The 143379-nt window shown below is 44.9% G+C and overlaps 3 protein-coding genes across 17 annotated transcripts in view; 2 read left to right on the top strand and 1 right to left on the bottom strand.

Moving 5' to 3' along the window:
- Positions 1-23001: 23001 nt before the first annotated feature.
- Positions 23002-88057, bottom strand: SLCO2B1 (solute carrier organic anion transporter family member 2B1). 6 transcript variants are annotated; one of them, XM_083499638.1, is made up of 18 exons: positions 87834-88057; positions 85866-86187; positions 83143-83227; positions 55889-55958; positions 55090-55182; positions 51472-51609; positions 51197-51359; positions 49293-49502; positions 47943-48041; positions 46636-46766; positions 38822-38930; positions 33527-33691; positions 32332-32524; positions 29591-29750; positions 28006-28175; positions 27057-27121; positions 24510-24630; positions 23002-23898 (listed from the first exon to the last, which is right to left on the bottom strand). In XM_083499638.1, the coding sequence occupies exons 5-18, from the start codon at positions 55156-55158 to the stop codon at positions 23754-23756; spliced, it is 1938 nt and encodes a 645-aa protein (XP_083355764.1). In that variant the 5' UTR covers positions 55159-55182; positions 55889-55958; positions 83143-83227; positions 85866-86187; positions 87834-88057; the 3' UTR covers positions 23002-23753. The 6 variants fall into 6 exon arrangements, with proteins under 6 accessions (XP_083355764.1, XP_083355766.1, XP_083355763.1 ...); XM_083499640.1 differs by lacking the exon at positions 83143-83227 and having other exon boundaries at positions 85866-86041; positions 86132-86187; XM_083499637.1 differs by lacking the exon at positions 83143-83227.
- A 7146-nt stretch (positions 88058-95203) lies between these two features.
- On the top strand, positions 95204-138440 carry LOC310705075 (disintegrin and metalloproteinase domain-containing protein 21-like). Of its 9 annotated transcripts, none has more exons than XM_083499423.1 (24): positions 95204-95321; positions 102024-102100; positions 103404-103465; positions 103738-103816; positions 104282-104358; positions 105095-105296; positions 106555-106623; positions 108410-108481; positions 112331-112503; positions 112934-113012; positions 115059-115216; positions 116802-116967; positions 118886-118963; positions 124706-124780; positions 126335-126403; positions 126781-126870; positions 129917-130109; positions 131638-131743; positions 133305-133488; positions 134300-134377; positions 135204-135315; positions 135525-135624; positions 135760-135802; positions 138198-138440. In XM_083499423.1, exons 1-24 carry the CDS (start codon positions 95219-95221, stop codon positions 138285-138287), a joined length of 2535 nt encoding a protein of 844 aa, XP_083355549.1. In that variant the 5' UTR covers positions 95204-95218; the 3' UTR covers positions 138288-138440. The 9 variants fall into 9 exon arrangements, 8 of the variants coding, with proteins under 8 accessions (XP_083355549.1, XP_083355555.1, XP_083355554.1 ...); XM_083499429.1 differs by lacking the exon at positions 95204-95321 and adding an exon at positions 96650-96668; XM_083499422.1 differs by lacking the exon at positions 95204-95321 and adding an exon at positions 96772-97045.
- Positions 138441-142223: 3783 nt separating this feature from the next.
- ATG16L2 (autophagy related 16 like 2) overlaps positions 142224-143379 on the top strand; it is a 205755-nt gene continuing 204599 nt past the window's right edge. Inside the window, exon 1 of one of the 2 annotated variants that reach the window (XM_083499652.1) lies at positions 142224-142418. In XM_083499652.1, the coding sequence (XP_083355778.1) occupies positions 142298-142418 (121 nt within the window). In that variant the 5' untranslated portion in view covers positions 142224-142297. The remainder of the gene's footprint in view (positions 142419-143379) is intronic. The other variant, XR_014525185.1, reaches the window with a different exon arrangement.

Below are 143379 nucleotides of genomic sequence, written 5' to 3'. Positions count from 1 at the left end.
AACTTGTAAGATATGGATTTGTTTTTTGTTTTTTTTTTAGTTGTTGCTTTTTTAGTTTTTCGAATGTTGGTTTTTGTATGTTGTGTATTGTTATTTTTTGATATTTTTCGTGTTGTTGTTGTGTGGAAAATACTAATAAAATTTATTTTTTAAAAAGAATCCATTGGCTCAGGGCCTACCCTCCGGAGCAGGAGAAAAGAAGCTCGTTCCATTGTTCATGTGACAGCCCTTAAGATATTTGAAGATGGCCATCATATTTCCTCTCAGTCTCCTCTTTTCCGGGCTGAACAGACCCAGCTCTTTCAAGCGCTCCTCATAGAGGAAAGTTTTTTCCTCTCCCTCTTTCATAACACGTGAACTCGTGGATATCAAGTGACGCTGATGGTCAGGAGATTCAGGACAGGCAAAGGAAGTCCTTCTTCACACAGTGCCTGTTCAAACTATGGAACTCCCTGACACAGGAGGCAGTGATGGATTGCTTTAAAAGAGGATTAGTCAAATTCATGGAGGAGAGGTCTGCCAATGTCTACTAGCCAGGATGCCTATGCTTTGCTTCCACAGCAGTTGCTGGAAACCAGAGGAGGGGAGAAGACTCTTGTGTTCGAATCCTGCTTAAGGGTTTCTCATAATGGGCATCTGGTCAGCCCCTGTGAGAACAGGATGCTGGACTCAAAGGGCCATTGGCCTGATCCAGCAGGCTCTTCTTATCTTCATAAGAACCCAATGAGAACTGAGCATCTTTTACTTGGTATTATAAGTGAGGACGTTAATAGACAAGACATTAAATTGGTTTTATACGCAACAACAGCAGCAAGAGTATTGTTGGCCCAGAAATGGAAGCAAGAAGAAATTCCGACGAAAGAAGAATGGCAGACGAAGTTAATGGACTACGCAGAATTGCATAAGATGACAGGAAGGATTCGAAACCTGCGGGACCAGAGATTCACAGAAGATGGGAATAAATATGTGAACTATTTGAAGAGCAAATGTAATCAACAAATTACGCTGATAGGACTGCAAGAAGTTTTGTAAGGAGGACTATATGAAATATTGCGAAGAAGATAAAGAAGAGAGACATTAGTTGTGATAATTAAAAGTAATAGTGAAAGTAAGAAATGTAAATTAAGTGGAAAAGATTAGAAAATTTTCAGATGTGATTGACGGAAGTCAAAAAAACTGCATAAGATATAAAAGTATGTTTTATAATGTCGGAAATGATATGTTAAAAAATCAATAAATATATGATGATGATGATGATGATGATGATGATAGAACTTCACATCTTCAGCAGCCGCAGAGTGCTGAGTGACTTTTGCAGGGTCTGTGGGAACGGAATGGAGTCTTGCGCAAGAGGACATGGCTGGCCAGAATAGTGAACAAGAAAACTCCCCCCTGCAAGATCTGGTTGCTGCTCCTGCTGGTTTTCCAAATTTGGCCAGAAGCCAAGGAATTCTGCCAGCCCAACCCCTGTCCAGACCACCCTACAGGGCTCAGCTGACCCAGGGGGCCTCCCAGCATGATAAAGTCAGCCTCAGGGTCGGAGTGCAGCCGGCCACATTGCCTTGGCATGGGCCATTCCTGGGTCTCCCTCCCGAGGAAGCAGGGAACCTCTCTCCTGACCGGAACCTGGGCTTCACTTTATTTTTGTTAATAAACTCTCCTTCGACCTTCCTTCCTCCCACCGAGAAACTTAGTCAGATTGCTGAGTCAAGGCAATAAATCCAGCGCATCTCGCTCCGGAAAGAAAAATGATTACCCGGCTCTCGATAATGAGTGAAGGTTTATGGCTCCAGCCTGCAGTGCGTGCCGCTGAGTGACCTCGCTTTGCCGCAGAAAATAATTCCCTTTTTCCTTTTCGCACAGGATGGCAGGTGCGGGGGCCGGAGGGAGGGAGGGGTGGAGGGAAAATCACTGTCAGCAAGGCTCAGACCTAGGAGGATTTTTTTTGGGGGGGGGGACCTCCTGAAACATATTTCCTAGGCTGACTTCAGTGGTAAGAATGTAAATTTTGATTCTCCAAGTTCTTTTATTTCTTCCTTTTGAAAAGAATTTGTGGATTCTCATAAATTGGGGGGGGGGAGGTTTGAGAGAATGGAGTGCTTTGAAATGACTGCTTTCAAACCTGTCAGCAAGACTCAAGGTTCAGATTGTTGTTTTTATAAGTGCCCCCCCCCCAAAAAAATGAGGATGGAGGTGCCAACGTTTTAAATTTTTAAAGTTTGGGCTTGTGCATATTTTCATTCCTGGCGTTTGCAGGACATCTGAGACTGGATGTTCAATTTTAATCAAATGTGTTGCCCAGCTGGCCGGCTAGTGATCCTAGAATCATAGCATTGTAGAGTCGGAAGGGACCTTGTGGGTCATCTAGTCTAAGAACATCAGAGTCCGGCAGATGCGTCAGAACACAGGCTGCTTTAATTCAGCATCCTGGTGCCAAACGCCTACCAGAAGCCGGCAAGCAGGTCCTGAGCACAGCAGGTGTCTCCTTGCCTGTGATTGCAAACAACTGACTTTTGCTTGTCCCGTTTTAATAAAGACATAGGAAGAGCCTGCTGGGTCAGGCCAATGGCGTGTGTGGGAAACCCGCAAGCAGGATTCGAACACAGGAGCCCTCTCATTTCCTGCAGTTTCCAGCAACGCATTCAGAAGCATCGCTGCCTCCAGCTGTGGAGACATAGCATAGCCATCCTGGCTAGTGTGTTGGGATGAGTCCAAGGAAACAGGGGCAATTAGCAGGCCCCCCGCTGGCTTCAGCCCACTAGCGGCAGCCGGCCAATCTCCGGTCCTTGGATCAGCATGTAACCGCGACTCAAGCTTCAGAAACCTTCAGAAGCTGAGCATGCAAGCCAGCAGAGTAAAAGAACTCTTCGCAACAGAAGGGCAGATAGAGGACGCGGGTGGCGCTGTGGGTAAAAGCCTCAGTGCCTAGGACTTGTCGTTTGAAAGGTTGGCGGTTCGAATCCCCGCGGCGGGGTGCGCTCCCGCTGCTCAGTCCCAGCGCCTGCCAACCTAGCAGTTCGAAAGCACCCCCGGGCGCAAGTAGATAAATAGGGACCGCTTACTGGCGGGAAGGTAAACGGCGTTTCCGTGAGCTGCGCTGGCTTGCCAGATGCAGCTTTGTCACGCTGGCCATGTGACCCGGAAGTGTCTCCGGACAGCGCTGGCCCCCGGCCTCTTAAGTGAGATGGGCGCACAACCCTAGAGTCTGGCAAGACTGGCCCGTAGGGGCGGGGGTACCTTTACCTTTACTTAAAGCGTATTTATCGGCATTTTATTCAGCATCAGGACAAAGGGGAAAACATGTCTTCTCCCCTTCGTGTCCAAGCAAAAAGCAAAAGCTATACACACAATGGAAGTTCCCAGCAAGCTGTGCTGGAATGTAAACAGACATGTGACATACAACAACTGTTGTATTAACATGTGTTAAGGTGGAACGGAATATCGTAACATCGTGGGCCTCTTCTCAATTTCTCTCATCCTCTTTTGAAGTCATCTAGGTTGCTGGCCATTCCTGCCTCCTGTGGGAGGGAGTTCTATGGTTTAACTATGTGCTGCATGGATAAATCCTTTCTTTTATCTGCCCTAATCTTTCAGCTTCCTTGAATGTCCACGAGTTCTAGTGCTGTGAGAGAGTGAGGAAAACTTTTCTCAAACCATGTTGGTTCCCAGGGCCGTCTTTAGCAGATGCGGCGCCAGGGTGCAAATATCTGCCCAACGCCCCCAAATTACCACTGATAGTGTTGGGGTGGCCGTAGCTGTGCACTGCCAGCCATGGGGGTGGGGCGCAACTCTCCCTCATGCCGCTGTGGAAGAGCGATCCCCACAGAGGCTTGGGAGGGAAGTTGAGCCCCTCCCAAGCCTCCTCGGGAGGAGAGCGATCCCTGCAGAGGATTGGGAGGCTTGGGAGGAAAGCTGCACACCCGCCAGCTTTATGGTTGGCGGGGCGCAGTTGGCGGGCGTGCAGGGAAAGAGGAGGTCAGGGGCAAAGCCACGCAGCTCCCCCACTTGCTGGGGTGCCCCTGAGAGGCCGACGCCCTGGCGCGACGCGCCACTGAGCTCTATGGGAAAGACAGCTCTGTTGGTTCCCTCTTGCAGAAACGTACCTTGGCTCCAATCTAGCAGAGCTCTTTTTGTGCTGATGATGGAGAGTCAAGCGCAATTTGAGAATGTGCAAATGTAGAAATGGGAGGGGGGGATACACCACCGCTCCTGTTTCTTTTGCTTTGTATTTAAATTTCATTCTGGAAGTGAACAGAGAACAGCAGCTGAACAACGGCTCCAAAAGGCCAAGCCTTTGCACTCATTGAAGCCCCCTGGCACTTTGGAAGCCAGCATGGTGTAGGGCAGCGGTTCTCAACCTGTGGGTCCCCAGATGTTGTTGGACTACAACTCCCATCATCCCTGAGCTCTGGCCTTGCTAGCTATGGGTGATGGAAGTTGTAGTCCAACAGCATCTGGGGACCCACAGGTTGAGAAAGGCTGGTGTAGTGGTTAAGTGGAGTGGCTTCGTAATCTGGGGAACCGGGTTCGCGTCTCCGCTCCTCCACATGCAGCTGCTGGGTGACCTTGAGCCAGTCACACTTCTCTGAAGTCTCTCAGCCCCACTCACCTCACAGAGTGTTTGTTGTGGGGGAGGAAGGGAAAGGAGAATGTTAGCCGCTTTGAGACTCCTTAAGGGGGGTGAAAGGCAGGATATCAAGTCCACATTCTTCTTCTTCTTCTTCTTCTTCTTCTTCTTCTTCTTCTTCTTCTTCTTCTTCTTCTTCTTCTTTTTCTTCTTCTTCTTCGCCTTGATCTTTATTGGCAAAGCATAAATTAATCAAAAGGAAAGCGTAGCAGAAGCAGCACCACACACCAAAAGCAATGGTAGTGATGGTCACTGACTAGGATGGCTTTAAAAGAGGACTGGACAAATTTGTGGAGGGCAGTCTCTGGCTATTAGCCACAGTCAGAGGCAGCAATGATTTTGAGTACCAGTTGATGGAAACCAGAGGAGGGGAGAATTGCTCTTGTGGTCAGATCCTGCTTGTGGGTTTCTCCTTGAGGCAACTGGTTGGCTACTGTGGGAACAGGATGCTGGACTAGTTGGGCCTTTCGCCTGTTCCAGCAGGGCCACTCCGGTTTTCTTATATTCTTTACCCAATCTTCCAGGTAATAGAATCAGACACTCATAGAAGAGCTGAATGGAGAAATATGACCCAGATGGGGATCAAACCTGCAACCTTCCCATTATCAGCACCTTGCTCTAACCAGTTGAGTGGTCCTTGGGCAAAGAGGAGTTTTGCCCACTATCTGCTGCCTGATGGATCCTGAGATTTAAGGGATCGATCCTGGCGTGCTCTAATTCCAAAGGATGAGCTCTGCGATGGAGTTGCAGTCCTTTGCTGTGAAAGACTGCCGAAAGTGGGCCGTCAGGGACAAACTGTGGGTGTGTATTTTGAGATAGATATTTCAGTGTGGATTTGTGCACAGATTTTTTAAAAATAAAAAGGGGAAGATCAACATAGAGATGGGTGGCCATCTGTCAGCCGGGGCGTTGAGTCCCCATTTTGCTGCCTGAGGCAAAATGGAAAAATGACACCCTACCACCGAAGCCTCCTGTGCGTGGGTTGAGCAGCAGCACCTGCAAAGAACGGGGCAATGATGGGCAGTTTCCGGTGAGATCTGGCAAGATCTCGTGGAGTGTGGGAGATCTCGTGAGATTTCAGCAAATCTCCCAAGATCTCTCCAGAAGTGATTGCCAATGCTGCTTTTCCACCAGCGGTGGAGCTCCTGTAAGACTGCCAGAGATCCTCTGTGGGAGGATCTGCCAAGTCACAGATTGCATGACAGCTAGATAGTCATAGACAGGGGACTCCATGAGTATACTCAGGTATACAGGCCTCAGTCCTGTATACCTGAAGGAGCATCTCCACCCCCATCGTTCACTGAGATCCAACGCCGAGGGGCTTCTGGCAGTTCCCTCGCTGTGAGAAGTGAGGTTACAGAGAACCAGGTGGAGGGCCTTCTCGGTGGTGGCACCTGCCCTATGGAACGCCCTCCCATCAGATGTGAAGGAAATAAGCAGCTATCTTATCTTTAAAAGACATCTGAAGGCAGCCTGTTTAGGGAAGTTTTTAATATTTAATGCTGTATTGTTTTTAACACTCGATTGGGAGCCGCCCAGAGTGGCTGGGGAAACTCAGCCAGATGGGCGGGGTATAAATAATAAATTATTATTATTATTATTATTATTATTATTATTATTATTATTATTATTATTATTATTTCATATCCTCTAAACATTTGTGATAGGAAGGGGAACAATGGAAACTTAATCTGTTCTTCTTCCCAACTCTGACACTCCTCCTCCTGCCTGTGATGGGGAAAAACCATCTTTCCTCTCCTCCGGAGAGCAATCTACATTTTGAACTGAACTATAGATATTTGTGGGACGTGGGTGGCGCTGTGGTGTAAACCACTGAGCCGCTTGGGCTTGCCGATCAAAAGGTCGGCGGTTCGAATCCCTGCAATGGGGTGAGTTCCCGTTGCTTGGTCCCTGCTCCTCCCAACCTAGCAGTTCGAAAGCACGTCAAAGTGAAAGTAGATAAATAGGTACTGCTCCGGTGGGAAGGTAAACTGCATTTCCGTGCGCTGCTCTGGTTCACCAGAAGCAGCTTAGTCATGCTGGCCACATGACCCAGAAAAACTGCAGACAAACGTCAGCTCCCTCGGCCAGTAAAGCGAGATGAGCGCTGCAACCCCAGAGTCGTTCGCGCCTGGACTTAACCCCCAGGGGTCCTTTACTTTTATAGATATTTGTAACATTTAAGGATGATTGCCTGTCTGATTTTCATCGCTGTCTCTGTTGAATCCTGGCAAGACTTTTGATGTGAGTAAACCTCATATTTTCTTGTTCGCCTAAGAGTCTAACTGTGGTTTATTTATTAGGAGGGAAGCATAAAAGGGAAAATATAATCCAAGTATGCCTAGAGCGTCCTTGGATATCATAATTGCTCTAGAAGATTATGCAACATTTGTCCTATCAGCCTCCAGAGATAAGCTGGGCATGGATGGTGGTGCTGAACTCTGCTGAAGTAGATATTTGCATTGTCACATAACTGAGGAAGAGGAAGGATAATTACTAAATAAAATAGCCTCTCCTACTCATCTAAATCCATCCAACTATCTCTACAGCAGCGGTTCTCAACCTGTGGGTCCCCAGATGTTGTTGGACTACAACTCCCATCATCCCTGAGTTCTGGCCTTGCTAGCTAGAGGTGATGGGAGTTGTAGTTCAACAACACCTGGGGATCCACAGGTTGAGAAAGGCTGCTCTACAGGATCCACATGAGTGGGAGCTTTCGCTGAGATTCCTGTGTTGCAGGATTTTGGAGGAGATGACCTCTGAGTCTTTTCCAACTCTGCAATTCTATGATTCTACCAAACGGGATGAAACAGGCTCACAAGTGAAGGCGTACAGAAATGGCGCAGCCGGGAAAGAAACAGTTCTGCTGCAGCCTGACTCTCTGGTTGGGGGAGTCCTTCAATCAGGGCTGTTTGTCATCTTGCCCGCATGTGTTGGTTGCTGGGTGGGGGAACTTCTCCATGGGAAGATCAGGGAGGAGAGCTAAATCTCATGCTTTGGGCTCATCTTGACGAGCGCGTAGTGAACCGGAATGACGTTTGCCAATTGGAAATCCCTGTGGCAAGTTACGCAACTGAATTATCCGTCCATATGGCAGACAGAGGAGTCCGCAGTTAATTGATTTAATCTAATCATATGCAGTCAGTCGCTAGTTGTACTCAAATGCACACATACACAGCCCAAACAGCCACCCCCACCCCGGGCACCTTAACGGGAGCCAAGGAGCCCAGCACATCATGTTCCCTTGCTTCGCAATGACATGCGCTGCATCGTGGAAAGCTGCTGCAAATCGTCAGGGTGCATTAGGGAGTACAAGTGAGGAAAGTGTCCACTTTTAATTTCATTAGAATTAGCATGTAATCAGTGAGAATGGAAAGGATTTTAAAAGGCAACCCTTCTCTCTCTTGTATATCTGAAGTGAGTATTTCTTGAGCGTTTCTAATCTCTGTTAATGTTGGCAGCAGACAAGGAAAGCTGGCATTTCCCAGTGCTTTTATTGTTTCCTTCTTTGTAAAAATTACTTGTCATAGAATCGTGGGGCTGGAAGGGGCCCACGTATTCCCGACAGATGACCTTCCATTTTTGCTCCTTAAATTCTCCCCAAATGCACAATGAAAGCCTGTATTCCTGGACACATGCCACAACTCAAAACAGTATCCCATTCTGTAAAACCCATTCTTATTAAGTGATCCACAAGTTTCCACAAACCTTTGCAACTAGTCTTTGGTTTTTCTGAAGAATTTGTGAACAAAATGAAGATTCCACAAAGGCGTCTCTGTGCTCCCCCCCCCAGCCTTAATTTGTGAGTCAATTTTTCCATAAGGGCAATATGCCACCCTCCCTTGTACCTCAGGTTACATATGCTTCAGATTACAGATGCTTCAGGTTACAGACTCCGCTAACCCAGAAATAGTACCTCGGGTTAAGAACTTTGCTTCAGGATGAGAACAGAAATTGTGCTCTGGGGGCGCGGCGGCAGCGGGAGGCCCCATTAGCTAAAGTGGTGCTTCAGGTTAAGAACAGTTTCAGGTAAAGTACCGATCTCCGGAACGAATTAAGTACTTAACCCGAGGTACCACTGTATAACCCTACGTGCTGCCATTGAGAGAAATACTATTGGTGTTTTTCACCATCAATTCATGGTTTATTAAGACCATCCAAAAACAAATTCAGGATTGCAAGGTCTGAAGTCTTTGTGACATGCTGATGTGTAATCCTACTTATTTCATTAAATGTTGTTGTTGTTGTTAGTCATTAAATACTTGTTCCCCCCCAAAATTGCCACCTTTGGGCACATCCATCGCAAGGGCTTAGAGCTGCCTTTTCCCAGTGCTGTTAATGGGAAAAATAAATTATCTAAGGCCATCCAAAGGGGGCATTGTTAAGAGGTCCCCGGTATGCTGAAACCCTGGCCGTTTCTCCTGGGGTCCCCAGATATCTTATCCTCTCCCTCCTTTTCCTGAAACTTATTTTTTTAAAAACAAACCTTTGTTTACAGGACCTCCAAGAGGTGTGCTGGCAAGACTTTGCCCACCCACCTTAATTTGCAAAGTGGCCTGAATCTGTCTATTCAATATTGGCATATGCCAATATTTCGCAAGTGTTTGTGATGGGGCTATGCTTTCTAAGGGCCAAGGAATGCCCTTGATGCTCACCTATTCTGCTGGGAGCCTTCTGAAGTGGTCTTATGCTCAGTGCTGTTTTTCTAGAAAAAGAGGGGCCGGAACTTACCAAGAACGCCTCCCTTGTTCTCTTAGAATGACAGTGTAGCCCACCTGAGAGGGGCAGGAACTGAGTTCCAGTGAGCTCCAGCTGAACAAAAAGCCCTGCTTACACTAAGCCAGGCTACTGGTCCATGAGGGCCAATACTGCCTCGCCTAACTGGTAACCACATTCCAGGGTCTCAGGCGGAGTGAGGGTCTTGCTGTCCCCTGCTCCCTGAAATCCTTTTGAATGGATGGAGAAAGCCAGCAGTGCTGCAGCAGAGCAGGGATGAAGTGAAGCCTCTGGTTTTGCATTGTTCAACTGTGGAACTCTCTGCCACAGGAGGCAGGGATGGCCACCAACTTGGATGGTTTTAGAAGGGGACTGGACAAATTCGTGGAGGAGAGGGATAGTGATGGCTACTAGCCAGGATGGGGGGGCGGTTCTCTCTCATTGGGGCTCGAAGGAAAGAGGCCCTCAAAATTAAGGCTTCTTGGGTGTGTCTGCCTGAGAACTTGCAGTATTGCAAGGCAGCCAGTTCAGACCTGGACCCCGTGAACAGACGGCACCTTTGCTCCCCCTCCGTTCCAATTAAAGCACCCCGCTCCAGCTTCATGAATTATGTATTTTCCCCTGCTGCTGCCGCTTGTCTTTCCTCCCGATTAATTTCTGCTTTCCCGATAAAGATTAAGGTGCTGAAGTGCCGGGAGGGCTTAATAAGTGCAAACGCCTGGCCTTTTGGAGCCATTGTTCAGCTGTTGTTCTCGGTTCGCTTCCAGGGTGAAATGTAAATACAAAGCAAAAGAAACAGGAGGGGGGACGTATCCCCCCTCCTACTTTTGCAAAATCTCAAATTGCGCTTGACTCTCCGCCTTTAGCACAAAAATAGCTCTGCTAGATTCAGGCCAAGGTACGCTTCTGCCAGAGCGAGCTGCTATGTTTCCTCCTCCCTCACAGCGCCAGAATTTGGTACTAACTTCAATAGCTTCTACAAAGGATTAGACAAATTCTTGGCCCAACACTACACAGAACCTCCCTATTCATGGCAGTATATCTCCAGATAGCAATAACGGGGTGAAGTTGCTTCAAGGGAGCCAGTGTGGTGCAGTGGTTAAGAGCAGTGGACTCGTAATCTTGGGAACTGGGTTCGCTTCCCCGCTCCTCCACATGCAGCTGCTGGGTGACCTTGGGCCAGTCACACTTCTCTGAAGTCTCTCAGCCCCACTCACCTCACAGAGTGTTTGTTGTGGGGGAGGAAGGGAAAGGAGAATGTGAGCCGCTTTGAGATTCCTTAGAGTAGTGATAAAGCGGGATATCAAATCCAAACTCCTCCTCCTCCTCCTCTTCTCCTCAGTGGTGTAACCTGGGGAGCACAGGGGCGGCTGTCCTGGGTGCAAAATTATTAGGAGTGCAAAATTTCAACACCAGGTGCTATCTCAGCACAGCTGAGCACTTCCGTTTCTTCTCTGTTCAAAATGGCTTATTGATGTGAACCAGGAAGTGACCTCTCCAGACAACAGAACAAGTCTTCTTTTCTTATCTCTGTGGCTATGACCCCCTGGGTGTCATGGATGCTGTTAAGCAGTTGAATGCGCATGTGTACTGTGTCCGTTTCCTGCCCTCTTCCCACAGCCCCGGGCACTGGCAACTCCTTGCTACACCACTGATTCAACTAAGTCTTGCTTTATGAGCTTCTCTGTGGTATCTGACGTGGGTGGCGCTGTGGGTAAAACCTCAGTGCCTAGGACTTGCTGATCGTATGGTCGGCGGTTCAAATCCCCACGGCGGGGTGAGCTCCCGCCGTTTGGTCCCAGCTCCTGCCCACCTAGCAGTTCGAAAGCACGTCAAAGTGCAAGTAGATAAATAGGTACCGCTTTATAGCAGGAAGGTAACGGCGTTTCCGTGTGCTGCGCTGGTGCTGGCTCGCCAGCTGCAGCTTCGTCATGCTGGCCACGTGACCCGGAAGTGTCTTCGGACGGCGCCGGCTCACGGCCTATAGAGCGAGATGAGCATGCAACCCTAGAGTCGGACACGACTGGCCCGTATGGGCAGGGGTACCTTTACCTTTACCTTTACCTTTACCTGTGGTATCTGAAAGACAGAAAGGACTTCTTAACACAGTGCATTGTTAGACTATGGAACTCACTCCCACAGGAGTGATGGCTATGGATGGCTACTAGCCAGGCTGGCTGTGCTACAATTGGGAGGCAGCAATGCTTCTGAATATCAGATTCTGGAAACTGCAGGAAGGGAGAGCAGCTGTTCCTAAGCTCTCATCTGGATTGCCTTTGCTGGAGAGAGAACGCAGGGTCCGATATACCCCTTGCATGCATTTCCCAGAGAGGCCGTTCTTTTGTTGGTTTGTGCTTTTGTTTTAAATAGTATTTATTAAGGTTTTAAGTTTACAAAAAGGCAAAAGAAAAAACACCAAATTAAACAATGACAAAACAACACATCACAATAAAAAACAGAAAAATAGAAACAATTAAAAAGAAAAGAAAAAACAAAGCGAGCCTTCCCATAACTTATCTTTCATTTGCTTGTTTCCCTGACCTCCTCACACCTCCCTTTTTGTATTCTAAGTCAATTATCCATTTCAGCAAATCCTTTCCCTCTCTTCAAAATTTTTATCCTGAAGATTTATCTTGATCTTAATATAAGTTTACTTTCCCTCTTTTCACCAATTAACAGTCTGTTTTTCTTAAATCTTTGATACATTTTTGCTAAAGTCACATAGATTCATTCCAACATCATTCTAACATTTATTAACTTTACAATGTTTCTGTAAATAGTCTTTAAATTTCTTCCAATCTTCCTCCACCGACTCTTCTCCCTGGTCTCGGATTCTGCCAGTCATTTCCGCCAGTTCCATATAGTCTATCACCTTCATCTGCCATTCTTCCAGAGTGGGTAGATCTTGTGTCTTCCAATACTTCGCAATAAATATTCTTGCTGCTGTTGTGGCATACATAAAGAAAATTCTGTCCTTCTTTGGCACCAATTGGCCGACCATGCCCAGGAGAAAGGCCTCTGGTTTCTTCAGAAAGGTATATTTAAATACATTTTTCATTTCGTTATAGATCATCTCCCAGGAAGCCTTAATCCTTGGGCATGTCCACCAAAGGTGAAATAATGTACCTTCCGTCTCTTTACATTTCCAGCATTTATTATCGGGCAAGTGATAAATTTTCGCAAGCTTGACTGGTGTCATGTACCACCTGTATATCATTTTCATTATATTCTCTCTTAAGGCATTACATGCCGTGAACTTCATACCTGTGGTCCATAACTGTTCCCAGCCAGCCATCATAATGTTATGTCCAACATCTTGTGCCCATTTAATCATAACAGATTTCACCGTTTCATCCTGAGTATTCCATTTCAACAGCAAATTATACATTCTTGACAAATTCTTAGTTTTGGAGTCTAACAGTTCTGTTTCCAATTTTGATTTTTCCACCTAGAAGCCATTTTTTTATCCAAATTATATGCCTCCATTATCTGATAATAATGAAGCCAATCTCGCACTCTATTTTTTAATTTTTCAAAACTCTGCAGTTTTAATCTGTCTCCCTCTTGTTCCAAAATTTCCCAATATTTCGGCCATTTAGCCTCCATATTGAGCTTTTTCTGAGCCTTCGCTTCCATTGGTGACAGCCACCTTGGGGTTTTATTCTCAAGCAAATCCTTATATCTTATCCAAACATTAAACAGTGCTTTTCTGACAATATGGTTTTTAAACGCTTTCTTTTGTTGGTTTTTGAAACACCGCATCACATCCTGATGTGATCAGAGCTGTACTAAAGGACGAACGTGCAGCCGGTAAGGTAAGCTTGCTATTGGTTCGCCTGATGGTGGGAGAGACGGCGCTCATTAGCACCCCAAGGTGCAGTTGTGATATTGTTGTCAGCCCCCTGCTGCATTGCTTACCTTAATTACTGCAAAGAGAAATTGGCAACGGCAAGTTAATCAGAAGACGCGGGTTTCTAGACCTCAGGGCTTTCTCCCCGCTGCGGGAACCTAATCAAGAGGCGTGAATACCTTGCAGACTCCCCGGCCGGAGCGAAGCAGCTGTGTGCAACATTGTCCTCTGCTGTACCGAACTGGGTGTGCCAGGGGTGATCAAAGGCTAATCGGCACCTGGAGCAGCGTGTCGGGGGCAGGGCAAACCGCCCAGTGGGGCATGTTCATGCGCCGTACTTGCTGATGGCGCTGCTCAACAGCCGTACGGATGGCGGTGGGATGCTCCGCTCGTGGCGGTGCGATCCGTCACCCCCTCAGAGATGGCACCCGGGGCAAACCACCCCCGCCCCCTTCCTCCACCACTGGGGTGTGTTCACCTTTGCACAAAGCAGGTGAGATGATTTGGTGATCCACAGGCATCCTTTAGTTTTGACCTGAATGTGGTTCAGGTGAAGCTGGGTTAAAAATCCCCGATTGGACCATTCATCTATATCGAAAGTGTGTCTGTCTGTGGCTGGATACACACCATACCCAAAGAAGCCTGGAAACTATAGTTTACCACCAAAAGAGATACAATTCCCAGCACAAGGGCTTTTCCCCCCAGGAGGAGCTTACAGGAACTCAGTTCTTGCACCTCTCAGGTGGGCGCCATTGCCATTCTAAGGGAATGAAGGAGGGGCTCATGGTGGGTTCCGGCACATCTTTTTCCAGAAAAATAGCACTGCAACAGCACTCTTATCAAACTACCGGGCATGGACCAAAATGCAGCAATCTGGAAAGGGGAAGATAGAGTTCTTTGGATTCTCAGCTGAAAGAGCTGGTTTTTGGAAAAGGTATGTTTTGGAGCCTTACACCATTGTATGTAAGAATAGCAACTTAGAAGAAGAGTTTGGATTTGATATCCCGCTTTATCACTACCCGAAGGTGTCTCAAAGCGGCTCACATTCTCCTTTCCCTTCCTCCCCCACAACAAACACTCTGTGAGGTGAGTGGGGCTGAGAGACTTCAGAGAAGTGTGACTGGCCCAAGGTCACCCAGCAGCTGCATGTGGAGCAGCAGGGAAGCGAACCCAGTTCACCAGATTACGAGTCTACCGCTCTTAACCACTACATCACAATGTATTTTTTATTGTATTTTGCAACATTTAAACCAAGTAACGCTTTAAAATTTTGTGTGTGTGTGTTGAGCATTTATTTCTAGACAAAACATCCCCTACCCCCGGGCTTATAATCTAAAAAACCTCCCACGACACACAAGGAAAAAGGCTCAGGGAGGGAAGAGGAAAGCAAAAATCAAAACTCTGCTACAACTCCCAGCATGGCTGTGTTGCCTCAATTCAAATCTGGTGAGGTCGTAATTAGATTCAGGGGGGAATTCTTTCCAGGGCCACACCCCACCTGTGGAGCAGTATCTGGCCATACCTGGCCTAGGTAAGGTCTTCTCTGTTGGTAGAGGAAAAGGTGCTGCTTTGCCACCCTGGAGTCCCCAGGCACCCCCTCCAGCATAAAGCAGGGCTTCTTGTTCTGTGTGTGAAGGTTTCTGGATTTGTAGGGCCCCTAGGTGTGGGGTACTTAAAATGCAGTCAAACCAACAATTCATGTCTTGCTAGAGAGGCACGTGATAGGAGCTGAAGCTCACAGAGTTTTCCTGTAACTTTGCTAGAGAGAACTCTGTGAGAGACACTACCAGTGTGTCCTGACCATAGCTGCCAACTTTTCCCTTTTCTTGTGCATAATCCTATTCAGAATAAGGGTATTTCCCTTTAAAAAAGGGAACAGTTGACAGCTATGGTCCTGACAGAGGGAGTAGCTATATACAGTGGTACATCGGCTTGCAGACGCTTCAGGTTACAGACTCTGCTAACCCAGAAATAGTACCTTGGGTTAAGAACTTTGCTTCAGGATGAGAACAGAAATCGTGCGGTGGCAGCGGGAGGCCCCATTAGCTAAAGTGGTGCTTCAGGTTAAGAACAGTTTCAGGTTAAGAATGGACCTCCAGAACGAATTAACTTCTTAACCTGAGGTACCGCTGTATCTTCCTGCCTGCCTGGGTAGAGTCTCTTCTTCTTTCCGTCTCTCCAGCAAGCCCTCTGTACTCTTGAGGGCTGCTTCCCCCTCATCTGGCACCAAAGGACAGAAAGGGCTCACAACATGAGTCTGACCAAACTGCAGGAGGCAGTGGAAGACAGGAGTGCCTGGCGTGCTCTGGTCCATGGGGTCACAAAGACAGGACTAAACGACTAAACAACATAAATGATTTCCTTTCCCCTTGGGTTTTTTGAGTCGTAATGAAAGCTGCAGAGGGAGGCGTGAAGCGCAGGGTAGGAATGTGGGAATCCCGCCATGCCCGGTTCTCCTCCTTTAGGATTTCCTCCTGCAAAATCCCTGCTCAAGCTCCAATTTAAATGCAGCTGGGTGGGGAATGTGCTGTTCCCACTGGACCTGCCCCAGTTGCCGCATTGCAGACAGGTAGGCTTGGCATTGCCAGGTCAGGAGCATTCCAGAACTTGCGCAAGGCCCCAATCCCTGCTGATGTCATGGGAGGAGGCCCCTGGCGAAGGAAGTTAATTGGGAGAGGGAAGCCCAGGAACACAGACCCCTCCCTCCCCCCAAAAGGGTATGTGTACTATAATTTGCGGGACACGGGTGGCGCTGTGGTCTAAACCACTGAGCTTAAGTCAGAAGGTCGGCGGTTCAAATCCCCGCGACGGGGGTGAGCTCCTGTTGTTTGGTCCCTGCTCCTGCCCACCTAGCAGTTCGAAAGCACACCGGTGCAAGTAGATAAATAGGTACCGCTCTGGCGGGAAGGTAAACGGCGTTTCCGTGCACTTCTCTTGTTTTGCCAGAAGCGGCTTAGTCATGCTGGCCACGACCTGGAAGCTGTCTGTGGACAAACACCGGCTCCCTTGGCCTATAGAGCGAGATGAGTGCCGCAACCCCAGAGTCGTTCGCGGCTGGACCTAATGGTCAGGGGTATCAAAGCCCAGACTTTGAAAGTCATCTAATCTCCCTTGCTGTATTATACTGTATTGTTTAATTAGTGTTTTTATGGAGCAGTCAAGTAATTTTGTTGTCCCCGAAGGGGGCAATGACAATAAAGATATTATTATTATTATTATTATTATTATTATTATTATTATTATTACCTTTACCTTTACTATAATTTGCAGCCAGCTCTTGCCAGGCTGGTGCACACAAGCTGCAGGCAGTCTTCTTAAATCATCATCATCATCATCATCATCATTAAAGACCCACCTGAAGATTGAAGCCGCCCACCTGGCACCGGAGGAGGCTAGGCAACCTGGAAACTTCAGGTCAGACCTGGATGTCTAGCAACCCCAGACATGTTCCCTGCCTCCTGGGGAAGGTTACTGTAGCTGAGATTTCTGCATTGCAGGCGGTTGGACTAGATGACCCTTTAGGTTACCTCCAACTATGCAAGTCTATGATTCTATGAAAGAGGAGAGCCTGCTCTATGTCCATAGGCTCCTCAGAGGTTTCGTTCTCATGCCGGCCAGGCAGGGACATGACGGAGGTGGTGAGGCCAGCAAGAATGGGTCCTCTCTCTCTCTCCTCCCTCTCTCCCTCTCTCTCCCTCTCTCTCTCTCTCTCTCTCTCTCTCTCTCCCCCCTCTCTCACGTGGCTGCAGCACAATTGTAAATGGGTGGCCCCCTCCCCTTGGCACCACGCATGGCTCAGACACTTCCATCATTCTGGCGCCAAGTAAAGATGTCTCGCTTTGCCTGGACAATTTGCAGGTTATTAGAGCACTCCTGTGCAACTTTAAATAGCTTTAGCATTGCATTTTTAGCATCTCTCACTGTGCTTATAGTTTGGATGGCTTTTAAGGATCTGGGCTCATGTGCTATTTTAACATGTGTTTTTCACCCCACCCTGGGATCGATGAAGATGAAGGATGGGCTATAATTATGCCAAATGGGCAAGCAAATGGAGAACAACCAAATGAGGTTCAAGGGAATTTCCATATCCATTCAAGAATAAAGAAGATGTTTGCAGTACACTTGTTTCCCTATGGTAGGTGTGCTTAGGGATAAAAAGGGTAAAGGGGACCCCTGACCATTAGGTCCAGTCGTGGCCGACTCTGGGGTTGCGGCACTCATCTCACTTTATTGGCCGAGGGAGCTGGCGTACAGCTTCTGGGTCATGTGGCCAGCAGATCTAAGCCACTTCTGGCGAACCAGAGCAGCACACGAAAACGCCATTTACCTTCCCGCCGGAGCGGTACCTATTTATCTACTTGCACTTTGACGTGCTTTCGAACTGCTAGGTTGGCAGGAGCTGGGACCATGCAACGGGAGCTCACCCCGTCGCGGGGATTCGAACTGCCGACCTTCTGAATGGCAAATCCTAGGCTTTGTGGTTTAACCCACAGTGCCACCCGCATCCCATGCTTAGCGATAAAGCAGCACATAAAAGAAGATATGTTGAGTCTGCAGGGATATTTGCCACAAGGTTCATTTTGTGCAGTTTCTCAACAGATGTACACATGCGAAGCTGTGGAACGCCATGCAAAAAATAATCTTGGTACAGTAACATCCCCAGTTACCTTGAGATTGCTTTATTTGAAGGATGAATCCAGCCTCATATAACCAGCATGCTTAACTCTAGTTAATACATGAAGGGGTTAAGATCATAGAGTAAGCTGTCCCATCATGTTTTGCTAAGTGTAACCCTCACCTTGGGAGGAAGGGTTACCAAACTTTTTGTTCTCTCTTTTTCCACCATATGAACACTACTACCAGGGAGGTCTAAGCTGCATGTTCCAAGCTTAGACCGCATGGCTTTAGCAAGCCATCTTTGTGTTTCTATACAAATAATTTTGAAATATTTACCATTTTGAAACTAAGTTAAACTTCCTGTCTTTTCTTGCTGTTGTATAAAGCAGTTTTCCCACACATAAAGGGTTTTTGGATGTGCTTTTCACAAGTATTTTCATTTTTTGCATGCACACTTTCTACTGTATGCATTTTTGCACACATTAGTTAGCTGGAGAACTGCACTGCAAAATTCAGAGAAGTGTGGCGTTCAATCAGCAGCTCTGTTTCAGTTTGCATATTTTTTCAGGAATTGCAAATTAGGTAAGTAGATCTTTAAATGCAACCTGTGTCAAAATCTCCCCTCATCCTTGCCTGGTAGTGAAATGTTTCATGCTGTAGTGCTACAGCAGGGATCAGACTGGGGTGGAATCTACACACATATAAAAAAAAAGTTGTGAAAATGTTTTTTAAAAAACGTTTTGAAAAATACATCAAATTTTGTGTAGCTCACGGTCGCCATCTAGTGTCTCATCTGTATATTGCACTTTACAACACATTTAAAATGTTTTATTTGCAGCTGTGTAGATGAGTCCTGGCGGTCCCCAAAATTCCCTCTTCCGCAATCTCAGGAAGTGAAACCAGATTCCCAGTTCCCCTGCCCCTCCCAAATGCATCTGGTTTCCTTAATCACACCCATTTCTCCAACCCAACACAGCAGCCTCTGAAGCCAGAAAGGCCATGATCGTGACTGGCAATACACACACACACACACACACACACACACACACACACACAATTATTCCCCTTCACAAGGCCTAGTGAGATTGCCCATTGTTCTGGCTTGAATGGCTAGCAAATTACTCCAGCCTCAGAAATAAGTTTCCCAATTTTGAGGTGGGTAATTGGTCCGGTTTTTTATCATTGCATCATGCAGACTGCAGCAATATTATTGCAAAAGATGCCTCTTACTTTTTTTGGGGGGGGGGTAGGTGGGGGCATGGAATCTTTGCAGACAATGCTGGTAGGCTCATTTCCTGCTCATTTCCGGCAATCGCCAGGACTAAAGAACAGCTGTGCCATTCAATACAATATTCAGCCCATGCCTCTCCAACTGTCTCCTGCTTTGAAAGCTTCTTCTTGCTCCCTGATGGATTTGAGCTCCAGCATTTAACCAGGAGTTACCTGGTGGGTTTTTGAGGGAGCCTAAGCTCAGCCCTTGCACCAGAGTCACACAGTCTCTGTTCTAGCCAGGTATTTTCTACTTTGTGTATAGTGGTCCTCGGATTCTCAGGGAGAGGGTCTTCCAGATCATTGGCGACAACCTGGACCTTTATAACATGCAGGTGAAAAGGACAAAAATCGAGACCTTCTGCATGCAAAGCAGAGTAATAAAATTGGAGAGTTGGAAGGGACCCCAAGGGTCATCCAGTCCAACCCCCTGTGATGCAGGAATACAGTGGTACCTCGCAAGTCGAAAAACACGCAAGATGAAAAACGCGCAAGGCGAAAGAGTTTTCCGGTTTTTGAGTCATTCCGCAAGACGAATTTCCCTATGGGCTTGCTTCGCAAGACAAAACGACTTGCGAGTTTGTTTCCTTTTTCTTAAAGCCGCTAAGCCGCTAATAGCCGTGCTTCGCAAGATGAAAAAACCGCAAGATGAAGAGACTCGTGGAACGGATTAATTTCGTCTTGCGAGGCACCACCGTAAATAGGAGCTTACCTTATTCCAGTGGTTCTCCATGGATGTGGCAGGAGAGCATGGCAAGGGTGGCAGGAAGCTTCAAGGACAGTCAAAGAAACATTTAAACATTTCAGCATAGTATAGTAAATTTGTTTGGATGTTCACCCAGAAACAGAAGCCACGCCTCTCTTCAAGAGCACTTTTATATTCTTCTACTGTTCTCCACGAAATATTGTTGTGAACAGGGATTTTCAATCTGACAAATATGCAAGATCAGAAAAGAGCAAGGCTTCTTTGCGCTGATGAGATGAGCATTTGTTTGTCCCAAATTAGACCTAATATACCGTACCTTTTCCGTGTACAAGACGAGGGTTTTTTTTACTCTAAAATTATGTTCAAAAACTTGCCTCGTCTTATACAGTGGTACCTCTAGTTGCGAACGGGATCTGTTCCGGAGGCCTTTTTGCAACATGAAAAGAGTGCAACCCGCAGCGACGCGTCTGCTCATGCGTGGGTTGCGATTTGCCGCTTCTGCGCATGACGTCATTTTGCGCTTCTGCGCATGCACGAGTGGCGAAGCCCGGAAGTAACCCTTCCCGGTACTTCCAGGTCGCCGCGGGACGTATCCTGAAAGAACGTAACATGAAGCAGACGTAATGTGAGGTATGACTGTACATGGATAGTGAATGGGGTGGACAGGTGATTGGCTCCAGCTGCAAGCAGAAGTTTGTCAGTGACAACTGTTGGCTGCTAAAAGGGCTGCTTCGGATTGGCTGCTGCTTCTCTAATTGGGTTGGTGATTGGCTTCTGCAGCAAACACTGTAAAACTCTGGGCAATCCTCTGCAAAAAAAGCTCAACAACTCTGAGCCATCTCTCATTTTCTTAAATTTCCCATCCCATTTTCTTAAATTTGAGTCCCCCCAAACAGGGGGCGTCTTATAGATGAAAAAGTACAGTAAATGCGACTACCTGTAAGCTCACATCTCTGTGACTCTGTATATGTGCAGCTTGAACCTGTGACGCAAACATCCCCTGCGATGTGCCTGCATGGCTGCCACAGAACTTTGAGGACTCCCAGCCCCTTCACTGAATTTTTTTTGGGGGGGGCGTTTGCTATGTAAGAGGTTCGTTTATAATTATATTTTGAGAATGATTCCTGTTGTTATGTAGCTGCCTTGTTTTACACTTTCTCAGTGCCCCGTGATTACGTTATAAAGTCGTGTCCTATGTTATAAACTGAGCACTGCAAGTTCTTCCTTATTGTTTTGCAGCGTGTTTCTTATCAATACAAAATTCAGGCTAAGTTGAAGGTGCTGGTTTTGGTGTGGATAAAGCCCTAAAACAGCTGGGGACTAGGAAAGACCACCCACCCCCTTATATACTCAATGGATCGCTGCCCCCTGCAGGTGAGAGACTCCTTCAGATACTAGCTTATCAGGAGGTCCAGTTCCTATGAGATAGGAATCAGGTCTTTAGTGTGGGGGCACTGACCCTTTGTAATTCCCCCCCCCCACCTGAATATTAGTCAGGCACAGACTCTGTAGTCCTGTCAGCACCCGCTGAAGACTTTCCTTTTCCAGCAAGCTGTTGAAGTCAAGATCTTTCCCAGGTTGCATCTGTACAGTGGTACCTCGCAAGACGAATGCCTCGCAAGACGAAAGAGTTTTCTGTTTTTTGAGTTGTTCCGCAAGACGAATTTCCCTATGGGCTTGCTTACCTATGGGCTTGCTTGTTCTTGTGAGTTTGTTTCCTTTTTCTTAAAGCCGCTAAGCCGTTAATAGCTGCTAAGCCGTTAATAGCAGCTAAGCCGCTAATAGCCGTGCTTCGCAAGACGAAAAAACCGCAAGACGAAGAGACTCGCAGAACGGATTAATTTCGTCTTGCGAGGCACCACTGTACTGGAATTGTTTTAATATGTTTGTATCACTTGTTGTTTGCTGCCCTAAGGCCCTCTGGGAGGAAGGGCCGCTGGACAGAACTTAAAGAAAACAATGATTTCATCAAGATATGCATTTTTATATACCATATTTTTTGCTCTATAAGACTCACTTTTCCCCTCCTAAAAAGTAAGGGGAAATGTGTGTGCGTCTTATGGAGCGAATGCAAGCTGCGCAGCTATCACAGAACCCAGAACAGCAAGAGGGATTGCTGCTTTCACTGCGCAGTGATCCCTCTTGCTGTTCTGGCTTCTGAGATTCAGAATATTTTTTTTCTTGTTTTCCTCCAAAAACTAGGTGCGTCTTATGGTCTGGTGCGTCTTATAGAGCGAAAAATACGGTACCTTATGGTTGGAGAACTGTGCCTCCAAATTTGGAGAAGTTTGAACTTTGAAGGTTAGGTGTTTCAGTTCGCTTATTGATTTGGGAGATATGGATCGGGTAGGTTTGCCTACTAGCCCACCTCTCTCCCATCCTTACCCCCTAATCTCATCATCAGACCTTTTATTGGTATCACATACAAACATCTAAAACAATTCAAGACAGAGTTACTACTTCCCCAGTGGCACAAAAAATTGCTAAAAGAAAGGAGGCAGAGCAGTCTATCGTCACATCTCTTGGTCTCCAGGGAGATCAGACGTCTGCAGTGTATTTCGACGACAAAAACCCCAAATAGAGATATTTAGCCACTAACTTGTTGAGCTCCTGCTCATTCCCCAGTAATAGAAAATGTATGACCTCCAACTCTGGTTTCCATTTGGGGATACATAGTTGATCTAGAAATTGCTGGCAAAGATCAGCATATAGTTTAAAATTAAGAACCACATATGTAAGGGTTTCCACCAGGTAGTCTTCACGTGGGCAAGTTCTTTCTCCTTCCACATCTGGAGAGGTGACTGCTCACTGACAGAGAACCGGTTTTGCACTCAGAATTCCCCAGCTCACTCCCCAGGATTTTGACTCAAAAGGATTGCAGGATTGAGATACCCTGACCAGCGGCTAAGAGCCAGGAGAGACCTCACTGGGCTGACTCAGGAGAAGGCAGCTTCATATGCCTCCCCCAAACCCAAGCTTCTGACCATCCCTCGACCCACACACTTCAGCTGAGACAGTTGAGATTCTCCAGAAGTTGAACAAAACACCCCACAGCCGTTCCTGCACTTTCCTGACCCAATCGTGGAGCAAGTGTGATGACTTCTGTAGACTCACCATAACATGACATGTTCCAAACAACACTTCCCCTGGAGTCAGACTAACTTGCCCCAGTGTAACTGACACAAACTTTTAATAAACACACAATGCCACAGGATATATTATTGTCAATGTAAGCTTTCTTTTATACAAAAGCAATTGCTCCTGGAAGGAAGTGTTCCAGCCCTTACTGGTTCTCTTCTTTGAGAGTCCATGTAATCCAGTAGTGACAACGTCGGGCTTTAGAACAGCCAGTCCACCCGACTCTCTTGGACGAGGTCATTGTCTCAGTTCTCTGTCCGTAAAATGGGCACATTAAGGCACCACTTCCCTGTGCTGTTACTATACGTAAAGGGGATATCGTGATGAAATTGTAGGGCGTCGCTGCTTCCTCCATGAGGATAAGAAGGGTTCAACCATAAAGATTCTCCTTCTCTCTGTAGCAGACAAAGGCAGCCACCTCTTGCTGGTGACGTTGCCCAATTTCCCACTGCTCTTCATCTTGAACCAGCAAAACAGAACCACAGGCCTCCCTCCAGGAAGGAAATATAAGACGTTGCACCCAAGGTGGTATGCAACGTCTAATGATCAGCTTGGGGATCCTATTATTACTGACAGGTGGGCTGTATGTTTATGTATAATATTTATTTATACATTTTTTATACAAGTGCCCTTTGCCAAATGGCACTTGGGCAGCTAACACCAAGTTGTATGTACAAAAGAAGGAACGGATAAAAGTGCCAAAACACGGCACGAGGAAGCCTCCTCTGTCTTCAGTCTCGTTCTGTTCGCATAGCAGCTGGGACTCCTGCTTAACCTCTGCAGCTCGACCTCTTCTTTTGGTGGAATAGAAATTGGTTCTGGTGCATTGGTCAAGCAGCTGATTCCTGGACCACTGACGGAGAGCTGGCACCAGATTCTCTGCGGGCTCCACTCTCCTTATTTTTTAACATGAAGTATAGAATGCAAAGCAACGCAAAGCAGCTTGCTTCCAAAAAAATCTGAAGGCCAACAAACCTGAGGGCCCAAAAAATTAAAAGAAAGAAATCAGTGAGGTCAAAGGGACCACTGTGCAGCATCTACCTGCCTGCCTAGCCAGCCTTCCATTTTAAAATGGATGCCAGGCCTCCTTCTCCACTCCCCAGGAATCCAAATTCTGCCACATGCCCTGCCTTGGGCTTGAAAGGACTACTGTGGCTAAAATTAAGATTCATACAACTAACCCTATCTTCTGACCCAGAGGAAACTTCTGAAAATCATCGTTATCTGAAGACACGGCCAACACAGAAGGAGGAAACTCAGTAAAGCCAAAAGCAGTTGACGGGCAAGTGTTATGCACCTGGCCACCTGAACAGATGGCCAGTCTTGTGGGACTTTACATCTATTTTGCTTTGTCTTGTTTTCACTTCGCTGTATTTTAAAATTGCTGTGCCATGAGATCAGTTGCAATGAGGGGCAGGGTATGTATTCTTTAAACTAAGCAAACTAACTCCATCTTTTGCTGTTGCCTTTCCACCTGACCCTTGTCTGTAGATGGTATTGATGCCACAAACACACACACACACACACACACGCCAAATTTGTGACCTGTTATGGGGACAAAGAGAGGGGCTCAGTAGGAGGCTTACCTGTGCCGGAATAATAAATTGTTATAGTATCTGCAGGCTGTTCTCTTTTTGCACTTGTATTGCCACAGGACGCAGGCTGTGTCGATGAGGCTACCGTACACCACTGGCGCAGGCAACCAGGCTAGAAAAGCAAGCAAGAGGTTCATGCCATGTAAGAGCTGGCCTCCCACAGACCTTTCCAACAGCAGCCCTGATATCGCCAGATTTCAGCCTGGACCACTTGGCCATTTTGCAGGTTTTGGAGAACTGAAAGGGGTTAGAGAAGCACTGTGTTGAAGTCACCCAAGCAGCTTGCAAAGTGCTTGCTGGCCTCGCAGTAAGGAATAGGGAAATAGCCAGGCGGTTTCATTCCAGGGCAGAAGAGAGTCACTGTACCACACAATGCACGGGGCCCCAATCACTGGCATCCTCTTTTGGAGCAGCCTGAATAGGGAAGGCACTTCATTATTACATATGCCTGCAACGCTGTATTGTTTTTAATATTCGGTTGGAAGCTGCCCAGAGTGGCTGGGGAAACCCAGACAGATGGGTGGGGTATAAATAATAAATTATTATTATTATTATTATTATTATTATTATTATTATTATTTCAGCTCAGTTTGTTACTGGCTGATCTAGATAAGAGAGACAGATGCCTCCACCCCATAGCTACGCCACTGCATGTTTACTGTATTCCACTGTAGTAAGAGCAATGATTGTATTTCAGGTCCCCTGTCCCTCCATGTGTGTCTTTTTTAAAAATAAAATAAAATTATTTGGTTGTATGTGTGTGTCTTTAATTTGAGGGGCTCAGTAAAAGGTACTGGGGTAAGTTAAATTGCAATGGAAATGTACGTGTGGCAGGGGGACAACCACCTATCCAAGGTACTGGTGGGAGCCAAATGATCCCAACATGGTTAACACTTTCCTTTAACAGTGCAATAGCTATATCTCCACATTTGGGGATGAGGTGCAACCAGAAGTGATTTTAGACACAGTTGGTGGAACTGCCTTGAAGCTAAAAGAAACTGGCAAGAAACAACAACCAATGCAAGATCTGTTTTGAAACGCCAGGTTCAGAAAGACTTCTGAATATTTCTGTTTATGTAGTTGAAAAGTGCAACACCCAATGAAGAGGGAAATTTGTTATTTCAGATGATAGTGGTAGCACCAATTCCAGATGCAAAATATTGTTGGAGAAAGGAGATGCCCCCATTTGACGGAATGTCACATCAAATTGTGGGAAATGGCTGTTTTGAGTAAAATTACTTGTGTTTGTTTCAGTTCCACAAGCAAAAAAAGAGGGTAAACAGATCTGAACAGGACTGGACACAGCTTAGATAACTTTGGGGTAGTAAGCAGGTGGAGGTTATCATAATTCTCAATTTTATGAAATGTGATTATGATTGCTTTTAAGGCTTACATTTTCTCTTTCTACTCATTTTTTAAATTCTACCACCTATTTCCCCCCTATTTTTATCTTTTTTATAATTAAGAACTAGAAGGACATTTCTATATTATTATTGATTACATATATTATAATCTCATGAATTGTGTGTGTGTATATCACTATTTACTATGATTTATTTGTCATTAAGAAAACTGATGATAGCATATGTTTGATTTTAAAACAAAACAACAACACCTACTTTATGTTGATGTGACAGATAAAATAAGGGGGTGTTAGCTATTTCATATACAGTCATACCTCGGGTTGAAGTAGCTTCAGGTTAAGGATTTTCGGGTTGCGCTCTGCGGCGACCTGGAAGTAACGGAGCATGTTACTTCTGGGTTTCGCCGCTCGCACATACGCAGACACTCAAAATGATGTCACGCGCATGCATAGAAACAGTGAACCGTGCATGCGCAGACTGCGTTCACTTCATGATGCGAACGGGGCTCCAGAACGGATCCCGTTCGCATCCAGAGGTACCACTGTATTTTGGTTCTGTTTCTCAAGAAGGGTTTGAGTTGAAGAAAAACATCGCATTAGTAAGCAGGGGTCTGCCAAGCACAATGGGAATTACTGTATTTTTGTGTGTATAAGACTAGGTTTCCCCCCTAAAAAATAATGTCCAAAATGTGGGGGCATCTTATACACAGAGGCCATCTCCCCCATTTTCTTAAATTGGAGTCCCCCAAAATATGGGTCGTCTTATACATGGGGGCGTCTTATAGATGGAAAAATACGGTAATATTGTTTGGGGGGATCATTACATTATCACCCCTGCATAATTGCACACCTGTACTATAAAAAACTTATGTTGTATCTTAAATTTGGAATAATTATTCAGTATAGTGTGTGTGTGCTTTGACTATGAATTTATTGGGGCCTATTGGACCCCAGTCAAATCTGTAAATGCTTCTTGCATGTGTCCACAAGTTAAAATGCACAGAAAGCAAAGATTGCTCTGGCTTCTGAGATTTCACCCTGCACACTCAACAAGTGTTCAAGTTTTCTGTACAACCACCAAGGCTGGAAATTTCCTTTTCAGGATGCGAAATTCACCACCAAACAGCAAACTGACTGTGCCCCAAACACACACGCACCACTTGCCTCTGACTTACCTAGAACTCTCTGCATGAGGAACTGTATCCCAATGGCAAAAGACTTATCTTCAGGGTCAACGTTTCTGAAAGAGAAAGCCAAAAGGGATTGGTGGGAGCCCAAGGGGCATGTCTGCAGAAGGCTGTGAGCCCTTGGGGACTCTTCAGGCTAGGTGATCTGCTGCTACGCTAGAAAACAACTGCTTGCAAAAATGTGCACATTAGTTGAAACTGCATGCAAAAATGTGCTTATTGGGAGAAATCCACAACAGAACGTGGGTAAATTTTCATGAGGGTTAATAACCATATATATGCAAATTGCTGCAGAAATCTGGAAAACTGAATTTAAGATTGGAAGTTGGGGGGGGGGATCAACTAAGAGAACTGAAATGGACAGATCCTTCCAGCCCTTGTTCCAGCTTCCTGCACATGAGGTGTATTTTCCAGAAGAGATTCTGTTCTCTTTCCCTTGCTGCTCCTAATGCCTGGAACTTCTTTTCGAAACACTTTGTGGTGGCACTTCCTTCTCGCTCTCTCCTTTAAAATCCCCCCTGAAACTCACTTTTCACAGGAGGCTTATGCCCTTATTCCTTACTCCCACTGAACTAAGCTCAAGAGAGAGCATTTAGCTGCATTTGTTCATATCCATATTTTTTCTTCCTTTGCCTTTCCCATTCCTGCCCCATAGCTGCCATTTCTTCCATTGTCACAGTTTAGACTATAGGCTCTTTGGGGGCTAGGAGTCTGTCGGTGAAGTGCCATGTAATTCCCGGTGAACACTAATCAATAAACAACTGGGCATAAACTGTTGGTTGTTTTTTTTTAATGAGCCATCTCTTCCCTCTCCTTTGTGAAGGACAGGCATTCAAATACAGCAGAGCCCGCAAACGCATCTGATCTAGATTCCTTAACAGAGAAATGCCACTGCTCAAATGTTCCTAGGAAGTACTTTTAAAATGTCACGAAGTACCTCAGAACAAGCACGAAGCCCGGCGTGTGTGCGAGGCTCCCCAGGAAGGTGGACAAGGAGGCGATGGTCACAAAAGGCATCAGGAATTTGGAACAGTGGAAGCTGCAGCTCCCAGGTGTAGCATAGCCATAGCCGCCGTCGACAACAATGCAGTTGCAACTGGTGTAGTTCTGAGGGAAGGGGCAGGAAGTCAGAGAAGGAACAATGGCAACAGTACCAGGGGCAGGTGGGAGGAAAGGTTAAGACTGATCTCCTCCTTCCCTTCTCCCCATTGACATTCCCTCATCTTGAAGAAGGAGCATCCATTAATCTAAAAGCGTGAATCACAGACGAAGAAGAAGGAGGAGAGGAGGAGGAGGAGTTTGGATTTGATATCCCGCTTTATCACTACCCAAAGGAGTCTCAAAGCGGCTCACAATCTCCTTTCCCTTCCTCCCCCACAACAAACACCCTGTGAGGTGAGTGAGGCTGAGAGACTTCAGAGAAGTGTGACTAGCCCAAGGTCTCAGTCTCAGTCAGTTTTATTGCACATAGACAAAGGCTACCGCAATGTACACAGAATTACAGTGGTGCCCCGCAAGACGAATGCCTCGCAAGACGGAAAACCCGCTAGACGAAAGGGTTTTCCGTTTTAGAGGTGCTTCGCAAAACGAATTTCCTATGGGCTTGCTTCGCAAAACGACCATGCCTTGCGAGTTCCTGCGGGGTTTTTTTCCTCCCCCCCCCTTTTCTAATCCGCTAATCCTCTTATCAGCTGATCCGATCAGCAGATAAGCCGCTAAAAGCCGCTAAAAGCCGCTAAAAGCCGCTAATAGCGCTAATCCGCTAATCCGTCAATGGGCTTGCTTCGCAAGACGAAAAAACCGCTAGACAAAGAGAATCACAGAATGGATTCTTTTCGTCTTGCGAGGCACCACTGTATTTGACAATTAAAAGAAAATATACCGAATTGGTAAAAAAAGACTTAAAACATTTATATTATTAAAACATTACGTACTGTAAACAAAGCTATAAAAGTGCCCCAATGTACAAATAAAAACATTAAACAATAAAATTCATAAGCTAAAATCATCACATGGTCACTAATGTTAAAAACAATATCAATTAATACAGTGTGCAATTTATACTCAGAGTTTGGTGACAAAGATAGAGCATAGCCTGAGGTAGATAGATGGGATCAAATAAATTCATCTCCTTTGCAGTTAATGGCTGGTGTAGAGTTGGAAGGGACCCCAAGGGTCATCCAGCTCAACCCTCTGCAATGCAGGAATCTTTTGCCCAGCATGGGGCTCATGTGTATTTCACATTAGCAGTGCCCCTTTTCAAGCCTGCCTGAGGGATACTGACCCGGTATCCTGTATGTGGAGGGGACCGAGTGTGGTTCCTTAAGGCCTAACTATGCGTGGCAGGCAAGAGCATGTAGCGGACTCTGGATGACAAAACAAAAGAGGGCAATTTGCAGCAGAGGCACGGAAGAGGTAGGGACACCTCCCACCTGCTGCTTCTCCACTCCAAGCCCACCACTTTCCTGACCACTTTCCTCTTGCAGGCTTCTTTATGAAGATCTAGAAGAATCTATACTCACCAGAACTTTCTGTGTTTCGGATTCGATATTTAGCCCCGTGCAGCCAGCGTAGCAAGGGGAGATGTATTCAATACCATTCGCACCGCACACAGGGTTATAGGCTGACGGGGAGCATTTGCACATTTGGTTACAATCGAAAACATGTTCCTCAATTCCAGAACTGCAGAAGGAAGAGCACAGAATTAGGTCAGCAAGAGCATCATGGCCCTGGGACATTTTTGCATGCGCTTGCACAAAGGCTTATGCAAATACTTATTGGGGCTGTCATTCAGTACAAGACACCATAGTCAACTGATCGTATGAGTTTTACTTGATTAAATCGGCTTGCCTTTGCACATGAATTACATCTGAATACAAAAAGCTTTCCTTCCTTCCTTCCTGAATCAGAGAGTTGGGTCATCTAGCCCAACCCCCTGCAATGCTGGAATCTCAACTAAAGCATCCATGACAGAGTCTTCGTATGTGATGTCGTGTCACAGCGGGCGGCATCCCAGTGCCAGGAACTGCTGAGCACTGCAACATGTGCTGGGAGGCGTAATTGCAGCCCCTCAGGCTAGAACCTTCTTGATCTGGCCTGGCTCCATATTCCTGGCTTCCTTTATGAGCCGACCTTGTTGCTTGAGCTGTGGCTCTAGAGGGCCTTTTCATTTCCAGTCTTCTTCTTCAGCCCTGACTTTCTCCATACTGCAGACACCCTTTAATTCCTAAATTTGCTGCTCTGGTGGCCTTGCATTTTTGCTAAGCTTAGTTCCTGGTTCTCTCTCTTCCCCCACCCTCCTCCCCTTCACTACCTCTGTGACAACAACTGATAAATCTAATTAAGCATAGTATCTATAAAGCAATGTTGGGGAACCTTCTTCAGTCCAAATGCCACATCCCCTCAGAGGCAACCCCTTCTGCTAGAGGCAGAAGAGGGGTGTGCAAAAGAGGGGTGTGCAAAAGATGTGACAGAAGGCCAAGAAAAGCCTGCACATACACCCACAGGCCCCATGCCTATTATAGAGCATCTTGGGACTAGATCCCATATACCAACAACTCCCAAACCCACGCAAACTTAGGAATGGGTCAGTGTTGAGAAAAGCAAGAGGGGTCGATGAGAAATGGCAGAGATTAGAGGTAGTATGGAGAAGCATGAGAGGAGCAAATGGGAATGCAAGATGGAAGAAGCTACGCAAGGTTGTTACCAGAATTTGGAGAAAGGTTGGAGGGGGGGTTGTCCCTCCAGCAGACATCATACATACCCCCACTACCAAAATCAACACAATCACGCCCGCAAATGTTCCCACAAAACACTTCATCACACAGTCCCCGCCCCCATCTCTATTCAAAGGGGTCTCTGCTGCACAATACCAAATGTAACAGTTCACTGATAAATGTATCTATGTATTGGCTGAACGGGAAAACTTTAGAAAGTCATATAAAATCACTCCAATATCGGATTTGTGCCATTCCAACTTTGTTCTGTTCAGGAAATGAATGGCTACCAAGGGGGGAGTCTGGGAAGTGGGCAGCCATAATCCCTGAAGCCCAAGATCACGTACCCAGCAACCTCTTGCATGGGAGATAATTGCTGGCATCCTGGCTCTGAGTGCCAGACAGTAGCCATCCTAACCTCAGTTGGTTAGGATCTGGTCAAGACAAAAGAGGTGTGGTTAACTTGGCCATGTACATACTCACCTTCATTTTACAGTGGTACCTTGGTTCTCAAACGCCTTGGTACTCAAAACAACTTGGAACCCAAACACTGCAAACCCGGAAGTTCCGTGAGTTCCAGTTTGCGAACTTTTTTCGGAAGCTGAACGTGCTCCGTTTTGAGTGTTACGCTTCTGATTTGAGTGCCACACTTCCATTTTGAGTGTTACACTGAGGTCTGTCTGTTTTTGCCATTTATTTTGCGTTTTTGTGGCTTTTTTTGTTTTTGTTTTTGTGACTGCGTGGAACCCAGTTCAGCTACTGATTGATTGTGTGACTGCAGTACATTGATTATTGCTTTCATTTTATGGATCAATGGTCTCGTAAGATAGGAAAATTCATGTTAAATTGCTGTTTTAGGGGCTGTTATTAAAAGTCTGGAACATATTAATCCATTTTGCATTACTTTCTATGGGAAAGCTGCCTTGGTTTTGGAAAGCTTTGGTTTTGGAACGGACTTCCGGAATGGATTAAGTTTGAGAACCAAGGTCCCACTGTACTTAATCGGTGTGAAGTGGAGGTCAAGGTACGGATAGGGGCAAACCTGATTATCAGGTTTCTGCCAGAAGACCCCTCCCAGGTTATGAAATAGCTGTGATGTATATATGATGTCTGTATGATGCTTCACTAAGGGTGTTGTGGGTAAAAAGGGAAACTTATAAAAAAGGGAGCCATCCTTTGTTCTCCTTTGTCTTCCTGCTTTTTCCATGTGGTGGCTGAAAGTCCTGCAATAGTCTTCTAAATAAAGATCAGTCCTACAGGCTGCTGTTTTGCTCTTATATTCCTAGCTGGTGTCTTTGTTTGGCAATGCAAGTGAGCCCAAGGATTTTCCTATAACAAGGTGTAGACAGAAAATGGGTTTCCTGCAGAGCAAAGAGGAGGGAGTGCCAAAGAAAAAAGGAAGACTTAAGGAAGGAGCCAGGAATCGAGGCATGTCAGCTGAAAATCTCTACAGTTAAAGACTTTCATTTTCCTTCAAACCTACACTTCTATGGCCTTAAACTGGATAACTTCCCCACATCTTCCTTTAAACAGGCATGCTTGTATACCTTCCAGAAAGGTCAAGTCCTGCCACCGTCTGCGTCTGGCAGCCCAAGAAGAAGAGCGGCACGTCACAGATGGTACAGAGACCCATGCTGATTACGCTCATCAGGGCGATCTGGGTGAGGGAGAGGCGGCAGTTCCTTATGATGGCACCTCCAAGGGCGATTCCGAACATGCCACTCGGGATGTTGACAGCTCCTGTGGGATGGTGGTGATGATTTGTTAAATTTGTATACCAACCTTCACACGAAGATCGCAACATAAAACTACAAAATCAGAACACAAAATACATTTTTAAAAAGCAACGATAACCCTGCCTGTTCCGTCTTTAAACTACAGGGGTTTTGTTACAATCAAGTGGTATGTGGATTTTGTTAGATATATAAACAATGCAGAGATCTACCAGCAGAACAACCTTTCCCTGCCCACAACCTGCTTATTTTAAAGTAGCTTCTTTAAAGAGGGGTGGAACTGGGCGGGGGTGGGTGTTTGCAGTTTTTCCTAACAGTGCTTCAAATATACGTCATTTCACCGATGTGCACGGTGCCTCGGGACGTAACCCCCTTGTAAATGGGGGGGGGGGTTTGGCCTGTACAGTTGCACCCACATTCCTGCGCTTCTATCGGGCATGCATTTGCCATTTTAGATCAGGCATTCCACCTACAACCAACAACAGATTGACAAGGGTTTCTGATTCCCAGTTGTTTAAGAACAGTGACCGTGAAAAAGCTCTTGCGCCCACATTGAACCACTGAAAGAAATCTGGGTGGGAGGAAACCAGGAGTTCTTTTTGTGTCAAAAGCTCAGGCCTGGTACTGAAAAGCAAATTCCTGGGCTGAGTATACACTCAGTCTCATATGCCCACCCCTACTTTCCTCTGGGCTCTTGGGAATCCATTAGATTCCCAAAGTACATTCTACAACAAAAGCCTAAAGACTGCTCACCACCTGATGCAGAGCGCAATCCCTTCCCATCTCTTGGCAAAGAGATGTAGGGATAACATGGTGCATTGTTTTCTGTATTGATTTCAATGGGTTTACCCTGAGTAAAACTTAGCTGGATACCACTCATGATTTTTGCCGTGAAAAAATTGAACGCTGCCAAAATTTGGCACAACACTGCCCCTTACTAAACGTGACAGGAATGGGATCTAAATGACCTTGAGATCTTGTGATCTGGAAACAAGGAAGCAGCACACACCTAGGATCATGTTGGCAACAGATGCGGACAGGGAGAACTGCCTCTCCAACAGTTTGGCCATGAAGGTTGCTATGCCAGCAATCATGCCAGAGAGATTGACCATAGCCAAGATGACCACAACTAAGATGGGGTTCTTCATCAGCCTCATGAAAACCACAGGAAACACTGCAACAGAAGAAAGAGTAGCAAATTATAATTAATAATAAGAATAGGCATTATTCTGTTGCTGTCTCTTGCTGCTACAGACTAAGTAGGTAGTTCTCAAAGTGGGTGCTTCTGCTCCTGGGGGGCAGTGGGAATACCTAGGGGGTGGTAAGTGGCAAGGGGGCACTGGAGGTATAAATGAATGTCAGACTTTGAAAAGCTGGTGTCACTGGATCAAGTGAATCAATTTTTGTTGAATTAGTTAAACTAAATAGTTTTAATTAGGTTTTAACTACTGTTTGGAATTCTGAATTTTGTTGTGTTGTTATCTTCTTTGTGGGTTGTGCACACAATTTTTCTGATTAATGTTCTTTATCGGGTAGGGTACAGGGAACTGGGTACAGGTTTATGGAACCAAGTGGGCGGTGGCGTGAAAAAATTGGGAGCCACTCAGCTAACTCTTTTTTGCCTTGAAGCGGCGGCAACAGCAAGTATGGTAGTTTAGGTAGCTTATGGTAGTTTAGGCAGCCAACACAGGTTGGCAACGTAATGTATATGTAGGAAGGAATGGCAGCTTAGCCTGTCCAACGAAATCTGTTGCTCAGAATAAAGAACTAGCTGGGGCTTAAAAGGACTTAAAAGGTTACCGTATTTTTCGCTCCATAAGGTGCAGCGGACCATAAGGCGCACCTAGTTTTTAGAGGGGGAAATCAAGAAAAAAAATATTATTCCCCCTCCCCCCGCCCCAAAGAGCAAATAAGCCAAGACAGCGAGCGGGATCCATCCCACTGCCTGTCTCAGCTTCTGCCATAGACGCGCGCAATCTTTCCAGCCGGGAGAGGCTGCGTGCAGCTAAAGAAGCTAAGATAGCGAGTGGGATCCATCCTGCTCGCTGTCTTGGCTTCTGCCATAGACAGCTAAAGAAGCCTCTCCTGGCTGGGACAGGCTGCGCGCGGCTATGGCGATTCCCCCACCTCCCACAAAAGCTCACAGGAGTCACGCACCCTTTAAGGAGCGCGCGGCTCCTCCGGGCTTTTCTACGAGGAGGGAGAAGGGACTGACTGGCCACATCAGTCCCTTCTCCCTCCTGGGGAAAAGCCCGCAAGAGCCGCGCGGAGCTTGAGTGCGGCTCTTGGGGGCTTTTCCTGCCTGCCTCCCCCCTGCATTCGCTCCATAAGACGCACACACATTTCCCCTTACTTTTTAGGAAGGAAAAAGTGTGTCTTATGGAGCGAAAAATACGGTATGTTTAGCATGGAAAAGAGGAGACTTGAGAGGAGATATGAGAGCCACCTTCAAATATCTTAAGGGCTGTCACATGGAGGATGGAGCAAGCTTGTTTTCTGCTGCTCTAGAAGCGAGGACCAAAACCAATGGATTTAACTAACAAGGAGTTTCTGACTAAATATTAGGAAGGAATTTCTGACAGCAAGAGCTGTTTGGCAGTGGAACGGTCTCCCTCGGGAGGTGACAGACTCTCCTTCCTCGGATGTTTTGAAGCAGAGGTTGGATGGGCATCTGTCATGGATGCTTTAGCTGAGATTCCTGCATTGTAAGGGGCTGGGCTAGACGACCCCTGGGGATCCCTTCCACCTCAACAATTCTATGATTCTATGACCAGTGGAGCCAGTATGGTCAGCCGACTGAGTGCTAAGTGAGGTGTTTGAGGCTTGTATGGCACTTGACACCGTGCTCTTCAGGAACCTGCATTTCAGAGGACATGTGGTAAGTTACGCTGTCAGGTGACTAAGAAATAGGGGGGGGGGAGGATCTGCAAGGCTTGCAGAGGAAAGAGTTCCCTGGTGGTTGGGCCAGGAAGGCTCTGAAACCTAGCTGGTGGAAGCCCAGGTCACACAGAGAGACACCCACACCCACACAGAGAGACACTCCCCCCTTCCCTACTCCTTTTTCCTTTATATGGAAAAATTCCAATGGCAGAATAGTAGTGCCAGTAGAAACTCTTGATCCACAGAGGATGATGGCATGGCCCAACGACTCAGGCCACCCCTCACATGAGCAGACTTTGCGGTCAACAACATCCCCACAAAGACTTCTGCCAATGTACAAGGTGTTGTTCCTTGGCAGTTCATCAGATATCATTTTATTTGTATGCCGCCTTTCCACAACTCAAACAAACGCTCAAGGCGGCCTACAACATGAAATACACACACACACAACTTCAACAAAAGTAGTCATAAACAGGAAGCAAAGCATTAAAAAATATATAACCAAACTGAACAATTTCCACGTAAATCATAACAGGATCTAAAACGAAGATACAGTGGTACCTTGGTTTGAGAACAGCTTAGTTTATGAACAACTTGGATTAAGAATGCTGCAAACCCAGAAGTAGGTGTTTTAGTTTGTGAACTTTGCCTTGGAAGCAGAACATGTTCCGCTTCCTGTTGAGTGTGTTCCATTGTAAATTGAGTCCCCTGCTGCTATGGGAAAGTACACCTTGGTTTAAGAACACTTTGGTTTAAGAACGGACTTCTGGAACGGATTAAGTTCGTAAACCAAGGTACCACTGTACAAAAAACCAGCAACAACTGCTCAGCCCAAGAGTCTTTTGCAGTTCAGCTGATAAAGCACCCCCTTCCCTCTGGGTGGTAAGCTCAGGAGCTGCTGGATTCCTCTATTGCAGTAGAATGCTTTGCACGGTGATCTCTCTCTCTCTCTCTGGAATTTGTCTCCCTGGCTGATTAACATTTTCTTGGCCGTCCAGAAGCACAGTGGCAGATTGGAAGCATATTGTTATCTGATGGAAATAAAACTTGCTAGGCTAAAAGTAGGAACAGGGCATTTAGCTTAATCCGGAGGAGAAAGAGAGTGCTTTATTGGACCGGACAGCGAATGTTCCCCATTACTCTGCCTGATAACAGATCTCTAAATCAATCTTAAGTACGCTGCATCCCAACAGACCTTTAAAGCTGCAGTTTTACAGCGTGTCTGGAATTTCCCCTGCAATCGTGGAGAAAGTTATAGGCTCGTCTTTGGCCCTTTATCGCTTTATCATGATGCAGATTAGTAGTCTGGTGGCTGGTTAAAATCTGCCCGGTGTTACCAAGAAGAGCCATTCAGTTGGAATTCTCCACAAACCTATTTTTCCCTGAGCAAATGGCTCAGGGCCATTACGAAGGAACTGGAGGAAGCCATAGTGATTTCAGCCAAACCTCCTCCCACAGCAGCAGTGTAAGTCTGAATGTTCACAGTGTCTACTACATGCCGGCCTAATTAGAAAATTTACTCTATCTATTGTTTGCAGATCCAGTTATTAATTCTGAAAAAAGCAACTTCACTAGTGATGGGATCAAGCCTAAGTATACATTTCCCAGGAAATGTCTCTACCTTCTCCCATATGGGATCCTGGTAACCTGGATAGGTTTTCTGATTCATATGTAACTAGTTCCAGAATGTAGCCACATTTCTCTTGGAGACCCGCCCCCTCTCAAGAATAGGGATGGAGGAGTAGCCGGTGTATAATCTTGTTCTACTCCAAAACTGCATTCGGTCCTTCAAGATGCAAAGCCATATTACTTGGGATTTATTTGTTTTTGCAAATTCTTTCAAGTAATCAAGTGAGTGCAGCAACCTCTGTGGTGTGGAACAAACTCTGGAGCAAATAGCCCAAAGATTGACATAATAGGCATCACTGAAACCTGGTGGGATAAGTCCCACGATTGGAATGTAATAATGGAGGGATACAATCTATTTCAGAGAAACAGACCAGACAAGAAAGGAGGAGGGGTGGCGTTATATGTCGGGGATGTGTATACCTGTGAAGAGATCCAAGATTTAGAACCTCAAAGCCAAAGTGAGAGCATTTGGGTCAAAATTAAGGGAGAGAAGAATAACAGTGACCTCATTGTGGGAGTTTACTATAGATCCCCAAGCCAAACGGAGGACATAGAGGATGCCTTCCTGGAACAGATGGCCAAGCATGCAAAAGGAAGGGAGATAGTAGTAATGGGGGACTTCAGTTACCCGGATATTTGTTGGATGTCAAACTCAGCCAAGAGCATAAGGTCAAACAGATTCCTCACTGGCCTTGCAGACAACTTCATTGTCCAGAAAGTGGGAGAAGCAACAAGAGGAACAGCCATTTTAGATCAACGACTTGGATGATGGACTCAAGGGCATCCTGATCAAATTTGCAGATGACACCAAACTGGGAGGGGTGGCTAACACCCCAGAGGACTGGATCACACTTCAAAACGACCTTGACAGATTAGAGAACTGGGCCAAAACAAACAAGATGAATTTTAACAGGGAGAAATGTAAAGTATTGCACTTGGGCAAAAAAAATGAGAGGCACAAATACAAGATGGGTGACACCTGGCTTGAGAGCAGAACATGTGAAAAGGATCTAGGAGTCTTGGTTGACCACAAACTTGACATGAGCCAACAGTGTGACGCGGCAGCTAAAAAAGCCAATGCAATTCTGGGCTGCATCAATAGGAGTATAGCATCTAGATCAAGGGAAGTAATAGTGCCACTGTATTCTGCTCTGGTCAGACCTCACCTGGAATACTGTGTCCAGTTCTGGGCACCACAGTTCAAGAAGAACACTGACAAACTGGAACGTGTTCAGAGGAGGGCAACCAAAATGGTCAAAGGCCTGGAAACGATGCCTTATGAGGAACGGCTAAGGGAGCTGGGCATGTTTAGCCTGGAGAAGAGGAGGTTAAGGGGTGATATGATAGCCATGTTCAAATATATAAAAGGATGTCACATAGAGGAGGGAGAAAGGTTGTTTTCTGCTGCTCCAGAGAAGCGGACACGGAGCAATTGATCCAAACTACAAGAAAGAAGATTCCACCTAAACATTAGGAAGAACTTCCTGGCAGTAAGAGCTGTTTGACAGTGGAATTTGCTGCCGAGGAGTGTGGTGGAGTCTCCTGCTTTGGAGGTCTTTAAGCAGAGGCTTGACAACCATATGTCAGGAGTGCTCTGATGGTGTTTCCTGCTTGGCAGGGGGTTGGACTCGATGGCCCTTGTGGTCTCTTCCAACTCTATGATTCTATGATTCATGCCTACATGGGGAAACATGGGTGCCTGTGTAATGTGTGAACCAAGACATGTGTAGGCTTCATAACTTGGGTATGCAGAGACGAGCAGGGCTTCTAGATGGGCAAATAAACACAAGCTTACTTCCGATGAACTGTTTCAGAGTATAGTCTTTCAGTTCTTTTTCTTTACTTCTTTCGGGTAGGAAGTCGTCGTTTTGAGCTTCTGAAGGGCTGTTCTGGGGCGACTCTTCCTAGAAATGGGCAAGTGACATGGAGTCAGTGTGGTCAGAGCGTCAGACTAGAACCTGGAAGAGCAGCTTTCAAATCCCTGCTTGGCCATAAAGCTCACAGGTGGCCTTGGGCCAGCTACTGCCTCAGCCTAAACACAGGGACTTTGTGGGGATTAAATGAGTAGGGGGATAAACCACGTATGCCACCTTGAGCTCCTTGGAGAAAATGGGGGGGGGGGTGTAATATACCAGTAAATGCAATAAATAAAGAAACAGTAATATTCCTGGCAAACTCTGGATCAGTCCACCAAAGCGAGAATCCTGCACAAAAGACCAGGAGTCCTTAAAGCTGGGCTTTGGTCTCTCCATAGTCCACTTTGTCAATCTCACTCCCAAACTCAGATGAACTCAACCTCACTTTTTATTCCCCCCCCCCCGCTTCAGTCAGAATTGCATCCTACTGCTGTTTCCTTTTTTGCTACGCCTCCTTTGCCACACGACCGCAACCCACTGTTTCTGCAGAGCGATGCAACCCCACTGCACACTTAGTATTTTATCGGTTTCCATTATAGGCCAGCTACTATTATATCAGCCAGCTACTAATCTGATAAGTTTAGTAGCTGGCTGATTCAAATCATTTTCCACTGGATTAGCTAACTGCATTCTGCTTCAGTCGGATCCAAACCCACCCACAGATTTCCATAGACATTTTCAGCAGGGGTATAACACACACACACACACGTGCACACAGAGTCAACCCACAGCTTCCATCAATTTAACCTGTACAATTTCAGCTTTACGCATTTGACCAAAAAAAAAGATATATTTAATGGGGGGGGGGGCATCCAGGAAAAAAGTCAGCAATTCCACCGACAGTTGTATTTGCCTTGGGATCCAGGAGTACCCACCCCCAAGCTACAAATCTGCTTCAGAGGAAGGGTAACCCCATCAAGAGCAGAAAACCTCCCATTCATCCAGTCTAAGGAACTGCCCCCTTAGGACTGAGCTTCAGTTTGTTGGCTTTCATCCAGTCCATTACCGAGGCAAGACAAGACAACTGTCCAGCACATCCACTGCCCCACCTGCAGATGTAAAGGAGAGGTAGAGCTGTTGTGTCATCGGTACATTGCTGACAACATACTCCAAAGCTCTGAATGACCCCACCTAGTGGTTTCATGTAGATGTTAAACCTCCTAGGGCAGGGGTCTGCAACCCTCGGCTCCGGAGCTGCATGTGGCTCTTTTACACTTTTGCCGCGGCTCCGGGGCCGATATTAGCGAGGGGAGGAGGCGCATTGTGCGCCCCGACACTCCCCACTGTGGCAGGTGCTGTACTGGCTGTGACGTCGCATGGGGGCGGTGCGTGCGTTAGTCACGCACTGTCCCGACGTCACCTTCCCGCCCGCCCACCCGCTACATTGTAAGGGGCATGTACGCTGGTCACTGTTTTGAAGGGGAGTGAAGAACACACACACATAAAAAGGTAACTTGTTAATTTAACGTTTATTTCTATGAGGAGGAGTAATTCTGAGGAGTCAAACAAAGAAATAATAAAAAAGTGACAAAAAAGTTATTTTTATAATGACGAGTTTTGCGGCTCCCAGTTTTTTTTCTTCGGAAACGGGTCCAAGTGGCTCTTTTTGTCTTAAAGGTTGCAGACCCCTGTCCTAGGGGATAAAAGTGAGGCCTGCAGAACTGAAGGCTCCATGGAGCTGAAGAGCACTCCCCGAGCATCACCCTCTGGAAGCAAGCATCCAAGCAGGACTGGTACCACAAAGCAGTGCCACCGCCACCTCAACTCAAGACAGCTACTCCAGAAGGATATCATGGTTGGTGGTATCAAAGGTTGCTGAGAGGTCAAGGAGAATTAACAGGGACACATTTCCCATGTCTCCCTCCCAACAGTGGTCATCATATAGAATGACCAAAGCAGTTTCTGTGCTAAAACTGGGCCTAAACCCCAATTGAAATGGATCTAGAAAATCAGTTTCCTCCACCTGGTCCATAACCACCTGCTTAATAACCTGGCCCAAGAAAGGGAGATTGAAATCCGAAGACTCAGTGAGGTCACTAATATAAAACATCCTTTTATCACTCTGCTGCTTTTGTAATCTTGTTCTCCTCAAATCCGCTATTTTGCCAAGAAAAAGGCTAGGAGAGAGTTTTTGTCCTTCTCTTTGTTAAGGCTATTGGATCTCCTCTGTGGACTTTGTTACAGTGGACAGCCCTGTCCCCAAGATTCCCTAGGGGCAAATCAATTTGGCTCTGTGCAAATAGAATGGCATAAAATCAAATGGATGCAGCAAAGTCAGCACTCCACTTAAAGGCAGAAAAGATCCATTTAAATATCCCTCCGTGGAGAGGTTAATGCCTGTGTTGTCTTTCTGGTGAAGTGACATTTAGCTGGCCTGGCTCTCAGCTTCATGGCACTTAGTAGCTGAATGCTGAATCTGGCCGGTACAAGTACAGTTGGTTTACTATGAAAGCTAAAACACTCATTACTAGGGGTGTGTTTATATGTATGAACCCTGACGATGGCTTGTTCTGGGAAGCAGCGTCAGGAGGAAGAGACTTGGAGAAGCAGCAGGTGAGAATGCTTAACCCCCCCCATCCTGAAATCACTTCTTCCCTCTACTGCTGCTCACCCCAACCTCTACAATATGGTTACCAGATGTCCCTGTCTCCCAGGGACAGTCCCCGGATTTACAAATCTGTCCCTGGCCAAAATCTGTCCCCGGAATGTCCCTGGATTTCATTTAACGTCCCTGGATTTATATTTTAAGTGTTGTAGATTTATTAGTAGGGAATGAATGTTGCGTGATTGGTTCAATGGCACAAGACACATCACATGGGGACTTCCAGTGAGGCAAAATGGCAGATGCCACGGCAGCGAGCAGCTCCTGAAGCCAGCCAAAGCCAACTGTGCTACCAGGCTGGCTCCTGGCTGCTGAGACTGCCGCTGCCACGGCCGAGGGGGAACCACTCAACCCCCCCCCCATGACCCAAATCAAGCCGGGTGTGAAAGTGCCCGGCCACCCGGTCAACAGCCCAGTGGCACTCCGGGGCCAGGGAAACCCTGGAGCCAATGCAGGGAGAAGGAGGAGAGGAGAAGGAGAAGGAAGGGAGAGAAAGAGGAAGGAGAAAAAAGAGGGGAGCCCTGACCTTGCCGCACTGCTGCTGCCGCCGCTAAGGAACAAAGGTAGGAGAGCATTGGCAGGGCAAGGAAACGTGGCCGAGCCCAGGCCTGACCTGAGCCTACTCCAGGGTGGCTAGCACCCCAAGAGAGCAGGCTGGAGCCCAGAGGAAGGCTGCACAACAGAGGAGACCACAGAAGAGATTACTTCTTCTTTTTTTTTAAAAAAAAAATTAACCTTTTTTTAAATAACTCCCCCCCTTTCTTTCTCTCTTTTTAAAAAAAGTGTACCTGGATTCTTTGGGGGGAAATCTGGTAACCTTACCCTACAAAGGCTTGTGAGGGTAAACATGTCTGGAATGCAGTTGGGGAAAGCAGTTGCATCAGAAAACCAGAGGGGCAGGGAAGGGTTAAGCATCTGTCTCCCCCTACCACTGCCTCAGCTTCAGTTTGACCCCACCTCACGAGGAGGAAACCATGACCGTCACACAGGACATTCTCTTGGGGCTTCTTGCATCCTGGTGAAACTTTGCAGGCCACTTGGGCTGAGGCTTCCACTGAGAAATGCAGGTGGAGCGGGCAGGAAAAAAGCAATTACCCAGCTTGGGAAGTGGCCAGGACATCAAAACTTATCACTGCTGCTCTTACAGCGCATGCCAAGGGATTGTTAACAATCAGGAGCAACCAGGGTCTCGGCTTTATGTCTCACTGGAAAAAGAGCAATTCATTTCAAAAAGCTGCTTCTCCTCCACGCTTCTTGCAGCAAACTGTTTTCCAGTGATCACTCCGCAGAGCTCAGAAAAGCAGGCATTTCTGCCTCAGCAGAAGATTGTGTTTGCTTGATCTGATCTTTTGGAGAAACTGCTCATAATCAAGGGGGAAGCAACTTAGCAAACAAATGAGACTTCTTCTACCGCCACCCTTCACAGCCCATCTTCACCTTCTCTAAGAATGCCTCTGGATCCCTAGGGCTGGCCCTACCATTAGCCAAAGTGGGGTGGCCGCCTCAGGTGGCAGATTCTGAAGGCCAGGGAATGCCTGCTCTGTGCTCCCCAAGCTAGTCCGCTGCCCTCAAGTGTAGAGGAGGACACTGTCTATTTGCCAGTGATGAAGTAACATTCAATGACTGGTCTTCTGTACGTCGTTTGTGGAGGCACCATTTGCTCCTTCACTTTAAGCAGCAAAAAGGTTTGGGCCTTCCTTGTCTCTCACACAGGACACAAAGATAGAAACTCAGCTTTCCTTCTGCCACATGGCCAGAACACTTTGTCGTGAGACTCGCACCCGCTTCCACTTTCACGACTTGAAGTTTGACAGTGCACCTACTCATGAATGGCTTTTCTGGGCTTCCTGTTTCCTGTGTGCCAGGGGATGGACGCCTCTCCCAACGCCTTGGAGCAAGATAGACGGAGATAATCAGAAAATGATGGGGGAATTTCATTTTCTGCATTCCTCTTTGATTGGAAAAGGGACCTTGCTCTCACCCACAGTTTGCCTGGCGGTCTGGCACTCTCTTCCTCATGGAAGAAGAAGAAGAAGAAGAAGAGTTTGGATTTGATATCCCGCCTTTCACTCCCCTTCAGGAGTCTCAAAGCGGCTAACATTCTCCTTTCCCTTCCTCCCCCACAACAAACACTCTGTGAGGTGAGTGGGGCTGAGAGACTTCACAGAAGTGTGACTGGCCCAAGGTCACCCAGCAGCTGCATGTGGAGGAGTGGAGACACGAACCCGGTTTCCCAGATTACGTGACTACCGCTCTTAACCACTACACCACACTGGCTCTCACACTGGAATGCGAGGGCAGGAAAGGAACTGGGTGCATGGAGTACTCTGGCTGCCGCAACCACCCCACCGCCCCCCGATCCTTTTCCTGGAAGCACAGGTTATCCTGCTAATTCGGTTTGTTTAATTGGAATAAACTACAGGCGCATTCTAGAGATGGTGAGATAAGAAACTGTGAAAACGAACCCAGCTACAAGGATTTAAAAGGTTTAGATTGAGAGGGAATTTCATTCGGTGAAAGAGACATTGCGGGGAGGGGAGCCCACGCTTTGCTTATATCAAAGTTTTTCTCTACATTTATGATACGGCAACCCTCCCCTGAATGCAGGGTTGTTGTTTTTTTAAAAAAATATCTGTACAAGTGTGGAAGGAATAAATTGGAATATAAATAAGGAATTTAACAAAACTGGAACTGCACATGCATGAGAGAAAGGAACTGAGAGGGAAGGGAGGGGGGAAATGCTATGCTTCAAAAATATGAAGCAAAGTCCTCTCTAACCTCCTTTATCCACAGAGGAATGTGTTTGAGATAAGGACAATTGGCCATAAATCAGCAGCAGGGAAGAAAGGAGTCTACCAGCTGCGAGAACAGAAGCTTTTGGATTAACTATTTGCAGTCTGAATTCAGACTGTTCTTCCTGATGGTGTTTCCTGCTTGGCAGGGGGTTGGACTCGATGGCCCTTGTGGTCTCTTCCAACTCTATGATTCTATGATTCTATGATTCTATGATTCCTAGGCTGGAAAAATGGTGAAGATGGCTTGACGAAGTGATGCAGTGACTTTTGGAAACTGAGATAACCGCTTCTCCTGAGACATGACGGGAACCATCAACAGTTGTAATAATGAAGGATATAATACCATATATGGACGGGAAAACATCATGGGGGGGGGGAGGAAACTGTCACACGCAAGAATAAGAATTACAGTTAGAGTTCCTCACTTGGAACTTCATAAATTACCTAATATACCAACACAAATGAAATCACAAGATTGTAGGTCTTATATAAGGGATTATTTTATCTAAATGGAAAGTAATGGAAATTATTAAGATTTTGGAATGCAGGAAAAATGTTGAAGAATGAAGTCATCAAATCTAGCATGTCAGGATGCCAGTTTGATTAAATTGTATAATCTGACATTGGAATAATTGGCATTAATAATTGTAATAGCTGGATAATGAGGCTGCTATTGGAACGATATTCGAAAATCAATAAAAACGTATTTTTTTTAAAAAAAAATGAATGGCTTGTCTGAATGCTTGAATACTTGTCTGTGTCTTGATTCTTCAATCTGCCTGTTTCCCAAACCTGCGCAAGTCCACCCACCCACCCAATCCACTTTTGTGAAACATGGTCAGTGCGTTAAAAATGTAGAAAAGACATAAATGTGAAAAGTCATCATTTCTGAGTGTGCTGCTTTCCTTTCCTCTTCTGCTTCTTCCCTGAACGCCCTGATGCGAGTCACGTTTGGCTACCATCAAAGGGCTCTGCCTTCGTGCCTCGCCTGGCCAGTTCTTCAGTTCCTGTTCTCCTTATTCCTGTGAGTTGGTAACAGTTCATGCCCAGTCTATCCTGCTGTCACTCCCAGCCTGGGCCTGACACGACCTTCACTGTGTGCTCCAACTGTGACGAGTTCTGTCTCCCGTTCGATGCTCAAGTAGCACCTTGAATGTAAAAGGTCTGGCTGGGTATCAGGAGGTCTAGGGAAGGGTGCTTGACAGATGGACACTGTCAGAGATTGGCTGGATGAGGAAGAGTGTTGGGCGATGCCTTCTCAAGAGCCACCAAGGAATGACACAGAGGAAGAAGGACAGTGGTGGTGGGACCTGGAGGACCAGTCTGTGGAAGGGACAAGCTGGGAGGTCATAGAAGCAGGAGGGTTGAGTGAACATGGGGGGGGAGGCGGGTGTCAGAAGAAGAAAGCCATTTCAGGACAAGGCTGGGTGCCAGGAGTCTTAGTGTGAGCGCAGGCTCTGACAGAGAGGAGCCAGAAGCTCAGCAGCTGGGCAGTCTTGCTCCAGTTAGCTCTCCACTGACACCCACATCACAAAGAGTCCTGCACATGGTTGAGCAACAGGCCAAACAGGCCCCAAAAGGGATCCTTCCTCCTCGTCACAATCTACAGCTGCTTTGGAGGAGTCTAGAGTGAGGGGGCTAGAGAGGAGGAGAGGCCAGATGCCAGTTCCAGCAACGTCTTCAACAAGAGGAGACTAGCCTAGATGGACTGTGTTGCAGTTTTACTTTTGTGAATAAAAAGTTAATTGCACTTTGCATCTCAAGTGCTTTTCCTGACCTGTGGATGAACCTGCCTTCTCCTGACAGCCCCTTGACAGCCACTCACTTGTCCAGTAGGAGGTGGGATCTGCTTGGGATCTGCTCTGTCCCAGGAACCAAGAACGTTCCTGAGCATTCACTGACACATTGGGCCTGTTCAGCCAGACATGACAGCTGTAAACCCAAGATGGAGAGCACACAAGTAAACAGAGCAAAACATCCTGATGTGTACCACACCATATCTAACTTTGCCCTTTCTCCAAGGTACTCAGATGGCATACACGGGGTTTCCCTCTCGCTTTATATCCACAACCCTGTAGGATAAAAAGGTTAGACTGAGACAGGGCTTGGCACTAGAGTACCAAGGTTGTTTTACATGAGGGCACAAATCTGGATTCAGATGTCTCTGGTCCAAGCCCAGCACCCTACCCACTAAGCCGAAGTGGCTCATGCGCCAGTGTTTTGAATTGCCTTACTTTCCATTTCAAGAGGAAAGAGATCGTGCCTTGATAATAGCTATACTCAATCGTGTCCTTACCTCTCTAGGCAGCTCTTTTGGAAAGAAGAAATAAGGTATTGAAGCAATGGCGACCACGCTGGCGGAAATTATGAAACCGAGCCACCAGGCTCCAACCCATCGTGGATCTTTGTTATTAATGTGAATTTCCGCTGAAACACAAAGCACATGGAAGAGCTCAAAGATACGCTGGTGCTTTGGTGGCTGATAGCACAACTCTCAGAGGCCTCCACAGCTGCCTACGCCTTTTGCCAGGAACATAGACTCAGGCTCATCCAGATTTGCTTTTACACCACTTTTTAAGGCATAAAAAGGCTGAAATAGATCTGTGGCTTCTGCCTGCGTCTGTCTCTGGAAGTGGCGCAGGTGGAAGCTGCAGATCCATTCTGGCCTTTTTCTTCTGCTGCATCTCTCTCTGTTGCATGGCTCTGTCTCCATCTCACCACTCACCACATTTTGCTTACACCTGGTGAGTGACATCTCATTCTCTAGAACAGGAAGATGAAGAAAATTTATTCTGTTTTGGTCAATTTGGGTTAGATCGTTATCTGGTTAAAGATAAAGAACATAAAAACTGACTGCATCACTACAGCAACACCTGATATCCTGATATCACTACAGCAAAATAATGTTTCGTTGTCTAATTTTAAAGTTGGTATTTTTTAGGGGAGGTTTAGTTGTTAATTTAAAAACCAGTGGTTAGCTAAGTTTAAGTTTCTTTTGTTTGCTTGGTGAATAAAAATAATATCCTTTATGATTATGAGTATCAGTTCAATAAATGTTTGCCTTTTAGAGGGACAAAATCCCTGGGTGAACTCCCTAGTGAAATGTGCTATGCATGTCCATGGGGTCAGGGCACAAATATCTTCATTTTAAACTGTGTTTGACATCCTATAATCCCACACATCTTGTAGTGGCTTCCTGCGAAGGACGCCATTTGCTCAGTGAGCCCAGGTTCTTTTAAACCCAGCTCCTACACTAGCAGATTCCATTTGCTCGCCTGTCTTTGTGTACGTTTGTTTCTATGAAATCTGAACCCTGGTGGCTTAGGAATGAAGTCATAAACCTCCACTCTGAGACACAGGAAGGTCAGTAATGCTGACTTCAGCTAAGTACACATTCACTTACAGACTCATTGTTAAAACCGTGTTTATGGAAGACAATCTTACTCGGCTACGAGTGATCGCCAAAGAAGAAGAACACAATTACCAGACATAGTGATAGACATCAGAGCAGAAGCACAAATTCTGGCCCACACTTCCTTCCCTCTGTGTCTGCGAGATTTACTCACTCACAAAGATGCTCACGCAGAACATTTGCTAACTCACCTGCGGGAATTTTATCGATGTCAACAAAATAGCGCAACGTAGCTGCCCCCACGATGAATGCTAATGCAGGACCCACGGTAGTTGCAGCAAAGAGGATTCCTGTAAAAAAGGAAACAGAACTTCTGCTCAAGTAGCAAGCCCACTAAGCATCTTTCAAAATTTGTCCCGACGAGATTATTTAACATTTACTATATATACCGCCCTGATTGTGGTAAAATCTTTAAACAGTTTATCCTCTAAGTGGGATTGGAATAATGAGGTGGATTCACACAACTCACTCTTTTCCAGGGGATTTCCAACCCTAGATTCGGTTTGGGTATGTATGCATCATCCCAGTCTTGTAGATGGCTCAGTGTGTGTGCAGATGCATATCCAGGTCAGTGGCAAGTCCATGCCATGTTTTAAATTCTCCAGACAGAGGCTGCTGTACCCCCACCCAACAAAATGGTGGCAAATTCCTACCCAGACTGACTAAAAAGATAAATTTAGTATGGTGGTGGTGGTGGTGGTGGTAAGCTTCCTGCTAAGTAAAGGCCTGGTGGTAAAAAGTAAAAATAACAAACACAGTTGTCATCTACTCAAGGAAAGGAGATCACCTAGAAAAAGCCACACACACATACCACCATTGCCTGGGGATAAGGGTCCCTTTCAACCCAAAAAGTAAACTTTAAAGCCAGCCTCCTGACAGGCCCCTTGCAGCCTCATGTTCAATTGTAGCTCCCACTACAAGGTTCATTTCCTGCCAGCTGTTTTATTTTATGATTATATTTATTTTATGCTTTGATTTTATGCTTTGCTGGTTTTGTAAATCATTTTGTCCTGACAGGGGTTGCGACAGAGGAGCAATTTTTGTTGGGACAGCAGCAGAGAAGAAAAGTTTTAACTCCCTACTCACTGCAGGCCTGATGAAAATCCCTCCTCCCAGCTATTAACATTAACTTCAGCAACACATCTAGTTTGGCCTTTGGGTTCGTCCACACTTCCAGTTGTTCCATGCTTTCAGTTTCCCCCTTGCTCCACTCTGTTCACAGGGAAAACCAGCTCTTTATTGCTCAACTGGAGCAAACATCCATCTGGGGAAAACTCAAATTGCCATTTGCTCTGACTGAGTGCTGAAAAGCGGTTTTCGCCAGGGGGAAAAAGGAGGACAAGAGGATTAGTGGATAAGCCTCTTGTTTGTGGTCCATCCAGACAATCTGTTTGGGAACCACTGCTTTATCTCTTCTTTCCTTGGATCAGGGCCCTCCTTCATCCATTCTCAGGTGCGTTGCAGGTCACAACTCAAGACAAGATGCCTATATGGTATAAGGCACTAGCCTAGGCAGCTAGCCTTTGTTTCTAGCATCTTACCTATATAGAGAGGGGAGTTGCTCTTACTGGCAAAATCATCAATGTATGAGATGCCAAAGGGCTGGATGGGGACCCCGCCAATCCCCAGCAGGGTCTGCCCAAGTAAAAGCAGCATCACAACCACTTGGGTTTCTTTCTTTTCGGATTTAGTGCATACTTCTGTCTCATTCCGGTTTGGGAGGCATATGTCTGAAGTGGTAGTTTCAGAACCTGTAGAGGCAAAAGGAGATGCTATCAAGCTGCCACACCCATCTATTGTTTTACTGCTGGGTGAAACTCCCTTTGGAACTGGGCACAGCAAACAGAGCTATTGAGCAGCAGCAGCAACACAAAGCTGCTTTCTGTTCTCTTACCATCTTCTCTTACCCCTCCCTACCCAGCCTCTATATGGAAGGATGCTACAGCAGCACACAGTCATGCAAGGAGGAGCATTCTGATAGGTGGCTTACGACCAGGTTGCTTCAGAAACTGCCAAGTCTTTGAGACTGGCCCTGAAGGCCCTGCAGTGGTGGACTTTTGGGTCTCAAATACAGTGACACCTTGTGCCGGCACCAAAATTCTGCCTAGAGCTGTGTCTCATTCAGCTGCAGTCTCCACATCCAGTTCTGCTACAGCAGGCTTGTTGAAGGTTTGGTGGAGGCAGTGATGGCCACCAACTTGGGAGGCTTGTAAAGAGGGTTAGACAGATTCATGGAGGAGGGAGCTATCGATGACTACTAGCCCTTATGGCTGTGCACTTTCTCCACCAGTTGCTTGGAAACGATAGGAAGGGAAAGGGCTCTTGTGTTCGAATCCTGCTTGCGGGTTTCCCACAATGGGCATCTGGGTGGCCACTGTGAGAACAGGATGCTGGACTCGAGGGGCCACTGGCCTGATCCAGCAGATTCTTCCCATGTTCTTATGAATCATGGACCGGGAGAGAAGGGGAAACCCACTCTCATCACTGTCTCATGCTATTCCTTTAATGGAATGTGCAGTGAGACCCTCATTATTGCCCCCACCCCATCAGACTAGCTGAAATTGGCAAGAGTCTGACGTAGCTTCCTGTATGGCTTTGGAAGAGAATTTATTGCCAAAATGTTTTGTGTGTGTTTTTAAATGTATTAGTTTATTGGTAACAATGAATTTAAGTTTATGTTGTACAGCTGTAAGTATAATAAAACATAATTGAAAAACTAAATAAAATAAAATAAAAATGGAATTGGGTGTGTGTCAGTGTCCAACTCTTGGCTTGATCGTCTGTGGTTTTCTAATGCAAAATGAAAGTAGTTCCCCCCCTCAATTCCAAATGTGAACCTCCATACTGAAAAGCTACCCAAGGAGATTTGGGTAGAGACTGTGAGGAGATATGTTAGCCATCTTCAAATATCTCAAGGGCTGTCTTACAGATGATGGAACAAGCTTGTTTTCTCCTGCTCTGAAGAATAGGACTCGAACCCATGACTTCAAGTTACAAGAAAGGAGATTCCAACAAAACATCAGGAAGAACTATCTGACAAAATAAAAAATTGTCCAGTAGCACCTTAGAGTTGCATGCACACAAAAGCTTATACCCAGAACAAACTTAGTGGGTCTCTAAGGTGCTAGTGGACAATTTTTTAATTTATTTCTACTGCGTCAGACCAGCACGGCTACCTACCTCAACTGTCTGACAGTAAGAGTTTTTCGACAAAGGAATGCTCTCCCTCGGGAGGTGGTGATTTTAAGCAGAGGTTGGATGGCCACCTGTCATGGATGCTTTAGTTGAGATTCCTGCATTGCAGGGGGGTTGGACTAGATGACCCTTGGGGTCCTTTCCAACTCTACGTTTCTATGATTCTATGAATCAACAGTTTCCCCAATTCAGACTGCAAACCTTCGTGGTGAAAAGGTCCCCAAGGAGTTCATACATAGGAAGTCCTTACCAGTAATGGAGCGATCATATTCGTAGGGTCCCGAGATGAAGTGAGGAAGTGACATGACCAGACCAGCAATGGAGACGAGGACGGCCCCATAGCCAATGAAGCGGGGCCTGTGGACTCTGCAGCCCATGTAACTCACAAAGATGATCAGCAGCGTGTTCCCCACCTGGGTAGTGAGATGAGAGGTTGAGAGGCCTCTTAGGACATTGGGGGAAGCCACATCCTTATGAAAGGATAAAAGCAGGGGAGGAAAGATGGACAAGGAGCAAAAGTGGTACCTCGTTGAAGGAGACCACGGTGCCGGCCATCTGGCTGGACAGTCCAAAGCGCTTCTCGATTGTGGAAATGGAGCTTTTCACAAGGCTAGACGTCATCAGCTGAGAGAACTGCAGGAACCCCTGGCAAAAAACGAAGAACTGCAGAAGGAGAGAAAAAGAATGAACAAAAATCAGAATGGAACCTGAGAAACCTGAGGCTGTTCTGCCGCACTGGGAGTAACGAGTCCTGACTCGCTCCTTACTAGGTAGTCTGTGCAGGGCACACAGCAGCTGCTCTCCAACCCACCTGCCAAGTCTGCCTCCTTTCCCTTCCCTGTCACAAATACCTGTGGTCCCAAACCCCAGTTCTATCATGTTTTGTGATGTATCTGTGCAGAGTTAAAACTGTGGGATAACCAGTCTCAAATAACCAACATGCTTAGGTCTAATTAATGCATGAAGGGGTTAATACTATACACTGTCCTGCCTGGCTTAGCTATATCCACTCCCCTCACTTTGGGATGAAATGATTAAACAAGCTTTTGTTCCAGAGAAGCTCAATGTGTGAGGAGGTCTCAGCTAGTTGCTGCAGCTCAGACTGCATGGCTCTTACAAGCCAGTCTTGAGTTCCTGTGCCAATAATTTAGCAACTTTCACCACTTTGGAAATATGCCAAGTTTTACTGCCTGTGCAACTTTTTCTGAATGCTGTATTGAAAAGCACAAGAATATGACCTTCGGAGAGTTTTTAAGTAAACCATTTTTAACTTACCAAAGATGTGGCCTTTTTCTGTGCTCAGGGAAAAGGGAAGTTTTGGAACTCACAAGGACATATTTTAAAGGTCTTCCATCCTACATTTCCATACTTTATTTTGCTGCATGTTTTGTGATTTAAAATCTCTGTTTGGGTTCTCTGACCAAAGAGTAATTTTATTTCGGCACTGCATGTGGGTTGGGCTAGTTGACCCTCGCAGTCTATTCCAACTCTACAATTCTATGACTAATATGGCTCTTAGTCTGAGGCAAAATAGAGGGATTGGGAGCTCAAGGAATGAGTACGGTTTTTGTTTTTTGCCACTAACAGTGTGCAAATGCACAAAAAACAGACTGCTTTGTGAGCAATAAATACAAGATGGGAACCTGCATGTGTGATAGTCGCACTAACGTTACATATTGATGCTGCCTTTCAAAATGGTGGTGCTTTTCTGCTCTCACACACCAAGTCTCAACAATCAAGGGTGGCTCCCTACAAACATCACTTTAGATACCCTCTTAAAGTTAGAAGATGATTTGACACAGACTTTAAAACCTGTGTGCATGGCTTTAAAAAAAATGATCAGAGGTGTTTTAATTTCATGCCACTTATTCTTGTGGGCTTTTAAACTGTTGCGAGCCACTAATCTGGAAGACTTAAAAACAGCCAGGTTATCAAACACTCAATTAAGTGCCATTATCATTAGATTTGTTTTGTTGCAACTTGAAATAATGGCAGGATGTGTGTGTGTCATTAACAAGGAACCATAATCGACTGGGGGAACCCCCATATGGTGACTTGAGTGGGGCTGCACAAAGGCCTCATCCTCAGCATGGGGAGGGTCCCACCAGAATGATCTATGGTACTCTGTGGTGGGCCCAGGTGTCTGGCAATTCCCTGATGGTGACTGAGTCAGCAGGCTGGGATGTGAGATAGCAGCCAGCAGTGGCACTGCCCGAGAGTAAGATCCTTGCCCTATGCCATGCACCCCTCTACTATCATTATAATAAATGAAAATGGTGCCAGACTGAAATATCCCTGAACATATAGGGAAACAATATCTGGGATACAGCAATGTCTGTATCCCAGACACAAGGAGGGCAATTAAGGGCAAAACTGTTGGGATACTGCCAGGGAGATAAAGTCCATCATGGCCCCAAGCCGTCTGCCGGACGATCCATCGATCTCCCGTAGGCACGCAGTATCAGCAATTAGCGACACGAGTTTCTAGAAAATAGCTTGCCACATTCCAGAGCTCATGCACACTCTATCAGCAGATAATTCACAGCACCTTCCAAGAAACGTGGACCCCTTTCTTTAACTATATTAATGACCAAAATCAAGACCTTCTTATACCAAACGCTGGATATTCTCAGCGGAGAGGTGATGTTAAGTAATATGTTTGAATGTTGAATGTGCAAGTGTATGTTTAGGGACAATGGATAAAACAAACACCATTAGCTATACTGCTGGATAAGTGTTTAATGGTTATTGTATTTGATTAAAAACCAATAAAAATTGTTTAAAAAGAAAAAGGTGGCCATGTTTAACCCATTCCTTATGTCAGTGCGTTCATTGCTCACTCACTGCACATGGCGCAAAATGTGGAAAGTTTTGAATACCAAGTGGAAACTAATTATAATCACTGCAAACTGAATAACATTTTCTCCACAGTTCGCCCCCACACCCCAGTTTAAAGAAAAGGGGAAGCAGGGAGCCAACCCCGGGGTGTTTTACATTTTTACACATGCAACGGACATCTATTTTTAAAAGTCCACTATCTTGGAAGCAGCAGCTTCCAACCTGCTTGGAATGTTTTTGCTTACAAAGGCAAAGATAAGAGTTCCTGGGGTTGCAGCCAGCTTGCTGGAACAGCCAAGCTTCCTCTCTGACACAAGAAAGGGTCAGGTGGGCAGGTGGCTTTGAAGTGCCTAGAAGCAAGTTCTGGATTCAAGTGCAAGAGAGGCACTGAAGGTCAAGTGAGCCAGCAGGTAACAGATGTGCTCTGAGAACTCAGGCACAAAAAGGCCACAGCATGAGCTGCTTATTCTCATTTTGAGCTCTTCTGGAAGTTTGAGAAGAAACTTAAAACATGTCATGTGAAGCTGCCTCATGCTGCACCAGACTGATGTTTTGCCTAGTCTTCCCCCAAGCTGGTACCCTCCAGTTGCTCTGTACTTACAACTCCCACCATCCCCAGCCAGCCTGGCTGTGCTTTCATCAGTCATAGCACCATGCAGATGTGCCGGTTGGGGTTGACAGATGTAGTGCAAAACCTCTGGAGGGTACCTGCTTGGGGAAGGCCGACTGAACCCAATATTGCTTTCTCTAACTGAAAGCAGCTTTCCAGGGGCCCCAGCAGGAATCCTTTCCAGTCCTACCTCCTGAAATCCTTTCAAGCCTGCAATTCTGGGGACTGATCACCAAACCAGCCGTGAAGTTAAATGTGCTGTTTGAAATTGTGTGCATCATTTAAAAATGTTTTTGAAAACACAAAACTATAACTAGCAGGCATCCTACAGGAGGGGGTTGGTTAACCTTGCCCTGGCATGCTATGGTTCTAATGAAAATCACATTATTATTATTTTTTAAATAAATTAAATTAAATTTTACATAATGTATTTCCATTTAAGCATATCAATCACCTTTATATTTAGGATTCTCAGAATCCCTTGAATTCCCTTCACCCTTTGCTGGTTTCCATTGTGCATCCCTTTTTATTCAGCTTATCCTTTCTAAAAACTTTTGCAGGATTAGAACAATACACCCCTTCTAAGCTGCCATTTGGAAGCACCCACTGGCAGAAAGGAAACTGCACTTCAGTGTACTTTTCTTCCTTGGAGCTCTGATTGGGCAGAAGGGATTAATCTGGCTCCTGGTACTTACTTTGATAGTGAAAAATGAGCCTGCATGAGATATTCGTTTGAAGAGACGACTGCTCCTTTCGTCTGCCATTTTTTAAATGTGTGTTTTGTGTCTCTGCAAAAGAGAAATCAGGCTGTTAAAAGTCGTACCTAAGTTTCTCCACCTGGTTTAGCACAGCATGACATTGTTCAGAGGGAGACTGTAAGCATCAACAGGACTCATGGGCAATCACAACAAATATATTTGTCAATAAGAACGAGCCCATTAATTGCTGGGGGTTATGGGGTGCTTTAGGGACGCGGGTGGTGCTGTGGGTTAAACCACAGAGCCTAGGGCTTGCCAATCAGAATGTCGGCAGTTCGAATCCCCGCGACGGGGTGAGCTCCCGTTCCTCGGTTCCAGCTCCTGCCAACCTAGCAGTTCAAAAGCACGTCAAAGTGCAAGTAGATAAATAGGTACCACTCTGACGGGAAGGTAAATGGCATTTCTGTGCGCTGCTCTGGTTTGCCAGAAGCGGCTTAGTTATGCTGGCCACATGACCCAGAAGCTGTACGCCGGATCCCTCGGCCAATAAAGTGATATGAGCGCCGCAACCCCAGAGTCGTCTGCGACTGGACGTAATGGTCAGGGGTCTCTTTACTTTTACCTAAGGGGTGCTTGTCCCACTGGGAATACTCACTGTTTACTGCTGAATCGGGGAAAAATCAAAAAATCATGAATTAGTTTTTCTGTGGATTGATGCTTGTTCCAATTCAGCAGTATATAGTGGGTTTTCCGTGGGAAAGTGGCAGAACAAACACAAAACCGCTCAGAGACGTACCTAGAAAGCAAAGGAGAAATGGAAGACCTCTCGGACCCATGCATGGGACAAGCGGAAGTGTGGCCAAGCCCTAAGTTACAAAAAAAAAAAAATGGCAGTAGGCTTTGGTTAAACATGCTAGCATGTAACATGCACTTTGCCCCTAAGCACACCAAACTCCACCATGCACAGAGAACCTAGAAAGGGACAAATCACCTTTCTATAAAAGCATTCGGCAGCAGAGTACTCGAATCTCAATAGTTTCTATTCATTACCATTGAGTAATAGTTCTAGTACCAGAACCGCCTTGCATCTGAGTGCCAAATGCTGGGGACCATGAGTATGGAAAGTGCTGCTGTGGTCATGCCCTGCTTGCAGAGTTGCTATAGGTATCTGGCTTGTGACGATGAAGGACATGCCTGGACCAGCTACACTACAAGTGGGTGGAGACTAGTCTTACGCTTGTCCAAGAGACATTGAAGCCTCACAGATCCCTGAGCAACTGGCTCTCACTGCATCTCTCAGTCCTCAGGGATGAATTACAGACCCTCCAAGTGTCCCAATTTTCCAGGGACAGTCCCAGATTTACAGAAGCCGTCCTGGTTTCTGATTTGATCCCAAAATGTTCCACTTTTCCTTGGAAGGGACATCTCTATTTTCATCGGAGAAATGTTGGAGGGTGTGGAATTAAATGAGGACAGAGGAATTTGTTCCAGCACTTGTGGTCAGGCCACACACACCTCACACACCCAGTTGTAGAATGACAGTGGCAATTTCCTCATCCACCAATACAGACTCACATGGGTTAAGGTGTCATGGAAAAATCAATGCTGTTGATAATCACAATTGCAAGAACTGTGAAGCCCATAAAGAATGCTGTTGTATTTCTATAAGGACATCATCCGAAGCACTAATGTGAATGTGGAAGGAGGAATATTTGATATATTATACTTCATTATTTCTATATAATTCTCTTTGCCCCCTAAGAATGAGGAAAATCGAGAAGCTAATGAAATTTGATCACATTTCTGCTGTCAGGCTTGATCTTGTCAAGACAAGCAGAGCTGGATGAAACCATGATGCTTCTGTAACTCTTAGAAGAGAGAAAATGAGCACAAGGCATCAATCCAAGAACACACGCTGTATGGCATCAGCTGACACCTGTAAATAGTTTTCATCAACTCCTGAATAGCGAGCTGTGGCTCTTTCAAACCTATTCAATTATAGGAGAAATCCAGAAGAGGGACTGAAATGGACATGGCTTTACTAATCACACCACTTCCCCAAAAACTACTGCCTGCAGTCATACGAGCCTATGAAGCTGCCCTATTAGACCGAGTCAGTCCATCAGCCTTCTTTTAGTGTTATTCACTAGATTTGCATCCCCTCTTTTCTACCAAAAGCTGAAAGCAGCATATGTGGTTCTTCTCTTATCCTGACAACAAGCATGTGAGGTGGGTTGGTCTAAGACTACCCCAAAGTCACCTATGAACTTCATGACTGAGTGGGAATTTGAACCCGGGCCCAGCCAGTTCCAGCCCAACACCTTAACCACTACACAATGCTATGTCCTCACTTGGAGTGCTTTGTGCAGTTCTGGCTACTGCGCCCCACAATGGACAACACAGAGGCTGAGTCTACCTAGCACAATGTTGACCAGCCTTGTCACCATTCAGTCACCAGAGCTACCAAAAATGACAGACCTTTTCTCTGACAGTAGGTCTGCGTGTATATACATACTTTGCCACTGGGAGAAAGTTCCCCAAGGACTGCCCTGCAGTGTCAAAACAGCAAGCAACTCCGACTTGTTAATGTAATTAAATTGCCTGTGCAAGTATCAACAAATTACTCACATGAAGCTAATTAAAAGGGGAGAGAATGTTCACATTGAAGCTTAATTACCTAGATGTTTGTACATAAATCGCTTTGCAACGCTCAGATGGCGAATGCTCTACACAGCACTGCAAATTTATCTTGCCTGTAATTTCTGGCTTCTCCTCAAGAACTGAACATAAATCTTGAGAGATTGTTCAGATCCTTTCAAAGAAGCAAGAACCGTAGCTTCGCTCTGAGTGCAGCGTCCCACTATCCCCTTTCCTGCAGCGACTGCATGACAACAGCTCAGCTGTAATGACAGAGAGGAAGTAGGAGCTGGGCTGTCTATTCCTATAAAGCTTTGAAGGATTTGGGAGCAAAATAATGCCTTCTTCTTCATAGGTTTGCTATCCTACAGTGTTCTTCACTGGCGGTCTTGCTCCATATCCCACTGCCATCCAAAGACCAGGAAAGGACATTTTCAGCCACATCACCCAGATTGTGGAAGTCACTTGGTCCCTGTTGGGTTTTCACTGTTTTGTAAAGCATCCCTAGTAGATGGCTCCATAGCCTACTTCAACACCTGCAGTTTTACAGACAGCCCACCACCATCTCCCTAGGTCACTGGGTTCCACTGTCAGACTGCTCTTGCCATCAAGAGCTTTCTCCTAATGTTCAGCTGAAATCTCTCCTCCCATATCTTACACTTACACCCTCTGGACAACAGAAAACAAGTCTTTGCCCTCTTCTATGCAACAACCCTGCTTTTTGGGCCCTCTCAGTCTTCTCTTCTCCAGCTTAAACATACCCAGTTCTTTCAACCTTTCCTCAAAGAATCATATAATTGTAGAGCTGTAACCATGAGGGCATCTAGTTCAACCCACCTGCAATGCAGGAATCTTTTGCCCAACATGGGGCTCAAATCCATGACCCTGAGATTAAGGCTGGATCTATACAGATATATTTAAAAAAACGCTATTAAAAACTCTATATGAAGAAAAGAAGTTCCCAAGGCAATCTGCCATTGACTTTGGATTCTCCTCTACAGCGCCATCCGGTGTCACAATTTTAGAACATGTTTTTAAGATTACAAATTGACCAGTCTACTGACTGAGCCAGCGGCGTAGCGTGGGTTGTCAGCACCCGGGGCAAGGCAAGTAATTTGTGCCCCCTAACCCCTAACCTGCCACCGCTGCCAGCTTCTTCTTGCTGCTGCCTGGTCTGGTGTGGTTCTCTCCCGTGCTCAGCGCTGCGCTGGGCGGCCGCTGCACTGTCCCTCCCCCAGATAGTCCATCGCTCTCTCTCCGCACCTGGCACGCCTGGCACCCACCCCCTCCACAGTGGGTGGCGACCCAGCGGCTCGGATCGGATTCGCACAGCCAGCACTGCAGTGAGAGAGAGTGAGTGAGCCAGGTAGGGGCAGAGAGCTGCGAGTGCGAGCACGCCCACCCCCCAGATGTTGCGCCCGGTGCGGCCGGGCCCCCCTGCACCCCCCACGCTACGCCACTGGACTGAGCTATGCCTGCTCTTTGGACTTGCTTTCCACATCCATTGCCATCTTAGTTCCCCTCATCTGAATTCACTCCACCTTTTCTATACTCCTTTTAGGGTGACACCCAGAACTGGACACAACCTCTGAATGAGGTTGTAAAATGGAATATAGTAGAGCTGATACTTCGAAACCGTGGTTCTGTGAATGAATCCTCTTCTTTGGCGATCACTCACAGCCGAGTAAGATTGCCTTCCATAGACACAGTTTTAACAATGAGTCTGTAAGTGACTGTGGAGGCCAATTCTGGACCCACATGTCTTTCCACAGTGGGGACATTGGTTTCCGGGCAGGAGTTGATCACGGTGTGGATTTGCCAAGTGTGCCTTCCTCTTAACACGTTTCTCCCTTGCGTCCTGAGTTTGAGTGTCTTCAAAGCCCATGACACCTTTGGTCAAGGCTGTTCTCAAAATCACATTCTCTCTCCATCACAGTTGAAACTGACTACCACCCCAACAACCTTTCTACATATGCTACTCCCCAGTCAGGTACCATGCTTGCTTGCTATGCCTGTGACCTGCTTTTGCGGTTTTGACTTAAATGCAGAACTTTGCACTTGTCTGTGTTGCCCACTTCCTGTGTCTTGAACTGATCGTCTTGAAAGACCCTGTGAGTCTACTAGTTAATTTCTGAAGCCTATTTCTGTAGAATTGTTTTTACTGGAGCAGTACAGTGGTACCTCGGGTTACAAACGCTTCAGGTTACAGACTCCGCTAACCCAGAAATAGTACCTCAGGTTAAGAACTTTGCTTCAGGATGAGAACAGAAATTGTGCACTGTCGGCGTGGCAGCAGCGGGAGGCCCCATTAGCTAAAGTGGTACCTCAGGTTAAGAACAGTTTCAGGTTAAGAACGGACCTCCAGAATGAATTAAGTTCTTAAGCCGAGGTACCACTGTTTTTGGATAGCAAAATGTTGATTTTATTGTAGTATAGAGTTCACATAGCCCTGGATAAAGGACTAAATACTGCAATGCTCAAAAGGACTTGCCTCACCTTGCCTCACTTTGGAAATGTAATCAGGAAGAAACTCTCACAGTGAGAGACATCAAAATGGCAGCAACGGCTGGGTCAATCCTTTCAAATGAAGACATTGACCCTATTACAGAGACCTTTCAAGAGGACAAAGTTTCTAAGAGACGTTAAAAACTGTTTACTTATCACACGCTTTGAAGTCAACTGGAGCTCCGGGAAATAAAGTTCAACTGCCATAAAAGTTAGTGGGACTTTCCACATTTTTGATAGGGGTTACGGTAGCAAAGAAAGTTACATTTAAAAAAAAACATGAAAGGGCAATCAAATTTAACTTCTCAAAAGCGTTCTATGGAACAATGTTTCCTTGTTTAAGGACAAAAGTGAGTGGTTTCCTCTTTGCAATCAATGAAGCCAATGACTCTGTGATAAGCAAAGCACCCATTGTTTGTTCTTTATGGGAAGAACATAACTTGCATCTCAGTCACGCAACATATACTTCAACACATAATTAACAAAGTTACAGAGTTTCAATTATTTGTTTGGCCGTGGAGCATAACAGTGACAAATCTGCAGTTTAAATTATTTGTTTGGCCACAGAGTGTAACAGCAATTAACAATCAAAGTCAAAATGACAAAAAAATAATGAAGTTTCAAGGATGTAAAAATCCAGTATTTCAGACATGGGTTTCACACTCCACCTCAGTCACCATTTCATTTATTCAGCTAGCAAAAATACATTTTATAGAATGCATGTAAATTTCATTTATCCGCAAACATCAAAATGCACTGGATGCTTGTTTGCTATTGCCAGAGCAAAGGTATCTAGTTGCTTGCTGCATTACCTACTTGTTTATCACTACGGAACAGGAATTTGTTTTTTCCCCTGGCAGATTAGACCGATATTCACGACCTTTGCAGAAATGAGAAATTTTGCATATACATTGTCAAAAACAGGACAATCAAATAAATAGTGTGGAACATCCTCAAGGACTCCCTGTGTGAATTATAGGGGATTTGTCAGCACTTCCCATATCAGAATCCTGAAGGCATTCATAATTCATTCATAGATTTCATTGCCACAGTTGAACATAACTGGTAGATGTGGGTGGGTATGTAGATGTGTGCATGGGTGTGGGGGGGGGGTTAGGGGATGGGTAGCACCTCTGGTGAGGGTCACATCATGCTTATTCTGGGGTAGTTGGTCCATCTTTGGTGCCTACACTGCACTCAGCTCTCATCTGTGGCTCCTAGAAGCTGTCCACATGTGTCAGGAGCCACACCCCAGGAGCTGCTTCAATTGGCCAGCTAAATCGGGTGATGGCTCTCAAAACCTTGGTAAGTTAGGGACTTCCCCTGCATGCGAAGACAGGTTCTGGCAGATTGAGTGGATGAGACCAAGAGTGGGTCAAACAGTCAAGGCGGCAGTTTCTGCACATGCTGTAATGTAGAGGAAAATGATGGGCAGGTGGGGCTTGTCAACCTAGGAAGGCAGCCCATCTAGGAGAAGAAATACTCTGGTTCTAAACAGGGCCAGATTTAGGTATGGTGAGGCTCTAAGCTACTGAAGGTAATGGGGTCCTTTATGTGTCCAGCTGTCCTTTGTCAACAACAAATTGTCACTGTTTTTCGTGTTGAATATATGATACATGGTAATTTATGGACCTAATAGGTATCTAAAGCCATTTGCACATGCAGAATGTAGGCACCCTATATACAGAAAGGAGCAAACCAGGGATATTTCAGGGAGCAGGCTAGGAGGTGGGGACCATTGCTTACATCATAGGAGCCTACACAACACAAAACACTGTTGCTGTATGTAGGTTTTATTTTATTTGTTTTTTATCTTATATTTCGGAAATGTACATCAGGGGGTTTTTTCTTTTACTTTTTTGGGGGCCCCCCAAGAGAGTGGGGCCCTAAGCTATAGCTTGTTTAGCTTATACGTAAATCTGGCACTGGCCCTAAACGTTTGCTAGCTTGTGGCTATACTTACTCGTGAGAAACGCTTTGGGAGTAAACCCCAAGGAAAAATCCACACCCACTGCCTTGTGGGACATGTGCTGATGTGCTCTGAGGAAATCAATTTTAGGTGCCAATTTTAGTGCAACTCCCCCAGCCGCCCCTGTGAGATACTTGAGACTTGCTTCTAGCCCAGCCCAACAGTTTGCTCAAGGCCTCCGAAGGAGGGAAGGGCATTCGCCATCACCCATCCATTCTCCCAGTCTCCATGCTTCTCCTTTGGGCTTCCCCATCTTTTCTCTAAAAGAATGACATATTCAACCTAAGAGGCAAAAAAAAAATGTTTCATTTGAGCCAGGGCACCTCAGAGCACAGCAAAACACATTTGTAATGCGTGGCTCAGTCCTGAAAAATGTAAAGCAATAATCTCTACTCTTGTACAGAGTATATTACACCAGAGTAATCATAATCAGTCTCTTATGTCTGAAGTTAGGGAGAAAATATTCCAGGTTTGGGGAGGGATGCAGAGTCATACCCAGACAGGCACAGAGCCCAACCCTTTCATTTTAGAATTTCACTGACAAACAAACAAAAAGCAAGCAAGAAATCATAACAGCAGCATTTTCCTCCAGTCTGCCTTCAAGATATTCTGAATTTACACTGGGGGTGGACTGGAAATATGCTACAATTGCACGTGGATCAGGTCAACCTGCCCAGAAGCTGCTGCAGCTTCTACAAGCAATCTAACTATAGGAAGGAAGCCAGCTCAACAGATTATCTGTGATCCAGACAGCTCCATCAATTAATGAAGCCACCTTTTGTGAAACATATACGGTAGTACAACTTGCTCTTGGGTGCTGCTATTAACTGGGGAAAGGAGAAATCACTCCTTTTAAGAACTCTGGATAAAATATATTGTGAAGAAATTCATCTCAATGGCACAATGGCTCAGTGCAGACAACAGCAGTGAATAGCTACACTACAAATCAGGGGAAAGGTTATGGTACATTCTGCATTTAACCTTTTACTGGCATAGGAAAGAAAAGTAATTGATTTAAAACTGTTTTAACTCAGTTAATGCAGCTTGAATCCAGGATCCTTTAACCACACAGTCCAATAAGCCACTGGGTCAATTCAACCTCGGAAGTGGTGATTTCTGAAGTGGAGGTAGTTGTGCTTATTCCATGACTGAGAGATGAGTCTGAATGTGGGCTGATCTGAACCCATGGGTCCCAATCCAAAACTTTTTTTTACACTAAACCGCAATATTACACAACAAGCCCTGGAGAAATGCAAAGAACTAATTGCCAGTGACTGTGATCCTCAAGCCACTTCCTCCACAGGCAGACCCATTTGCTGCAGGAGCTGCAAACTGTGGTGCAATTTTCAGAAGCTGCCAGCTTAATCTACGGCGTTTGCTCTGCCATGTGATTTCAGCGACATCTGGATGAATGATAGGGCAGGCACTCTCTACTGTTTGTGGCAGAAATATTGTGCAGCTCCTGCAAAACAATTTGTTTGTCTACTGGTGCCATAATTAATTCATGTCACAAGTGGGTGCTCTCCTAGCATTATTTAATAAGATGCAGAAAATGCTAATTAATTATGTATAGATGCTGTTTTACACACACACACACACACACACACACACACACACACACACTTTTCTTGACAGTGGAACTTTAGTGTCAGTGTGAACAGTGAAAGCAGGTAATGTTGAGTGAGGCGCTCTGTGGTATGTTTCATGTGAACCACAGATCACAGTCCACTTGTTTTGACATTTTAAGAAATATTATAGAAGAAGAAATCTAGGCCATCCCCTTTCATTTGAGGGCAGAGCTCCTGCTTGAGAAAATCTTAAACTCCAGGAATGTGGTTGCTGGCAAACTCAGACCTTACTGGCCAATCCTATGTATATTTGGTCTGCTTTCAAAAGAGCTTACTTTCAATTATCTGCACATTTGCTCCCTCCTACCATTCACAGATGAATCTAGGGACATGCTTGTGTAGGACCTGAATTTCGATACCATGAATTGCTGCTCAAGACACATATGCTATTATACACATTAGGGAAGGGTTTTGCCGGGCTCAATATCCTGCAACTCTTGTTATGGATTGGGGAAAACTCCTGTATGAAACCCTGGAGAGCCATTGCCAGTTACTGCAGGTAATACTAAGTCTGGAGGGCTAAAGGCAGATTTGATCGATATAAGGCAGATTTGATTGACCACTCAAAATATTCCTCAGCAGCTGCAGAATGCAAAACAGCAGGCTAGACCCTGTGTGATGCCATTTCACGTGCCATAGCTGCTGCAGAATATATTGAACTGTTGATTACATATCGTAGAGTAACTCTATTTTTCAAGCATATCTTGTAACAACAATAAAGAATAAACAAATACAGCAGGTGAGAAGGGCTTTCCGCAAAAGGAACATAGGAAGCTGCATTGCTGTTGTTTAGTCGTTTAGTCGTGTCCGACTCTTCGTGATCCCCTGGACCAGAGCACGCCAGGCACTCCTGTCTTCCCCTGCCTCCCGCAGTTTAGTCAAACTCATGCTGGTAGCTTCGTGAACACTGTCCAACCATCTCGTCCTCTGTCGTCCCCTTCTCCTTGTGCCCTCCATCTTTCCCAACATCAGGCTCTTTTCCAGGGAGTCTTCTCTTCTCATGAGGTGGCCAAAGTCTTGGAGCCTCTGTCCTTCCAGTGAGCACTCAGGGCTGATTTCCTTAAGAATGGAGAGGTTTGATCTTCTTGCAGTCCATGGGACTCTCAAGAGTCTCCTCCAGCACCATAATTCAAAAGCATCCATTCTTCAGCGATCAGCCTTCTTTATGGTCCAGCTCTCACTTCCATGCATCACTACTGGGAAAACCATAGCTTTAAGTATATGGACCTTTGTCGGCAAGGTGATGTCTCTGCTTTTTAAGATGCTGTCTAGGTTTGTCTTTGCTTTTCTCCCAAGAAGCAGGCGTCTTTTAATTTTGTGACAGCTGTCACCATCTGCAGTGATCATGGAACCCAAGAAAGTAAAATCTCTCACTGCCTCCATTTCTTCCCTTTCTATTTGCCAGGAGGTGATGGGACCAGTGGCCATAATCTTCATTTTTTTTTATGTTGAGCTTCAGACCATATTTTGCGCTCTCCTCTTTCACCTTCATTAAGAGGTTCTTTAATTCCTCCTCACTTTCTGCCATCAAGGTGGTGTCATCTGCTTATCTGAGGTTGCTGATATTTCTTCCAGCAATCTTAATTCTGGCTTGGGATTCATTCAGCCCAGCCTTTTGCATGATGAATTCTGCATACAAGTTAAATAAACAGGGAGACAATATACAGCCTTGCCGTACTCCTTTCCCAATTTTGAAGCAATCAGTTGTTCCATATCCAGTTCTAACTGTAGCTTCTTGTCCCACATAGAGATTTCTCAGGAGACAGATGAGGTGATCAGACACTCCCATTTCTTTAAGAACTTGCCATAGTTTGCTGTGGTCGACACAGTCAAAGGCTTTTGCATAGTCAATGAAGCAGAAGTAGATGTTTTTCTGGAACTTTCTAGCTTTCTCCATAATCCAGCACACATTTGCAATTTGGTCTCTGGTTCCTCTGCCTCTTCTAAATCCAGCTTGCACTTCTGGGAGTTCTCGGCCCACATAGTGCTTAAGCCTGCCTTGTAGAATTTTAAGCATAACCTTGCTAGCATGTGAAATGAGCACAATTGTGCGGTAGTTGGAGCATTCTTTGGCACTGCCCTTCTTTGGGATTGGGATGTAGACTGATCTTCTCCAATCCTCTGGCCACTTCTAAACCCTGCATGGTGCTTTGCAGTGCAATCTTATACATGTCTAGACTACAGCAATGCACTCTCTGCAGGACTGCCCTTGAAGATGGTCCAGAAACTGCAGCTGATGTGATGGGACATAGTCTAATGGGACTATGTGTCACTGATACTCACAGCACTACACTGGCTGCCAGTGAGCTACTGCATCCAGTTCAAGATATTAGGACCAGCACACAAAGCCCTATACAGTATTCAGATTAAAATTCAGTGGGACTTACTCTCAGGTAAGTATGTCTAGGATTACAGTGTTAGGGTTCATGCACACTTTAAAATTTTAAAATTTTATTTAACAAGATTTGTATATTGCTTTTTAAAAAACCCTCTAAGGAGTTTATATAAAATGGTATAAAATATTCATTAAAAATAGCATCAAAAAGAAGCTTTAAAACAGATTCACTATAGATGCATCCATCCCCCATGCAGAGAATTAACTTCTAGAGACTCTGGCAGGGATAGTAAACCCTGAAGAATGACAATGTTAGCAAATTACTGCTAGTTGAATTTCAACATGGCCTTTCCTTGGAGACAGAAATAGGAGCAGTGATTGTGATTTACTGGAGTTGGGTAACAGAAAACAAGGGCTGTCCTTGGCAAAGAGAGACAGCAGAGTGGCAGCCAAACATAAGACTGTAGCCAAATAAAATAATAATCATTTTTCAATTGAATTGTGTTATCTGGCACTTTGTATGCTTTTGTAATGTTGTGAACTATCATCAGCCAAAATATTTCATGCTCCAGGGAGACCTACAGAGCAAATTTGACATTTGTGAAAATTTCAAAATAATTGAAGGTGATACTGATGGTGGTGGACAGGCTGCCTTTCAGGGAAGCTTGTCTGCCATTAGTGATCTTCTCAATTGAAGAGCTCTTGGTAACCAGAATTTGATTAAACCACAGTCCTAGTTGCTGTTTGTCTCTAATGAGGAACATTCCTAGTTTTGCAAAATTGACTACGGTTGTGCTCCCTGCTCCACAGACCACCATTATCTCCCTATTCCTTAAATCATCAACTCTCCTTATGTGGACAATAATTTCCTTTACAAGTTGACAGTTTCTAGAATATTGGATGAAAGGTAGCTGAGAACCAGGAGGAATGATTTCCCACAAACTCCAGGGGCTCATTGCCCACTGCATAAAAACAAACTATATGTATCTTTGTAATCAAACAGTGCTAAAAACAGATTTCTGCCATTCAGATATTGCAATGAACTTTACTGAATCTTCTGGCAAAACAATAAGCAGCCTTTACGAATATGCGTCTAGGTTATCATCAAATATAGATTGGCAGTGAGTGATACCGACGACCAGAAATAGGAAACATAAATAATAAAAGAAGAAAATTTTGCATTATATATGGAATATCAAATCAATTATAATTAGGCATGTGCAGCAAGGAAAAATAAAAAAAGGAGTAGCATGTCTGTCTAGTCTAGCATCCTGTTCTCTCAGTAGCCAACCAGGCGCCCCCAAAATAAATCTGAATGCAGGAACTAGGTGTAACAGCAACTGCTCTTCAGGGTCATACTTCCTCCAGCACTGAAGGAAGCATTCATGTTCTTAATAGAACAGAAAGCTTCCCTAATACAAACTGGAGTTCTTGTTACAAAAGGAAGCATTTTCAGGAACATTCAGGAACAGAATAATTATCCATTTCACAAGCTCCTGGAATAATTGGCTACAAACCAGGGCTACCTTCATAGGAACACTGAAACGGAAGAAAATGTCTACAGTATAGTGTTGTCATTTTCTAAAAGTAGAGGAAACTGTATAGACAGCTGCCCTCTAACTGCTGACACTGCTGCTGTTGTTATCGCCACAGCCTGAGTTTAGCAAAATCAGTGCTGGAGGTTTTGCTGTATTTGCTAATTTGTGCTTTCTCTGACATGTAATCACTTTGCCCTCCTCTGGGGGCTGGTGGTCATTTTGCTGAGGCCATTGTACAAATGTCTGAGGGCACAGAATTACATAAATATCTGCTATTCTCAGCTCTACCCAAAGCCCTTTGCATTTCCCTTGAAAGTCCCCTTTTCTCCTGTTTACCTTATGTGGCTTGAGAAGTTATTTGGAGAAAGGTTAGGGTGCACACAGAGCAGCAGCCTGAGCAGCGCCAGAGTGGAAAACAACATTTGGGTTGGACACGAGTGCCACAGCAGTGCTCTGCTCCCATGTGGTTCCCAGCATCTGGTATTCAGAGTAGGGATAGGTCAAGCTGTCAATTTTGGTTTCTCTTAGTTTCTAAGATTTCCAACCTTAGGTTTAGTTCTCCATAACAGTATGTGAATACATATTTGTAAAAGTCCTCATGAAAATTAATCAGCATTTTGGTGCTAATTTCTAATATAATAATATAATTTATACACATTTTTGCATGAAATTTTACCTAATTAAAAAAAAAACATATTTGCATAGCAACTTCAATAAAATGCTTTTGGTATGTTATGTTCACTAATATATGCATTTCTATGCACACTTTACTTGGGTATATGCATTTCTGTATACATTATTCAGCTGGAGAACAGGACTGCAAAATTCAGAATAATTGTGGATTTAGAAGAATGGCTGTGCCATTCACATATTGTTCTGAAAAGTGAAAATTAGGTAGGCTCACCTTTAAATGCCCCAAACCCCACCAGCTCTTGAGTACATTGGTGTCTCTGTCATTTGCCAGACCTATCATCTAGCCCATGGGTAGGCAAACTAAGGCCTGGGGGCCAGATCCGGCCCAATCGCTTTCTAAATCCGGCCCACAGACTGTCCAGGAATCAGTGTGTTTTTACATGAGTAGAATGTGTCCTTTTATTTAAAATGCATCTCTGGGTTATTTGTGGGGCACAAGAATTCGTTCATTTCCCCCCCAAAAATATAGTCCAGCCCCCCACAAGGTCTGAGGGACAGTGGACCAGCCCCCTGCTGAAAAAGTTTGCTGACCCCTGCTGAGTCTGGGCTGAAGACTGTGTTGGCACAGCAGCTGTCATGCCTCGTTCTAAATGCATTTCCAGGCAAAGCAGGTCAGAACACATGTGCTTTTTAATAAAGATCAATAAAGATCTTAATAAAGATTAATAAAAGTTATGGAATGGATATCAGCCATAACAATCCTTACAAAGTTTCCAATAATAGGGGCAAGGTGAATCAATAACCTAACTCAGTGGAAGGTAGATTCCGTAGAAGGTCCCTTTTGGTTATGCCTTTTGGAAACTTGGTGGAACTTCTGAAAGCAAAGAGAAGGGAAGGGCCATATAATGCAGTGGCAGAGCATCTCCTTCGCAGGCAGAAAGTCCCAGGTTCAGTACCCCAAGGTAGGACTGGGAAAGACTCCTTGCTGAAAACCTGGAGAGCCTCTGCCAGTCAGTGTAGACAATACTGAACTAGATGGACCAATGGTCTGACTTAGTATAAGGCAGCTTCCTATGTAGATTTTAGTCCAATAGTTACCGAATGAAAATGGGGGGGGGGGGGGTTTCTATCCTATTGCACTATATGCTTTTCACTCCAGGTGAGTTCTGTAAGGTAGAACAAATGGGAATGTTAAAAACAGATTTATTAATGTTTTGGGGGTGTCAGACTAGATAGGACAGAGCAGTTGCAGAAACATTCCCTGAAAGTCTACACAGACTGAAAAGATATGCTTGCTCTCTTGCATATGGACAGCAAAGAAACCCAAGCCACAAACAGCTTTAAAAGGCGCTATAAAGAAAAGCCAGTTAGATTTACCAGTTTTACCAGTTAGTTTACTTTGGTTTAGTTTTCATTGTATCTTATGTTGAAAACTCTCAATAAAATTAATTAATAATAATAATAAAGAAAAGCCAGTTAAGGCAGATTAGAGACCTAGAAAGACCTCCAAAGACAGACTTGTTTTCAGCTTGGGAAGTGGGGCTCTTCAGTTAAGAACCAGGAAATTGAATAGCATTCTGTCTGATACTCACAATTGCTTTTCACCGTCTTACAGCTGCCTCAGCCAGCAGTTTATGGCTGGATGTTCACTTTAGCCCCAGTTAGAACAGGATCTCCGCACTGCCTTTCTTCCCCTTAAAAGTACGCAGAGCCAGTTCCCTCCCATTTACCAGCAACATTTTGGAACCGAACTCAGAGAGGTGGAGTTAGTAGGCTATACTAGTTTATTTGGTTGTAAACCACAGCACTGCAGCAACCACCGTGAACTCTGTAGGGCTGTCCTTTAGCAGCAGCTTGGTGAGAAGAAAGCATTCCTCAAATTCAGGCTTATGTGCCAGCCATAATTTGTGGTCACCGCTGTCTCCTTCCCTGCACCCTACCTCACAAGTCCTCCATTGGTCCATCTCTTCCTGGACCATTTGGCAGAGGGGAAGAAGCATCCTGCATATCACACTGAGCTTTGAAACAGGTGGAAGCAGCCCAAGTCTCAGTGTAAGAATCTTCTGCCTGCTCCAAGGCCTGGCACAATTTGAGAGGGCCCCCTCCAGAGCCCGGGGAGGGGAAAGGATCCCCTCATTGCCCTGAGTGGGCAGCAAGGGCACTTGGTCCCTGGCAATTTGGCAAATGGATACATGGGCATCTCTAAGTACAGTGAGAAGACATTAGCAGGTGATGCTATTGATCTCTATGCTGAGAAATTAGTTTCAGTGGCTGATTTCTGCACATCAAGAAGCTGTTAAAGGCAGGAGAGCAGGCAAGGCAGCCTTTCCTGCTCAGTTCTGGATCTGTGCCCACACTCAAGGACTCCTCATTCCCCTCACAGCCTTTATGTTTAAAGGCTTTTCTTGTCTTGTCACTCTGTCGCAAGGGCTCAAGACAGACCTTGGTCCCCTTTATTTTTCACACCATGAACGTGTGAAGCAGATTAGGACAAGTCGAAACAGCATGCCCAAGGTCACCTGGCAAGCTTCCCTGCAAAGCTCAGATCGAAACAGCGCCTCCACTGTCACAGCCAGTGGCTCCTCCACCCACCCACCATCGCCCGGCAATCTTGCAAAAGAAGCAGGGGCTGATCTTTGCAGTTAGTCACTCCAGGAGGAGGAAACGAATAAACTATATTGGTTTGCTTGTGACTCCATCCCATAATTCACTCCCACAGCTCATTTTATCGTTCTAAATTTTGACAGCAGCTTCCACAGCGAGCAATGTTGGGTTTGAACTTACAATATGCTGATGTCTCGTGTGTGTGTGTGTGTGTGTGTGTGTGTGTGTGTGTGTTTACTCAAAGATATACAGAAATACAAACCCATTACAAAGTATCTTTTTATAATATGCTGAAATAAAACAGCTACTTAATCTTAAAAAGAACAAGGGCAGAAAGAATTCAAAAAAAGGGAAAAGACAGACCTAAAGAGAGAGAAAGCAAAAGAAGAGAAAGAGAGAGGAAAGATTAAAGGAAGATAAAAAGACTTCTGGGTCTCTGTCCTGCAGCTAACTAATTAAGATCCAACCATTCTATCTTCTGTAAACCAGTATTTTTTCAATCTTTCAATCCAGATATTACAAGTTCATTTTCTCTCACATTCTCTCACACACAAAAAGTCCATAAGAAATTTCCAGCATTTTATTGTGAAAGTCTCCTAATAAATATATTTTTGTTTGCAGTTTTGACTGATTTACAATTTTTTAAACAGCAATTTCCCCTAATACAATGCATTCTGTGTTATTTTCATTATCTCCATTTTATACACACTGTCCCCTAATATATATGGTTTCATACACCGTTTGGTTGGAGAACGGCATTGCAAAATTCAGATATATGCAAATATTGTGGGATAGCTGTGTTTCAGTTTTCATATTGTTCCTGAAAGTGCATACAATATTTGATAGATGTGACGAGCCCTGCTCCCATCCCTAGTCAAGACAAGAGCTAGAAGCATCCAACATAGATTGGGAGAGCATCTTAAAAGAGCAACAGCAGTGGAAAAGGTTAGATACCAACTAACCATGGCACAAGATGGAAAGTGAGGTACAGGACAGGCACTAAGTTGACATGCAACAGCAGGGTTAAAAGGAGGGCTTTGGAGGTGTTGGTGGTGCTAGCAAATGCTTACTTAAGGCCCTTTTAAAGGAAGGACATGACTTGATTAGCTGTCATGAATGTGGACTCTGGTCATTGAGCCTTTAATAGCAACCAGCCACTTTCACCATTATACGAAAGTGCTGTTTACAACTACATGCATATGTCACCTGCATAAATATGGAGAACCGAATTTAAGATTGGAAACTTGGGAAAATGAGAGAGACAACCAAAACTGACAGATCTTTCCATCCCTAGTCTTGGCCTAGCTTTGGCCCTGATTCCAAATCTCTCCTTCCTCCACTCGAGCATTCTCAGCTGTTGGCACCTGTTTACCCTGAGAGATCCTGCAAGGATTTTAGCCTCTGCAGCCACAATTATTATGAGATCAACAGACTGGAAGCCTTAGGTTAGATTCTGGAAAAGAGACAAAATGACAATCTTGAATTGCACAACTCCGAGGTTCAACGAAGTGGATCTAAACAAGCCACAGTTTGGTTCCTGCAAAAGTCAAGCCCATCGCCTCGCCTTCCTTTTTTCAGGTCAAAAGCACTCAAGACACTTTCGATTCTTCTTCCTTAGCAGCGCTTCACTAGACTCCTGCTGACTCCCTAGCTTCTTGTTTCTGAGCATTAACACACCTACAAGCAGCAGATTCTTCCCCTTCCCTTCTTAAGGAGTCTGCAGGGTAGAGGAGTGGATGGCTGCCCTGTTGCTTTCTGCTGGAACACGCCGTTCTGCTCTTCATTCACAGTCTCTGGAGGAGGCTTTCTGAGCTTCCCAAGATTAGAAGTGCCTAATCAGGGGAGAAATAGCAAACGAGTAAAAAAGCAACAGCAGCAGCTTTTTCTATCCAACAGGAACTGGAGTTTGCTCCTAAACTTTGGAGAGTTGAATAATTTGGATCTTATTGTGAATATAAGACATTTCTAAACATTACCGGCATCTGGGAGCTTTCTTTATCAGACAGAAAGCCTCACACAGCTACATCTGAAAGCAGACAGTTTTGCCTAAAATGGTCTGTGCCATTTTAGAAAGGGAGAAAGGGTATAATCTTCCATGCAACAGCCCTTAGGATATTTGAAGATGGCTTTCATATCTCCTCTCAGTCTCTTTTCCAGGCTAAACATACCCAGCTCCCTCAACTGTTCCTCATAAGGCTTGGTTTCCAGATTGTCGTTCCTCATTGATTGTCTTGGTCCCCGTCCTCTGCACACATTCCAGCTTGTCAATATTCTTCTTAAATTGTAGCACCCAGAACTGGACACAGTATTCCAGGTGTGGTCTGACCAAGGCGGAATAGAGTGGTACTATTACTTCCCTTGATCGGGACACAATACTTCTGTTGATACAGCCTAGAATAGTCTTAGCTTTTCTTTCTTTCTTTTTGACGCTGCGTCACACTGTTGACTCATGTTAAGCCTGTGGTCTACTAAGACCCCTTGATCCTTTTCACATGTACTGATACCAGGTGCTTGCCCCCCCCCCCCAGCTTATATTTGTGCATCTGGTTATTCCTGTCTAAATGCAGAACCTTGCATTTGTCCCTATTTTTTCCCAGCTTCAAACATATTTCTTATTAAAGGTTTCTTGGTTTGCAAAAGTGTGTGCAATGTCTCTTTTTTCAAGTTACATTTTCTACAGATCAGTTTCATTTCTCGAGACCTTAGTGTTACATTAGGAAGAAAAGGGGGAAAGAGGTGGAGGGGGGCATGGTGAGTGGGGTTGGGGTTGGGTGGCAAAGCTTCTACTCCACTTAATGTATGTGTGGGGTTTTGTGTCAGCGTCACTTGTGCAGGTCCTCTCTACTATTCGCTTGTGTTACTTTGGTGGTGAGAGAGGTTGGGGTTGGCCTAGGGTGTGGTTGTTTGTTTGCGGTTGGCTGTGGTGAACTTTGTTTCCATGTGTGAGTGGGGTGGGTGGGTGGGTGGGTGTTTTTGTATCAGGTTAGACATATTGATTCATATGCTGTTGGCAGATTCTTGTTGTTGTCTTGTTGGGCTGTGTATGTGAAGACGTCTTCTTCTATTTGTCTCCGTGTCACATTCAGTTTATTGGTTAGTTTTACTAATAAGGCTGTTTCCTATACTGTTTGATATCATTGATACATGCTTACTGCTGACAGGTCTCTCCAGTGTCTCGCTATGATGTTTCTGTCCCTATTGAAATTCATTTTGTTAGTTTGGGCCCAATTCTCCAATTTGTTCAGGTCATCTTGGATTCCAATTCTGTCATCTTTCCATGTGCTCTGGCACCCGTCATGGTCCTCCGTGCGCCAATAACGGTTCAGTCATGCTGGCCACATGATTAAGAAAGCTGTCTGTGGACAAACGCCGGCTCCCTTGGCCTGAAAGCGAGATGAGCGCCACAACCCCATAGTTGCCTTTGATTGCCCTTAACCGTCCAGGGGTCCTTTACCTTTGTACTTTTTTACCATCCACAGATTTGATGAACATCCACTCAATTCCTTCATCCAAGTCATTTATAAAGACGTTGAACAACAGCGGGCACAGGACAGAACCTTGCACCACCCCACTTGCTACTTTTTTCTAGGATGATGAGGAACCATTCATGAGCACTTGGGGGGTTTGGTCAGACAACCAGCTACAAATCCACCTAACAGCTACATCATCCAGCCCACATTTTAGCAGCTTCTCCATGAGAACATTGCCATGAATGGTCACCCACAGACACATAAGCAAAGCCATGCAGGATCAGTCCAGTATTCTGTTTCTCATGGTAGCCAGGCAGAGGCCCTTGGCAAACCCATAAGAAGGACAAACCCATAAGCAGTTGCTTCCTGGCAACTGGGGTAACATATTTGATAAATTGTTGACAAGTGGCATCCACACAGAGACCAGGAGGCCCCCAGTTTGTGTCTCAGCTGATCCTGACAGGTAATTCCACCCAGTTCCAAGTGAGAAAAGGGGAAATCCTGTTTGAAAAAGAGAACAAATCCTTCCTTCCAGGAAAGCAACTGCTTGCCTGTCTCAACCTCTGCTGAGACACTAAGCCACATGTACTAGGACAAGTTAGGTTTGTTGGACTTGTCTGTGCAATTTGCTGCAAAACCTCATACTGAATAGCAGAGCAGAACAATGCTTTAAGAGGCTATAAAAACAAAGTTATAATAGCAAATCAATCCTCCCAAGCAATCTCGCCCACAGGCTACGAGCAGAGTACAATAGAAACACTAAAAGACATTGAATGCAACGCTGTGGTTGTATCTGCTGTGGTTCATCACTAGAATTTGCACTTGACTGGGAGAAATTCACATTAATGTTCTCCAACCAAACTAAATGATTAAAATATGGCTGGCAGGCACATCATTCCACCTGGGATTCCTGCAGGTGCACTGCTTCCCATCAGCCTAAGTAAGATTTCAATGACCATCCACTATATTTTCTCATTATTTCTCTGTGCTGCTTCCTGCAGTCTGCTTAGGGAGAGATTGTGCAACCTTATTTGATGGGCCAGGAAGGAGAGAGATATAGAGGATAAAGCATTTTGGGAAAGGTCACAAAAGTGATAATGAATTCACCAGAGGGTGAGTGTTACAAACTGCACCAAAACAAAAGGGAAGCCTCCTAAATCAAAACAGGAAACAATGAGTTGAAATGAAGAGCAGTGCTTCTGCCAGGAGAAGAAAAAAATTAAAACGAAAAATGTTGCAGGAGAAAGAACTGCAGACTCAGAGAGCGCTCCTCGTTTTTTATTTTCACGAATGCTGCCACCTAAAGACCAGGAGTCACATTTACAACTCTACAGTTGAGAGATGCCAGGGGGGGACCTACAGCAAATACCGGTAGGCTCAGATAATCTGCTTCATTCAAGAGTGTTTGGACTTGAACTGCTACCACCATCTAGACCACCTTGTCCAAAGAGGGGATATTTTGGGCTGAGCAATCTACTGGATCCAGAGAAGATTTATTAAGGAACGGTTGCACAACTGCCTTCTTCAAGGCACTTGGGAACACTCCCTTCCATAAAGTGGTATTAATAATCTCCCGGACACACGCAGTCAATGCCTTCCCGCAAGATGGAAGTAGACAAAATGGGCAAGGACTGAGAACACAAGCACTTTACCTACATCCTCAGGCTGCATTGATTGAAACAGAGCAATTATTTCCTGAAGTTGAGATAAGGGGCAACGACATTATCCTTGCACACAGAGGCGCCAACATCTCAAGATGATTGAGGGGGCTAAAACGCAACAACCTGACATTGCAAGGAGCCAGGGGGCAGAGCTGAACACCCTCTGAACATTGAGGGGGCCCACCCCCCACCCCCCAAAAAACCATGGTGTGTGTGTGAAAGTGCCTTGACCCCTAAGAGTTTGCCTAGGCTTGCACAAGAACTTTCAACAGAAAGTTTTGCATTATAAATTAGGTCAAAAAGAAGAAGAAAAGAAGGTCTCTTGACAGCATCAGAAGTGATTCTTCATTATGGCTACTTATTATAGACTAGCAAGATTATGATTATTCTCAGTTACCTGTTCCTCCCATTACAGCGTAACATTTCCATTAAAACCGTGCATATTTAGAGTTGGCTGTTCTGTAGAGCCATTTATCATGCACCCAGAGCACATGGCAATATGGGGTGAAATGTCTGGAGACCAATATAAAGCAGGTCATTCTACAGGGAAAACTATAAAGAATAATACATCCGAGGAGAAGTAGCAGTGAAGTCACACCCTGTGGCCTAGAAGCCATTCTGCACATATCAGAGCGGTTTTTCAGTGCAGAAAGGGGGCATGACATTTTGTTCTGTCATGTACCATCTTCCACCTGCACCTCTCACAAGTCATTCTAGTTACAAGCTGGGAATTGAGATATATTTCAACCATTAAGGTGTCTGATGTAATTTTTATGAACTCTGGGTTTAAAGTTATACATGTATAATTCATGCAACCATATTAAATTGCTCTCTTATTACTCCTCTCTTCATTAATCTCCATCTGATTTATAATACTGGCTGGAAATCATCTGAGAACTAATGATAAAAGCTCAGCTGAAATTAGATGATCACACCATAAATTTCCCCCAACTTTGGAAAGACCGACAAATACAGAGCACTTTACTTTTCCTATGCGAACACATAAGTTCCAACTCCACGGCAATAATGAATACATTGCTTCAATGCTAATTTACCCAACACTTTAGGAAACTGTCTTTTTTTCCAAAAACACACACAAAACAAAACTGTTTTGTTGCAGTTTCACCCATTGAATGTGTCCTAGCCTTTCACTGTGTGCTTGGGCCAAGGCATCTAACAACCCAAGAGCCCTCCTGAATCAGATCAAAGGCCTATCTAGACCAACATCATCCTCTTTTCTACAGCAGCCAACTGGATGATGCCCCAACGGGAAGCCCATGTGCAGAGCAGGAAGGCAACATCCCTTCTCCACCATTTGCTCTTTAATGACCATTATTTTTCAGAGATACAGGAATATCTGTCAGGGCTTAATGGTAGATCTATCCTTCATAGATAATCAAACGATGAGACATAGCTGAGTCAGGCTCAGTTCCCAAAATTGCCAAGAGGGCGTGGAGAGATCATCAGGAAGTGGGGCTGATAGGTTCTGGAAACAAATAAGAGTTGTAGTGTAAAGGTAATGAAACTAGAACAAACCAGGACCGAGCATGGAATATAGACCCTGCAAGTGTCCCTATTTTCCAAGGACAGTTCCAGATTTACAGAAGCCATCCCGGTTTCTGATTTGACCTTGGAATGTCCTGCTTTTCCTTAGGACATCCCTATTTTCGTCAGAGAAATGTTGGAGGGTATGGAGTTATGCGATCCCCAAACCAAGGAGATAAGTAACTGTACAACCTTTAGAAGACATCTGAAGGCAGCCCCTTTAGGGAAGTTATTGTAATCTTAAATGTTTTATTATGTTTGTATATATGCTGGAAGCTGCCCAGAGTGGCTGGGGCAACCTAGTCAGAAAGGTGGGGTAAAATAAAATTATGATGATGATCATGGAATAGGGCATCCCTATTTTCATTGGAGAAATGTTGGATTGTATGGGAATAGCTTTGTTAAATTGGTAAAGTTTATAAAAGAAGACAATGTGTATTTGTTACAATGACACACACACACCCCGGCCAGAAAAACCAATAATCTGGGACTAGAGCTGCCCACAAACATACGGTAAATATTGAGTTGACTTGGAACCCTCCTGCCTGGGAAAGACGTCGAAAATATTTCTAGTGGGGATACAGAGTTTTAAAAAAAAGAAGCAACATTTCTGAGAGAAATTCCGCACGTTCTTGGATTTAATCCCTCAGAGCCTGCCAACTTTAGAGAAGAGCTTCTCCTGCTCAATAGCCCTGCTCCAAAAGGTGACTCCAAGGAAGGGGGTGTCGATGAGGATGAGCATCGAGGCCTTTTCAACTGTAACCTTTAGAGTCCTTCCTCAAATGTAGGCTCAGTTACTTAAAGCATTTCTGACTATCAAGGTCCTCCAAGGCAGCTTGCAGGTGCTCATTTTCATTAATATCAAAAAGCCGACCAAGTATTACTTGCTGTCCTTGCTTTTCAGTGCTCTGCCCACACAAACATTTGCATTGAACAATGTTCTGTTAATGGGACGTTAGCTGCTGTAATGAGCCCTTAATGTTGCACTGTACTATAAATTGAAATGGATTATAGCGGCATGCTAGCTGGCTTATTCAATTTTAATATTTTTAGTTTAATTGTGTTAGGGTTGATGTATGGAAATGAGCCTCCTACGCTTGCCGATTGCAAGGTTGGCAGCTTGAATCCGTGCAATGGTGTGAACTCTGTCCCAGCTTCTGCCAACCTAGCAGTTCGAAAGCACACTAGTGCAAGTAGATAAATAGGTACTGCTGTGGTGGGAAAGTAAACGGCATTTCCGTGCACTCTGGTTTCCGTCACGGTGTTCCGTTGCACCAGAAGAAGTTTAGTCCTGCTGGCCACATGACCCAGAAAGCGAGATGAGCACCACAACCCCATAGTCGCCTTTGACTGGACAACCATCTAGGGGTCCTTTACCTTTACCTTTTACATTATGGAAATATGCTTTTAGAGATGTCTCTGTGTCATACATAGAGCCCTGCTGAATACAACTGAGGGTTCACCTACCTACACCTAGAATCATAGAATTGTAGAGTTGTAAGGGACCATGGGAGTCACCTAGTCCAAACCCCTGCAATTCAGGAAGTTCTTAACCAACTTGGGGCTCAAACCCACAACAGAGAGATGAAGAGTCTTATGCTCTAGTGGCTGAGCTATCCTGTCCAGCATTCTGTTTTGTACAATGGCCAAGCTGATGGCTTGGAATTGGCACGTATATAAGCTGCACCTTTAAAATTCATGGGGGGAGAAAAAAAAAGACAATACCCAAATATAAGCCGCTCCCTTAAAATTCCGCAGGCACTCACACCCATTCCGTTTTACTGCATGTCTATTTCAGCAGTGATATCGTAAAAGCCACTTTTTGTAAGGTTGCGAATTTAAGCCGCACTTTTAACTTTTCATGGTCGGAATTTGGGGGGAAAGTGAGGCTTATATTCAGGCCAATACGGTAATCAGGGCTTGAAGCCATAACACCATCCCATCAATGCTTTCCAGCAACTGGTGTTTAGATTACTGTCATGTACTAGAGGAGGGAGAAAGGTTGTTTTCTGCTGCTCCAGAGAAGCGGACACGGAGCAATGGATCCAAACTACAAGAAAGAAGATTCCACCTAAACATTAGGAAGAACTTCCTGACAGTAAGAGCTGTTCGACAGTGGAATTTGCTGCCAAGGAGTGTGGTGGAGTCTCCTACTTTGGAGGTCTTTAAGCAGAGGCTTGACAACCATATGTCAGGAGTGCTCTGATGGTGTTTCCTGCTTGGCAGGGGGTTGGACTCGATGGCCCTTGGGGTCTCTTCCAACTCTATGATTCTATGATTCTATGATTCTACTTTATATGGGGCTGCCCTTGTGCTTGGTTTGGAAGGTGCAGCTACTGCAGAATACTGTGACTAGAGTACTGAGTGCGCATATTATACTGGTGTGCAAGGATATGCACTGGCTGGCTATTTGAGGTTTTGTTATTAGCACATGAAGTCCCAAACAACTTGAACCAGGATACCAAGCAAACTACCTCCTCTGCTATAAACTAGATCAATAGAAATGAACAACAACAGCCTTCACATGCACCAGTAGAGACTTTACTTGGGCAGCAGACTGCTTTCTGGAAACCTCTTTGTTGTTTTTAGTTTATAGCATCAACCCTCTGCATTTCTGTCCCACAAGAGGTTTGGGAAGCTCCATCTGTGGGATGTTTCAAATGTCTCCTAAAAGATTGGTTGTTTACTCAGGCCCATTGGAGATGTTTGAGAGTGTTACCTTGTTCAGTGGCTGTTTTAAATGTTGCATTTGAAAAGTATCAATTGTATTCTGAACTTCTTTCATATCTTATTGTACTTTGATTCCTTTTCTGTACATCAGATGCAGATTTTTGTTAAGCGGTATATACATTTCCTGAATAAATAGTAAGTGGCATACTGAATCTGAAAGCTCCATGTGTATTTTACTTTTACAACAGCGGCATTTAAATGTTTTGGAGCAAGCAAGAGTGCCTAGGCCTAGGTAAGCATTGCATTCAGCCTCTGTCCTCATTATTTACTACATCACCAGATCTGAGACTATCATCAAACTTGAGAGAGACCATTAACAACTCTCAACTATTTTTAATTGAACAATTTGGCACCAGAGAGCCTGCTGTCCTCCTGCTACATTAAGGAAACAATTGCAGCTGTAAACATTTTGTAATTGGAACATTTGTTTCAAAACATGTTTGTTTCAGTTGCCTCAATTGGGCATCCTGGCAGGAAACAACTGTGCAAATTGGTTGTCTCTTAGTGCTGCGGATTTGTCCAATAGTATTGGTGCCATAATTAAAATCCAGGGACGGAGTGATTGTGCGCACAGTAGCAGGTTGCTGCTGCAGTGCCCAATCCAAAAAGCACACTGACTTGGAAGCACAAGCTGATTGTGGTCAGATGGGGACTATGGAAAGCATTTATTCATGTAGACACTCATGGGTGGCTCCGGGGGGGGGGGGGGCAACCACCTTCCCCAAACCAGAAGCTGCTTCCTCCACTTACCCTCCATTGCTGAACCCCTGTCATGAACATATACTGCTATTTTCCTTTCAGAGATCCTAATATATGTGATACAACTCACCTACCTATAAATATGCTCTGCCCCTTCTGTGCCCCCCCAAGAAATTTCTTTCTGGTGCCACCATTGTACACAATCCATATGAACAGTATAACACTGAAGAGGCTCTTTGCCAAACAATGACTAATATGTGTTTAGTCTTTAGTGTTTGTTGTATAAGAACTAGGAATCAGCCAGGTTGCTGCAAACAGAATCAACGCAGGCCAAAGTGTGTAGCTTCTCCATTCTATGAAACTAGGGTCTGGGTGGCCTGTGGAGGTCTTTTGCAAAAATCAAGATTTATTTATTTATGTATTCACCCAAGCTGAAAGCTCTCCTAATGCAGGGGAGGTGGGGGGGGGGGGAAGACACATTGTGCAATTGGAAATCCTTGCATGGGGTTTCTGCTGACAGGACATGAAATGTGAATCTTGCCCATAGTATTTGACAAAAATGGAACTGTGGCAGAAAGAAAACAGTGCTGATTGTGACAATATATGTCAGAAGGGAATCACTACTTTCTTACATCCTTAGTATTCAGCCATTGTTTTAGGAGAGCTGTGATCTTTCTTTAATCTCACTTTTTGTCATTCTATCAGGTGGTCCATGTTGAAGGTTCTGCTTATATATTCTATTTTAAACACTCTAAAGCAAACCTTCTGCACTATTTTGTTAAAAACTCAAGTAAAATTATTGCTGCTAGCCAATTTCCAATTGATTGTAGAATGAAATGTGATAGAATCTTATTCTCCAATATGCCCATGATACAGATGTAGATTATATCTTTGCATTTGTAATAATGCTCGTTTGATTGTCAAAAATGTGATTGGATTTTGTTCTTATTGGAGGTTTTAAATCTGAGAAATAATGAAAAAGGGATTATCTCCTCTTTTATTATTTCCTTATATATATGCAAATTATCTTAAAATTATATTCTGCAATTAAATGCTTAAAAACCAGCCTTCTGGTACTATTCACATTGTTCTGATGAAAACACTAAACAAAAGAGATGGATAATATTTGGGGAGGTAGTCAGGAGAGACATGGCATTTCACAAGTTTTTCCCCCCAGTGCATTCAGCACTCCTCAGTCCACCCCTACACAAATTGCTGGGGGAAGCAGGGCTCTCTTTGCCCTAGCAGACACCCCCAAACTTCCTAAAACCCAGGAACTCTGAGACCAACACACCCTGCGTTTCCCAGGCAGCTCCCTTGTAAGTTACTCAGCGTGTAAAGGTAGCCCACACTCCTTGAGGCTCTCTCAGATCTCAGAAGCCGATATATCACATTCCAACAGAAATTAGCAGTAGCTAAGTCTCATTCTAGTACTTTGTACTGCTTAGGCATGCCTAATGCTTGCTGAGCTGTGTCCATGATCCGTGTTGCTCCATTTTTATATACAGTAGATCACTATAATATATTTAATAGTATAGTCCATAGCATACGAGACCAAGATACAATGAGTATGGTCTATCTAAAATTAACTGTTGCTAGCTCTTACTGAGGGAAATTTAAGCAGGTGCTTAACACTCCCACTGAAATCAATGGGATTTGAAGGATAATATATATCGTTTAACTCCACAGCAGTTAGCAAATATTTATCCTAATGTAAGCAGTAGGTGTTGGAGATATGGTGGAACATAAATAGGTTGTCAGAAGTTATTGAAAAGAAATTATAAAAAATATAGCAAATATGGTTTGCTGCTCCATAACACCAAACTCATTATACATAGCTTAGGGTATCTGAAAACTGAAATACAATTAGAACATTCTATTTGAATTGGGAAATTAATAATAGCAGCAAAAATACGGATCACGCTCACTGAAAATGAGTGATTTAAGCAAAATGGTATGTTGCTATGATATCCAGACTTACAGAATTTGTACATTTAAGAGAGTATGGCAAAGAACCATGCTGATTATATAAAGCAAATATTCAAGGCTGGGAAGGGAGCATTTGGCCTTGCCAATGTTGTGGGACTAAAACTCACATCATCTCTGACCATTAGACATGCTGGTTGGGGCTGATGGGAGTTGGAGTCCAGCAACATCTGGATGGTCAATTGTTTCCTACTCCTGATTTAGGATGATAGCCAGCTAAGTCATACTCGGAACTGAGACCCACTGAATTCAGTGCACTTTAGTCAACATTAAATTTCACTTGTCTACTCTGATTATATATTTATTTATTTACCAGTAGACCTTCACCGTGAGGTCCAAGAGGTGGTCACAACAATTTAAAATGCAATGTTAAAAACCGTTTAAAAACTAACAATGGGTCCTGAAAATATACATCTCAGGTAGCAAATGCCAGGGTAAAGAGGTGTGTATAACATTGGGTATTGCCCTTAATTTAGAAGTAAGCGTTTTCTCACTGCTGAAAAATGAAGAATGGGAAAATGACAATGGTAGATATATTATATGGAGTAAATTCGAATTAGTTAAGGTAATTGTTGAACAAGCCTTTTAACTGGAGTTTTCAGATCCCAGGATGGGTTAGGGTTAGGGTTTTTCTTATTAAGCACTTCAGGATGTTTCATGGTAAATGATTCACAAATGAAATGAATAAGAAAGTTAACTTGTAAATATGAAAACATTGTATGTGTTTGTGTATGCTTATATAAAAGAAAGTCCTTCAGACTGCAATCCTATACATGCTTACTTGGCTGTACATCTCACTTAACTCAAGTGATTTTTGTTTACTGCACAGCAGGAGAAGCTGACCATCTCCTAATCCAGTCTAATATCTCATTATTCTCATTAAACTTGCGCTTAAATCATGGCTTCATCTGTTCAGAATAACTCTGCTTTATAGGTCACCATCTTATCAGTATCATTCAGCAAAAAAGGGGGGAAATTACATTTTACTGGCCACCCATACATTGTGGCCCAGCCCACATCCAACAGTACATCTCCTAGAGCATTACACACCAGACATTTAGGCTTTCAACGGGCTTTCAATTTCCCCCCCCAGCTCACAATGTCACAGAAGCTCCTCCACTACAGTAGTACCATCTTGCTCAAACTGAGGCAGAACACTAGCCGTTTGGGGATCTACATCAGAGATGGGGAACCCCTGGCTCTCGACAACGTTGGACTACAACTCCCATCATCCCTGACCACTGGCCATGTAGGCTGGAGCTGATGGGAGTTGGAGTGAATGGGTTGGCAAACTAAGGCCCGTGGGCTGGATCAGGCCCAATTGCCTTCTGGATCCGGCCTGTGGACAGTCCGGGAATCGCCACGTGGCTCGCCAGCACACGCATTCTTACCCTCTCCCTCACACGGCAGCAGCACCTCCTCCCTCCCGGCTTCTTCCCGCCCTGCCTAGAGGAGGAAGGGGGCTGGGGTTTGTTGATGCCTGCAGCAGCAGCAGCGCTCGAGCTGCTGCCATTTTAAGCAGCCCCTCTCGGCAGCCCTTTCGTGCGCTGCTCATCGTCCCTCCGCCACAGCAGCCACCAGCCCCTGCCACTCGCAAGACACAGGTAAGCAGCCACCGGGGCTCATGGTCTCTTGCATCATTCCCCCTCCCCCCCCAAAAAAAAATATAGTCCGGCCCCCCCACAAGGTCTGAGGGATAGTGGACCGGCCTCCTGCTGAAAAAGTTTGCTGACCCCTGATCTAATAATAATAATAATAATTTATTATTTAAACCCTGCCCATCTGGCTGGGTTTCCCCAGCCACTCTAGGTGGCTTCCAACAAACTATTAAAATACAATAGTCTATTAAACATTGAAAGCTTCCCTAAACAGGGCTGCCTTCAGATGTCTTCTAAAAGTCTGGTAGTTGTTCTTCTCTTTGACATCTGGTGGGAGGGCGTTCCACAGGGTGGGCGCCACTACCAAGAAGGACCTCTGCCTGCTTCCCTGTAACCTCACTTCTCGCAGTGAGGGAACTGCCAGAAGGCCCTCGGAGCTGGACCTCTGTGTCCGGGCAGAACGATGGGGGTGGAGACGCTCCTTCAGGTATACTGGACCGAGACCGTTTAGGGCTTTCAAGGTCAACACCAACACTTTGAATTGTGCTTGGAAACATACTGGGAGCCAATGTAGGTCTTTCAAGACCGGTGTTATGTGGTCTCGGCAGCTGCTCCCAGTCACCAGTCTAGCTGCCGCATTCTGGATTAGTTGTAGTTTCCGGGTCACCTTCAAAGGTAGCCCCACATAGAACGCATTGTAGTAGTCCAAGCAAGAGATACCTAGAGCATGCACCACTCTGGCAAGACAGTCTGCGGGCAGGGAGGGTCTCTATGGAACAGATGGAGCTGGTAGACAGCTGCTCTGGACACAGAATTGACCTGTGCCTCCATGGACAGCTGTGAGTCCAGAATGACTCGCAGGCTGAGCACCTGGTCCTTCAGGGGCACACTTACCCCACTCAGGACCAGGAAGTCCTCCACACCTGCCCGCCTCCTGTCCCCCCAAAACAGTACTTCTGTCTTGTCAGGATTCAACCTCAATTTGTTAGCCGCCACCCATCCTCCAACCGCCTCCAGACACTCCAGACTCCAGAGAGTGTCACAGGTTCTCCAACCTGGATCCATACCTGCCACCATCTCAATGTGCACCAGCCCTTGTCTCAAAGGCTGCACCCCCTGGGAGACCAGGCAACCCTGCCCTCCTTTCTCAACAGACCCTTACTCACTTTGGGTGAAGGTAGACACATAGGAAAGTCTCCCCAACATTCATAACTCAATGAAGGTTTGTCACCTACCGGTAGCTGTTTCCTCCTCAGGAGTCACCACTACTTATGTCTACACTTGGATGATGAGGCATGTCCTTGTGGCAAGAGTCTTCGAGCAACTTTTTTGACTCCAAACGTCAAAGGCATAAGTCCTTCCTCGGCACACCAACTTAGCTGAATTACTCCAGTCCACAGGTGAAAGAATTCTGGAAAAGGGTGGGTTGAATCAATGGGGGGGGGGGGAGGCAAAGTGCTCTCCACTAACAGCCGGTCCCAATTTCAGACATGGGTTCTACCTTGATCATTCAACATATTTTCTTGCCCTGAGATGAGGAAAAGGGACAGAACAGCCCTGAAAAGAAGAAAACAAAAGCAAAATATTTTTAGCGATCACAATGTTCCTGTTAATGATATTTTTTTCAAAGCTTTACAACGCTTTAAAATGTAGTATTTTAAAAATCTCCAAGAAGCATACAGCATAAAGGTAGCAGTAATGAATATAATTAACACAAAAATATAACATTCAACCAGTAAATAGCAGTATGAAGCATATAAAAACAAATTAATATTATGGGTCAGGGAAAGCCTGGGCAAAAAGGCATGTTTTTATGAAACATCTGAGGAAACTGATGGCTGCTGTTTCCCACAGGGCAGGAGAAAGGGAATTCCATAGTAAAGGAGCATTAGCGAAAAATTTATTTTCTCATATATTTTAGTGGATTGTGCTCTAGAAGTATAGATGTTGGAAATTTGAAATTTTAGGAGTTGAACGAAAAATTTCGGCCTAGCTTCATTACATTTATTTTTTGTTAAAGTGGACTTCTGAGGTTTCCTTTGATAAACTGCTGCTGTTTCAGCTGTCTAAGTGCTTTTGAAAAGACACCAACTTCCATTGTATATGCAAGTTACTAATAAAGGCCTACCCTTCTATAGACCTACATGAGCACTTAAATTATGTGTGGTGGGAAAGTCTATTCAGCGTACCCTATGGAATATTAAAGAGTGGTGATCCAAAAATGGGAATTTTCTCTTTCACAGTCACCACCTAAATGAATGCGAGCTGCACAACGACACAGTAATAATTAAGACTTTGCCATCAAAGGGGCATTGTCTTCCATTCCAGAGATTCTGTTGGGCTGCGTTCTCTGATTTCCTCCATTTTCTACCCTTTACAATGTATTCATTATGTATTTACTTCACAGAGTTTACATGCACCGGATTGTAAGGAGACAGCAACCACCAAAGCAGTCTACAATAAACGAATAAAGCAATTAAATTATCGGTGGAAACAGTTAAACAACACAATGCCGCTGCCGTTTTGCAAGAGACCGTACGTATCGTGCTTTTCCGTGTATAAGACTGTTTTTTTAATTTTAAAAAATTATATTCAGCATTGTGGGTCATCTTATAGACGGATAGTCTCCCCCCATTTTCTCAATTTGGAGTCTCCAAAAACAAGGGGCGTCTTATACATGGGGGCATGTGATACGCGGAAAAATACGGTATGTTTTGTCAGGTGGGCCCAATGGCCCTAAGTGGTGCCTATGCCTTCCTCTTTCGTCCTGACATGTCCCATGCTACTCCCAGGGTGCTTGTGAGGAGGCGACCATCACCCTAGGCAGGCAGGCTGGGGGCGAAATCCGGGACGTGCCGCCCCATGGCCCCCCTCCAAGGAGCATTTCCTCGCAAGGGAAAAGGCCCTCTGCACATGGCAGGTGGCGCTTTGCCCGACGTGCCTTTCCAGAGCGAGAGAAGCATGCACGCCACCCCGCCTTCCTCGGAAGGGCGGGAACTCTGCGCATGCGCAGAGGTGCCCGGCCTGTGAGGTCGGAAGCGTCCTTTTTCGACAAAAGGCCCATTTCCGATGCAGATCCTCAAGCTGCTTGGGGGCAATATTGCAGGGGGGAGCTGCTCTGCCCCCCTCGAGAAGGGCAGCCGTGAGGGGGGGTCCAAGCCACAGGCGCGCATGAAGGGCGGAAACGCCTCAGGGAAACCAACCGCAAGGGTCTTTTCCTGGCTTATTTTCTCTCTTTTTGTTTTGTTTTGTTTTGCTGAACCAATCCTGGCTCGGAGGGGGAAGAGGAAGGGGAGCAAGAGAGGCGGGAGAGGGTCTCGCCAGCCCCCCTGCTTCAGGCTGCGGCCTGGTGCGCTGCCTCACCTCCCTCGGCTGCAGCCCGGTTGCCGCGGGCAACGGCCATGTCAGCAAGAGGAAGGCCAGGCCATTGTTTCCTTGTGGGAGGGGCCAGATGTGGGAAAGGGGCGGAGCCTCAGAGCCTGGGCCAGAGAAGGCCACAGTGGGCCAATGTGTGTGTGTGTTTATTCATTCAGTGTCGGTTTATTCATCGTTATATTTGCAATGTGTTCTTTATTTTCCAAAATAAATTCTAATAATAATAATAATAATAAATAAATTTTATTTATACCCCAGCCAGAGCCGGGCTCAGGGCGGCTAACACCAGCAAAATTACAGTAAAAACATAATAGGAAAAGGAGAAAAAACCAATTTAAAATACAATTTAAAATGCAGCCTCATTTTAAAAGTAGCCCACTGACAAAGAAAAATACAAAGCGTTAATATCTCTCCCCCCCCCCCCTTTTTGAACCAAATCAAGACTTTGCTATAGATGCAATAGAAACACAAAAAAGGGAGGGGGGAAATAGAGAAGGGGAAAGAAAGAAAGAAAGATGATGTTGCTGTTGTTGATGATGATGATGAAAGAATAGAAAAGAGGTTAAAGGCGAAAGATAGAAAAATAAGATTCAGAGAATAAAGAACAGGCAGTGGGGCTTGGGAAGTAGCTGAGGCCATAAAAGAGAGAGAAAATTGCCACGTAAAAAAAGAGAGAGAGAAATAAAAAACAGCTATGAAACAAGGAAAGCTGGTAGCGGCACGATATACACAGGCTGCCTCTGTTGGCTGTATAGCTCCGCGGGCCTGAAAATGAATCAAAACATCTCTGCAAACATATGCAAACAGCAGGCAGGTTCAGTACACAGTAGCAGCACTACGGAGAAATGGGGGAAAGTGTGATAAAGCCAGAATGGCAGTTCCAGCTGAGGGCCAAACGTATTTAAAATGCATCTCTGAGTTATTTGTGGGGCATAGGAATTCGTTCATTCCCCCCCCCCCAAAAAAAACATATAGTCTGGCCCCACACAAGGTCTGAGGGACAGTGGACTGGCCCCCTACTGAAAAAGTTTGCTGACCCCTGTTTTAGATCCTGCCATCACTATTCCAGTTGTGTTTGCATGAGTAACATTTCTCTGCCAGCATGAAAATGCAATTACTGTAAGTTACAACATATTGGTAGAAGTTGACAGCATCTGCCATAATTGCTTAGCATCTATAAGTTCTTCATGCACCTTATCTTCTTCTTCTTCTTCTTCTTCTTCTTCTTCTTCTTTTTAAATAATGTTTTTTAATTTATTTTTCATGGTCCAGAATATATATTTTGAGAAACGTTATTTTATTCCTGTATCTTTCACACACACATATTCCTGGGAGGGTAGGTCTGTATTATAATGTCCATATGGCAGACTGGATGATTTGGGTAGGCAGGAGGCTCACAGTTCTGGGTGAATGGATCATTATCTAGGGATGGGTTTGTGATGGACGCTAGGACTGAATACTGACTTGTCTCCCCTAGTTACAAAGGTTGAGACTCTAGACTAGAGGAACTGGCTGATGCTGAGAAGAAGTCATTCGTTGTGTTGAACATTAACCACAATGATGTGGGGAAATCTGAGTTGTGAGGCCCTAGAACCAACCGGGGGGAGGTGACCCAGGACTTAACACTAAGTGGCGCTAAGGATCTGGTGTGAGATGCAAGTGTCATTAGATCATGAAGATGCTTTATGAATACGCCTATAAATAAGTAAATATATTTGTCAACATTATATAATAAGACTTTAAGAAACCTCAATCCTAAAGGTTGTATACAAAGGTAGTCCGACTCAGCAGAGACCCACAGAAATTAATAAAAATTATTATTATTATTATTATTATTATTATTATTATTATTATTATTATTAAATACAGCCCTATGTTCTTTAGTGATGCAGCTGACATTACAGTGGTACCTCAGGTTACATACGCTTCAGGTTACATATGCTTCAGGTTACAGACTCCGCTAACCCAGAAATAGTGCTTCAGGTTAAGAACTTTGCTTCAGGATGAGAACAGAAATCGTGCTCTGGGGGCGCGGCGGCAGCAGGAGGCCCATTAGCTAAAGTGGCGCTTCAGGTTAAGAACAGTTTCAGGTTAAGAAGAGACCTCCAGAATGAATTAAGTTCTTAACCAGAGGTACCACTGTATACCTCTGTATGATCTCTTTTCTAGACACCTTGTGCATTCAAACAATGGAGAACTGCATCTTTACTGGTAGTTTGGTTCTGTCCTTCATTGTTGGTTTTCCTAATTTTCAAGACCATCAGACCCCTCTCTTTTTTTTCTTCTTCTTCTTGGTATTTTACTTCTTAATCCTTGCCAGTACCTTCTCCATCATCCTGGCAGTGGTCACAGATGCAAAACTCCACAAGCACATGTATTTCTCCCTAACTAATCTCTCTTCTTAGACATTCTGCTCACCATCACAACTATTCCCAATAGTAGATAGGTAGCCGTGTTGGTCTGCCATAGTCAAAATAAAAAAATTCCTTCCAGTAGCACCTTAAAGACCAACTAAGTTAGTTCTTGGTATGAGCTTTCGTGTGCATGCACACTTCTTCAGATACACTGTGTGCATGCACACGAAAGCTCATACCAAGAACTAACTTAGTTGGTCTTTAAGGTGCTACTGGAAGGAATTTTTTTATTTTAACTATTCCCAAAACGTTGGAAATGTTTTTGGTCAGTTCTAAGCATATCTATGCCCAGGGGTGTTTCCTGCAGATTTATTGCTTCCATGGGCTAGTGGTGACTGAAACGTTCCTCTGAGCTGTCATGTCGTATGACCACTATGAAGCCATCCGCAATCCTTTGCATTCCACCGTCCGAATGACAAAGAAGGTGAATATCTCATTGGCAGGAAGTGCCTGGTTCTCTGCGTTGTTGGTCCCGATCCCAGCTCGACTTTAGTGGAACGCCCAAAGTTTATCATTGCTTTTGTGACCACTTGGCTGTTGTCCAAGCAGCTTGTCCAAATTCCTACACTTAATTTCAGAATTCTTTAGAATTTACTATTGCTATGATTGTCTCCCTTTTAGGTAAAGGGAAAGGGGCCCCTGACAATTAAGTCCAGTCGCGAACAACTCTGGGATTGTGGCGCTCATCTCGCTTCACAGGCCGAGGGAGCCGGCGTTTGTCTGCTTCCACAGACAGTTTTTCCGGATCATGCAAAGCACACGGAAATGCCTTTTACCTTCCCGCCGGAGCGGTACCTATTTATCTACTTGCACTGTGTGCTTTCGAACTGCTAGGTTGGCAGGAGCAGGAACCGAGCAATGGGAGCTCACCCACTGCTGACCTTCCAATCAGTTTTTTTAAAAAAAATATTTTATTAAGTTCTCAAATACAAAGTTAGAAACATCCACTGAAGAAGAAAGTAAAAGAAAAAGAAAAAAAGAAGAAAAGAATACCAACCGTTCAAAACATTTTTTATATAACTAACCGGACTTCCTCACATCCCCCTTACCCTGCATTCTTTTTAATAAAAGTATCAGCAAATTATTACCTTGTTTCGTACCTTATTTTGTACTTCTCAAATACTATACCTCTAATTTTAAAGTACTTTTTATCAATTACCTATATCTTAAATTAAACATAGTATTACCTTAGATTTTAACCTTTTCTTACTTAAAGCTTAATTTCCTGTTTCACAAATCTAATTGCTGAAGCTATAGTTTCCGAATCGTGCAAATTTTTAACATTCATACAGCTTATATTGTTTTTGTAAATAGTCGTTAAATTTTTTCCAGTCCTCTTCCATTGTTTCTTCTCCCAAATCTCGAATTCTGCCAGTCATTTCAGCCAGTTCCATGTAGTCCATCAATTGCGTCTGCCACTCTTCCAGTGTGGGCAAATCTAGTGTCTTCCAATATTTTGCAATGAGTATTCTTGCTGCTGTAGTTGCATACATAAAGAAAGTTCTATCCTTCTTTAACACTTTCTGGCCAACAATGCCCAAGAGGAAGGCCTCTGGTTTCTTGGGAAAGGTATACTTAAATACCTTTTTTAACTCATTATAGATCATTTCCCACTGACCTTCCAATCAGCAAGCCCTAGCCAGTGGTTTAACCCACAGTGCCACCCGCGTCCCGTTTTACTTCTCTCCATTTCCTACACTCACATAATTATCTCTGTCATGCGCCTCAACTCCAGAGAAGGACGCAGTAAGGCTTTTTCAGCCTGCTCCTCCCACCTGATTATGGTTAGTATTTACTACGCTTCCATTGCCATGGCGTACCTCTCCTACAAAGCCAATATGCCCTTTGATGTCCATGTCATGAGCAATGCGGTTTTTGCTATTTCAACCCCTTTGGTCAGTCCTCTCATTCATACCCTCAGGAATAAGGAAGTGAAAAGCGCTGTGAAGAAGTTTCTTATCGTCAGATTTTTTTCCTTCATGGGCTGAAGATGGAATCTGTTCAGGCACTGCAGGCAGTGCTTGGGAATGACGCATAAACGCCCCAGACATAAGTTATCGGTGACTAACTGATCCTGTTACTCTCAATGACAATTCAGATTGGGAACACTGGCTATAAAGTTGTCTGTGAGGAATTAAACAGCAGGCTGCTATAACAGTGTTTGGAACAGATCTACCATCTGATTTGTTTGTGCTGATAAACAAATCTGTTTATCCTTGCAGTTTTGCTTTTAATGTACACTGTGTATTTTCTACTTTTAAAAAACTTTTAATTATTTAAGAAACGACATGCATTTCAATAGCATAGAAGCAAGAGAGAAAGAAAGAAGAAGGGAGGGAGGAAGGAAAAACAATGCAACAGGGTTAAAATTAAAATTCAACATAACCACAAAATGCAAATTTGAGTCATTTCAGTCACAATCCCTGAAAAGAATTATTATTATTAGTGGGAATAGTAATTTTATTTTTTTCCTAAATAAGCAATAGCTTGCCTGTTTAACATCATATGGTCCATACCTTTCAAAAGAAAATGATGCAGAGTTGGTTATTGCAGCAAGATATAAATAATGCTATGAATAATAAGATCATAATTGCATGGAAGCTCAGCGGAAGCAAATCACTTGGGCCTTATGGCCATCTGAGAATGAAGTCAGTGATTTGCAGCTTCTAGCAAAATCTCTTCTAAAAGAGAGGCTCATAGATCCAGAGAACAATCTAGGAAAGCCGATAAATAAAATAAAATAATAAATCAATACAGTGGCATCAATCTTGCATACTCAACCACAGAACTGCCACAAGCATAGTAGAAAGGTGTGGAGGAATCCCTTTTAAAAGTAAAAGGGGCGTGCAGGCGATACTAGCGACCCAATCCTTCCACCCTCTCATGACTTACCTTCCTGTATTCCTTTCTCATGCCCACTTGCCTTCCTCCCAGCCTGAGACATTTCCAGGAAGGGACAAAAGCCTCTGCAGAGAAGAAGGGTTGCAGGACAGACACAGCCTCCTTGGTGGTGGCCGTTATATTGGTGCTTCAGTAGTTAAGCTTTCCAGAAAACCACTGACATATTTAGGAAATTAACTTTCACGTTATTTTTTTTTTTTACAGTTTTATTTTAATCAAAAAGATTTCGCACGCAGTTATATGAATTCTAAGGCTATATATATATATATATGTTCATAAATGTACAGGCAAACACATACAGAAGTATATGAACAACGTGTCTGGAAGAGTACAGGAGAACAATCCTGAAGTCAATTTGACTCTCCTAAATTGACCTCAAGTATTTCTCTGCAAGGAGGAAGGAAATGGGAAAAGCTTTCCAATTGTCTTTGGACTGTAGGAGCTTAGACCTCACTGTGAATACAGTCTGGCAAGTGAGCACACTATCGATACGTGTAAGAGATTCAGGAACTAAGTATTTACCAACTCAAAGGAATGGCCAGGCTACCCAGAAAAGGCAGTCAAATAAGGCATTATCAGGTATCCTGGCAGACAGCAAAGAAGCAATACACTCAAATTTCTGCTGGGGACCACCTCTTTCTGTGCTGTATGTATGATGTTTGGGGGGCGTGGTCTTGAGCTACAGGCAATTTCAAAAGTCTATATAAGGGCTTGTGCACCATTGTTCTGGGTTCCTCCTCCCTCCTGCATGTGGTGAGTGGAGACCCTGTTGCAACAGATCAATAAAGACCAGGCTTACTAGCTGCTTTCCTTCTCAATATTCTCTGGTTGGCGTCTGGTATTTTCTCCTACCAATAGAGAACCTACATAAGGACTCTATACTATGGTTACCAGACATCCCCGTTTCCTGGGGACAGTCCCCGGATTTACAAATCTGTCCCCGGACAAAATCTGTCCCTGGAATGTCCCCGGATTTCATTTGATGTCTCTGGATTTATATTTTAAGTGTTGTAGATTGATTAGTAGGGAATGAATGCTGCGTGATTGGTCAACGGCACAAGACACATCATATGAGGATTTCCAGCGAGGCAAAATGGTGGGTGCCACGGCAGCGGGCAGCTCCTGAAACCAGCCAGAGCCAACTGCGCTACCAGGCTGGCTCCTGGCTGCTGAGACTGCCGCTGCCACCGCCACTGCCGAGGGGGAACCGGGGACACCCAGCATGTCAATTGGGGGAACTGCTGACCCCCCCAACCTAAATCGAGCCAGGAGAGAGAGCGCTTCGCCACCCGGCTGAGTCTGGGGCCAGGAAAACCCTGGAGCCGATGCAGGGAGAAGGAGGAGAGGAGAAGGAGAAGGAAGAGAAAGAGGAAGGAGAAAAAAGAGTGGAGCCCTGATCTTGCCGCATCGCCGCTGAGGACGAGAGGTAGGAGAACACCAGGAGGGCAAAGACATGTGGCCGATCCCAGGCCTGACCCGAGCCTACTTCATGGTGGCTAGCGCCCCGAGAGAGCAGGCTTGGGCCCAGAGGAAGGCTGCACGACAGAGGAGACCACAGAAGAGAAGATATTACTTCTTATTTATTTATTTTTAACAACTTTTTTTTCTCTTTCCAAAAAAAAAAAAAAAAGAGAGAAAGTGTTCCCGGATCGTTTTAAAAAAAATCTGATAACCTTACTCTATACACACTGGCGGAGGAAGAGGAGTGTGGGGGGAGCGCACAGCCCCCAGTAGGGTGCCATTGCGGTTGTTCCCCCCACCCGCGCTGGGAGCCCCGCCCTGCAGGCAGAGCACCACGCCCCCAATATGTGAGCCACGCCTCTGTGGGCAGCGTGCCACGCCCCCATAATACCCGCCAGCCCCGCCCCTGCTTGCTCTCCGCCCTCCAGTGCCGGAGCATGAAGCTCTGTCACTGTCTATACGGGCCCTTGGGTGCCCAAGGGAAAGGAGTAGGGTTTTTTCCTTATAACACACACCATGAAGCAGATCACAGTGGTGGTGGTATTATTATTATTTTATTATACCTCACCCAACTGGCTGGTTTTCCCCAGCCACTCTATTTTGTTGTTGTTTAGTCGTGTCTGCCTCTTCGTGACCCCCTGGACCAGAGCACGCCAGGCACTCCTGTCTTCCACTGCCTCCCGCAGTTTGGTCAAACTCATGCTGGAAAGCTTCGAGAACACTGTCCAACCATCTCCTCCTCTGTCCTCCCCTTCTCCTTGTGCCCACCATCTTTCCCAACATCAGGGTCTTCTCCAGGGAGTCTTCTCTTCTCATGAGGTAGCCAAAGTCTTGGAGCCTCAGCTTCAAGATCTGTCCTTCCAGTGAGCACTCAGGGCTGATTTCCTTCAGAATGGAGAGGTTTGATCTTCTTGCGGTCCATGGGACTCTCAAGAGTCTCCTCCAGCACCAGAATTCAAAAGCATCACTTCTTTGGCGATCAGCCTTCTTTATGGTCCAGCTCTCACTTCCATACATCACTACTAGGAAAACCAGAGCTTTAACTAATTGTATTTCAGTTCAACAATTTTGTTGTTGTTGTTGTTTAGTCGTTTAGTCATGTCCGACTCTTCATGACCCCCTGGACCAGAGCACACCAGGCACTCCTGTCTTCGACTGTCTCCCACAGCTTGGTCAGACTCATGCTGGTAGCTTCGAGAACACTGTCCCACGATCTCGTCCTCTGTCGTCCCCTTCTCCTTGCGCCCTCCATCTTTCCCAACATCAGGGTCTTTTCCAGGGAGTCTTCTCTTCTCATGAGGTGGCCACAGTACTGGAGCCTCAGCTTCAGGATCTGTCCTTCCAGTTAGCACTCAGGGCTGATTTCCTTCAGAATGGAGAGGTTGGATCTTCTTGCAGTCCATGGGACTCTCAAGAGTCTCCTCCAGCACCAGAATTCAAAAGCATCCATTCTTCGGCGATCAGCCTTCTTTGTGGTCCAGCTCTTACTTCCATACATCACTACTGGGAAAACCAGAGCTTTGACTATACGGACCTTTGTTGGCAAGGTGATGTCTCTGCTTTTTAAGACGCTGTCTAGGTTCGTCATTGCTTTTCTCCCAAGAAAGCATATATATAAAACAGTAAAACACTGAACATTAAATTGGGCTGCCATATGTCTGGATATTCAACAAGTTGTTGGTTTTTACTTTTTGAAATATGGTGGTCCTACATTAAAGAGGAAGGGCACACCAGGAAGTACCTGGAAAGGGGCGGAGTCGGGAGCCGAGTGACAGCTTGAGCTCTAAAGGGGTGGGGCTTGGAGCAGCTGCAGCTGTTGCTAAGGTTTTATTTGGCACACTCTGCGTTGTCGGGCAGAGTGGCGTTTGGCAGGACCGGAGCGGATTGGTGCGTTCGTTGACATTGATTCTGAAGGGGCAGGGTCCGAGTGCTCAACAAGCCAACCAAAGAGCTGGGAGGGAGGGACTCGAAACTGAGCCCGCTTGCTATTGGAGCTTTTGAGTCTGAGGCGGCAGTTTGAGTTTCGAACGGTGCAATGGGGGCTTTGAGGGGGCGGGCCTCCGGGCTGAGTGGCAGCGGAGAGCTTGGGATGCTGAAACCAAATGACAGTTGGACCACTTGAGGGAGGAGGGGAATGTTTTGGCAGGAAATGGCTGAGGAGAAGCTGCTCAAGGCCTTGACTTGGTTTTCCCCACAGAGGCTGGGGATATTTTGCTCTGAGGTGGCGCTAGAGATGCTCCTCCTCCTCCTCCTTCTTGGACCTGGTGTGTTTTTCTTAAAAATAGAATAAAATCCCATGTCCTCAGTATAAAGGGTGCCTCCTACAAAGCAGGGATGAGCAACCTCTGTGTGGCCCTCCAGATGTGGCCCCCAGGTCCTGTCATCCCTGGCCAACAACATCTGGCGGGCACGAGCTTCCCCACCCGCTGCCCTGTGGAGATGGGAAGAAGCCAAATGTTGGAATAGTTAGGGGCAGAGGAAATAAACTCCTGATTTGCGCAGTTCAGCTGTGGAACTCCCTGCCACAGGAGGCAGCGAGGGCCACCAACTTGCATGGCTTCCGAAAGGGTTTTTAGACCAATTCACAGAGGGGGAGACAGCTATGGATGGCTGCTAGCCGCAACAGCTGAGCTGTGCTTCCCGGGTTGGAGGCAGCCATGTTTCTGAATCCCACTTGCAGGAAACCGCAGGAGAGGAAACGGGTCTTGCGTTCGAGTCCTGCTTGCGGGTTTCCCACTGAGGCCCCTGTCAGGAAAAAGCAGCAATGCAAAAGCCAGCTGCAGGTGGCTGGAATGCAAAACAGGATGTTGTTGTCTGGAACTGTACTGTTGTGAAAAAGGGGCACTCTATTCTCTGTACTGAGCACCGGATGTTAGCTCAGAGTGTCATCTGACCTGTACTGGAAGTACAGGAGTGGAGCGGTGACTCTACTGCTGGAGTCTGGAGGGTACAGACACGATTCTTTGTACTGCTGGAATGACAGGAATAAAAGACATGTAAATAGGTTCCTGTCTGTCTCTTTTCCCCTCCCTGGGGGAATGCAGGGAGGGAGAAGGAGGAGGGTGCGTTCTTCTCACGTTTGAGGAGGATCACCGATTTATGACCTTGCCTGTGCCCTGCCGGGAGACGCAGACGGGAAGGTCAACAAGGATCTCAGCCGGATGCCTGGAGTGAGGCCAGTTACCTCTGACTGTGTGCTGAGAATACTGACATCTTGGCCACTGTGAGAACAGGATCGTGGACTAGACGATGGATTATAGTTTGGTCATCATTTGTTGTAATTGTTAAGAGCGAATTATAGTTTAGTAATCATTTAGAGTAATTGTTAAGAGTGGATTGTTAAGAGCTGATATTTTGAGAGTTGGCTTTATTCTGCACTATTATATCCCAATGGATTGTTGAATGTTGCTTTATTTGATGTAAGCTGTTTATCTCAAAGTTAGGTTTTTATTATGACTTTTTTGGTATTGGATCTGATTGCTATAAAATGTGTGGTCTTTTGCTGGATATTTTCTTGTTTCCTCAGCTTGTAAACCACCTTGCGTATAGTACGTGATGTAGAAAATTTAAATGAAACAAAATGAATTTTTTATTTAAAAATTATGTTCAGAATTGTGGGTCACCTTATACACGGATACAGTTTCCCCCCATTTTCTCAATTTGGAGTCCCCCAAAATAGGGGGGTTATACACGAGAAAATATGGTAATTGTAAATGTATTTTTAAACTTTTGTTGGAAGCTGCCCAGAGTGACTAGGGAAACCCAGCCGGATAGGCGAGGTATAAATAATAAAGTATTATTACTGTATTTTTCCATGTAAAAGACTAGGGGTTTTTTTACCAAAAAATTAGGTTTAAAATTGGGGCTCGTCTTATACATAGGTAGTGCTGAGGGGTGTTTTCTTAATTTGGAGTCCCCCAAAATAGGGGGCATCTTATACATGGGGGCGTCTTAAACACGAAAGAATACATTATTATTATTATTATTATTATTATTATTATTATTATTATTATTATTATTATTAAAAATACCAGGACACTTCATTTCCTTCATTCCTCTCCCCTTCCTCCATGGGGCTTTCCCTTTGCACCTCAGCAATGGCACTCGCTTCTTTGCAGCTGAGCAACCAACAAATGGTCAGATGCTCTCAAGATGCAAGTTTCAGCTGCCAGTGACACTTCCTTCAGCAATTGGAAGGCCTTGGGCCAAATGTGTGCCAACTGGCCCTTCAGCTGCCGGCCTAGTGTCACGGTCCGGTTTACGGCTGGTCAAAGTCCCGGCTGAGGACTTTGGGACCGGGGGCAAGACCAGGTGGGAGCAGGAACAGGAGTCCGGAAGCCGAGGGTCCAAGGGTCAGAGAGCTGGGAGTCAAGAAGCCAAGAGTCCAAGGGTCAGGAAACCAGGAGTCAAGGAGCCAAGGGTCCGAGGATCAGGAAACCAGGAGTCAAGAAGCCAAGGGTCCGAGGATCCAGAAGCAAGGAGTCAAGAAGCCAAGGGTCCAAGGATCAGGAAACCAGGAGTCAAGAAGCCAAGGGTCCGAGGATCCAGAAGCAAGGAGTCAAGAAGCCAAGGGTCCGAGGATCAGGAAACCAGGAGTCAAGAAGCCAAGGGTCCGAGGATCCGGAAGCAAGGAGTCAAGAAGCCAAGGGTCTGAGGATCCGGAAGCAAGGAGTCAAGAAGCCAAGGGTCCGAGGATCCGAAAGCAAGGAGTCAAGAAGCCAAGGGTCCGAGGATCCGGAAGCAAGGAGTCAAGAAGCCAAGGGTCCGAGGATCCGGAAGCAAGGAGTCAAGAAGCCAAGGGTCCAAGGATCAGGAAACCAGGAGTCAAGAAGCCAAGGGTCCGAGGATCCAGAAGCAAGGAGTCAAGAAGCCAAGGGTCCAAGGATCAGGAAACCAGGAGTCAAGAAGCCAAGGGTCCGAGGATCCAGAAGCAAGGAGTCAAGAAGCCAAGGGTCCGAGGATCAGGAAACCAGGAGTCAAGAAGCCAAGGGTCCGAGGATCCGGAAGCAAGGAGTCAAGAAGCCAAGGGTCTGAGGATCCGGAAGCAAGGAGTCAAGAAGCCAAGGGTCCGAGGATCCGAAAGCAAGGAGTCAAGAAGCCAAGGGTCCGAGGATCCGGAAGCAAGGAGTCAAGAAGCCAAGGGTCCGAGGATCCAGAAGCAAGGAGTCAAGAAGCCAAGGGTCCGAGGATCCGGAAGCAAGGAGTCAAGAAGCCAAGGGTCCGAGGATCCGGAAGCAAGGAGTCAAGAAGCCAAGGGTCCGAGGATCCGGAAGCAAGGAGTCAAGAAGCCAAGGGTCCGAGGATCCAGAAGCAAGGAGTCAAGAAGCCAAGGGTCCGAGGATCCAGAAGCAAGGAGTCAAGAAGCCAAGGGTCCGAGGATCCAGAAGCAAGGAGTCAAGAAGCCAAGGGTCCGAGGATCCGGAAGCAAGGAGTCAAGAAGCCAAGGGTCCGAGGATCCGGAAGCAAGGAGTCAAGAAGCCAAGGGTCCGAGGATCCAGAAGCAAGGAGTCAAGAAGCCAAGGGTCCGAGGATCCAGAAGCAAGGAGTCAAGAAGCCAAATGCAGCAAGGCAGGAACCGTGTTGCTGTGGCAAAGAGCCAAAGGGAAATGCTGACCTTACAGTCATACCTTGGGTTACAGCCACTTCAGGCTGCGTTTTTTTGGTTGCGGACTGCCGAAACCCAGAAGTACCGGAACGGGTTTCTTCCGGGTTTCAGCGGTTGCGCATGTGCAGAAGCACCGAATTGCAACCCACGCGTGCGCAGACGCGGGTTGCGAATGCTGCGGGCTGCGAATGCTGCAGGTTACGAGCGTGCATCCCGCACAGATCACGTTTGCAACCCAAGCATCCACTGTATATCCCTTCCCGGCTCTTGCCACCAGGTGCTGCGAGTTACCAATTGGCCTCACCTGTGCAGCCGCGCCTTGACTTTTCAGAACAAACTTAGGAAAGCCCCAGTCCTGCGAAGCCTTACCGGTCACAGGGCCTGGCTCCTGCATGCACTCCTGACACCTAGAGGCAAAGCGGCGTGAACAAAGTAGCGCTTGCAGCAACAGAATGTAGTAGCAGAAGATGGAGACCTTCCCTCGAGGAAGACATTTGGCTGGCCCTGCAGTCCTTTGTGCAGTTGGGCTGCTGGAACAAAAGGATTGAAGCAGTACAACCACGTAGAAGATTAAGCTTTTGCAATTCGTTTGTACATGGGGCTTCCTTTCAAGATTTCCTGGAAACTTCAAAACAGATACTTGGCTAGTTCTTAAAGAGCTCTTACTCAGCGGCAGAAGAAGCCTCTTGGGCACCTGGGCTGGCACACCCCTAGGCGTGGGGCAAACCGCCCCTAGGGGCATAGGGATGTGGCATGGTGCCGATAGGGACACGGCGTGGTGCCCATAGGAATGGCCCATCCCTTTGGGCACTGTGCGTCCTGCCCGCTGCCTCCCCCCCCCCAGCTGTAGGGCAGCTGAGGCCCCGCGGCACGCCCCATCCCTATGGGCGCCGGGCATCCCTATTGATGCAGTGGTGTTCCACCCACAGGGGTGATCAGTGCAGTGGCGATCCACCCAGGGGGGATTTTGTCACACATACCCCAGGGATGACACCCAGGGCGCATCGCCCACACCGCACCCCCTTTCTCCGCCACTGCTCTTACTGAGCTGCCCCTTCATTTCAGGAATCGGGGCTTGTATTTCTGATAAGCCTTAAATGGCTTGCCAGCTGAAAGATTGCTTCCTACCATGCCAGCCTTCCCAATCCTTATTCCTAATCCTCTTCTCTGTTATCCCACCATCTATAGTCACACATGTGGTGGCTGGAGCAGGTCAGGGCACACCATCTGTGATAAGTCTTCCTTGGGCACGTCCATCTTGCTCTCTCTGTTGTCATTCTGGTGCCATGCCTAGACAGTTTTATTTGCCTTGGCTTTAACAAAATAAACAATCTAGCTAAGATTGCTATAAGTTTATCTGTTCCGCTGAATTTCACAGTCTGTTTTTAATAGATTTTTTTTGCTGCTCACTTTTATCTATTCACTTGTTGATTTTCATGTTGTTGATTTAATTGCTATCTCTTATTTTATTTTATTATGTTGTTGTAAGCTGCCCTTTACTGAAAGGTGGCATTAAAACCTTTTAAATAAAATTTACAACTAAATTTACAACTAAATTTGGCTCTAAAGCATCAGAATGTAAAAGAAGATATTCCATGGATTGTAAATGTTGATTTCACTGTTCTGTTTCTTTATAGGTTTTGTACAACCAACACAAAGATACATTTACTCTGAAGTAATAGTGCCAAAGCGGCTGGAATCAAGGGGTAGCAAAGTAATTTTCCTTTTGAATACCATTTGAGTTGCTCCAGATATTTCTTAAAACTTAATTTCTTAAAGTGCAGTCAGTGATCTAGTACTTACTAGAGCAGAGCTTTCAAAACTTTTCATGTTGGTGACACACTTTTAGACATGCATCATATTGTGACACAGTCATTATTATTAGTATTTATTGAATTTAAATACCGCCCTATACCTGGGGGTCTCAATAATTCTGTTTTATTAGCAAACTGGAGGTTAAACTAAACCCTTTCCAGCTCCAGGAGGAACACAGGGAGTGTTTACACGATACACACACTGCAGTGTCGCGACACATAGTTTGGAAAGCTCTGTACTAGAGTTTGGGGTGTGTGTCATAGCCGAGTAAGTTTGTCTTCCATAAACACAGTTTTAACAATGAGTCCGTAAGTGACTGTGGAGGCCAATTCTGGACCCACACGTCCTTCCACAGTGGGGACATAGGTTTCCAGGTGGGAGTTGATCACGGTGTGGATTTGCGAAATGTGCCTTCCTCTTAGCATGTTTCTCCCTTGTGTCCTGAGTTTGAGTGTCTTCAAAGCGCATGACACCTTTGGTAAAGGCTCTTCTCCAATTGGAGCACTCGCAGGTCAGTGTTTCCCAATTGGTGGTGTTTATACTACATTTTTAAAGATTTGCCTTGAGACAGTCTTTAAACCTCTTTTGTTGACCACCAGCATACATGCATACACACTGATGGAGTTCATTGCTTGTAGAATATTATTTTTCTATTTTAATTGCTGGATGGCTGTGAGTTAACATTTACTATACCTATCTCCCTGACACAGTCTCTAGTCTGACATGACTTCACCTCCCTTTCAAAAATCTATTTGGGGAGTCTGGGAAACTGTGCCTTAGCTGTTTCCAGGCCTGTTCTTTAAATCACAATAGCATAATCTTGCTGAAACAAGTTTGGAGAAAGGAAAGGGGAACTAAAATGAATTCTTTTCTTCTCTGTACGAACACTAATTTTATAAAATTAACAACAAAATATAATCGGTGTCTGATTTCAAAATTTATTGCTAGTTTTGACATCATTTGCTCCCAGAATGTGGTACATAGAGGTATAGTCAGAACACTGATAGACATGAATAGGTCTAATCAAGTTTACAACCAACTGATTTATATAAATAAGTACATAACTGTTATATTAAGCTTTTCTCATAAGCTCCACCCTCTCCAAGCTTGAACACATGATAAATTAAGAGTAAATTCTCAGGGAGGATGGTAATGAGAATTAATTAACTGTTCTGTATCCCCCCCCCCTTGTCTAACTTTAGACAGATATATCTTATATTATTAAAATGGAAGAAAATGACAGAGTTGTTCATCTTAAACAGAGGTAAGTGACTGCATCTGTTGATAAATTGTTGAATGTGCGACTTCTGTCCCAAGAGGCATTATCTGTAGATGTGGAAGACTACTCTCTCTTTTTTTCTTATTAAGATATAAGCATAAGATGTGAAAATAGAAATGAAATTTTGAGCCCATTGCTGAACAAAGTAACTTTCAGAGGAGTAGTTTATCTTAATCCATTGCAATACTTTACCATGCCTCAGAGATTGCAACTAGCAAACTATAATTCTGCCATTTGATTTATTTTAAAACTTTCAGATCTTTTATAACTGCAAATATGCCTATTTATACATATAATGTGAAGGGAGACCGGATTGCAGATTATCCATATATTCAGGTAAATTTTATTCATATGCACCCCAATAGTTCAAGGTATTAGGAGACATGTGCCCAATTTTTTAAAAATGGGCATGTGAAAATGGAATTTTTTTACGGTAAATTTTGAAAGTTTGTGTAGAACTCAGGTAGATTTATTTTCAGTGTCTGGAGTATCAATACTACTTGTTGAAACCCAATATCTTATTCAAACTGTTCTGCATTTTGCTCCTTTTACATTTTTTAATATGTAATTGTTTTTATATATGGAACTGTTTTATATATTTCATACTGTAAATCGCTTCAAGATGCCTCATGAGAAGTGATTCAGAAATAATAATGTGTGGGTTTTATGATGAATCACCTGGATTTGTGCAGGATGTCAAAGTTATTAACCCTGAGCTGAGCATGGTTCAATCATTTTGTCAAGCTGTTCTATTCAACTTCATTTGATTTTTTCCCAAGGATGTGTATTTGGTCCTTGCAGGACGACTGCTATTACGGTGGATATGTAGAAGACGCCTTAGACTCTCAGGCCTTCCTCTCTACCTGCTTTGGGCTTTGGTAATAAAGATTTTGGGGTAGAACTGAAAGAGAGCTATATACCATGGGCCTTAAGTTGTGAATAATTGTGCCTCTACAGCTATTCTCAGAGTAGATTTTATGCAGACTTCCCTCCATAAGAGTTGGGTAAAGCAACTGTCTAAGTTTAATTTAGTTTTCATTTCTTGTATATGCCAGCACAATGACAAGGCACTGTGGGAAGCAAGCAGTTTTTGGGACCCAAGACATACTTGTTATACCTTCAATTCTAAATATATTATACTTTCAATTCTAAGTAGCAAAATAACATCAATTCTTAAGGAGCTATATGATGAAATGATTCAAATTATGAATCTTCCAAGTACATACATGGAATGAAACCTCATAGCAATATACATAAAGTTGAATGCCACAGGCTGTTCTCCATCTTAAATGTGGATTATAAATTTTTGGCAATTATAACGGCAAACAGATTAAACTATGTTATAGGGCAGTACATCAATGAACATCAAAGGGCTTTATTAGGGAAATATCTCTCAAAGATAATATACAAGCCATGATAAATATATTAGACAGTGCAACCCATACAGCAAAACCTACTGTTCTATACTGAGTGGGAACTCACCTAAGCTAAAATTTGATTGGGCCAGCCAGATGAATATGATCCAGGACCATCAATTGCCTTTCCCTGGCTTAATTCATTTTCTGATTTGTTGACCCTAAGTCTGTCTTTTGGGTTTCCGCCCCAACCCCCCAGGGGACATGTGCAAATTGGGACTTTATGCTATGAAATTGAACCTATTGAGAATTCTTCCACATTTCAACACCTTATTTATCGAAAGACTCCAGAGCACCTTGAACCGTGCAGAGGAATAATTGAAGATGGAACATATTTAGGAAGTGAAGCTGGAGAAATAAGAATAGTTGACAGTGACGGCCCAATTCCTTCTGCCATGGGAGTAAGTAGTTTTTGGTTTTGCTGAATCCATACATCAAATTGATTTCATGTACCAAATGTGGCTTAAAGGTCCTAAGCCTAAGATCCTTCTTCCCTGTTTGGGGATGTAGAAAGATATGTTCCTGACTGTTGGGGTGGGTAGAAGGGAAATGGAAAAGCATGGTTCCCACCATCAATTTTGGTAGTTTCTGCCATTCCACATGGCTGCTTGGTGGGAAATAGATATTAGTGACATCCTCTGTTGCTGAATATGTTGCTCTTCGAAAGAGAGTAGGGATGGTAGTCTTGACCGGGAAGGATGTGGAGTGTGAGCAGGGGCACCGACTTGCCCCCTACATTGAGGGGGCCCGGCGTCACATGACATCATATGCACAACATCATGCGCTGGGTGGGAGGTGCCAGGGGGGCCGTTGCCCTGAGCGCTCAATCTGGGGAGATGCAAACCAGGCGCTCCCTGCAGAGATCCCCGTTGTGCCCTGCTGAAGAGCACGGAGAGTGAAGATGACCCTCTGTACCTCACCCCCGCCGACACACAAGCGCTTGCCCGTCGGCAATGGGGGATGGGGAGCTCAGAGGGTGTGTTTGCAGATGGGAGGCTGATCTGTTTGGGGGCCCCTCAATATTGGGGGGCTTGGCCCCCTACCCACAAATATTAAGGGGGGCGAACCCCCTTCCACCCTGTATAGGTGATGCCCCTGAATATGAGAAAGGAGAAGAAGGGAGACTATAGTGTAAGTTAGGGGCACATTTGGTTATTGTATCTGCAGAAGAAACGTTTTGAAAGAGGAAGATCTCTAACACTTAACATACAATGTTAAAAACAGTTTAAAGCAACAGTTCAAATGTTTTTAAACTTTTTAATACTGCATTTTTAATTGTTGTAACCTGCCCTGGGAACTTTGAGTTAAGGGTATGTAATAAATTAAAATAATAATATTATTCATTTCAATCTACTGTTGCAATTTTTTTGTTGCATACGATTGTACTTTTATTGTAAGGGTGATTCTTAAGTTTGGTTCTATGTAAGCCACCTATATAACTTCTCTTATCGGGTTATAAATAACTAAACCAATAAATTTAACTAGGGTAAAGGATGGATGAAATAGAATTATTGGGGTAAGAGCTTCCAACTGAATAATGGGTATAGTTGTTTATTGTAAGGTTAATTTTAGGTGATAGGCCTGTTTAGGTTTCTTCTAAAGGAATATTCATGGTACATTTCTGCAATGAAACTTTGTTTTATGTATATTTTGTTTCAGCTAGATGATCTTGAATATGACCCGCCTATCAGATATCTAGAATATTATGCTGTTGTTGACAAAAGCACGGTAAATATTGCCATAGTAAATGTTGCCATATTTATTTACTAGCAGCCTCATATTTGGTGTTGCTCAGGAATTCTGAGACCAAAAAATCAATGCACTTTTTAAAGGTTTGATGTCTACTGTCTTGAGTCAAAATGTTGTCCAATTGTATCTAAACATAGACAAAAACCTCCTAATGCAAAATTTTGTTATATATTAAGAGGTGTTCAAATGCATATCAAGCAGACCTTTCCACCTTAAAATATATGGTAGGCTTATTACCACTGTTTATATCCTGCCTTTCATGATATAAATCATGCCAAAGTGGCTTTCAAGTAACATATGTATAGTAATACACATGCACATATACATACACTAAGGCAACAAACACCACTATTGCCTCATTACGTGAACCATCTTTTGAACACCACAACACACACTTAACTAGCTGTAAAGTAACATAAACATGATATGTAATAAAACTGTAATTTTAATCGTCATATCAAAAAGCACAGTTCTTGATGGCAACATATCATATCTTCTATATGTACAGTGGTACCGTGGGTTACAGACGCTTCAGGTTACCGCTCCGCTAACCCAGATATAGTACCTCGGGTTAAGAACTTTGCTTCAGGATGAGAAGAGAAATCGTGTGGCGGCGGCGCTGTGGCAGCGGGAGGCCCCATTAGCTAAAGTGGTACCTCAGGTTAAGAACAGCTTCAGGTTAAGAACAGAACTCTGGAACGAATTAAGTTCTTAACCCGAGGTACCAGTTTATTGGTATCGTACAGTCCAAGGATTGTCAAGTCCAAAGATTACAATGCAGTTCCTGTTGACAACGCCATTTCATTCTGATATCTTCCTTCTGCGTCATCCTATGTCTGAAAGTGTGACAAACGGAACCGATTAGTAACAAAAGGCAGCTAATAGTAGAATAGTTGTCAGGATACACCCTTGTTTCACCCATTGGGCTTCTTCAGCGACAAGGTTACCAGGAAATTCCTCAGTGGGTTTTAGGGGTTGCTTCTATATAAGCATAGTTTTAATGGTTATTGACATTGAGCATCTTTGACTGGCAACTTCTGCGTTCCTGAGGACTACTTTCTACTGAAAAAAACCTACTGAGGCCACCTCACGAGAAGAGAAGATTCCCTGGAAAAGACCCTGATGTTGGGAAAGATGGAGGGTACAAGGAGAAGGGGACGACAGAGGACAAGATGGTTGGACAGTGTTCTCGAAGCTCCCAGCATGAGTTTGACCAAACTGGAGGGGGCAGTGGAAGACAGTAGGGCCTGGCGTGCTCTGGTCCATGGGGTCACGAAGATTCGGACACGACTAAACGACTAAACAACATCGTGTGTGTTGTGGTGTTCATATACATACACTGACACATACACCCACCCCCACACCAATCAACATAAATATTACAGGTCTCTTTCAAGTTTGTTTTCAGGACTACAGACTTCCAGTTAAAACATATTGAGAGTTTGAGTTATTAGGATGTGTATAGTTATCCTTGGCTAGCTAAATGGAATAATCAGGATACCGGTAGTTTATTGAGGGGGGAAATTACATTACTAATTTCAATAGTTGTTGAAAGATCCCACACCTTTTTTTATATATCAATTGTAGTTTCTAGTAGTATGGAGTATTTGTATTCATTTAGAATCTTAGGTTTATGAAACTCAACATACGATATTTTAATGAAAATTATCCAAAGGAGTATTAATGATGAGGAGGGAATTTGAATGCATCTGAAGAACCCAAGTCATAGTTAAACATTTTGTCTTTCCTTTTCTCTATCTCTTAGTTTATTCTCAATGATCGCAATGAAACTCAGTTAGTGTTGATAATGCTTCGTATGATCTCTGATGTTCACAGCGTGAGTATATTTTAGAAGACCTTTTCTGTGAATCTCATGGAGAACTGATTGCTGCCCCAATAGAAAACAAATCAGATATCCAATATTTTGGTTTAGCTTTGATTGGGGAGTAGTGTGTCCACCCAAACACTGCCTGAAACAGCAGTGTGGGTCTTGCGTCCGCCAGGTGGACTCGACGCAGCACTTCCGTGTGCAACTTGCCCCGCCAATGCTGCTCCGGGTGCCGGGGCAGCTAGCTACACCCCTGGCAGCAAAGATGGGTCTTAGGATCTTTCTAATTCAGGTCTCATTACACATAGAAATGTGATTTTCTTCTGGATTTGTAGTTAGAAATCTAGTTCATCAGGTAGAGTTCTTAATGGTTGTTTGGCCCTAATTTAACGCATCCTGACCCTGCAAATATTCTTGTGTTTTTTAAAATCAATTTAGTGGTGCCCTAGAATTATTTCTTATCCTTAAACTTATTGTTTATATTTTATATTATTTTTAAATAATGTTTTTCTTTGCATATAGTAAGTGTAGCCTCAGGCCATATCCAGTCTAAATAACAAACAGGTACACTTCCAGAAGACTAGAAAATTCAGGTGTGGCTTAAACTGGAGCTAACCTCTTTTAACTACATTGTTTTCTCCAAAAGAAAGATGTGAAACGGAATGATAACTGACCAGGGAGTCTCTAATCCCTTTGTTTGTGATTTCGTTTTCTTGAGAGATTCAGTCAAAAATGACCTATTTGAATTATTGTGCCCCAGTATTCTAAGCGTAGTGTTTTGTCCTTCCATTTGTGCAAGTGGGAGGCACTTGTAGAGACAGCCTGTGAAGGTAGGGTACTTACTATTTATTATTTTTCACTTTATTTCATACCATGAATTTTCAGTCGTGAAGGGCTGTTAAGACCTTACAAAAAAGACCATAACAAATAATGTAATAGAACATAATATAATAAAGACTTCATAGCAGTAAAATAGCATAAAATATACTGCAAACAAACACTTAAAAAGCAACAGCATTATAAAAACAGAACAGCATCAGCATTCAAATTATTGAGGGATTAGGGTGATTTAGAGCACCACTATCAGGTTTTTTTGGAAGAGAAGGGTTTAACAAAGAAAAAGAAAAAAAATACACAAGACTACAGAACTTAACCCCAAAAGGGAATTTGAAGACAAGGGGAAAATACTACAAAGCATCAATCTCTGAACCATTGTTAGAAATATAAATTGGGAAAGCTATCTTTGAAAGAGTGGGGGTGGATGAGACAAAGAGAGAGAATGTGTCGGAAGACAAGGAAGAAAAAGTGAGGGGAGAGAGACAAAGAGGGATGGAAATACAGTGGTACCTTGGGTTACATACACTTCAGGTTACATACGCTTCAGACTACAGACTGAAATAGTGCTTCAGGTTAAGAACTTTGCTTCAGGATAAGAACAGAAATCGTGCTCTGGCAGCAGGAGGCCCCATTAGCTAAAGTGGTGCTTAAGGTTAAGAACAGTTTCAGGTTAAGAACGGACCTCCGGAACGAATTAAGTACTTAACCCGAGGTACCACTGTATACTCTGAGTCAAGAGAGGATTTCATGCCCTTTATTCAGCTCATAGTGGTGAGGAGGAATGGAAGTTCCCCCAGAATGTCTGCTTTATATACATTATTTACACAATGGGCCCCACGTGATTGGCTAATTCCGGAATTCTCCTGTAGGCCAATCAGGTTGCAGATTCACTTCCACCTGGAGCTGGATTGGGTGGCTCCTGTGGACCAGTCAGACTGCTGCATTCTGGATCCTATTGTTCTAGGACCAATCAGACTGCTGCATTCTGAATCCTATTGTTTTAGGACCAATCAGACTGCTACATTTGGATCCTATTCAATTCGGTACATGACAGGGATTGTTACCTGTCCCTAATCTGTTGAAACAAATGAAGAAGTATGGTAAGTATGCTTGGCAGCATATTGCATGCAAAAATTGGACCAGCTGTTCTCAGGCCTTAGTAAGGCAACCAGCAGAAGAAGGACTGGGAGCATAGGTGTAGCCAGGATTTTGGGGGGGGGGGAGGACTTTGTTGGGGGGGCGGCAGAACCAATGTGATTGGTCAGTTAGTTAAACATTTTTATTGTTTTACTTGATCTAGGGGGTCAGCTGCCCCCCTCTGCCCCCCGGCTATGCCCATGACTGGGAGAGCAGGCACCCCCAAACCAGAGTAGGATTTTCAGTGGGCATGAATGCAGGGTGTACACCTAGCTAGAAGTTCCAAGAGACATTGTTCTTAATAATACATCAAATACAGGAGTCCAAAAACAATTATAACCTTAGGAAAACAAAAGTATATTAAAAATTGTCTGCTGTAAAAGAAGTTCCATTGGATTCAAGTGGGTTGAAAGTGCCAGGGATGATTTCTGAAAATTGTTATAAAGGCTGTGTATAAGGTTTCGGTCGCATGGTCGGCGGTTCGAATCCCCGCGGCGGGGTGCGCTCCCGTTGCTCGGTCCCAGCGCCTGCCAACCTAGCAGTTCGAAAGCACCCCCGGGTACAAGTTGATAAATAGGGACCACTTACCAGCAGGAAGGTAAACGGCGTTCCGTGTGCTGCGCTGGCTCGCCAGATGCAGCTTGTCACACTGGCCACGTGACGCGGAAGTGTCTGCGGACAGCGCTGGCTCCCGGCCTCTAGAGTGAGATGAGCGCACAACCCTAGAGTCTGTCAAGACTGGCCCGTACGGGCAGGGGTACCTTTACCTTTACCTATAAGGTTTTGGTATACTTCATTGAAAACTGGCAGAGTGATGCCTTCATAGAAATCATGTAGAGTTGGGAGGGACCCAAAGGGTCATTTAGTTCAAACCTTCATGTCCCATTTCCTTGACACCCAAATGCAAACAAGACATTGTTCTGCAGCATCCAAGTGCTGTGACATTTGTATCAATGTAGAAATTGAGGGGTTTAACTTATTCAAAAGGAATATACCAAGCATGAAGGGAAGAAGAGTAGCATTATATGTAAAGGTGTAGACTTGAGAAGCCATTCCTGACTTGGAGCATGGAAGGCAGGTTGAGAGTGCATAGGTAAAAACTGTAGGAGAGGGAAACAGTGGTGTTACTGTGGGTGTCTGCTGTAGAATTCAAGCCAGGCTAAAGCGTAGATGATGCCTTCCTAGAGCAGATTACCAAACATTCAAAAAGGAGAGAGATAGCAGTCATGGGAGACTTCGAGTACCCCAATATCTGTTGGAACTCAGACTCTGCCAAGAACGTAAGGTCCAACAAATTCCTCCATTGCCTTGCTGACAATGTCCTTTCCCAGAAGGTAGAAGAAGCAACAAGGGGATAATCTCTCATGGACCTGGTCCTCACCAACAAGAAGGAACTGCTGGACAAAGTGGAAGTCTGGGGACCTTGGGAGGAAGTGATAATGTTCTCTTCAGTTTCATTATACAGAGGCAAGAGAAAACTGAGTGTAGTTGGGGATGCACTGGCAGATGGAGATCCAACCTCTGCTTAAAAATCTCCAGTGAAGGAGAGTCCACCACCTCCTGAGGGAGTCCGTTCCACTGTCAATCTACTCTTACTCTCAGAAAGTTCTTCCTGATGTTTAGTGGGAATCTCCTTTCTTGTAACTTGAGTAAGAGTTGTTCTTTCTCAACAGGTCCCTTTCAACTCCACAATTCTAGGTTTCTTTGATTAATCATAGCCACGAGGGATGGGCACTGTTCCTGACCGCCAGGCAACATTGCTGCTGGCTCTTGACACCATAACAACTATGAAAGGGAAAACTGGAGGTGGTGGGCCAAAATGGAGGCACTTTGGCAACAATACTATGCATTATAACTGCCCGATTTGGTGTTTTCTGTTTTCAGATATACTTGCCATTAGGTCTTCACCTTTATTTGGTAGGACTGGAGTTGTGGACAGAAAGAGACTACATAACAATTGATACTGAGAATCTTGGCGTGACTTTAGCTGCATTTTACCAATATGCCATCTCTGAGCTTCAACCAAATGTGCATTTTGATCATTCAGGAATAATTACGTAAGACTCTACAGTTTCTTTCTTGAAATTGTCTGCCTTCTTTTTCAACAATATGAAAAGGCCAGATTATTATTACATTATCTCATCATCTTTATCATTATCCTAAAGAAGCCCAGAGTGGCAAATACACAAGTAATGAAAAATTTTTTTTTGAAAAAATTCCTTTGCACCTGTATCAGTTTATAGTAGGAACCCTAGCAAGGACCCTTCCCTTGTCTTTGGTCTTAGCTTATTTATTCATTATTATTGTTGTTCATTCATACTCCAGCTTCTTACAAAGTATACACAGGGAGGAAGCGTACATTAAATCTGTAGATTAAAGAAAGATTAAAATGTTCTGTTCATAAACTTGGGCAAGATAGCTGCTCTGTAACTTTTGCAGTGTTTTATAACTATAACATGTACAGTAATATCTTCTGTTATGTTATAGGGCTAAAGGGTTTCCTGCTGGACTTTCTTGGGGGGACCGGTTTTGTCTTTACACTCTAGTTTCAGTGTCTGCTATTCATGTAGGTGATTATCAGTATCTTTATTTTTGTCTTTGTAATATATTCCTAAAATTAGTAGGCTGCCAGAGGGAGGAAGGTAAATAGGGGTTCAGCCACTAGTTCTCCAGACCTTCCTTTCCATTCCATTGCGTTCCATTCGGGCCAAGCTACCTGTGACCAAAGGAAATTTGCTGCAGTTTTTTTTTTTTTTTTTTAAAAAGATGTAAATAACACAGCTGCCAGGGAAAGGAGATTTGGCTCAAATGTGGACTGTAGATTGAGGCAAGAGTGATAGTTCTATCACCATTCACCCCTTGTACAAATATAATACTATTATTTAATTAACTTATTAGCTGCTTTACACAAATGTCTCATAACAATATAAGAATAGGCAGCTGGATCAGGCCAGTGGACCTTGCCCTCCAGTTTCCAACTGTTATTCAGAAGCATACTGCCTCTGACTCTGGAAGCAGAGGAGAGCCATTATGGCTACGACACATGGCAGTAATCCAGCCATGAGGTTAGCTGGGCATAGATCATTGAAGCGAGTTTATTCCCATCCAGACAGAGCTGCAGCCGGGCCACCAGCTGAAGCTAGTATAAGGCAATATGACCAGTTGTACACCCAGTGGCAAAAAACAATTACCCCCAAGCAGTGCACCTGATCCTTCTGGGTGAGTGCAACCCCATTGAAACATCTTTACTGGACCTATGTTGAGTAGGCACTTGGTTACAGCCTTCAATGTCCATCCATCGTTAGCAGCTGGATCTAACCTGCCCCAGTGCCATAGTTAGGAAAATGGAGGTGGCCTTCATGGGCAACCACAGGGGCTTCTAATCAAGTGATGAGGCTGCGGTGCCATGGGAAAGGCCCCAACAAGCTCCATCTGAGGGATAGTGATGGGGAGGGAAAAGAGTGATGGTCTGGGAGGATGGGACCATGTCTGGCATCAGATCTCGGGCATGGATTGTTTGGAAAGGGAGCAGCCCAGGTTTGGGGTTAGGCCTATGCTGGTACTACGGCTGGCATCATTGGGGACTGCTGTGTAGTTTGGAAAGGTTCACAGGAGGTGATGGATGACTGGATTTGTGTCTCCTCTGTCAAACTTGAAGGGGTGCTGATGGGAAGGAGAATGAAATCTGGTGGTTGTTGGTCTAGGACAGGGGTCTGCAACCCGCGGCTCCGGAGCCGCATGTGGCTCTTTTACACCTTTGCCGCGGCTCCGGGGCGGATACTAGCGAGGGGAGGAGGCGCATTGTGCACCCCGACACTCCCCACTGTGGCGGGCGCTGTACTGGCTGTGACGTCGCATGGGGGCGGTGTGTGGGTTAGTCGCGCACTGTCCCGACGTCACCTTCCCGCCCGCCCGCCCACTACATTGTAAGGGGCATGTACGCTGGTCACTGTTTTGAAGGGGAGTGAAGAACACACACACACACAAAGGTAACTTGTTAATTTAATGTTTATTTCTATGAGGAGGAGTAATTCTGAGGGGTCAAACAAAGAAATAATTTAAAAAAGTGACAAAAAAATTATTTTTACAATGACGAGTTTTGCGGCTCCCAGTTTTTTCTTTTCTTTGGAAATGGGTCCAAGTGGCTCTTTTTGTCTTAAAGGTTGCAGACCCCTGGTCTAGGAAGTGGGGTGGGAATGGGACAGGCAGGCCAGCAGGGGCTTTTGGTCTTATGTCTCATGGCTGATCCCGCTGAGGGAATGGAGGAAGCAGCTGTTCTTCTTCAGGCCTCCATGTGAACTACTCAGCTTGGGACTGGGGGCAGAGTGGGCTGTTGAAAAAGAGGAAAGTGGCGAGGACAAAACAAATCCGGGTCTCAAAATGTATTAAGGCATAACATGGGGGGGGGGGGGAGGAAAACGACTTCCTTTCAATAGCACAAATGCTGAAATGATCTTCCAAAAAAATATACTTGTAGGGTAGAACCCAATTTACATATTTTTAAAGCAGTTGAAATATACTCAAAGGATGTAAATGAAGTATGTATTTATGGAAAGTGTTTGATATTCTGATTACCTCAGTCCCTTCTTTCCTTTTCCTCATTGTATCTCAGACATACAGAAATCCTAAAGTTGATGCTGAAACAATTGCGCATGTGTTGGGTCATTCTCTTGGCTTTGGCCATGATGACACACCCTTAAACAAAGCCCGGGGCTGTGACTGTAATTGCACCAAGCCTGGCAGGTGTATAATGGCGGCAACCGGCAATCCGTGAGTAGTCCTTAATTGATTTCTTTCTTTCTAGTGTTTTTGTCTGAGTTTGGAAAGAAAAGCTGGTCACGTTATATTTTTGCTCAGTTTATTTCTTGCCACTAAAGAAGAAGAAGAAGAAGAAGAGTTTGGATTTGATATCCCGCCTTTCACTCCCCTTCAGGAGTCTCAAAGCGGCTAACATTCTCCTTTCCCTTCCTCCCCCACAACAAACACTCTGTGAGGTGAGTGGGGCTGAGAGACTTCAGAGAAGTGTGACTGGCCCAAGGTCACCCAGCAGCTGCATGTGGAGGAGCGGGGAATCGAACCCGGTTCCCCAGATTACGAGACTACCGCTCTTAACCACTACACCACACTCTGCTCAGTTGTCCTTCTTAGATTCAAACTACAGATTACATTAAGTATCCCATTAGTGTTGTGGGCTTGGCTTTCGTTCCCCCACTGCAACCCTGATCTTAATTGCCCTTTCCATCAACAAGCATGATGATGAAGCTGCTAATTATGCGCTTCACGTAACTTGTAGGCAGATCCACCTGAAAGTTATCTTGTAATCCCTCTTGAAAAAAATGGGAGCTATGCTAGAGTACATCATTCTCAATAATTTTGTGGAGAACTGAACAGTTTCTTGGTAGATTTCCCACTGGAAGAACCTTCTACAGTACACACACATTAAGCTCCTTTGTGGATTTTCTTTGGAGAAGATAAGCAAGATGAGAATTCTCTTTAATTATCAGATAGATGAAATAAAAAAACTATATTTTTTTACAAAGTATTGTTATGAGTTTGTGGGTTCTAGACACCCTAAATTCCTGGGTCCAGTAGATGACAGAATTTACCATATTTTTTGCTCTATAAGACTCACGTTTTCCCTCCTAAAAAGTAAGGGGAAATGTGTGTGCGTCTTATGGAGCGAATGCAGGCTGCGCAGCTATCCCAGAAGCCAGAACAGCAAGAGGGATTCCTGCTTTCACTGCGCAGCGATCCCCCTTGCTGTTCTGGCTTCTGAGATTCAGAATTTTTTTTTTTCTTGTTTTCCTCCTCCAAAAACTAGGTGCGTCTTGTGGTCTGGTGCGTCTTATAGAGCGAAAAATATGGTGATTAAGGCTTGGGGTGTCAAAAGCTAAGCTAGTCTCCTGTGTGAAGTGATAGCTAGACCTTGTGTATTGAGATGTGTACTAAATACTTCCAAATCATCGGGGTATGTTAACAGCTAATTAAGTCAGACTAGCCTCCTGTGAGGGGTAATGAGCCATTAGAACAAAGGATCCTGGTATGAGATGGCAGGTGAGTGGGGCTTACAATGTATTCCTCATTGAGTAGCAGCATGGTATAGTTATTCCTGGATTCCTTAGTCTAAGCATCTGGCTGTAACCTGTATTAAGGAATAAGTAGTTTTATACATTTTCTCCTAGTGTGTTTCAATATTTTGAGGATTTGAAATAATTTAACTATTTTTGTTTCTATCTATTGTTGTACAGCACCTTAGAAGAATTTGTACCCTGAAAGGCAAGATACAAATTAGTATAGTAAATATATTTAATAAATCATTTCATCATACTGGATAATAATTTCTCCTCTGTTACAGAACATGCTCAAGGCTGAGTAACTGCAGCAGGAAGGTATATTATGATGCAATAAGAAAACCAGGAAAAGAATGTCTTATTGACGTACCTAGCAACGTAATTATCAAAAAGAAGTGTGGAAATGGTGTCATTGAGGACGACGAAGAGTGTGACTGCGGCCATGATGAGGTTAGGCATTAAGACTGTTCTGAAATATGTGCACAGAAGAATTAATAAAGTGTGGATGTATATATTTTCCGAGCTGTGGAATTGCTCAGGAGGACAATGAACGATTCTAAATTTTCAGTCTGCTCCGAAATCTTCTGTTCTGTATTCTTAGCAAATCAATGCTACTGTTGTTTCATACTTAAATAAGTTAACAGAGCTTATTTAGACAAGCATAGCCTTATACTGTCTACTCAGATATAAGTCCTGTTACGTTAAATGCGACTTATTCCCCAAGGAAATGCACATAGGGATGCAGCCTAGATCATTTACTTTTCAGGACCAAATTACTTCGCTAAAACTGCTAGTCTGAGAGCCTTTTCTCACACAGAGAGAACAAGAGTAGGGTGGGAATTGTTTTTCTATGGTGTAATCTCTTCCGGGTAGGGAATATTATTATTATTTTATTTAGAGAGCCAGTGTGGTGTAGTGGTTAAGAGCGGGAGACTCGTAATCTGGGGAACCGGGTTCGCGTCTCTGCTCCTCCACCTGCAGCTGCTGGGTGACCTTGGGCTAGTCACACTTCTCCGAAGTCTTTCAGCCCCATTCACCTCACAGAGTGTTTGTTGTGGGGGAGGAAGGGAAAGGAGAATGTTAGCCGCTTTGAGACTCCTTAAAGGGAGTGAAAGGCAGGATATCAAATCCAAACTCTTCTTTATTTATATCCCACCTTTTCCCCAGTCTGTGACAGAGATAAAATAGAACAAGTGAAAAACATAGAAAAGACAGTCATTAAAATGTAATTGGACACTAACAGAATTAAGATAGTATTAAAAGATCCATTAAAAACACAAAACACAGAAATAACTATAAAAACATAACAGCCCTTTCTCCTGCAACGGTATGGGCAGGTCTAATAGCGTAGGTCTTTCTCTTAGAATGGGTATATTTATTATATGAAAACATGCCAGTTAGGTATGAAAGAGCCAAGAAAATGGCTTTGAATACTCCACCCACACTTCACAGCTGCTTAGAAAAATGGCTCCCACATCACTGAGAAAGGGGCCTCAATTTTCAGTTTTACTGAGTCAAGACATTTCCCCCTGAAAAAACAATTACTGGATTACACCCACTTTCTTTGGCTGATAGGGCAAGGAATGATGTGAATCATAATTAGGGAGATAGCAAGAAGTAGCTGAGCACAGGTTCCAGTTGCCCTTGCGACACATATTCCTACAAGAGGTATTAAGTAAGTTGGTGTGTGTTATTACACACCATACCTTTAAAGCACCCTTCACAAGAATCCTGGGATCTGTAGTTTACCCCCTAGGTAAAGGTAAAGGGACCCCTGACCATTAGGTCCAATCGTGGCCGACTCTGTGGTTGCGGCACTCATCTCGCTTTACTGGCCCAGGGAGCCGGTGTGCAGCTTCCGGGCCATGTGGCCAGCATGACTAAGCCGCTTCTGGCAAACCAGAGCAGCACACGGAAACGCTGTTTACCTTCCCGCCAGAGTGGTACCTATTTATCTACTTGCACTTTGACATGCTTTCGAACTGCTAGGTTGGCAGGAGCAAGGACCGAGCAACGGGAGCTCACCCCGTCGTGGGGATTCGAAACACCGACCTTCTGATCAGCAAGTCTTAGGCTCTGTGGTTTAACGCACAGTGCCACCCGCGTCCCAGTAGTTTACCCCCTACACAGCTATAATTTACAGGATTCTTGAGTGTGGGGTTGTATATTCATATGCAACTTAGGGTGACTTTAAAGAGAAGCTCATTGCAGTGGCACCCTGTCCCTGAGAGGCGGAAGGTTTGAAAAGCACAGGTACAGAGGACACCCCTCATCCCCACCAAGTTCTGTTTTGCAAATCTCTCAAGGCAACAACAGTGAAAGAGCTGCTACGCTATAGCATTCAGTATATTTTTTCTTCTTTTATCAGGAACTAGAAGAGGCAGGGATCCTGAATATATTTCTGCAGCCAATTACAAAACTTTCAGGGGCCAAAATACAGTCTCAGGTGAGTGGATAAAATATTAGTAGAATTACACTGTTTCCTACATCAAATTTTGCTACATGTCTTTGGGTCTCCCAGTAGTAGTAGTGTCTTTGTTTGTGTGATGAGGAATGCCAGCTGGCTAAACACCACATAGGTAGGCCATTAAGTTTTACCCTGTATGAAAGGAAGTACAAGGAAGTTTGGCTGCTTTTTGAAGCATGCGATAACAAAAAGATGTTTTGTCCCAGCTGGATATTGAAGTGTTTTGCTTTATTTACATGTTTCCACATAAATATCAGCTGTTCTGTGGACCATACTAGCAGTCTCCAAAGTTTCATGATGGGATTTGTTTGTCGTGAAAACCTCATGAAAATTCCCTTAGCAGTAAGAAAGCAGTCAACATGTGGAGTGACTAAGCCACTGCCAAGAAGTTCTACAGGACACACCCCTGGAAGCTGTGAAGGAACTTTGGGGCTGCTTTGTGACTCTGCCAATGTTAACATAACAGATACAGAGCTGGACTTACATCAGCAGCCAACATCTTCACAGGAGAGGAGACATGCATTGACTGGGGGGGAAATCACTTTATTTTAAGTATATTATCATAGAATCATAGAATCATAGAGTTGGAAGAGACCACAAGGTCCATCGAGTCCAACCCCCTGCCAAGCAGGAAACACCATCAGAGCACGCCTGACATATGGTTGTCAAGCCTCTGCTTAAAGACCTCCAAAGGAGGAGACTCCACCACACTCCTTGGCAGCAAATTCCACTGTCGAACAGCTCTTACTGTCAGGAAGTTCTTCCTAATGTTTAGATGGAATCTTCTTTCTTGTAGTTTGGATCCATTGCTCCGTGTCCGCTTCTCTGGAGCAGCAGAAAACAACCTTTCTCCCTCCTCTATGTGACATCCTTTTATATATTTGAACATGGCTATCATATCACCCCTTAACCTCCTCTTCTCCAGGCTAAACATAGAATCATAGAATCATAGAATCATAGAATCATAGAATCATAGAGTTGGAAGAGACCACAAGGGCCATCGAGTCCAACCCCCTGCCAAGCAGGAAACACCATCAGAGCACTCCTGACATATGGTTGTCAAGCCTCTGCTTAAAGACCTCCAAAGTAGGAGACTCCACCACACTCCTTGGCAGCAAATTCCACTGTCGAACAGCTCTTACTGTCAGGAAGTTCTTCCTAATGTTTAGGTGGAATCTTCTTTCTTGTAGTTTGGATCCATTGCTCCGTGTCCGCTTCTCTGGAGCAGCAGAAAACAACCTTTCTCCCTCCTCTATGTGACATCCTTTTATATATTTGAACATGGCTATCATATCACCCCTTAACCTCCTCTTCTCCAGGCTAAACATGCCCAGCTCCCCCAGCCGTTCCTCATAAGGCATCGTTTCCAGGCCTTTGACCATTTTGGTTGCCCTCCTCTGCACACGTTCCAGTTTGTCAGTGTCCTTCTTGAACTGTGGTGCCCAGAACTGGACACAGTACTCCAGGTGAGGTCTGACCAGAGCAGAATACAGTGGCACTATTACTTCCCTTGATCTAGATGCTATACTCCTATTGATGAGGCCCAGAATTGCATTGGCTTTTTTAGCTGCCGCGTCACACTGTTGGCTCATGTCAAGTTTGTGGTCAACCAAGACTCCTAGATCCTTTTCACATGTACTGCTCTCAAGCCAGGTGTCACCCATCTTGTATTTGTGCCTCTCATTTTTTTTGCCCAAGTGCAATACTTTACATTTCTCCCTGTTAAAATTCATCTTGTTTGTTTTTGCCCAGTTCTCTAATCTGTCAAGGTCGTTTTGAAGTGTGATCCTGTCCTCTGGGGTGTTAGCCACCCCTCCCAGTTTGGTGTCATCTGCAAATTTGATCAGGATGCCCTTGAGTCCATCATCCAAGTCGTTGATAAAGATGTTGAATAAGACCGGGCCCAAGACAGAACCCTGTGGCACCCCACTAGTCACTCTTCTCCAGGATGAAGAGGAACCATTGATGAGAACCCTTTGGGTTCGGTCAGTCAGCCAGTTACAAATCCACTGAGTGGTAGCATAGTCAAGACCGCATTTTACCAGCTTCTTTACAAGAATATCATGGGGCACCTTGTCGAATGCCTTGCTGAAATCAAGGTAGGCTACATCCACTGCGTTCCCTTCATCTACCAGGCTTGTAATTCTGTCAAAAAACGAGATCAGGTTAGTCTGACATGACTTATTTTTCAGAAATCCATGCTGACTATTGGTGATCACAGCATTCCTTTCTAGGTGCTCACAGACTGTTTGCTTAATGATCTGCTCCAGAATCTTCCCTGGTATTGATGTCAGACTGACTGGGCGATAATTATTTGGGTCCTCTCTTTTCCCCTTTTTGAAAATAGGGACAACATTTGCCCTCCTCCAGTCTGCCGGGACTTCGCCTGTTCTCCAGGAATTCTCAAAGATGACTGCCAGTGGTTCTGAGATCACATCTGCCAGTTCTTTTAATACTCTTGGATGCAGTTCATCTGGCCCTGGAGACTTGAATACATCTAAACTAGCCAAGTATTCTTGTACTATCTCCTTAGTTATTCTGGGCTGTGTTTCCTTTGCTGAATCATTTGCTCCAAATTCTTCAGGTTGGGCATTGTTTTCTTTATCGGAGAAGACTGAGGCAAAGAAGGCATTGAGGAGTTCAGCCCTTTCTGTGTCCCCTGTTTGCATTTCACCATCTTCTCCTCTGAGTGACCCCACTGTTTCTTTGTTCTTCCTTTTGCTACGAACATACCCATAAAAGCCTTTTTTGTTGCTTTTAACCTCTCTAGCCAGCCTGAGTTCATTCTGTGCTTTAGCTTTTCTGACTTTGTGTCTACACGTGCTGGCTATTTGTTTGAATTCCTCTTTGGTGGTTTCCCCCCTTTTCCATTTTTTGTACACATCCTTTTTTAATCTTAACTCAGTTAAAAGTTCTTTAGATAGCCACCCTGGCTTCTTTAAGCACCTTCCATGTTTCCGTCTCATTGGTATTGCCTGACGTTGTGCTTTTACTATCTCCCTCTTAACAAACTCCCAGCCATCATGAACTCCCTTTCCTTTTAGTATTGCTGTCCATGGGATCTCACCCAGCACTTCCCTAAGTTTTATGAAGTCGGCTTTCTTAAAGTCAAGAAATTGAGTCCTAGTATGCTTGGCTGCTCCTTTCCGCTGTATAGTAAACTTCAGAAGAGCATGATCACTCGCGCCTAATGATCCTTCCACATCTACCCCACTAACCAGGTCATCAACATTGGTTAGGACCAGATCTAAAATGGCTGTTCCTCTTGTTGCTTCTCCCACTTTCTGGACAATGAAGTTGTCTGCAAGGCCAGTGAGGAATCTGTTTGACCTTATGCTCTTGGCTGAGTTTGACATCCAACAAATATCCGGGTAATTGAAGTCCCCCATTACTACTATCTCCCTTCCTTTTGCATGCTTGGCCATCTGTTCCAGGAAGGCATCGTCTATGTCCTCCGTTTGGCTTGGGGATCTATAGTAAACTCCCACAATGAGATCTCTGTTATTCTTCTCTCCCTTAATTTTGACCCAAATGCTCTCACATTGGCTTTGAGGTTCTAAATCTTGGATCTCTTCACAGGTATACACATCCCTGACATATAACTCCACTCCTCCTTTCTTGTCTGGTCTGTTTCTCTGAAATAGATTGTATCCCCCCATTATTACATTCCAATCGTGCGACTTATCCCACCAGGTTTCAGTGATGCCTATTATGTCATATTTAGTTTGCTGTACCAAGAGCTCAAGCTCATCTTGTTTATTTCCCATGCTTTGCGCATTAGTGTACAGACATTGAAGTCCATTAATCATTCCCCCGTGTCTCTTATTTAAGGATTTTTTCCTCCCATCACTAGGTCTGCGTGCTGTTTGCTCCCTTTGGTCTATGTCATTTGGATGATCATCTTCATCTACTGATAGACTCCTACCTTCAGGAGCACTGTCTCCCTCCCCCACATTAGTCAGTTTAAAGCCCTCCTGATGAGGTTTCTGAGATTTTTGGCAAAAACATTTCTCCCAACCGTTGTGAGGTGCAGCCCATCACTTGCCAGAAGTCCATCTTCAAGAAACTGCAGTCCGTGATCTAAGAATCCAAACCGTTCCTGTTTACACCATTTGCGAAGCCAGCTGTTCACTTCCACGATTTTTCCCTCTCTCCCTGGGCCATGTCGTTCAACTGGGAGGACAGATGAGATGACAATTTGTGCATTTAGTTGCTTCAATTTCCTGCCAAGAGCCTCGTAGTCTCTTTTGATCTTCTGGAGGCTATTGCTTGCAGTGTCATTGGTTCCCACATGAACCAAGAGGAAGGGGTATTCGTCAGTGGGTTTTATGATTCCTTGCAGTCGTTCAGTTACATCTTGGATCTTAGCCCCAGGGAGACAGCACACTTCCCGAGACATCTTGTCAGGCCCACAGATCACTGCTTCTGTTCCCCTCAGTAGGGAATCCCCTATCACCACTACACGCCTCCTCTTAGGTTTGGTCGGGGTTCTTCCGTGAGCTGTCCGTTCCAAGGTCGCCTGCACATTCCCTAATGACTGACTTTGCTGCTCGTCTTCATATACCTGATCAACTGTAATGAGGGAGAGATCCTCAAATGGAGTCTGCTCTTCGTCTTCCATGCTAGGGGAGAGGACCTCAAAGCGATTGTGTATTTCCAAACAATCAGAGCGAACCCTGGGCCTCCTACTTCTTTGAGTCACGTTTCTCCATATATCTGGCTCCTGTGTTGGTGAATTAGCCTCCTTCTCAGGGGAGTCCCCTGTCTCCTCCTTGGTGGAGACGGTGTGCTCTGTTGCTTCCAAGAAGAGCTCTAGCTCTCTAATTCTTTGGAGCGTAGTTACACGTTCCTCCAGTTGCTGGATTTTGTCTTTTAAGAGGGCAATCAACATGCAATTGCTGCAGGTAAAGCTGCCTGCAACCTTTGGCAAGATGGCAAACATTGCGCAGGAACTGCAGGCGACTGCAGCTGTTCCCTCCCCCTCCATCCTGAGAACGTGTCGCTGGGGGTGGCTACAGCGGTCCTCCATCATAAAAAGCGTGAAGACAGGACAAATAACTCCCCCCACAAGAAAAAAAAACCTAGGTCTCCCCCAAAAAACGTTTGAGACTAGCTCCCCTAAATCTAAAAGATGGATCAAACTTTTTTGCTCCTTCTTCAACTGATGCCCTGCTAGGTCATGCCCAGCTCCCTTAGCCGTTCCTCATAAGGCATCGTTTCCAGGCCTTTGACCATTTTGGTTGCCCTCCTCTGGACACATTCCAGTTTGTCAGTGTCCTTCTTGAACTGTGGTACCCAGAACTGGACACAGTACTCCAGGTGAGGTCTGACCAGAGCAGAATACAGTGGCACTATTACTTCCCTTGATCTAGATGCTATACTCCTATTGATGCAGCCCAGAATTGCATTGGCTTTTTTAGCTGCCGCTAAACTTAGCTTTGCCTTTAATGATCTTGCTTGGAAGATTAAAAGCATTGCACTTGCCTCAGAAGTTGCCTCACACAAGTTAATGAAAATTGTAGTAATGGCTTTACAATGAATGATAGTTTCTGTATCTTGTAAAGGTTACGTTAATATATTTAAAAGAAAGTGATTTAGTCAGCCAATACATGTTTCAGAGGTTTTGCAATATTTAGATTTATTTAAATTGATTCAGTGGTAGAAGCCAGACAGCAGTGTAAAAGAGTAAATGAAGTAAAGTGTTTTGTAACTCCCTTTTAGTTTTTTAGACAGTGGATGCAAAGATCAGAGAACCAATATTTGTTTGCTGATGACTCACGGTCTAAAGTTATGTATGTAAGTTTTTGGTAAAATATTATTTAAATTATGTCATTTCTTGTCGCACATAATGCTACATTGAATGTTTGCTACTATGTTAACTCATGTAATGTAAATGGCTTTTTGGAAAAAATGTTAAAACAACTTGACAACGTTAATGTTGGGACTCTGTTGCGATCAGGCAAGCCTGGTTAAGAGAGCTATTCCAGCTGTGGTGGGGTGTCATCAGTACCGGAACTTGGATATCCCAGTACTCCACAATGTATTTAATCCTGCCCCAACTGCTCTCTGGGTGCCAGTTAGTTTCCAGCCCCAATTCAAAGTGCTGGTTTTGACCTATAAAGCTTTGAACAGCTACGAACTGCAATACCCCAAGGACTACCTCTCCCCATATGAACAGACTCGAACCCTGAGATCATCCTCAGTCTTGGTCCAGTATAGCTGAAGGAGCGTCTCCACCTCCATCGTTCTGCCCAGACACTGAGGTCCAGCACCGAGGGCCTTCTGGCGGTTCCCTCGCTGTGAGAAGCCAAGTTACAGGGAACCAGGCAGAGGGCCTTCTCAGTAGTGGCACCTACCCTGTGGAACGCCCTCCCACCAGATGTCAAAGAGAACAACAACTACCAAACGTTTAGAAGACATCTGAAGGCAGCCCTGTTTAGGGAAGCTTTTAATGTTTAATAGGTTATTGTATTTTAGTGTTCTGTTGGAAGCCGCCCAGAGTGGCTGGGGAGACCCAGTCAGATGGGCAGGGTATAAATAATGTATTATTATTATTATTATTATTATTATTATTATTATTATTATTAATAATAATAATCCTCTGAGTCCCTTCTTCATGTGCTGCCTCCGAGAGAGGTCTGGAGGGTAGCAACATGAGAACAGGCCTTTTCTGCAGTGGCCCCCCACTTGGGAATGCTCTCCCCAAGGAGGTTCATCTGGTCTCTTCATTATACGCCTTTAGGTGCCACGCAAAAATGTTCCTCTTTAACCAGGCCTTGGGCTGATTAACATCTTATACCCCTTTTAAATGTGTTTGTGGGAAGGGGTGGAGAGGGGGGGTATTGGTTAGTGTGTGTGTGTTTAATTTTTGCAGTTATATTATATACATATTTTGTGTTTTTTATATTGTATTTTTATGTTGTGAACTGCCCTGAGATCTATGGATGAAGGTTGGTATAAAAATTTAATAAATAAAAGAAATGTAAGCTCAATGATACATTGACCCATTTAGTCACATGCTGCTCTCCCCACTATTTCTTCCAATTCGTCTGTTAGCTCTTACAGATTCTTCAGTATAGCCTTTCTTGAATTTTGTTGTGTCGCTTGCGATATGTCAGCCCTCTAGTTTATGGCTGATCCTTTTAAATATCTGTAATCCTTCCTGGTTTTGTGACCTTCCTAAAATTGGTTAATTGCACTGTCTACTCCTTCATTCAATATTTAGCTAAAGAAATGTATCTGCAGTGTCTTGTTTCTATACCATGTAGCATTCGGGAACCAATATGTATTGCTCTGATATTTGAAAGTAGATACTATGAGCCATGCCACAACTCTTTCATTTTTTTATAGGAAGAGGGTGAATCAGGGATCATCAGTTCATTATTGGATAGCAACTTTCCAGAATTCCAAGGGCCCAGTGTAAGTTGTAGATTAATGTTATAATGCTAAGATATGGAATATCTGTATTCCTTAAAACATTTTCCTTTTCCTTACAAGTGCAATGGTGACCAAACACTTTACAATCTCTTGATTAAAATATGGTACGCCTGCTGGGAAGTCAGATAAAATTGCTTTTGGCCGCGATCCCCCAGTTTCTTAACCTCATATAAGCAAAAAGAAAAAGACAAGCCCTTGCCTCAAAAGGAATCTGCAGTTTAAGTTAAGACTGAGGATGGAGGACATCTGGTGGTCAAGGCAGCTTGGCAAATGTAATAAATGAATACACCTGATGGCATAGTTAGTCTAAGAGACTACATTTAAAGTACAATATTGAGAGATAATTCCTTCTTTTGCAGGAATGCCAAAGGAATGGCTGTTGCCAAAAGGACTGTAAATTATCACCAGGCATTGAATGTCTTTATGGACTTTGCTGCGAGAGATGTAAGGTAATATAAAAACAGCATCTTTCAAATAAATGTAATAACTAGGGATGCCCTGAACTCCCCTCCCGCACCCACCCATGGCCAGCCCAATAGATCTTTCTGCACAAAGTGGAGCACCAATTTTTTTTACCCCGTCAGAGTAATGCTACGTCATCATATAGCATTGTTCTTATGGCTTTGGGATGAAGGCATTTATGCCCACCCATCCCACCCCCAGCCAGCCTTGTCAGAGGAATGCTATGCTAACATCTTGTGCTGTATCCCAGTTCCTGTTCAGGAGCTGGCTGCACTCCATGCGCTGTACTCCCACCAGACCAGAAAGGCCCTGCTTGAGAAGAGGGGAGACGATAGATAAAGCAGCCTGCCACTTACCACCAGTTACTATACCCCCCCCCCAAAGAGCCAGCCTCTACCTTCTTAGGCCTTCCTTTTCCATTACAGTGGTACCTCAGGTTACATATGCTTCAGGTTACATACGCTTCAGGTTGCAGACTCCGCTAACCCAGAAATAGTGCTTCAGGTTAAGGACTTTGCTTCAGGATGAGAACAGAAATCGTGCTCCAGCGGCACGGCGGCAGCAGGAGGCCCCATTAGCTAAAGTGGTGCTTCTGGTTAAGAACAGTTTCAGGTTAAGAACGGACCTCTGAAACGAATTAAGTACCCGAGGTACCACTGTACTCTTTCTGAAGCATATAAGCCATCAATCACCAGGAGGCTAGAGTCTTGCAGCCTCTTTCCACACACGCCCATGGTCTATGGTTACCAGATTTTAAAAAATGAATCCGGGGACGCCTCCCCCCCCCTTTTTTTTTTGAAGCTGAGTAGCAACAGGGAGTCAGTAGTGGGGATGGTGAGGCAAAAGACCCTGGGCCCAAGCACACATGCATATTGTATAAAGGTGCAAAGCCCTGGGCAATGGCCAGCCGCCCGCGACTCCTGAGCCTCCCCTAATAATAATAATAATAATAATAATAATAATAAATTTTATTTATATCCCGCCCTCCCCAGCCGAAGCCGGGCTCAGGGCGGCTAACAACAATCAAATAATCAGTCAAATAGTCACACAATCTAAAAATATTTCATTATAAAAATTAATTAAATCAAATTGATGGCAACCAATTAAGCAAAATTCTGTGCAGGTTGCCAGAGGAGGGAGTCAGGCTGCGCCCTGACCAAAGGCCTGGCGGAACAACTCTGTCTTGCAGGCCCTGCGGAAAGATGTCAAGTCCTGCAGGGCCCTAGTCTCTTGTGACAGAGCATTCCACCAGATTGGAGCCGCAGCCGAGAAGGCCCTGGCTCTAGTTGAGGCCAGCCTAACCTCTCTGAGGCCTGGGACATTGAGGATGTTATTATTTGCAGACCGTATCAGTCAAAACAAAGGGGGAAGGGGGCAGGAGATTGGGGGAGGCTCAGGAGTTACAGGCGCGCGGTGCGCCATTGCCCAGTTTTTTAAAAATTCTGCGCATTTATGTTTCACAGGGTGCAAAAGAAGAGCTTTACACCTTGCCCGGCAGAGAAACTGCACCCCTCCTGGACAATGGTGGGCCGCCTACCCGCAACTCCCGAGCCTCCCCCGATCAGTCAAAACAAAGGGGGCAGGGGGCAGGAGATCTGTACCACTGGAAGTCCCCGGTTCCACTGTGGCAACGGCAGCAGCAGTAAGCAGCTCCTGAAGCCAGCCAAAGCTAACTGCGCTACCAGGCTGGCTCCGGGCTGCTGAGGCTGCCACTGCCACATTTCCCGGGGACAGATTTCCAAATCCGGGGAAGTCTGGTAACCCTACCATAGTCAACATCCAGCCATCCTGGCTGATGACTGGTTAGGCTACTCGTGAGCAAGCAAGCAGTCTAGCAGCAGCTTCACCACATAGTGTCATTCTCAGGTATTGGGGGAGGGGAAGAGAAAATGGTGGCTCTCACCTGTGGCCACTGTGAGGTGCCCCATACCAGGATGGAGAATTTTGCCTTTCCTCAACATGGTCCCCTGACCCACAGAATTTATGAGATGACTTGGCTCCCCTGTCATTGCCCCCCATTTGTCTGAAATTTTATCCCTTTCAAGGAAAAAATTCAGTCATTTTTAGAAAACTCCCAGACCCCTGGCCCCCACATTTCGGCTGTACTTTGAATACATAGAGTACTTCCTAGCTGTCATCTTATTTGGCCACACAATGATCCTGAAGAGTAGAAAGCAATGGTGAATTGCCCCAGGCCACCTAGTGAATGAATGGCTGTTAGGCCTTGAATTCCCATGTCACTATCCACTGTGCCCCATGAGCTCCAAGAGCAATTTATGGCTAAAGCAAGAATTCACTTCAGCTTTGTCTGATTGAATAAGATGGTCTTTGGCTGGGTTTCCCACACAATTTTGCACACAGCATAGTTCCCCTTGACACTTGGGCTTCCAGCAGATTGCAGAATAGGCTTGCGACAGCAGCCAAACCACCAGAAGCTGTGCATTATTGACAGAACCCCGTGCTTCAGCACCAGGGGACATGGGAGTATGTTTTTATTCTGCGGTGAAAGAGGAAATATTGGGAGTCCAGTTTTGCCTATTTGAGGCATTGCAGGAGCTTCTCTGAGCTCAGAAAAAGGACTAAAAATGAGACCTGAGGGTTCATTTACATGGTGCTTTGCGCTCAGACTCACCAAGGCAGATAGAAAATGACATTTATGACAGGGAAGGAAGCATTTGACATTTTTTCCCACCTGCAATTTCCTAGACTTTAAATTCCTCTGTAAGTTGTCCACCCATACACACTGCAGGCGCATATATTTTCAATGCATTTTCAAGGACATGCATGAGTTTTAAACCTCATTGAGGGAGCTGCTTGGGGAAACCAGTGTTATAGCAGAGAAATGGCAGATAAGGAAATAATTTTATTCCCCCACCCCTGCCTGAGTTGCTTTGTCATTGCCAATGCAGCCAACATTGGGACTTTAATTTGCGTATTTTAGCACTGCAAGTAATTTCAGTTTCTGAAGGGAAAACATGACATCCCCTCTGTTGAAGAGTCCGAATGAGAAGCTTCAATTGTTCTTTCCAACAGTTGTTAGAAGAGGGAACAGTGTGCAGAGAAGCTGTTTCCGAGTGTGACCTTCCGGAGTACTGCAATGGGAGCTCTCCTGTTTGCCCGCCAGATGTCCATAAACAAGATGGGATGCCATGTAGCAACAGTAACAGCTGCTTTATGGGGAATTGCATTGACCTCCACAAACACTGCACATCTCTTTTTGGCCAAGGCAAGATTAACCTTCACTTCGGGAAGAAAAGGGAAAATCTGCTTCATTCCTTAACACATGAGTGCCATCTGGGAAGAGGGCTTCGGGAATCTTCTGCTACGTTATATGTCCTGAGTGATTTTTCTCTTTAGCCTTTCCTTAGTGGATGTCAGGTTCTAGGGTTCTCCCAAATTTATCCATGCTGTTGGTTGGGCTAATGAGGAGAGAGTTGACATTCTCCAACCATTTGGGGGTGGGTGGAGCAGAAACGCTCTTTTAAAAGCCTCCATTGAGAAATTGCAGGCCACTTAATGATTAATGCAACTTTGCTGTTGGTTAATATGGGTGGCTGAAAGTAGTGGTGGGCTAAGAGGTTGATTTGAAGGAGCAGGGGGCCAGGCCCACTAATTCCTTCAACAATATTAAAATAGTATTAAATGACACTGAAACTGAATCCACTGTTATCTCAGAATCCCCCACCCTATTAACAAATGCTGAAATGTGGAGGTGTGGGGTTGCCTGAATATTCTCCAGGGAAGAATTGAAAGTCTTCAACAGTTGGGGAGGAACTCAAAAAAGTTTTGTTTTCCAAAAACTGACAATAGAATCATTTCTTGAGAATTTTCAGTCCAGCTTGCTAACAAGTGTTGGTGAGGAAATTCAGTGAGCCAACTTTATGGATACTGAATTTCTAGCTCAGCCAAATTCACAGATTTCTGCTCATTATATGGCCCCAGGTGCAGAAAGCCCAGATGATGTGTAACACACTCATGTGCAGGTTTGCAGTAAACATTTAAATAACAGTTAAGATGAAAATTGAAAGTTGTTAGAAAGAACAGTACAATAAAACATGTCCTACAATTTCTATTTTTTCTGCTTCACAGGGGCATAAGCATTCACGGTGTGGTACATTGTTGTATCTACCCTTCAGTACTGCAGATGGGAGCACATTAAATTTAGCCTGAGTTAATGCTTTCCTAAATTTTGGAATAGTCAACTTGATCAGATGATCATCAAGGAGAGCCCACCCTCTGTCTCTAAAAGTTGTAAAGATAGAAGCTACACTTAATATAATTTTGCAACTCGAAATCTCAGATGCGTTGGCATATGTTTTCTTTGGCTTTTGCATAACTCATAGCAAGAATGGCATTTGGTTTAGTACTTTCTCATTTACTATCTTCTTCCACTGTTACTGAAATGTATCAGTAAGGGTTGGTAAGGGTCGGGGGGCCAGGCCTTCAGGCATGAATAACAGTTTTAACCAGAAATTTAACTTACATATCCAGATCTGAGACTCAGTAGAAATTTGTCTAGTCTCTAATTGTGAAGGTTTGTTGGGCACACATCTTGGAAGGCTGAGAACAGTTCTCAGAAATTTTGTTTGGACAGATTCTGGAGCCTCAAAACTGTTAAATGTACACACTTCTGCTCCAAATAACATTTGTGGCAAGATCTTAACATTAAACACTTAGATAGCCTCTTTTATATGCCTTAATTTAGTTCTTGCCAGTCCTCATTTTTTCACTCCTTCCCCTTCCCCTCTCTGCAGGTGCAAAACAGGCCCCACTGAGTTGTTTCAAGAAAGTGAATATGCGAGGCAACCAGGCTGGCAACTGTGGCAAGGATGGACTAAAATACAGGAAATGTTATGAAGAGTAGGTTATACCTGTGGGCAGGTATCTTATTTTCTTAGATTACTCATTCCATTTTCCATAACATTAAAAACAGTTTAAGACAAATTGCAGTCACAATAGGATGGGCCCAAATGTGTGTGTGTCTGTATCTCCCAAGTGTCAAAGGCCATGGTGAAGATGCTCATCGTCAGCGCATGGCAAAAACTGTATAATGAAGGTGCCAGATGCACCTGTGTGGAGAGGGAATGTTACAGCACAGCGGCTGCCATGGAAAATGCCCTCTTTCAGCCCTACTGCCAGGTTTCTGAAAGCAGTGGAACGATGAAAATGGTCCCTTTGGTATGTCCCTCTCCTGTTATTTTGGGGCTCATCCATGCTTACCTTTCCCCCTGCACTTTCCTGGCTCATGTCTGGGCACTTTTTATTGTCCTGCCAATTTCCCCAAGAAAACCTGCTCTTTAATGCTGAATTGGAACAGACAGCAATTCAGGTTTTCCACGGATTACCGTTTGCACCAAGTCAGTGATAAAGAGTGGGTTTTCACAGGGGAAACGCTGGGTCAAAAAAGTGCTCAGACACAGACCTAGAAAGCCCAGTCCTGTGCCTAGAAATGTGGAGAAAATTTAAGTGTGGATGAGCCCTTAAGTATATGTATTTTCCCTCACAGCCTTTTGCCTCTTCAGCGAGCTGTTATCTCCTCCTTATTGTAAACTGTGCCTCATCTGGATTCTTGGGTGGCCAGAGCAGCTGACACTGAGAATGGAGGAGATATACTTTTAAAACACAACCAGTGTGTGGGATAACAAGCCTCACATAACCAACATGCTTATGTTGAATTAATGCATGGAGGGGTTAAGACCATAGAGTAAACTGCCTGCCAAGCTTAGCTTGCCTTGGCAGGAACTAGGTAATCAGACATATTGTTTTCTGCCAATCTACCTGAGAAGCTCAGTGTGAGAGGGGGTCAGACCTCATGACTCTCACAAGTCACTGTTGAGTTCCCATACCAATAATTTAGGAACTTTCACCAAGTAACTATGCCAAGTTTTACTGCCTGTGCAACTTTTCTGACTTCTTCATGGAAAAGCACATGAACCTGACCTTGGAAGAGTTTGTAAGTACTGTAAATCATTTTTAACTTAACAAATGTGTGGTCTTTTTCTATGCTAGGAGTGGGAAACTTCGGAATGAACTCGGAAGGGCATTTTTTAAAGGTCTGGCTCTAACAGCCTATATTTCCACAGTTTACTTTGCTGCATATTTTGCGATTTTGAATCTCTGCTGGGGTTCTCTCACCAAAAGTATTTGCCTCAGACTTGAATCTTAGCATCCAGGAATTCTTCTTTTCTACCTTTATTTTTGATTCTGCTCCAACATGATTCTCATTTAAAACACATGACTCCCCCCAAAGAATTCTGCAAACTGTCATTAAGGGTCCTGGGAACTGTAGCTCTGTGAAGGGGAAGCAAAGGTTCCCCTAATTCTTTTGGGGAAGTCATGTACTTTAAATGTGCATCCATTGTGCTTTAAATGTCTGGTATGGATCTGCCCAAACATTTCTCCTTCCTCGCTTTTCTTTCAGAGATGTTCTTTGTGGAAGGCTCCAGTGCACTCACGTTAATAAAATTCCCAAAATGTTAACAGGACAAAGTGTAGTTCAGACTCCAGTGGAGGGTACGTTCTGCTGGGGTTTTGAACGTCATATTGGCCAGCATGTTTATGATCTTGGAGCAGTGAGAGATGGAACAACCTGTGGAACTGACAAGGTAGCTTTGGCTGGATCCCTCGCTTGGCTCTGATTTCTCAAATTCTAACTTGGGATGGGGTGGCAATTTGCTTTGCTAGGGAGTACAGTCTTCTCCGAATCTGTTTTCCTGGTTTTTATTTATTTATTTATTAATTGACTGATCTGGCAAGTCATTTGGCTGGCCTTTGGCAGCAGCACTATCTGCCTAGTTAAGAGTGTGTACAGAGCGGCATGCCCAATTTGAGCAGTGAGCCCACTATGGAAGTGCAAGTCCCCACATTTTAGGCATGTATACATTCTTCTCTTCCAGTCTTAGGTCGGGGAAAACCTGTTCTTCTGTGCTGATTGGCTACCACTCATTTTAGTCATCAGACCACTTTCTCCTTTCTTAGGGCAGGACGATACACATTGCTGACTAGCTGGTCCTTAGCTCAATCAGGCAGCTTCCGCTCTGCTTCTCAGAGCAGTTATCAAAAAATGAAAATGAACAGTCTAAAAGCAATAATAAAAAATAAAGCACAGAACAAATGTTCAAGCAGTTGGCTATGCAAGGAGCTTTAAAAAAAATAGCCACACAAGTGGATAGGTCACCTGAAACAAGGTTGTGGGGCGATGCTGGATCTGGAGCCTTTACCTGTGTCATCAATGAAGGAAAGAGTGGGGGAAGCACAGCTCTCTCTGCAGGAGAACCCACACCTCCTGTTTCAAGGTCTGCTCGTGCACAGCCCAGGAGTATTCACCAGGAGTCTTGGCTTCCAAACTGTCAGAATCCAAGCTTTTCGGCTGCCAGTGCACTATATAAAATTAACATTTCATACATCCCTTTCCAGATATGCATGAACAGATCTTGTGTTGACCGGGCCGTGTTGAATTATGACTGCGATTTTTCAAAATGTAGCAACAGAGGGGTAAGTAGTAAAAAAAGCAGAAAATATGCCATCCCTTGAGAGCTGCTCAGGTTAATGTTGAACCCACACTTGATCTGTGGAAAGAGGCGAGAACCTCAGTGTTTGACATGATCACCCTTGGGTGTGGTGTATAACATGGGCTCCTTGCTGTGAAGTGCTTAGGTAGGTGGCTAGAGTGATGGTGGGGAAAGGCATCTGACCATGGGTTAGAGCATGGGTAGGCAAACTAAGGCCCGGGGGCTGGATCTCGCCCAATTGCCCTCTCAATCCAGCCCACGGATGGTCCAGGAATCAGTGTGTTTTTACATGAGTAGAATGTGTGCTTTTATTTAAAATGCATCTCTGGGTTATTTGTGGGGCATAAGAATTCGTTCATTTTTTTCTTCAAAATATTGTCCAGCCCTCCACAAGGTCTGAGGGACGGTGGACCGGCACTCTGCTGGGAAAGTTTGCTGACCCCTGGGTTAGAGCCCATTTTAAAGCCTATTGTGTTGTGATGAGGGTAACAAAAGAGTTGTTTTCAGTACTGCTGCAGGCAGAGTTGTTGGTGGTAGAGGGCTTGTTGCAATCTGGAACCCAGGACACCAAGAGGGAGCCCGTAGCAACTTCCTATGAAGCATTTGAAAAAAAAACCACAAAAAAAACACGTTGACAAGAACATTCCTTTTACAACAGTCTTTTCTTTTGTTTTGTTTTTTTACATCTTCTGGCTTTGCCAGTGGCAAACTTGCACTTGCCATCCTTTCGGAAGTTCTTGTTTGAATACAATATTAGCCAAGTAGGTTATATGTGCCAGTTGCTGCTTGACACCCTTTGTGTTTTCCAGGTGTGCAACAGCAAGAGAAACTGCCATTGTTCCTATGGATGGGCCCCTCCTTTCTGCTCCGGCAGAGGGTTCGGTGGGAGCATTGACAGTGGGCCGCCTCCAAGTAATGTGAGTAAGTATCCATTGGGTTTGGTACTTTGGCCTCTTCGCTTTCAAGGGGCTTGCCTAGATCCAGTCACTAAAGGGCATTCTTGCCTATGCTTCAGCTATTGATCCCCCAGCTCTGCAGATTATTTCAGGACATGACAAAAGCTGGAAGTCGCGACTGCTTGCAGGTCTGAACGTATAAAATGCTTTGTTCTTTCTCATTTTTGCCTGCAGTGGCTACCAGTCTTGTCGTTGTGACGGGCACCCTGGCTGCGTTGCTGTTCCTTGCTCTGGGTTTTGTTGCCACACTTAAGAGAATGCAGTTGGGGGCTTGGTAAGTAAATGTTTCCTTCATGATAAGGCTGCCTGTGACAATGTTGTTATATCTCAAGACAGCTGTTCATTGTTTTGCTGCAATGCTGGAACGATATTGAAGGGCTACTAACTTCTCTGTGGTTTTCATCAATAGGTTTGCTAGAGTGATCTGGAAAAGAATAGGATCAGGAGATACAGTAAGTTACTGAAAGCTCTTTTCTGGGAGGTCCAAAAGACCTACAAATCCAGATTCTTATTACTGACCACAGAGGAGGAAGTCTGTGAATGTCGATGATCCACCAAGATTTCAAATATTTCCTTTAGAACATTGTCCTGCAAAACATAGATCTTAAGGTCAAATTTGTTCTCTTTCAAACATTCTGTATCCGTTCCACTTACCTTTGCCAGACTTTAATTTTTGGAATAAAACAAAGTCCTGATCTAGGTACCTGTACCTGGGCTTCCTGTACCTCATCTTGCAGATTTATGCTTCATGATTGAAAAATAGTTAACATCGTTGTTTCACTATCATCACAATGAGATATATGGCCTTTAATGCTGCTCCCTTTAGACCCAAGTTACAGAAAGATAATTTTAACCTACCCTTAGGGATGCTTGCAAAATTTCTCTCATCCAGATTTCTTCCTGGATTTTGGAGCTGAGAATGAATTTACCAAACTGGAACCAATGCACTCAGAATTCTCCATTGTTCAGTTTTTAATACTCCCCCCCCCCCAAATTAAGCACAGAGACCATCTATGTACTCATGGTGGTCTGAATTTCTCTCTGCATTTTAACTGGACCCCATTGAAAACAAAGAAGAAATTTTAGCACACAAGCAAACCCAAAAGGAGCAAAAAAGGGACAAAGCAAAACAAATCAGGGTAAACACATCTGGCTGTCCCTAACTTAAACAACTTTCCAACAGCTTAAGTCTGGCATGGATACCCTCTGGCCAAATCATTTCTCCTAGTGTAATGCACAAACATTCAAAACACTGAAGAGCAAGGAAGGACACGTTTGTCTTAATTCCATCTGCAGACTGGCTTGTTCACATTCCAAACCACCTATGTGCTAGATCTTTAGTTCTTTTTAAACTGTCCAGTTTCTTTACACCATCCTATAGGTCAGGGCAGTCCAACATGCGACCAAGGATTTTTGGCAGCCCTTGGAAACATTTGATACACAACCCCAACAGTCCTTGTGCTGCCTTCCCAAAACCAGGTGAGCAAGGTGCTGAGCTTTGGGAAGGAGGTGTGAGCCTCTGACAGGATCCTAGAGTCCTCCATTTACCTTCCCAAAGCCTAATAACTTGATATCCCCGCTTTATCACTACCCGAAGGTGTCTCAAAGCGGCTCATGTTCTCCTTTCCCTTCCTCCTCCACAACAAACACTCTGTGAGGTGAGTGGGACTGAGAGACTTCAGAGAAGTGTGACTGGCCCAAGGTCTCCCAGCAGCTGCATGTGGAGGAGCGGAGAGGCGAACCCGGTTCACCAGGTTATGAGTCCACTGCTCTTAACCACTACACCACACTGGCTCAGGGACGCGGACTTATAAAAAATATAGGGGGGGGGGCCGGGAAAGCTCATGAATAATAAATAAGCTCATGAATATGCAAATAAAGTGGCGCCGCCTCCTCGTGATCGAATAGGGGAGAGCGTGCTGCGCCTATTAATCAGCTCCAAAGGAAATTGGGTGGAGCTTTTGCTCGGGAGGGAGGGCAGGAGGCATGCAGCCCGCCCCTCCCTGTGCATTTTGGGCTGGGGGAGGGGCGGCGATGGCGCTCTGCTGGAGGGGCGCCGGAGATTATTGGGGGGGCGGAGCCCCCCCAAACGAATTTTTGAGGGGGCTCGGGCCCCCTCAAGCCCCATGGAGTCGGCGCCTATGCACTGGCTCTTTCCCAGCTTTGGGAAGAAGTGGGAGGGCTCTAGGACCTTGCCAGAGCCTTGCCCCAAAGCCTAGAACCTCAATTAGCCATTTTTGGGAAGGCATCATGAGGGCTCAGGAAGGGCTCAAATTTTGGCCTTGTGCAACCCATGGGATCTATGTCAAAGGCCTCTTGCAGCCCACTTGGTATGAAAGGTTGGACTGCCCTGCTGTAAGTCTCTCTCTCTCTCACACACACACACACACACATAACCATACACACACTCTGATGGGACTAGAAGCAGTGCCTCTTTAACAAGGGAAAGCCTCTGAACTCAGCAGCAGTCACCTGCTCTTTCAAATAGGAAACAAACACCTTTGTTTCCTGTACAATGTTGCAGGGAGCAGCACTAAGTCATCACATAGTAACATTCTTGCACCATCCTTAAAAGAGATTTTTAACTCAATAGTAGCCAGCTGCTGAGTGCAGCGAGTTATATGGGGTGGGGGTGGGGAGACAGTGATGATTCAGCCAACCTGTCTAATAGCGAGTACCCTCACATCCCAAACTTTTTACAACCATTGTGAGAGTTCTGTAAGAGTGGCAGAAATTCTCCACCCACCTTCTCTGGAAAATGCCCTATAAATTCACCTCATCACTGTCCCAGCTGAGACATTTTGTGAGCCAAATGGGATATAGTAACCCTCATTTCTTATCTTTTAGGGATCGCAAGCAAGCCTCGGGTCAGAATGTAGCATGTCACTGAAAAGCCGAGAGTCGGACATAACAACTGAAACTAGACTGTGCTGCTAGACAGAAGGAAATAACAGGTGCTCCCAAGAGAGATGTATTGTGTCTCATCAATTTCCTCAGTGTTGTTTGGCCTGCTTGAATCTTGTTGTTGAATCTTTCTGTTTTTTGCCTTCCCACACTTCAAATAAAATGAGCTCTCTCTTGAACATTGCACATTATGTGCCATTTATGTGGTCTGTTCTGCATGTGTATACGGTGGTACCTCGGGTTACAGACACTTCAAGTTACAGACTCTTCTAACCCAGAAATTGTACCTCGGGTTAAGAACTTTGCTTCTGTTAACGGAGAAATCTGAGGGCTCCCTTGGACAAAAAACAACAACAAGGACACCAGCCAGGAATACCAGAGCAAAACAGCAGCCAGTAGGCTTGGTCTTTATTGAAGACTGTTGCGACAGGACTCCCACCTGCCACAAGGTGGAACAAGATGGAAGCCCCGAACAAAAGAGAACCCAACTTTTATTAGCTACTAATTTCCCATTCTACACCCCTAAGACTACATCACAGCTACATCATGACTACATCATTGACACATCACAAAGAGGAGGGGTTCAGGGAGGAGTTGTGGTGGTAACCTGAGTGTCTTGTCACCTTTCCAGTTCCTCCTTTCCCCCTCCCCATGATTACATTCCTGAGGACAAAGAGGAGTTCGCAGTTTCCTGCCCCCAGAGGGAAGGGCTGGTCACTGTCCTTTGTTTCAGTCCATACTGAATCCACTTCCATACCAGGTCCTTTGTGAGTGTAATGATCTTCTGTCTAGGACCATCAAGGTTGGCATGCCAACTGGGTAGGGCTTGCTGCTGACGTGTTGGTAAGCTTGGGGGATTATGGCTGCCTTGTGTCAAGTCTCCCCCCTTTGATAGTCCTTCCTTCATGGTGTAAAATAAAAGTGGAACGGTACAGATCTGATGTATGGCTGATTTGTGTGAGTGTGTGTGTGCCGTGTTTGTACAAACTGAATGATTGGGGGTGGGGTTCCTGCAACACTTCAGGATGAGAACAGAAATTGTGCTGTGGCGGCAGCAGGAGGCCCCATTAGCTAAAGTGGTCTTCAGATTAAGAACAGTTTCAGGTTAAGAACAGACCTCCAGAACGAATTATGTTCTTAACCCGAGGAACCACTGTATGTCAGGCATGAGCTGCCACAGTGACTTGGAGAAAACAACATGTTGCATTCTTCTGTTCAAGGGATTTGTTTCAAAATAAATCCCCCCCCCTTTCTGAATCTGGTTAAAGATGCCTGATTTACTTCCACAAACATCTAAAGAAGCAGGTTCTAAGCCTTCATGCCACAGGAAAAATGTATGTGATCCTTTAAAGCAGTGATGGCCAAATTTGGCCCTCCAGTTGTTTTGGGACTACAATTCCCATCATCCCTGACCACTGGTCCTGTTAGCTAGGGATGGTGGGAGTTGTAGTACCAAAACAGCTGGAGGGCCAAGTTTGGCCACTGCTTTCAAGCCATCCAGTGTTTTCCTTACCTCTGAAGAAAAGGCACGAGGAACGCATCTGGTCTAATGTTTCAATCTCCTGGTTTTAAAATAGTACATTACTAGCATGGGGAAATATTCCAAGTGCATTCATCTATCCAGCCACCAGGTGTCACAGTTGCCTTATATTGACCATCCAAGAGAAATTTTCAGAGAAGGAAACATGGAGGCATGGCTGTATGTAATGAGCCCCCAATTTCCTTCAAAAATGCCACATCACTTACTGTCACTGGCATGCTGAATGCCGTACAGAACATAAAGAAATGACACAATCTCTCCCTGGAGGGCTTATGAGACAACTAAATTGATTCCTGTTTTGCAGGGGGTTGGACTGGATGACCACTGGAGTCCCTTCAAACTCTACAGTTCTATGATTCTAAGGCAGGAGTGGGAGATAAGCTGGGCTGCCTTCTCTTCTCTCCCTACTCCCTTGCAGGAATCTTGTGTGTATCTCAGTCATGTGACAAAAAGAAAATCAGCAGGTCAACTCTCCTTATCATGAGGAAAATATTGGAAACCAAGCCTTATGAGGAACAGCTGAAGGAGCTGGGTAAGTTTAGCCTCGAAAGAAGGGGACTGACAGGATAGCCATCTTCAAATATTTCAAAGACTGTCACATGGAAGAGAGAACAAGCTTGTTTTCTCCTGCTGGAGAGAGTAGGGTTGGATGTAGACACCTCAAAGAAGCGATTCAGTTAAACGCATTGCAAACTCATACAGTGAAATCCGGTAGGGAAAGGTGGGACTCCATCTGGTGCCACAGTGTTATATATCACATATACAACACCTATAAAATGCTTTTTCTTTACCAATCTAGCTGAGTCTTGTAGGACATGAACCAATGGCTTCAAGTTGCAAGGAGATTCTGACTAAACATACAGAAAAAGCTTTCTGACAGAGCTGCTTGACAGGGGAACGGTCTCCCTCTGGATGCTTTCCGCATTCTGCTTTATGCGATGTCTTCAGGGCCAGATTTAGGTCTGATGAGGCCCTAAGCCACTGAAGGTAATGGGGCCCTTTAGAATCATAGAATCATAGAGTTGGAAGAGACCACAAGGGCCATCGAGTCCAACCCCCTGCCAAGCAGGAAACACCATCAGAGCACTCCTGACATATGGTTGTCAAGCCTCTGCTTAAAGACCTCCAAAGAAGGAGACACCACCACACTCCTTGGCAGCAAATTCCACTGTCGAACAGCTCTTACTCTCAGGAAGTTCTTCCTAATGTTGAGGTGGAATCTTCTTTCTTGTAGTTTGGATCCATTGCTCCGTGCCCGCTTCTCTGGAGCAGCAGAAAACAACCTTTCTCCCTCCTCTATATGACATCCTTTTATATATTTGAACATGGCTATCATATCACCCCTTAACCTCCTCTTCTCCAGGCTAAACATGCCCAGCTCCCTTAGCTGTTCCTCATAAGGCATCGTTTCCAGGCCTTTGACCATTTTGGTTGCCCTCCTCTGGACACGTTCCAGTTTGTCAGTGTCCTTCTTGAACTGTGGTGCCCAGAACTGGACACAGTACTCCAGGTGAGGTCTGACCAGAGCAGAATACAGTGGCACTATTACTTCCCTTGATCTAGATGCTATACTCCTATTGATGCAGCCCAGAATTGCATTGGCTTTTTTAGCTGCCGCGTCACACTGTTGGCTCATGTCAAGTTTGTGGTCAACCAAGACTCCTAGATCCTTTTCACATGTACTGCTCTCAAGCCAGGTGTCACCCATCTTGTATTTGTGCCTCTCATTTTTTTTGCCCAAGTGCAATACTTTACATTTCTCCCTGTTAAAATTCATCTTGTTTGTTTTGGCCCAGTTCTCTAATCTGTCAAGGTCGTTTTGAAGTGTGATCCTGTCCTCTGGGGTGTTAGCCACCCCTCCCAGTTTGGTGTCATCTTCAAATTTGATCAGGATGCCCTTGAGTCCATCATCCAAGTCGTTGATAAAGATGTTGAATAAGACCGGGCCCAAGACAGAACCCTGTGCCACCCCATATGTCCAGCTGTCCTTTGTCAACAACAAATTGTTGCTGTTTTTTGTGTTGAACACATGCTATACGTTACAGATAGGTAGCCGTGTTGGTCTGCCATAGTCAAAATAAAAAAATCCTTCCAGTAGCACCTTTAGGACCAACTAAGTTAGTTCTTGGTATGAGCTTTCGTGTGCAAGCACACTTGGTATCTGAAGAAGTGTGCTTGCACACGAAAGCTCATACCAAGAACTAACTTAGTTGGTCTTAAAGGTGCTACTGGAAGGATTTTTTTATTTTGACATGCTATACGTTAATTTATGGACCTCCAAGAGAGTGGCTATAGCTTGTTTAGTTTATACCCAAATCCGGCACTGGATGTCCTCCAGTTCCAGCGCTCTAAGCCTCGCCGCCTCTTCTTCGGGGCGGTGACTCCGGGGGGATTCCCCCGCTCTGGCCCCACCCCTGGGCGTCGACGTCACTGGGAGTTCCCTCCCCCTTTGGCCGCGCGTCGCCCTTTGTCATCCGGGCCCCCGGGGCTGCATCGGGGCGCCATGGCCGAGAGCGGCGGCGGCGGCCGGCTGTGTCGCCGCTGCTGGAAGCGCCACATCGTCCGGCAGCTGCAGCAGCGGGATCGGGCGCAGAAGGCGCGCTTCCTCGACCTGGTGGAGGCCTGTGAGTCGGCGGGGCGCAGCCGGAGGGAGGGCAGGGCAGCCCCCGCTGCGCGGCAGCGGACAGGGCCGGCGGGGCTTTCTGCACATGCCCAGAGGCAGTCTTGCCCGCGACTCCCCCTGCGGAAAGCGCTCCCGGGGAGCCCGCGTCGAGCGGCTGCGGAGGGAACCGCGGGTCCCGGGGTGGGCGCGCAGGTTTGCGCCGCGGATCTCCGCAGGTGCTTAGCCAGCTCCCGTGCTTAGGGACCAAGTCCCGGGAGGCGCGAGAGCATGTACAGAGTGCAGCCTTGATTCAAGTCCGAGAAAAGGCAGCAGGGAGAGGGGGCAGCGCCCATTGCACAGATGGACATTTGCTGCCCCTTAAACCCTTAAGAATGCAGTTATTTTACTGCCTGCAGGATTTTTTTGGGGGGGGGTGTGCGTGTGTTTTGTTCTGCTTTCCGCGAGCAACAACCGCCACCCAGAACGGTAAACAAGCCAACGTTTTTATTGCACCCATACGGGAAGACAACGCCACCAACCGAGGGCGGGATGAATAAGGAAAAGGAGAGAGCGTGGCATTAAAAGAAAATATTTCTATACTTGCTGTCTTCTGCGTGCTTCTCTTCCCGGCTTCCCCATCTCTTGTAACAGGGAATATCTTTTAGTTTTTATTTTAAGCAAGATCCAAAAGGACCACCCCCCAGGATCCTCCTAGGATTCCTCCTCATATTGCAGAGGATGCAACTCCTGAATCCTCGTCCAATTTTTGGACCCTGCCACCTCCCATTTCCCTCCAGATTGGCACCTGCCCGCTGCCTGGGTTGACACTGACCATGACTGATGGCACTGGAATGTTTAATTCCCCATTGAATTCAAGGAGGAAAGAAGGAGTTGGGTTTGACTCCATCGTATCTCGAGTCATATCCTTTATTAACAAGAAGCACAGTATCCCCTTTTTAATAGCAGCGCAGTAATTTGCCGTC

Source organism: Podarcis liolepis (genome assembly GCF_965112155.1).
Source record: "Podarcis liolepis genome assembly, chromosome: 4".
NCBI classification, from domain to species: domain Eukaryota; kingdom Metazoa; phylum Chordata; class Lepidosauria; order Squamata; family Lacertidae; genus Podarcis; species Podarcis liolepis.
The sequence above is the reverse complement of the archived record's forward strand: the minus strand, read 5'-3'. Positions and strand labels throughout refer to the sequence as shown.

What these genes read in the sequence shown, in the direction of transcription:
- LOC310705075 (XM_083499422.1), top strand. Translation starts at nt 96,916, where the DNA reads ATGTTTTGGCAGGAAATGGCTGAGGAGAAGCTGCTCAAGGCCTTGACT. An exon ending in TTTGCTGCGAGAGATGTAAG is followed by an intron (nt 126,871 to 129,916) that starts GTAATATAAAAA and finishes TCTTTCCAACAG; the next exon opens with TTGTTAGAAGAGGGAACAGT. An exon ending in GAATAGGATCAGGAGATACA is followed by an intron (nt 135,803 to 138,197) that starts GTAAGTTACTGA and finishes CTTATCTTTTAG; the next exon opens with GGATCGCAAGCAAGCCTCGG.
- SLCO2B1 (XM_083499638.1), bottom strand. Translation starts at nt 55,158, where the DNA reads ATGGCAGACGAAAGGAGCAGTCGTCTCTTCAAACGAATATCTCATGCA. An exon ending in CAACTCCCCTCTCTATATAG is followed by an intron (nt 48,042 to 49,292) that starts GTAAGATGCTAG and finishes CCTTTTTTACAG; the next exon opens with GAATCCTCTTTGCTGCAACT. An exon ending in CCGAAACACAGAAAGTTCTG is followed by an intron (nt 28,176 to 29,590) that starts GTGAGTATAGAT and finishes CCCTTCCCTCAG; the next exon opens with AACTACACCAGTTGCAACTG.